The sequence below is a fragment of the Pan troglodytes genome, chromosome 3 (assembly GCF_028858775.2).
Source record: "Pan troglodytes isolate AG18354 chromosome 3, NHGRI_mPanTro3-v2.0_pri, whole genome shotgun sequence".
Classification (NCBI taxonomy): domain Eukaryota; kingdom Metazoa; phylum Chordata; class Mammalia; order Primates; family Hominidae; genus Pan; species Pan troglodytes.
The window spans coordinates 101,208,903-101,330,798 of record NC_072401.2 but is presented as its reverse complement, the minus strand read 5'-3'; the positions used below and the strand labels follow the sequence as shown (position 1 = coordinate 101,330,798).

Genomic DNA, 121,896 nt, shown 5'->3' with positions numbered 1-121,896 from the left:
GGCAAAGTGAACTGAAAACCTTCCAGGAAGGATTCACCTTCTAAATGCCATTAAGAACATTTGTGGCCAGGTACAGTGGCTTGCACCTGTAATTCCAACACTTTGGGAGGCCAAGGCCTCCCAAGAGGAGGTCAGGAGTTAAAGACCAGCCAGGCTATCATGATGAAATCCTGTCTTCACTAAAAATACAAAAATTAGCAGGGCATGGGGGTGCACACCCGTAGTCCCAGCTTCTTGGGAGGCTGAGGCAGGAGAATCGCTTGAACCTGGGAGGCGGAGGCTGCAGTGAGCTGAGATCACACCACTGCACTCCAGCCTGAGTGACAGAGTGAGACTTCATCTCAAAAACAAACAAACAAAACACACACACACACACGCAAAACCCAAAGAACAAACAAAAATAAGAACGTTTGTGATTTACAGGAGGAGGTCAAAATATCAACATTAACAGGAGTGGAGAAGAACTTGATTTCGGCCCTTATGAATGACTATGCGGGGTTCAAGACTTAGTGGAGGAAGTAACAGCAGATGTGATGGAAATAGTAAGAGAACTAGAATTAGGAGTGAAGCCTGAAGATGGGACTGAATTGCTGCAATCTCATGATTAAACTTCAATGGATGATGAGTTGTTTCTTATGGATGAGCAAATAAAGTGGTTTCTTGCGATGAAATCTACTTCTGGTGAAGATGCTGTGAACTTTTGAAATGACAACAAAAGATTTAGAATGTTACATAAATTTAGTTGATAAAGCAGTTGCAGGGTTTGAGAGGATTGACTGCAATTTTGAAAGAAATTCTACTGTTAGTAAAATGCTATCAACCAGCATCTTATGCTACAGTGAAAGCTTTCAGGAAAGGAAGAATCAATTGATGCAGCAAACTTCATTTTTGTCTTATTTTCAGAAATTGCTGCAGCCACCCCAACCCTTAACAAGCATCACCCTGATCAGTCAACAGCCATCACCATCCAGGCAAGACTCTCCACCAGCAAAGCGATTGCAACTTGCTGAAAGCTCAGATGATCATTATAATTTTTTTTAGCAATAACTTTAGTATGAATTGGGAAACAAAAAAATGGTGTGACTTACTTTATTGCAATATTTGCTTTATTGTGGTGGTGTGGATCCAAACCTGCAGTATCTTCAAGGTATGCCTGGATGGCTATACCAACGATGCATCTGGAACTGGGGAAATAGCCGTAGGATGGGATCAGGGACCTGATGGTCTAACTTCTCTGGCTCCAATCTTGCTTTTTCTGTGGAAAATATGGTCATTCTCAAATGCCTCCCAGATATTTCTGGAAGTCCTCATAGACCCTTCTTCACATGTACTCCTGAAACTATATGGCATCTGCCATTTTTTTTTCTTTGTTCTTGCTCTCTGGGATGATTATGCCCCACAACCCTGGCCATTGTTGCTACTGCTAAGTCAGGTTGTGGCTGCTGTTGTCTACAAGGGCACACAACCCCTGCTTAAGGCCAAGGGTGCCATCTTTGTTCACAGCTGAAAATGTGACACAACTTACAATCTCATTGTCTGGCCACTGGAGACTGGTGAAATAGCTCTTTTAGATTTTGCTGAGGAGGGGCTGAGTAACAGTCAAGAATGTGCTCTGAATCACCTTTCCCCTCTAATGATGCCTATATTCCATCAACAAAGCATGTGCAACTCAACCTCAACCCTTCCTGTCTTCAGGTGAATTCTTTCTCAAGAAGGCTGTTTCCTGCCAGTCAGCTAGACCTGTGCTACTCACAACGTGGTCCACAGACTGGGCTGTTGTGCACACTGTTTGCTAGCAAGATAAGTACAGAAATGCCAGTTCTAAGTGTTGAAAAACTTACAACAATTTGACATAGTAACTTTATGCCTGTTGAATCTGATAATAATAAACTGGGATTGTGATATTTGTATTTTTTTCTTGATTTTTCTAAAAATTTATTGAATTTTATGAAATCTCAGTCTGTGATAGATTATAAATTAAAAAAAAAAAGAAAGAAAATAAGATCCTTTGCAATAGATGGTTTAAGAAACTCTGCTTGACATCATGGTCAGACAGCCTGAATTCATAGAGAGCAGACCGTAGGCTCAGCCTGGCACTCTGCTGTGTAGTATACTTGGCTAGGAAGAGTCTGGTAGAAACATGGATTTGCTGCAGTGGATCTGAAGTAGTGGAGAGGGAAGGAAGTAGAACTGACCTTCTCCTTACAGTAGTTCTCTTGCTTTCTGCCTGAAACAGGGACACAGCATAATGCCCTGACCTGCATGCCAAGCCCTTGTGAGAAATAAGGAGAGAGGAACCCACTCTCTTGCATGCCATGTGGTTGGGAAAAGAAGGGTCCTGCCCCACCGAGTTCTCTGATGTCCAGGTGTTCTGGCATAGGGGGAAGGTTTCCCCCAGAAACAGTACAGATGTTCCTTGACTTATGATGGGGTTCCATTCCAATAAGCTCATTTTAAGTCAAAGATATCATAAGGAGAAAATGCATTTAATACCCCAATAGACCCATTGTGAAGTTGAACAATCCTAAATCAAATCATCGTAAGTCAGGGACCATCTGTATTAGCCTTCCCTCACCATGTTGGTGTCACCATTTGTCCAGAGAAAACTGCTCCTGTGGGCCAGGATTTTCCCAGAGGGAATTCTGAGAATAACTGCGAATACTTTGTCTTAATGATAAGCTCATACCTGTTAGCAGACAGGGTATAATGCAGATAGCCCACTCTCTTTTCTCCCATATTCCCCTGCTCTGATCTGCCGTTGGCACAAAACATCCTCCCTCTTTCTGGACTTGGAGAAATAGCTGAGGAACCCTCAGGCTCCACTTGGGAGTTAGAATCATTTCTTTGCAGGACTGCTGAGGGCAGGCAAAACACCTAGTCTAGTACTAGTTACATAGCAGGTACATGTTAGCTCACCCTTTTCATGTCAAAACCCTCCAACAAATTGTTGTATCCCCTGCTGAAGCACCTGCTCCATCAGATAGATAGCTTTGTGTACTTCTCTTACAGTAATGATCTTATTTACTGCTATATATTGTCATACGTATATATATATATACACGCACATATATATATATATATATATATATATATATATATATATATATGTTTATTGTTTTCTCCATATTCAACTAAGAACTCCTTGAGGCCTTGGACTATTTCTTCAACTTCCAATCCTTTGTGGTTAATAGTCTAACTGAAGTGAATTCTTCATTGCTATTTATGATATTAATCAGTTGTATATTTCTTTCAAGTTACAAATATTAAAAATAAATTTTAATAGCAAAATGGTACATGCACAGCAAAATCACACTTTTTAATAAACAAAGCCAAAGAATATAAATAAACAGGTTATGTTTTATAAAAGGTAAACATAGTAAAACACAATATTACCCACCCAAAGAAACACATTTGTTTCTAAGAAAACAAACATAAAACTATACATATCCGTGAGTATTCATTTGTAACTTCTGTTTTGTTTTGTTTTGTTTGTTTGTTTTTTGGGGACGGAGTCTGACTCTGTCACCCAGGCTAGAGTGCAGCGCCGCGATCTTGGTTCACAGCAACCTCCACCTCCCGGGTTCAAGCAATTCTCCTGCCTCAGCCTCCTGAGTAGCTGGGATTACAGGCGCCTGCCACCATGCCCAGCTAATTTTTGTATTTTTAGTAAAGACAAGGTTTCATCATGTTGGCCAGGCTGGTGTTGAACTCCTGACCTCAAGTGATCTGCTTGTCTTGGCCTACCAAAGTCCTGGGATTACAGGCATGAGCCGCCGCTCCTGGCCAGTAACTTCTTACTTTACAAACAACACAATACATTTTAACTTGACATTTGCTTTATCCTATATAATACAAACATAACAAAATACATTTAAAATGTTGTTGAAATATACAAAAATTTAATGTAATTTTTGCGTCTGAGATGTTTAAATAAGAAACTTCTTTAATCAGGTATCCCTTTGGACTGCAAGAGCAGTTTATATCATAGCTTTGCAGCATAATCTTTTTACTCTCAGGCTCTTCAAGCATTTTTATCTTCTTTGAAACTTCTATCTAAACAAAAATAGTATTAAAAAAGATAACAGAAGGGGTTAGATTCTGCCAATGAACTGTGGACATCAGTATCTCATTCTTCTATTTGTCTCCTTATTCTAGTTTGAAAAAGCTTTGGAACACATTATTACCTATCATTATTACATATTTCTTGTAGCTTTAGTGTTACTCCCCCAACTGGAAATAGAAGTTGCTCTTTAATAAGGCCCGGGGTGCTTAGGGAGCAATGCGAGATTTTTCTTATATCTCTTGGGCCAACCCTATACAACTAATTCTGGGAAAGGGATTGTTATAATACACTGTCCTTGAAAAGTTTCTTTCAGTCCATTTGGAGAAATGTTGGATAAAGATAACTTAGTGCTTACAAGTGCTCTATTATTAGTAGTATAATAACAATAATTATTATTAAACTAAAAGTTATCTATTACTTTATCACCCTTTCTCAATTTATGTTTTCTCACTCTCTAAAACATTTACCCCAACAGGGTGAAAATAAGGGTTTAAAAATTGTACCTTCATTTACCTTTATTATACTACCTAATCGCCCATAGGACATCTAGCTCTCACAGTTTTGTCATTAGAAGCAAAGGACCTGCCAAATTTCTGAACCTTTTAAAAAGAGAAAATAAATGCCACAAGCATTTTCTATTTTAGTTTTGGAAATGTTCTTTTTTTTTGTATAAAGAGGGAAAAATTAAAAAAAAAAACCTCTCCCCTGAAAATATTTGATGTTTTCTATCTGAATATAAATCCTGCGGAAGTCATCTAAGCCTCCAAGTATCTGTTTCCTTCTTGGTTAATAGCACAACCTGGATGTCAGACAGGCTGACCATGACTCACAGTGGGACTCTAGGCAACTAGTGTCAATAGGCTTGGGGACCACAATGAGTGAAAACAAAAACCTTTCCTCTTCCATTGTGTGTTCTAAGAGTGAGCAGACCTAAGAGTTGTGGTTTAAGCACTTTCTATCAGAATGGTGATTGCTTCAGTGTTCTCAAGGAGATGGCAACATCATGGAAGGGCAGCAACGTGAGTCAGCAACGTGGTATATGGGTCCCAATCAGCATCTGCTTCTGATTTGTTTTTGAAAGAAAATCCTTAGTCGGTTTTCATTTGAAGCCTGCTGCAAATCACAGCGTCAGGGAAACATTCCACCTTGCTCCTGGGCCAGAGCATTCCTTGGCAAGAAAGATCTATTTAAAGATGAACGACCGAGATCGGATCGTGCCTTCCCCTTGGTTGAGCTGTTTTCTTATTTGTGACTGTAATAAAGTACACACACGTGTATCCATTATTGAGTGATTGTAATGAACCCTGGCTTCTAACAAATATTAAATAAGACATGTTGATTAGTAAGGATGTCATACAACTCTAAGTTAATTATCATGTGCTCACCCCCAACTATAAGCTAATTATCATGTGTCCAGAAAAATTTTCTGTATTTTTTTTAGGACACATATTGTAAAGTGATTGCTAAAACATGTACAAATTGGGAATTGGTCTAATACTTACAGTAATCTATAAAATGCAATACTATTCAATGAGTTAAAAGGAAGATATAGATCTAAAATTAATAATATGGAAAAATGTTCATAATATATTGCTAAGTGAAGTGAGCAAATATAGAACACTGGCAAGTGATTTGTTTTGTTTGGAGTTTGTATATTATCAATAAAGATGCTATGAACATTATTGTAACATTTTTTAGTGGATACATGCACTCATTTCTCTTAGATATACCTAAGCATGAAAATGCTGAATTATAGTGTAGGTATATGTATAGTTTTAAAAAAACTGCCAAGCAATTTTTCAAAGTAGCCGTACACATTTTCATTCCCTCTAGCAATGTAGGAGAGTTCTAGTTCCTTCGCATTCATGCTAATACTTGATATTGACAGTCTTCATTGTATCCGTTCTGAAGGGTGTGTAGTGGTACATCATTGTGGTTTTTACTTCTAGCAAGTGATTAAATTTTGCTTTTAAATATTTATGTGTAAAGAGAGAAGTCTAAAAGTGTGTATACTTGATATATTTTTCTATAATTCTTGTATAATGATTTTGTGTTACTTTGATAATTAAAAATAGAAACAATAAGAAATTAATTCATATCTGAGCAAAGGTTTCACAAGACAAATTATCCCTCACTGAATAATAAATACATTGGAAGAATTTAAAAATGAATGGTATACTTATTTGAATTTCAAACTGAAAACATAACTGAAAGCAAAAGTCTCAGTATCTAGAAAGGAATTTTCATATATATCAGACAATTTTGCAAAAAATAATTAAGAAAAATATTTTGTTTGAAATCATCTGGCCGGGCATGGTGCTTCACACCTGTCATCCCAGCACTTTGGGAGGCTGAGGCTGGTGGATCACTTGAGGTGAGAAGTTCGAGACCACCCTGGCCAAAATGGTGAAACCCCTTCTCTACTAAAAATACAAACATTAACCAGGCGTGGTGGCAGGCTTCTATAATCCCAGCTATTCAGGAGGCTGAGACATGAAAGTCACTTGAACTCAAGAGGCAGAAGTTGCACTGAGCCAAGATCACACCACTGCACTCCAGCCTGGGCAACAGAACGAGACTCTGTCTCAAAAAAAAAAAAAAAAAATAGAAAAAAAGAAATCATCAAAGTTTTCAAGATGGTATTTATAGGAAATTTTAGTCAGCTTTAAGGACAAGTTCTTGGCTAAGAACTCACTAACTTGCAAGCACATGAAAAACAAGTAGAAGATTGGTGAAGTTTTATAAGTACTCACTCAGTCTTCTCCTCGGGAGATATACAGAGAGCAGACAAAATAAATCAGCTTTTGTCCTTGACCTGCACAAAGTGATGCTTACACTGGAAACTAAGCTAAGTGCCTCTGGCAAACTTTCTTCTCTAACAATTTAAAAGGCTTTTCAACTAGAGAAGTATGTCAGCTTTCCTCTGTCAGACCTTCTGGTTCTAAATGTCCCCCTCCAGACAAAACTGAACTAACTGACACACCTTATAGGAAGTCTGATAGGTGGTTATTAGGCTAAGGCTCTACATCTAAGACCCAAATATGGCTTAATTCTTTCTTTTTTACGATCCTGTCTCCATCTCTTCTCATGTCCCAGAAGAATTAACAGACTGTTCCGCAAGCCTGGAAGTAGACACCCAGACATCTCTTTGATTCTTGGGTCTAGTCTGACTCTTTTGATAGAAATATGTTTGAAATCATCAACATGTTATTTCTCAAGACTCGACATCTGAAGGCTTAAAAATTCTCACCAATTTCCAGCGTAATATCTTGATCCACTCATCAGCTTCTACTCCGGTCTTTGCACAGAGATAAAATGTCCTGAATGGAAATACCAAACTAATAGGACAAAAGAAAGAACATAAGATATTGCAGATCATTAGCTATATATATATTATATATATAAAATATATATATAATATATAATATATAATATAATATATTATATATATATGTATTAGTTGAACACTAATTAGAGTATTGCAAGGGAAAAAAGAATTGATAAAGGATGCAGGTAACTACCTTGAAGTCCTGGTATATATGCACCTATTCCTGCCAGCAAACTGCAGAAATGTTAAGGAAGTTGTAGATTCATATTATTATTCCAAGTCAGATGTATATACTCGAATAAGACTTTGAAGAAGAAAGAAACATGTTCAGGACACCCCTAGATCCTTTTGTGGTTCATGTCTTAGGTTAACTCTAACACTTATGTATTTATTCAGCTGATCTCTCAAAGATCTCTCAAAAACTTGTGCTATGATCCAAAGAATAGGCAAGACAGAGAAGTTTGCTAAAAAGAACTCATTTGTGTTAGCTTGCTTCAACAAGGATAACTCTGCCTTCTGTGGTTGTGGGCAATTTCAACTATTGGGACAATAAAAAGAGACAATAAAACTAAATTAGTTATTTCTCCCATCTCTGGCCAAGAGTCAGTCTCTGCTGCAGGGAATAAGAACTTTCCTACTGGCACAAAATACTTTTCCTAAATGTATAGTAATTTTTCATTTGACTGTGTCTGATTACCTAGTTAAAATTATGTAAGCGATAAGGTCAGCCCTAAATTACATACTGAACATACTTCCTGTACTTACAGTTGAGATGCAAAAATACCAAAAATCTTTTTTCTTTTTGTGAAAAAGCCTTCAGAAGGGTTTCTATATCTTAAAGCCTAAGCAGTGTATTTTGTTGATACCAGCAATTAAAGTTGAATAGGTAAGAGGTAAGTCTCTGTGCATAGAAGCTAATACCTGGATGTGAGGTCTAGTGGAGAGTGAGTGGGCAGTGGTGGGGAGGGAGTGATACAGTGCATATACTCGAAAACTGGTTTCTGTCATTGTCATTGTTTGGTACTCCCTATGGGAGACATTATTAACTGTCTATTAATACAGATAATTATCCCTTTCTTTTGCTAACAGAACCCCAAGCAATAAATCCTAATTTGTTTAAGCCAATTATGATCAGCTGCTGGGGATGGCCATGGCACCCGGTCTCATAGGGGAGTTTCTGGAGAAACATTGGTTTTCCTGATAAAAAAGGGACAGACACGGGTGATATCATCCCTACATCTTTCTTTGTACTTTGTTGAAAATATGAGACCTACAGGTGTAGTAGACACTCAAATCCTGAAGTAGCCAGCATGAGAAAAGGCCAGGAGAACAGTAGAGACCCTGGACCTGACCTTGTCACCATAGCTGCTTGCCTCCTGATTTTTGGATATATGAGAAAAATAAAGCTCTGCTAGCTCACAGGGCATGTCTATGCAAATTTTAAAAAGACACCCATTCTCAGTTGATATTATAGAATTAACATTAATTTCTTCAGGTGTAATAATGATACTGTAGTCCTATATGTGATATTTTATTCTTAGGAGACACATACTAAAGTCTTTAGGAATAAAGTGCCATGATGTCTGCAACTTACTTTCAATTGGTTCAGGAAAAAAAAAAAAGTGGATAGACTAGGATGAAGCAAATATGGTAAGATATATTAATAACTGCTATGGAGGGTATGCAAATGTATGTCTTTCAACTTGTGTATGCTTGAAAAACTTTAAAATAAAAGGTAGTGGGAAATAAGACATTCCTTTCTCAAGACTCTTCTCCCAGTTAGAACATTTTTATAACATACTGATTATGTTAGAACAAAATATTTTTGTGCCATTTGCCAGAAATTGTCATAACAATACAAATCACCTATCATTAGAGTCAACAAAGTTATAAATAAAATGAGGGAGAAAGCCTCAAAGAAATTAAATTGTCTAAGATGTGAATGGCATCCTCTATGTGAGTCATACTTCTCCAGTACGCAACATAAGCTGAGCTGACCTGCCTGTTTGTTTAAGCTACTTTAAATGAGGTGTTATGTCACACTCAGCTGAAAACACTCCTTACATGCAGGCATGCCCCTCAGATCTGAACTTTGTAGACATTAAGATATACAGCTTTCTATTCCTTAGCCAAAATAAGTGTCTGGCAAGAAGACATTAAAAAACGTTTTCTTTATAAAACAACTTACCAAAAACAGTTTACCCTTTCTTGTGAATAATCGAATTGTACAGCTGAACATTCTGTTAGGTCTAGGATCCGAATTGGTTCTGGTGACTAAATAAAATAAAAAGCAACGTATGTCATCATTAAAAAAAAAAAAAACAGACAAATCTGTCCCTCACTTATTCCCCTCACAAGTCTTCCACTATGTGCAATTGTCAAATTTCCTTTCACTAACAGGACTGACAATAGAAAAGCCCTACCAAGGGAAGTCCTTGGTTTTGGAATGAGCCTTTCATAAAACTGGGCATTAAGTTACTACCTTTATCAATTTACTGATGAAGATGGATTTTAACACATGGAAGAGAGGTATATTTTTCTCTCATTTTTTAAAACTTCTACTTTCTTAGAAATGTTATATAAGAAAAGTGAGAAAAAATAATTTTAAATTGGCTTAATGAAATGGGCATGGGAAATGGAGAAACTGTATTTTTAATAAAGGGACAAATTGCTGCAAAGAGACAGTTAATAAATAGTGGCAAGAGAATAATTACATTGTCCTAAACAGAGGGAATTACGTGCCCTGGGGAACTATGGTTTAGCCAATCCAAGAAAGCAATTTCTGGGACATACATCTCATCTTTGCAAAATAACTCTGCTGATTTCAGGAATCAAGAATTCATATCTCCAATCATTTATTAGGTATTTCAGGTGGATATAAAAATAATTTCAGAGATTTTAAAGACCTAAGTTTCTTTCATCTAGAGAATTGATTTTTAAAGGAAAAATATATTATCATGTTTCTCACCATCTGGTCTTTGAAGTATTTCAGTTCATTCCTGTGCAGAGTAAACCATCTTGTTTTCCAGGTCTGAGAAAAACACACACACACACAAACACACAGACACACAAAGTTTTGAATACAGGAATGTAATATTTGAACCAGATGATTTACTTTCATTTTAAAAGTATCTAAAAAATTAAATACTATAACCCTGAAAAAATTCTTTTGTGTCATTTCTGAGAAAAAAGTTTCAAAATATCTATAAAAATTAAAATAATTTCATGCATTAAGCTCATAATGAAGGCAGATATATCATTAGTATATTTTTAAATACAAAAAGAATTAGTCTATCATAAATATTCAATGTGACTTATAACAAACCACTACAATTTCCATTTTATTAACTCTATAATAAAGATAAATATTGTTCTTCGAGTACCTAATATGGACGATATACTATCATTGGAGGCTTTATATATTATATCCAATCCTCACACAACAGTGCCAGTATTATTATTCTTGTCTTACAAACAACAAAACTGAGGTTTAGGAACCCTGACTCACGTGATATTCTAAACCTTGCCTAAGAACTCCAAGGTATCAGTGGTAAAAACCATCATTGCCCGCTGTTACCTTCTTATATACAAACAGCATCCTACTCTATCCTGGGTGTCAATGTGCCCAGTTAAAAGAAGTAACAGAGGATTTAAACATAAATATGCTATGAATATGAATACTCTCTGTCCTCAGGGAGCATTCGATCTAGAAGGGACACAAATAATGAAATTATTTAGGCTAATTCCAAGCATGCCAGTGTCTGTGAGAGGTTAAATACCGTGACTCTTAAAACGAGAAGGAGCAGACACATTCCATGAAGGTCTTCTTGGCACATTGAGATGAAACAAAGGAATTCTAAAGATACAGTCTCATAAATGGGGAACATTTGGATACTCTGAACTTGTAAGAGCTTAAATTGTGTTGTTCTTTGGATTTTATAACATAGTTTCAGTAGCATCAGTGATGTTTTTGGCCTATCCTTAAAGAAACATTTTATACAATTTTGACTTCTTCCTTGTTTTAGAAAAAGAACGAAAGATGTTCTAGAGTAAACTTGCTATCTTCATCCTCAATCATTCCATTATGAGGACTATGTTTTACTGACTTTTAACTGCAGGCTACACCTATGCAGGGCTTTGTCAAAGAACAGTCAAGTCATTTTCCAGAATTTTGACTAATGAGCCATAAAAATGAACTCTTGAGTCAGGTGAATATTACAAATGGGTTAAAATGAGCAGGCAATTATGCTTCCAAGAAAAACTATCAAGATGAGAATTGAGTCTACATGACGTGTTCTCTTTTTCTGTGGCTGGCATGAGCAAAACCACACTTCCTTACCTTGACCAGGCCTCCCTGTTTGGTGAGGTAACCTTCTTTGGTGCCCAGCTGAAAAAGAAAAGCACTGAGTGAAGACCAGAACTGTCACAACAGGACGTTTGTCCTTCCTTTCATGTCCTATTTTTAAATGAAGAATGTTTGCTTTTGATCTTTAAATTACTGTCTATCATTTTTCACCTAGGCACTTGAAAAGCTTCCATGTGTTGTGAGAGATTGTTTTCAGACTGGATCTACTGGCATTATTCTGTAGCTCCTAACTCCAGTTAGCAATTTGCAAACAATAAACGACATTGTTTCACTTATAAAAGTCTGTGTTTGTCAAGGTGTGTCATGTGAAATCCAGCTGTTTGGATTGTTACAGGGTTATTAGCACATAAACACGCACACATCTACTGTCAATACGTTCGGGAGACTGGATTAAAAAAACTAAAAGGATGTTTTTACTTCAGGGCTTCCCAGAGTCTGTATTATGCTAATATACTTTGTAAATTTTTAAGAGGGAACCTTAGAAATAGCATTTTTACTATTTATTTTATCACATAATCCTCCTCCCCACCCCCACACTCTCTTGAGATCCATGTTCCAAAAAACAGACTGTCAGGAGTGTAGATTTATTTACACCTGATTTACCCAAAATGAATCTGAAATAAGAATGAGCCAGTTCTTTTAACTCATGTTGTCATTAATTCAAACGTAAAAATAATAGCACACACTTAGCTAACACCTACGAAATATAAGGAAGGGTGGAGAATTGTGTGAACAGAAATTTGCATAAGACAAGTAGCTTAACATCAAGAAATTTATCATTTCATAAATTCCACAAGAAATTCAATTCGTGGTAGAATATTTTGTTCAAATGTGATGTCATCATATGTCTTAGTAAGAAACAAAATTAACAAAAATTGGGAAGTGATTTGGTTGACACCAAGGTTCTTTCTATGGTAATTTCCAGAATATTTTTTTCCGAGGTGAATTTTCCCAACCAAATAAAAAGAGGAACAACCATCTCTACCACAATAAAAAGAGTTAAAGCAGGAAATAAGCAAACACTTCTTTTAAAATCTTATGATATAAAAGTAAGGATAAACTACCTAAATGTTCACTTAAATAATATTAATCAATATTGGTGAATTTGATATCTCATAATTGGTGTGATTTATTTTGACATTAAATAAATTGAATTGACTCAATTGAATTCAGGTGTTATAGGAATGGCAAAAAGTAATTATTTTGGGCTGTTGCAGGTTAAAATCTGTAGAGGCAAAATAACTAGGAGTAAATTGTTGTATAAAAGATCCTGATAGAATTATTTACTAAAATCAAGCTAGGGAATAATCCATCTTACCTCCACCCAAACAATGTACTATAAGTGTAGTATTCTTCTAAGGTTTTGATAGGTAAGCCAAAGGCTGCATGGGAAAGCAATGAGACTATTAATTTCATTCAGGGTCTCCAGATGTAAGAAAGTAAATAATTATAGAGCACATTTATCTTTAAAAATCTATGAACTGTAACAGAAAAGCTGTTTATAAGAGCCCCCATTGGGGTACCATCTAAATGTTCAAAAACAAAGGACTGTCCTTCCTGCCATCCTACTACCTACTTGCCTGCCAGCCTTAAATGAAGTCAGTAGCCAACACAGTTCAGGTGAAGCGAGGCAGGCATTGATGTGTGTGTGGAGGGCTTTCAAGCACCTTAGTACAGGGTGGTGGAGCCCAAGTAGGGCACAGGGAGCCTCTGTGTGGACATTGGCAGTGACAGTGGCAGCAGCAGCTGTGTGCGAGGCATTGAAGCCTGGCAGGGTGTGGAGGGCTTCTGCCTGAAGGGGTGGAGGTGGCAGCTACTGCACAGTTTCAGAGCCAAGTTGGGTTAGGTGGACATCTGTAGTGAGGGTGGGAGCAGCAGTGGCCTGGAACTGGGCATTGAAGCATGACTGGGTGGTTGGAGTGTCGGGGTAAGGGTTGAGTAGTAGAAACAGCAATGGGAGATTGCTTATATTCAATTGATCATCACATAAGTGTACTGAGGATGATAAGATCCATATTTTCTCACTGTGGGAGAAGGGAAAACACTAGAATGAACTTTGTGGTATTGGAAGTATTATTGTGAACTCATGGATCGATGAATGAATCGACAGATAAATACAGATGTAAAAGTATATATGTGTACATATGTATATACATACATATTTTCCCAGCTCTGCTCACTGAGTGGGCTGGGAGAGTGACATCCTGATAACAATAAGCACATAGTACCTAGATGTCGATTTCTAAAGTACTATTCTGTGGAAAAAGAGCAGAGTTTCTTGGAGAAATAGCTGGTTCTAGAGCTGGGTACAAAGAAAGAACAAGATAAGTCTGGATCATCTTGCTATTCAGAAAGTAAGAAAGTTCTTAAAAGAATTTTGAGGCCAGGCCAGGCACAGAGGCTCACAACTATAATCCCAGCACTTTGGGAGGCTGAAGCATGAGGATTGCTTGCACCCAGGAGTTCGATACCAGCCTAGTTAAAATGGTGAAACCTTGACTCTACAAAAAAAAAATAAAAAAATGAAAATACAAATATTAGCCGGGAGTGGTGGTACACACCTGTAGTCCCTGCTACTCAGGAGGCTGAGGAGGGAGAGTCACCTGAACCCAGGAGGTCGAGGCTTCATGAGCCGTGATCACACCACTGCACTCCAGCCTGGGAGACAGAGTGACGGAGTGACACACTGTCTCAAAAAAAAAAATTTTTTTTTGAGGTCATATGAACACAGACACCACTTGAAAGGGCTCTTTCCCCGACTGGCCATATCAAGGAAATTTTGAAGGATCAAAATAAATAATGATAGTCATGATTATAAACATTTGATATAAAAATGATTGAAAATTTTGAAGAATAAAAAGCTTTTCCTTACAGTAGAATGACAACCAATGAATGTAAAAAGGAATAAGAAAATCAGAGAGTCACCGTTTGGTAACAATCACAGCGATGATTAAAACAGCCAAGACACATCACTAAATGCTAAAATTGGCAAGTAAAAATTTAATAAGTAACAGAATATTCTTATAGTCTCAAGTAACCTCACCCCAAATATTTTTTAATAACAAAGGGAATATGGTGACTTTAGAGTGAAGAAACCTGGCAGACACCACTTAAGTAATCAAACACACCATTATGAGACAGATTGCAATTGTGTTCCATCTGAGAAGACACAGTGAGAAGCACAAACAAAGCATCACTTTTGTGGTGTTTGTACCCAACATGAAAAAACCTGTATCTAATCATGATTCAATATCATATAAACCAAAGTTGGGAAACTGTTTACAAAATAACTGGTCTTTAATTTCAGATGTGTCAAAGTCACGAAATTAAGGAAAAACTGAGGAAGTGTTCCAAAGTGAAGAATATTCCAGAGACAGGACAGATAAGTGCAACTTGTGCTTGAGGACTGGATCTTTTACTCTGAAGGACCTTACTGAGAAAACTAGTGAAGCTTGAATGAGATCTGTGGATGAAACAGTGGCACAGCCTCAATGTTAATTTTCTAGTTTGAAAGGCTCTATCTGGTCACGCAGGCAAATGCCCTTATTTTTGGAAATACACACTGAAATATTCAGGGTGATGGGGCATCATGTAGGCAATTTACTCTCAAACGACTTGGGGAAAACCAAGTTCTGTGTACTATTCTAGCAATTATTCTGTAACTTTGACATTATTTCAAATAAAAAAGCATGTTAAAACATAATAGCGGATTAACTGAATAAATTGATATACTCAAATAATGGAATATTATGGAATTTGTTTAATGGTGTTCCAGAAAACTAAGTAATTACATGAAAAAAATTTTAAATATATAGTTAATTAAACAAGAATATTACAACTCTACAATGAAGAGCTCATTATTTTATGTGTGTGTGTGTGTGTATATATATATATATACATATACTTTTTTTTTCAAGTAAAAGACTGAAATGATAAACAACAAAATGTTAAACCTGAGAAGAGTTTCAAAAACAAAATACTGGAAAAGGGCAACATGCAAGGAAAGTGTCCAAGAAGAGGAACTATAAAATGTGTCAAAGATTACAGAATAAAGACAGAAAGATGTTGCCGAAGCTAAGGAAACAGAATTTTTAGAAGGAGGGAGTTGTTAAAAACGTCATATACCACAAAAGGGAAGCTAAGGAAACTAACATTTTAGATAGGACCTATTATGTCAGGAACTTGAACTATATTAATCTCAATCTCTACCAAGCCAACTAATTGGTATTTCTCATTTAACATGTCCAAAATAGAGCTCTTCTTTCTCATCCCCTCAACCCACCCCTCCTGCAGAGTTAGCCTTCTCAGTAAATAGCAGGGCTTCTCTGCCATGACTCTGCTACTCTTTCTTTCGTGTATCACATTCAATCCATCTGCAAGAATTTTTTTAAACAAGCTCAGAAGGTAAAGAATTCTCATGTTATGTACAAAAGGTACTACTGAGATTTTGGGCAAGATAATTCTCTACCACTCTTTGAAGAATAGTTAGCCCCTGATCACTGTTGGGAAATAATTCTCCATGGGTCTCTTGTCAAGGTTCCAAATGTCTTATGAGCAAGGCATTAACAGTTCTTTGCTGCAAACTGATATTTAAAGTATGCTTATACAAGCAGCCTTGGAATAAAGAAATATTTCCCTTCAGAACAAAAGACATGTCTACTGATCATTAGAAAAGATTTGGGTTCCCAAGGTTCAGGGTTCCTCACCTGTAGGGCAACCCACTGTGGATATCACCTGGCCCTTTCAATATTGCCCTTTGGGAACTTCGGCTCAGCACAGGGAACTAGCACAAATACTGATATCCTGGCGTTGCTCTTCCTGTGAATAGCAAACTATTTTTCAACTCTTACCCAGAAGTCTTGTATCATCCATCAGCATCCATGAAACTGCAGCAGGCTAACTTGTTAGCTTGCAAGCAGAGTAAAGTCAGACTCTTCATGGCTCTTGACACTCACGCATGATAGTAGTGCCGCAAAGCAATGCACCAACAGAAACACTCATATTTCTAAATGCTCAGCTGGGAGGTGCTGCTCTTTGAAAACTCCATTGCCTTATGTGATCTGACCCCTCATTACCTAAATAATCTCACCTTCTACAACTTTTCCTCTAGCTCACTTCATCCCGTAATTCTGACCTTTCTAGCCTTTGAAGCACCTCAATTTTGTTCCCACTCCAGGGCCTTTGTACTGTTTCCTCTGCCTGCAGCACTCTTTCCACATCTTGACATGAGTCACTCCTTCCCTTCAGTGAAATCTCTTACTAATGGTTCCTCCTCACAGAGGCCTCCCTTGCTTCCCTCTTCTCCCCTTATCCTACTTTTTCTTTTCATGATGTATTACTGTCTGGTATCAGATTACTGCATTGAGTATTGTCTGTGATCTTCACTAGAATGTGAGCTCAGTGAGGGGAGGGGGACCTTTGTCAAAATTACTGCCAAACTCCCAGTGCTTAAAACAGTTCTGAGTGTATTGGAAGCACTTTAAAAAAAAAAAGTTTGTTTAATAAATGAATTAATTAAATTTAATCCTATCATGGGAACTCAATGCTATGTTGTTTATAAGACATAAATAGCAATTTCCCCAAATGCAGTTACTAAAAGATGTTAAACAGTTATACACAGTCATCTGCATTTCTGGGCAGTGGGGCATCTTTCACTTTTGCTTCAAACAAGAAGTTCTTTTAATTCTCTTCCTCCACTGCTAGACCTTGAGCAAGAACTACACCCCAAAAAGAAAATGCAGAAGTTTGAAAACCCTCAGGGCTCTCAGGCTGGAGATGGAGGTGCAGCATCATGTAGCCATTTGGGGTAGCAAATGAAGGCTTAGAACTTGTGTTCAATAAGGGACAAGAGCATTCTGATCAGAACAGAACTCTTTCCCCAGCAGCTATACTGGTCCAGTCACCAATGATTCCCCAATGAGAAGTAATGAGAAACATTTCAGATCCTCTAGGAAACCTTTACAGTTTTTTTTTCCATAGTGATGTACAATCAACTTCATAAGCTTGTCATTATATAGTGTGAGTTCAAGTCATTGTCAGCCAATCACTCACCACTATTTTAAAAACTCCATTTTAAAAGAGGTGAATCCATCTGATAGCTGCAGTGAGCAAAGAAGGTAAGTAACAAGGTTTCCAGAATGTGCTTTAAAGAGGTTTATTTCTGCATAAGGATACTATATCTTCTGCTCACACCAATCTCACAAATTAGGTATTATCTGCATTTTATTGCTGATAAAGAACACACTTAATAGGACATGGTTTGTTTGACCTTGAGTGGAGATCTTTAGGGGAAGTAAGCAGAGGAGAATGTGAAGTTAAACTAACAGTGCAAATGAAAGAGATGTTGAAGTGACTGGTGATCTATATTAAGGGTAAGGGTGGGTAAAGAGGAAATTATGAAGGGACTGGTCAACTGGAAAACAAGAATTGGTTGCAGAGTAGATCTTGATTTGTTCTTTGCTCTTTTCTGCCTTTGGACTATTTATTGTCTTGCACTCCTAACTTTCTCAAGTTCTGAGTTCTTGATGCCTTCTCCCCTACTTCTAACAAAGCCAAAATAACTTTCTCAGTCAATTTTCAGGATTTTTATTTCTGAGGAGATGTAGCACTGCAATGAACATGTAAGATGTGCCATGAGCCAGGCTAGGCTGTAAAGCTGCAAGGACAAGCAATGATTCATGTACTTAGATGTTTCTGGCTGGTGGGGAGGGCAGAGAGATGTGAAGGTAATTAGCCCACAGCATGGTAATTTTAGAATAAAGGCAAACAGACGGTGCTCTGGAGCACAGAAGAGGAGCATTGTAAAAGAAGCTAGTGGGGGTGAAGAAAGGCTTCCTGGAAGATAATGATCCGTGATACCAGTCTTGAGGGATGAGTAGATAGCAATGGTGTTGGCAGCATTTCAGATGTAGGGAGAGGAGAAAGAGCACAATGTTGAGAGAGACAGGTTTCACAGTGTGAGTGTGGGAGTAGCATGAGATGAAGACAGAGAGGCAAGCAGGGTCCAGGTGGGCCATGAACACAAAAGGCATCACCAAAGGATGTAAAGCAGAGGTCATGTGGCAAGGCTTCTTTTTAAGAAAGATCTCTCTGGTCAAGGGTAGAGAAAAGTACTGCAGATATAGAAAGTTACACTTATTTTAATATAATTTGTAGCTGAATATCTTCAAGTGATTATTTTTCAAGTGTCATGATTACTATCCAGAATTAGTTCTTGATATTTATTTGGGTATTATCTTCTTTATCATCTGCCCAAATAGAGGTTTCTTATACCAGAAATATTCAGCAAACAAGGAAGAGACAACAAGTAGAAGAGCCTTCAGAATGATGAAGGGAAAAGGGTGTTGGAGAGGAACCTCTGCAGAGTCACAGTTCACAGAACAAACATAAATGGACTCTTGGACAAACAATGAGTTCTCCAATTGCACTGAAACTGAACAATGGCTCACGTTGCAAAGAAGCACAAGTGTTTTCTGTCTGTAAACTTCAGTCAGTAAAGGAAAAAAAGCTAGAAAAAATAATACCCTGAGTTTTTATAGTAAAGGTGGAGAATATTTGTCTTCCATAGATAGTTGAAATATTTTAAAAAAATATATTTTCTTAATATAAGAAAATTGTAGGAGAAAACAGTTTAGAAAACTATGTGAATGCAAACTTCTCTTTTCCATTCTACTATGAAGTTGTTTGGTTAACTAAGGACAGAGATTTAAGTTCCATTTTCGAAGTATTTAAAATCCTATTACTATTGCATTGCTTTCATTTGTTCGTTTTGAGACAAGGTCTCACTCTGTAACCCAGACTGGAGTGCAGTGGCGCAATCACAGCTCACTGCAGCCTCAACCTCCCAAGTAATCCTTCCACCTTAGCCTCCTGAGTAGCTGGGACTACAGGTGCATGCCACCATGCCCAGCTAATATTTTTAAAAGTTTGTTGTAGAGATGTTTATGTTGCCCAGGCTGGTCTCCAACTCCTGGGCTCAAGCAATTCTCTTACCTTGGCCTCCCAAAATGTTGGGATTACAGGCATGAACCACCATGTCCGGCTGCATTGTAATTTTTATGATCTACCCAGGACCAGATGAACTGAGTCATAGGCTTCAAATCTCACATTCCTTTCCAAGTTTTATATTCCAAGCTAGAATTTTTATGTGAACAAATACACTCTTATTAACTTTTATTGAACTTGATTGATTTTAGACAGGGAGAGAGCTTGTGGTCACATTGAAGGTCACTTACAGAAGGTGCTGTGGGCACAAGGTCATCTTCTGTTCTTCCTGTCTGCATTGCTGTGTGAACCCGGACAGATTCATAAATGGAGGGTTCTTCCACTTTTCTTGGGTAGGGATGTTTTAGAACCATCAGAGTGCCTGAATGAAGATGAAACATATATAATCGAACAGTGTTCCCACAAGGAAGGTCCAAATGCTAACTGGATAACTGTGGCTGGATTGGAAAGTCTTTTGTTTTTTTCATGTATTCCCTCGCTCATTATCTCAACAGTTATCAAATACCAATTAGGTATAAGGCACTTAAGCTGGACACTGAGATATAAAGCATGATGGAGATGCTCCTTGGCCTCCTAGTGCTCAGAACTGGTAACAGATATGGTCGTTTAAAGGAACAGGGTGATGAGACCAACGGCAGCCGTGTGAGCAAAGCACGATAATCATCCCCAGACTGCTTGAAGAACCTTTCCATGAAAGGATTCAGGACAGCTTTCATAAAGGAGGTGACATTTGATTTAGATCTTAAGTAGTAACTGGAAGTTTTCCAGGAAGGCTTTATGAAAGCCATGAGAACAAGACTAAACAAAAGCACTAGGGTAGAGGAAGATCCATTCCATTGCCCTTATTTCCTATCAATCAGTTTCCGAATAAACGTGTAACAAATTAGTGGATTTCAAAAAAGTGAGCATTCTCCCTACTCTCTGATACCACCCAATTAATGAAAGTAACCAAGCAAAGTCTTTGCATTACTAAGTGAACATGACCTGAACAAGCTGGTGCTCACAAGTGATTGCCTCCTTCCCCTTCCATCTGGAGAGGGGAGCCTCCAGGCAGAAAAAGGGCTCAGCCCAGGGGGTCCAGGCATGGGGGGCTGGGGAACTTTGTTCCAAGGGCTCAGAGCAGTTCTGAGTCTATGTTTCTGACATTTCCTTCTTGAAATCCTTCCCTCAATCAATCAGTCAATCAGAAACTAGAAACTAACTACAAAAAGAGGCAACTTAAGGGGATTTTTTTTCTTCTTGCTATGGTTTCTTGCTTTTAATTTTACTGGGGTCTTTTCTATAGCAAGCCTAAGATTGTACCAGACATGGAAGAGATGTAAAGAATTCAGCAATTCATTCAACGAATATTTACAGAGCTTTGCACTGTGCCAGGCACTTGTCTAGGTACTGGGAATGCAACAGCATACAAAGGAGTTTAAATGCTCTTATGGAGCTTATGTTCTAGGTAGAGGAGACAGAAAAAAAAATTTAAAAATATTTTATGTGTGAGAAGTGTTATGGAAAAAATGAATAGGGCATGGTAAAGGGATAGAGAATAGAAAAGGTAGGGTTGGGAGAGGGTGACATTTTACAAGGGTCATCAGGAAGGGCGTCTTTGAAAAGATTTGAAAGATCTGGAAAGTATAGAACCTGAATTAGAGTAAGAGTGAGAAAATGAAAAAGAAAAATGTCTCCTCTGTGGTTAAAAAACACCCTAATGTTAATGATAAATCTACACAAAACAGGCCGGGCGCAGTGGCTCACATCTGTAATCCCAGCACTTTGGAAGGCTGAGGTGGGTGGATCATGAGGTCAGGAGATCGAGAGCATCCTGGCCAACATAGTGAAACCCCATCTCTACTAAAATACAAAATAAAAACAAAAATAAATTAGCCGAGCGTGGTAGCAGGCACCTGTAGTCTCAGCTACTCAGGAGGCTGAGGCAGGGAAGTTGCTTGAACCCGGGAGGCGGGGCTTGCAGTGAGCCGAGATCGCACCACTGCACTCCAGCCTGGGTGACAGAGTGAGACTCTGTCTCAAAAAAAGACAAAAAAACAAAACTACACAAAACAAAACCTGTCTATGATACTTGAATACATACAATGTCTGACTGCAAAAACAGAACTGTGGCTTTTGATACTTGGGCCCAGATAAGGTGCTGCTGTAAAATGAAAAGCTGTTGAGAAAAGCCAGAAGAGGGTGTCTGATCTCGACCTCAGAGAAGAATGAAAGCCTCTGGCCCTTCCTTTTTCTGCCTCTCATTGGCATTGCAGCATTGGGATCACAATGAAAAACGGATTTTGCCATTATCAGAACCGTCCCATTCTTGCACATTGTCTGTGCTCTCTTTTGTCAATGTGATCTTCCCATAAGAACAGATCCAGTCATATGAGGAGAAGGGGCCGGCTACAGTTTTACAGTCAGAATGAAAGCAGCAGTACCTATATCAAGAGTAGCTGCTGTGCAGGCTCAGGGGCTCTGTGAACACAGTGCTCACATTGCAGATGCATGGTAAATTCAGCGCTGGCTCCCACCCCTAAGAAACACTCCCAGTGATGTGCTTCGTAGTCACTCTGGACCCTTGGAAAGAGCACTGGATGCACAGGCAGAGGAACAGGGTTCAATTGTCACTACCGCCATTCAGTACTTATTGGCCTTGGACAACCATTACAAGCTTCTGCTCCTTACTAGTGAGAATAATTATGCTTCCTTCAGAAGGCACCAAATAAATGTTTGTGGGAGAATGATAACATATTAGATATTATTATTCTTTGACAGAATATTTTTAAATCCTTAAATAAAATTTGAATGATTGCATCTTTGGGGACATGGATTTTGAAATCTTAAAAAAGACCTAGACGCAACATTCTGCTAGGAATAAAAATGGTGGTAGTCTAGTAATCACTACTTGTGATTAACTATAGTTAAATTGGTGCCTCTTAAACACTTTCACCTTACAGAAGAGGAGAGGGGAACTGAAGCCTAGGGATCAAAGCAGCTCCCAAATTAGATACATTTTGAACTCTTATACTTTATCTTCAAAGTTGATGCTTAATTTTCATTCTACTTCATATATTTAATACTTAATATGAAAATAATGCTTTAAATGACACTCCAGAAAGATGTACTTAGTTGATACGACCAGGCACACACTTCACATAATAATACCTGTGTTAATTTTTTTTTTTTTTTTGAGGCGGAGTCTTGCTCTGTCACCCAGGCTGGAGTGCAATGTCACGATCTCAGCTCACTGCAACGTCTGCCTCCCAGGTTCAAGCGATTCTCCTGCCTCTGCCTCCCAAGTAGCTAGGATTACAGGCATCCACCACCACACCGGGCCAATTTTCGTATTTTCAGTAGAGACGGGGTTTCGTCATGTTGGCCAGACTGGTCTCGAACTCGTGACCTCAGGTGATCCACCCGCCTCGGCCTCCCAAAGTGTTGGGATTACAGGCGTGAGCCACTGTGCCTGGCCTAATTTTTTATTGCTATTGTAGCAAATTGCCACAAACATAACAGCTTAAAACAACTCAGATTTATCATCTTACAATTCTGGAAGTCAGAAGTTCGAAATGGGTCTCACTAGTCTAAAACTGGCAAGGCTGCTTTCCTAGTGGAGGCTCTAGGGAGGATTCATTCCTTTGCATTTTCCAGCTTTCAGAGGTGCCCTCATGTCTTGACCTGTGGCCATTTTCCTCTGTCTTCAAAGCCAGTAACAGCCAGTCAGATCCTTCTCCTGCTGCCATCTTTCTGGTTCTCTCCCTTCTGTCTCCCTACTACTTATGAGGACCCTGTCAATTACAGTGGTCTTACTTAGACCATCTAGGATAATCTCCCCACCCCAAAGTTATCTGATCAGCTGCCTTAATTCCATCTGCAAACTTAATTCCCTCTTGCCATGTAACAATATATTCACAGGTCCAGGGAGACATGTGGACGTCCTGTGCGGCATTATCCTCCTACCACAGTATCAGTCCCTGGAGGAGAAATAGCCACCGGGGCCAGTTGCGCTGCAGGGTAAGGATCTCTGGGCTGGGCTGCTGCCTGAGCCTGCAGTGCTGTCACCTCTTGGTATTAGACAGCCACTGCCTTTCCAACGTGTGCATTTCCAACCTCTGTGAGCCTCTTCAGCGCACATATCGGTCAAATTTATCTTTGTATCCCTACCACTTGATAGAGTTTCTGACATAATGAAGGCAGATGAGTGAATGAATTAATGAATGAATGCTACAGTAATGCAGGCTTGAACCAAGAAAGAACCTGGGATGAACCAGCCTCCCAGGTCCACAATTCTCCAGGCCTGAGGCAAGAAAGGACAATAACCGCAGGCATAACTTTTCAAATCTCTATTGGAGGAACCCAAATTCTATTTTGAAAACCTCCTCTAAAGTTTAATTCAACAAAAGTAAAACAAAGGAAAATGGCATTGAGTCAACCAAGAGAGTAAAACTGACTGTAGATTGATTTTAACTAGTAACCCCACAAATGAGGCTAAACTAAATTGTGAGATGAAGATGACAAAGTACTTATAAAACGGCAACTTATACTGATAAAAATCTGGTGTCCTAAAAGACAGTTCTCCTTAGATGACTATTCTTGCCCAAGGAAGAGCCAATATACAGACTTCTTGGCATGGCTGTGAGGCTTAATGATTTCCCCTTCCGCAGAGATTGTACCTCCCAGTATACAGAGATAGGTTCCCTACAACCATGTAATACCTCCAGACCTGGCCCGGCCCTCGAATACCTGACCTGGTCACACTAATTGGATTCACTTCTTGGGGATCCACTTAATTGCTTCTCTAGAGAGAAGGTCCACCAACTTCAACTTCTGAACTACATGAAGTAGACTATTGTTTCCTGCCTTTGACATGAAACCTGGTTTCAGAAAGGCTGAGCGGAGGTACACTTCTGAGACGATCAGAGATGAATCAAGACAGACACATCAATTGACTGAAAGCCTCAGAGTTGCCATGATTACTAAGCAGATTCCTTGTTGTCTCTTGGTTGTTCAACTTGCCCTTAAATTCTGGGAGGGTATATTGTTAATATCCTTTTAAAAAATTCTGCTCCTGGGCAGGGCGCGGTGGCCCATGCCTGTAATCCCAGCACTTTGGGAGGCCGAGGCATGCGGATCACGAGGTCAGGAGATGGAGACCATCCTGGCTAACACGGTGAAACCCCGTCTTTACTAAAAAAAATACAAAAAATTAGCCAGGCGTGGTGGCACGCGTCTGTAGTCCCAGCTACTTGGGAGGCTGAAGCAGGAGAATCCCTTGAACCCAGGAGGCAGAGGTTGCAGTGAGCCGAGATCGTGCCACTGCACTCCAGCCTGGGCAACAGAGTGAGACCCCATCACAAAAAAAAAAAAAATTCTGCTCCTGTTCTTCTGTTCTTGTACCCTACTCACTTAAAAACAAAATCAAAAACAAGACCAAAAAAACCCAGCTAGCCAGAGCTGGTTTCTGTCATTTCCAATCAAAAGAAACTTATCAGCCGGGCGCGGTGGCTCATGCCTGTAATCCCAGCACTTTTGGAGGCCGAGGGGGCGGATCATGAGGTCAGGAGATCAAGACCATCCTGGCCAACATGATGAAACCCCGTCTCTACTACAAATACAAAAATTAGCCGGGCATGGTGGCGCATGCCTGTAATCCCAGCTACTCAGGAGGCTGAGGCAGGAGAATCGCTTGAACCAGGGAGTCAGAGGTTGCAGTGAGCCGAGATGGCGCCACTGTACTCCAGCCTGGCAACAGACTGAGACTCTGTCTCAAAACAAACAAACAAACAAACAAACTTATCTACTGTGGCTACCACAGACTCTTAATACTTTGCCTCCAAGGTCCAAGTTAGTGCCTCAGCTCGGGAAGAAAGGGACCCTGGGTTACTGAGATTCAGACCAAATGAACTCCAGGACTCAGCTGGGAGATTTAGAAAAAGGCAACAGGAGGCAGGGGTAGCAGAGCAAGAAGAAGGAGGAAGACCAGTAACCACAGGCCTTGGAAACTTGGCTATAAGTTTCACTTCAGTTTCTGAACTACGTAAAGGTGACTATTGTTTCCTGCCTTTGACATGAAACCTGGTTTCAGCCATGCTTAGCAGAGGTATGTTTTTGAGATGATCAGAGCTGGACCAAGGCAGGCATTTCCATTTACTTTGACTGAATGGTAACTTACAGTTATGTGTAAGAGTTACATATATAACTGTATGCAATAATATGAAATTGCATTGAAGGACCCTTTATCTTGTATTCCAGCAGGAACTCAGAAAGAGAGTAAGAACAGTCTCAATTCTTAGGCATTGGTTTGGTATCTGAAATAGAGTGTAGCACAGGGTACACAAAACTCCTAAAGAAAAACTTTTGTTTAGAGTATTTATTTTATGCAGTGAGGTCAGTGCTTATTCATCAGGTACCCCAGCTAGCCTGTAAGGTGTTTGAAGGCAAGAATAATATCTGATTTATCTTTCTATGTTATCAGTGGCTCACAGGGCCATTTCACTCAAAACATTTTGTTGAATTAAATTAAAATCAGATCATGTCCATCCGTGTTTCATTACTGCCCTCAGGTTCAGAAAATATGCTCTGCAACTGGCATAATTAGTTCCTCTCTCCCCTCCTTCCAATGAGAAGTAGATTTCTTGGGGTTGGTGGGAGAGAATAGGGTTATTCAAGATCTTTTTCCTTCCTTCTTTGCCACCTGCTCTGCAAATGGACTTTAAGCCTTGTTCATTTACATGTGAAGGGGTTTTAATATTTAATTTCCAGTCTCACAGGGTGAAGTGCACTGAACTAGGAGAGACATACCAGTTAGTCAGTGTAGGAGAAAATTCTGTTCAAATATCCAAGTCAAGTCACTCTTTTTGGAGTGCTCACTTGATTCTACCACTTATATGAGTCCACTATGGAACTAGATTAAAGTTTGAAGAGGACATCACAAACATTTGATAAATGCAAACTCAATTGTCCCTAAACTAATTCTTTATTATTTATCAAAGAATGTACAGCTTTTGCATAGAATCTGATGGAATTAATAACCATAAAAGCATTTTATTAAATATGAATAATAATTATTGAATACTTATACTATGCTAAGAATCATTCCAAATGTCCTATGTGCCTAATTTCATTCAATCTTCACAATAAGTCATTAAAGTATGAGCTACTACCATCTAATCAGTTTCACAAGATGATGAAACTGAAACTCAGAGAGATTATATAACTTACCTGAGGAGACACACAGAGCCGGCAAATGGCAGAGGCTGGAGTTGAAACTTAGAATTTGTGTGTTTACTCATTATACCATAATTATTCTCAGCCCCAATCTAGTCACCATGGAAACTTCTAGGGCATGTGAAATACTGTGCTGTATTGTGGGCAAGAGTTGACATGTATAAATCAAAGTTTGAAGAAATTGATTCTTTAGGAGGCAGCTTGAGAAAGGAGATGTGAGTTTTTGCTTCCCCATTTCTAACCAGGCCTCAGTTTCTTCATTTATAAAGGAAAAATGCAATAGTCCCTGAGCTCCCTTTCAATTCTAACATCCTGTAAATCTAACTAAGCATACAGGCCCAAATAAGGGGAAAAAAACATCGAGAAGCTTCGTTACCAAATGCTTGTACTGCTTCCTGTAAATGTACAATATTCATTTGAAATACTTTGTTCCTGCTGTCATTTGATCTTACCTCTCATTTTCCCTTTCTTTCAGTTTCTCTCTCAAGCTGTAAATTTTATTTTACTTTGTTATACTTAGACAGGCTGTTTGGTATCCTTGCTGAAGACACATGACTAAGATGAGCCTGTATATTTAGGGTGATGTTTTCTTTTCAGCCTTTTTATGTTTTAAAGTTTCCTCTGGTATAATTTCTGAAATAGCAATTCATGTAAATAAAATGGGAATAACAGTAAATACAAAGGCAGAAGTTAAAGTTGATTCACACTCTTTAGAACAATAGGTTTACTTCATGTACCAAACACGTTATTGTAGACTTTAAAGAAGAGATAAAGAAGAGACTGAGGGATAGGACTAAGACATGTGTTACAGCCCTGCCATATCCTACAATCATTCTACTACATTATTGTAGCAGAAATTCTTCCAAATTTATTAAAGGCCATGCTGTGCCATGGCAGCAATGTATTGCAGTGTCGCTGTAGGACCAATTTCAAGAGATAGCAAGGTGCCTGGAAAGCATCTATGCTTCAGGACCAGGTTAGCCCAGATTCCAATCTCAGCTCTGAATTCTTCCAAATCCATTTAAGGCCACACTGTACCATGGCAACAATGTACTGTTATTGTGGGACCAGTTTCAAAAGATAGCAAGGTGCATGGAAAGCATCTATGCTTTAGAACCAGATTAGCCCAGATTCCAATCTCAGCCCTGATGTTTACCAGCAGTGAAAACTTGGGCAAGTGACTTAAAACCTCTGAGTTTTCCTTTCCTCATCTGAAAATAGGACCGTTGTATGCATTATTGTGGGTGGCTGAGATGAAATAAGTTGATGTAGGTGAATGCCTGGAACCTAGCAAACACTCTAAAAATGTTGGCTTAATTCCCTTCCTCAGCTGCTTTTTCCTTTTTCAAATAAAACTCATCTATAAACTGAGAACATTTTGTATTTTTGGCAAACATCCAAGGAAGTTTGGCAAAATTCTAAGTTGTCACTAGTTGTTTTCTGAAGAACCACCCAATTCTCAAATTAAAATTAATTTTAACCACATTATTTAAAAATATCACCTGGGTGGTGTCACAAAATAAAATAATAATAGCGGTAGCTGTCGTCAAAAGATTGGGAATCCCCATATCAAAACAAAAAGAGAAATGGAGATTTGACATTTACAAAAAAACCAGATGAGATCTTTAAAATTGGGAACCAATTATTATAAAGGGTAAGCACAAACATAGAACTTGACTTGTATTATATTTTTTCATGCCTGTTAGGTGATTACAGTCACAATACAATGTAATAAATTATACATGGCAATTTCATGTTAAGAATTATTGAAACATAAACAAAAGGTAATGGTAAAAGTAATTTTTTGTTCTAAGCATATTTAGACATTTAAGCATAAAGATAAATGCCATCTACATTTTCAAGACTATATATATGAAACTTAGCTAATTACAAGAGGCTACGACAAAATTAATAATGGACCAAACATATTTATACTAATAAAAAAGTTTCTCAAATTTTCAAGTCTATTTGAGTTTAGTTTAGAGTTCATGCACAGACATGAATATGTTTTATTTGATATCCTACTATTGAGACAGAAAAACTCCAACCGGCCTGCCCACTGAGGTGAAGCCTTAGGAAATTCGTGTCCTTTGCAGTGGGGAGGAGCCTGGCCCCTCTTCTTCCTGTGAGGAACATAGAATTCAAACTGCTGGGCAGGAAGCGCTCTAGCTTCCCTGTTTCCCTCTTTTCTTTCTTTTCATCCAATAAAACCCTGCTTCACTCACCCTTTAAACCATCTGCGAGCCTAAATTTTTGTGGCCGTGGGATGGAGAGGGACCCGATCTTTAGCTGAACTAAGGAAAAGTCCTGCAACACTATCACAAATGAAAGGCAAATTCTGAATTTAATCATCACTGAGCATACATGCAACACAAAATATCATTTCAAATTATGTTTTTATAAACTTTGAAAGTTAAAATTGTCACAAGTTTGCTAGTTTTGATGTTGCCATGCAAAAAACTGCAATGCAGGCATTGGAAATGGGGCATCCAGCATGACATATTGTGGAAATGATTAGTACTTATTTTTTCAGGTCCTGGGACATAGCAGGAAGCAAAGCTGACAAAAGTCCCTTTCTTCATGGAGTTTACACACTAGTGTGGAAAAAAAGGTATTTTTTTAAAAAACATAAGTGAATTATATATGTCAGAAGGTAAAAGGGCCATTGAGAAAAATAAAGCAAGAGAGTACATTGTATATCTCTATCATGTACTTGGGAAATTATTAGGTTTTGAGAACTGGAAGTATCTTAAGAGTGTTTATGGGTATTGATAAAAAGAAATTAGAGTGAACAGAAACTTTAATGGAGATTAGAGAGATGAAATAGAGATTATGGCAAGGGAAAGGGAAATTATCATAACATACTCTTAAAGTTGACAAGAGGCTTAGATGTTGCTTAGGAAATCCTTGCTTTTCAGATTAGCAAACAGAAATCCTAAAAGTGTAAAGAGTAGGGAATAGGAAAAAAAAGATATCTTAAAATAGCATTAATCCCCTTAGGTCAACACTTTTATCTATTTTGAGTGCAAAAATGTTCTTACGACCCAAAATCAAATATTCTGGGTTTCACTCTACTGAAGGCATTATATATAACTGCAAGGCAAAGGTGTAAAGTTTTGGCTATTTGGATATCATTTCTGTTGCCCTCAAAGGTAATACCACTTGTGCCAGTAGATAAATGTATTATAAGAAAGTCACTCTTTAATAAACTTACCCTCTAGACCCTGCAGGGTGAGGCTGGGCCTGGGTGGGGTCTGGCTGAGAGCAGTGGCCTGAAATATCCAATTCTAGTCCTTGTCATTCTGGTAATCTGAAGTTGAGAGCCCTGGGAGGGGCTTGTCCATTGTGTGGACAAATGCTTTTCCTGGTGATGTTAATCAAACATAAACTATAAGAAATATCTGTACTTCATCTGATGGTGAACATGAAATCATTAGCCTGAAGATCTTCTGATCACTGGGAGCCAATACTAGGAGCCCATGCTTAAATGAACAAGAAGAAAAGGCCTATTTTTAGAAGGTGGCATGTCAGTTTCCATTCACCATTCTTTATAGTCTGCAATGCTGACTCCGTAACCTCGAGGAATTTCTGGGCTTACAAGTCATCATGACTTGAGCACATTATCTTGTTTCCCAAGGCCTATTACTCCCAGAGGGGCAAGATTTGAACACTCATCTGTCATGGGTTTTGCCTGTTGTTCCTAGCCCTGATGGCTTTCCCTTCATCTGGCTGGGACAGATAAGAGGAATAAAGCTGGTGGACTCTAACTCAAGGGCTGGAAGCCAGCAAGTCAAGTGCATATCCATCAGCACGAGGGGCCGGAAGCAGGAATTCAAACAGCAGCAAATTCTTCATTGGATAATGAATAGAACAGAGGAGAGGCAGTGGAGAGGATAAAAATATTAGGTTCCTGAGTTATATTGTAATAAATAAAATGGCAATTGTAGTCAAGATAATAATACAGCAGGTTTGAGTTTTAGAGAAACTACTGTAGAAGTCTGGATGACAAATCCTTACAATCCCTAATGCATCAATCATAAGGCTTCTTTACTCAGAACAGTGTATTTACAAGGAAGCTTATCATTGTCCCAAATGCAATATCAAAACATCTTTATTTTGGAGCATCCTTAGGTGATCCTCTTGCCTGATGATTGGATCATTGCCAGAAAGGTTCAACCAGAAAGCACTGCCTTCACTTTGATCTTAAATGTTTTGAAATCTGCCAGTAGGCAGAATATGTATCTTTTCCCTAACTTGGAGAAGGCCCAGGAAGGAGCACAGGGAATGATCAAAGAAGTTGAAAATAGAGTCTAGGAGAAGAATTTAAAAGAAGGGAGCTGTCTTTGGTTGGAAGAAAAAGAGAAAGTAGAAAAATGACAACTCTAGTGGCTTTGAAGACTACAAAGAGTTCTTACTCATAGTTATCCATGTATTCATTTATTTATTCACCCAAAATGCCCTGCAGTGGGCCAGGACCTGGCGGATATGAAATACAAAAATTAGAGGTACACAAAACAAAACCCTGGCTTTAAAAATCTCCTCTCCATGGCCAGTGACCAATAACTGAACAAAATCAAGTGTGGAATTGGATGCAAGCAGGAAAGGAGACTGAAGTGAAGGGATTTGAGAAACTGAAATGCTTGCCAAGGCCAAGGTAGCAGTGGAAATAAATACACCTCCACTGGCCATTTGTTCATGAGAACAACTGCTTGTTAAATGGTGAAGTAATTTTCAGGGTTGATTGGGAGAATTTATACCAGGAGAAAGAAGGAAAAAAAGGTTATAGCTTCATTTCGTAGTTTGGGTTATTCTTTCTTGGGCTTGGTGTGGTCAGTATAAAGCAGAGCAACTATTTTCTAGTTTCCGCTGTGCACTTCATGTATACTACACACTGTGTGAGTCACATCAGGGACTACCCACGCCACATAAATAGCAGAAAAGACAGAAGCCAATGATGCCATCTCTTCCCACCACACTGAAGTTAACAGAAAGCCCACTGGCAAGTTTCCCAAGAAAACACGTATATACAAACTCATGGTAACTGGTTGTGTTATTAAGTCTTGAGTTCCTCTTGTGCCGCAGGTTCTTGGAATTTCCTAGTCTTTGATTAACTAAGATTTATCATTATTTAGGACAAAAGTGTTGTGATTCTATATCACAAATACAGGGATGATATTTTACTTCATTAAAATAATATAAATAAACAAGATGTTCAATCTTAGATAATTCAAGTGCCAAGATAGACTGTTTTTTGTGTTTTTTTTCTTTACACATGAATTTTTTTCTGGTTTAATTCTCTAACCATTCAAACAGGAAAATTCAAACTTTTCCAGCCATAGTTAAGTCTAGCTTAAAATCTTATTTAAAAAACCGTGACAATAGAAACAGAATTTTATAACTTAGGAGAGTGCTTCCTAGTTAATATTTTCAATATTCAGTGATCTCTGTGAACATTTAAGTGGGAATTTTAGTTTTTAAAATGCTCAAAATTTACTTCTGTGGGTCTCACTCATATGCAAACTGCCTATACCTGAAATTATGAGTAATCAAAAAGTCATTTTTACCTTTGTTCTTTTTGTGTGTATTGTCTATGTTATTTTAAAATGGTGAGCCCATTTTAAAGAAATTGTGTGCTTTTAATCAATCCATTAAGTAACACATTCTGAGAAAATATCTACTTTATACAAAATACATTGTTTTCTCTTCAAGATAATGCTGAAATATAAATGACAACAATGACATTCTTAAATTGAAATCTGCCTTGTCTCTCCTCCATCCCGAAACATTATTTCATAAGTCAAGTGTCTGCTCATAGCTTACCTGTCTCGCTTCCAATCAAAGGCTGATTTGCAAAATGCTTGACAAAATCCTTCAAAGATGAGAATTCATTAAAGCCAAATTTAAATGAATATCCAGTATATTCAACATGAAAGTGTTTAACAGAATCTTTGGCCCTAAAAGGGAAAAAGAAGTATTTAATATTATTTAACAAATAAATATCTTGTTGAAGGGAAATATGATCTTAGATGTTAGCATCATTATTAACCCTTTATAAGAACTGAGAATTAGGCAATCATTGAAACCACTGACAATTTTAAAGAGCATCACTAGTTTCTTTTGGCAGAGTTTGCTCTTTTCAACTTTTATTAATTAATTAATTTATTTATTTATTTATTATTTTGAGACAGAGTCTTGCTCTGTCCCCCAGGCTGGAGTGCAGTGGCATGATCTCGGCTCACTGCAACCTCCGCCTCCTGGATTCAAGTGATTCTCTGGCCTCAGCCTCCTGAGTATCTGGGATTATAGGTGTCTGCCATGATGCCTGGCTAATTTTTGTATATTTAGTAAAGACTGGGTTTTGCCATGTTGGCCAGGCCTGACCTCAGGTGATCCTCCCGCCTCGGCTTCCCAAAGTGTTGAGATTACAGGCGTTAGCCACCACGCCCAGCCTCAACTTTTCACTCTAATGGAAGACAAGAGACTGTTCTCCCTATCTACTCCTAGACTTACCAAAAGAGTCCTTGAACATTACGCTGCTAAGCGGCATGAGTTTAAGAAGGGCAGAGAATAGGAATGATAGAAATGACATATGACACCCTCACCACACTCTCCTCTGCCTTGGGCTTTTCTCCCTTGCTTGTTTGGGAGTCAATCAGAATTCAGCTCTGTCGCTTGATTAGTTACGTGAGCCCAGCCCTTTTCCTCCCATGCATGTTCCACTGCCTACTGAATAAAATATCAAATTTCCTACATTATCATTTTCCACTTCATTTTTGAAATGAGGCAGAGTATTAAACAATATATATATATCTATATATATCTATAGATATCTAATCTATATATCTATATATATCTATATATATATATCTGCCTCTCCACTTTATTTGATCCCATTCTATCTTTCTAGCCTCACTTCCTGCTATTACTCTCAGTGCAGCCCATGCTACCATGTTAGCATGCATCAGAATCATCTGATGGGCTTGTGAGAACCCAGCTTGCTGCCACCTCCACCTCCACCCCTGCAGATTGAGATTCGGTAGATCCAAGGTGGGGCCTGAGACTGTGCATTCCTAGCATGTTCTTAGGTGACACACCTGGTCTGGGGACCACACCTTTAGAACAGCTGCCCTAGTCCAACTGGATCTACGGCTCTTCAAGGAGTTTCCACTTCTGTCCCTTAGTTCATACTGTTCCTTTTTCCTGAAACGGTCTTTCTCTTTGTCTCTGCTGGTAGAAATCCCAGCCACTCATTAAGGTGCAGTTCAAGTACCACCTCCTCTGTCAAGTATTACATGATAATTCCAGCTTAAGTTAACTGCTTTTTCCCTTCTGAACCACCTAAACACTTATCTTGCTTTCTTTTATGTTATTTATCAACCTCTACTTTGTAGTATGTTACTTGTATGTGGTCTTTTTGGCTCTGTGAGGCTGTAATTCCCCAAAATAAGGTATTTCAATCTTCTACAGCAGGGATCCCCTATCCTGGGGCTGCAGACTGGGTACCTGTTAGGAACCAGGCCACACAGCAGGAGGTGAGCAGTGGGTGAGCAAGCATTACTGCCTAAGCTCTGCCTCCTGTCAGATCAGTGACGGCATTAGAGTCTCAGGAGCCTGAACCCTATTGGGAACTGCACATGTGAAGGATCTAGGTTGCACGCTCCTCATGAGAATCTAATACCTGATGATCTGAGGTGGAACAGTTTCATCCTGAACCCGCATTTTCCACAAAACCAGCCCCTGGTGCCAAAAAGGTTGGGGACCACTGTTCTACAACACTTACCAAAGTGGCTGGTGCAGAATAAATGCTTTCAAATATTCATCATTAAAAGAATGAACAAATAAGTGAATATTTGTTCATAAAACAAAAATAGTCATTCTCCTGAATTAGTCTGTGGTTTTTGTCACCTCTGCTGGTCATTTTTTTAATAAGCATTCTCTAGTGCTTGCAATGAAAATCAATAATTTATTCTTTATTTTTTATGTATATGAAATATGTATGTCATTGATTTATAAAAAGCTTATGATCTAATTGCTCAGATGAGACATACATAGGTGAAAAGTTAATTAACTTTTCATTTTTGGAAGATTCATGCCAGGGGTCCCCATCCATCCCCCTGCCAGCCACGTAGCAAGAAAACGAGTGATGGGTGAGCTAGCGAAGCTCATTTTTATTTATAGTTGCTCCCCATTGTTTGCATTCTCAATGAGCTCCACCTCCTATCAGATCAGTAGAGGCAATAGATTCTCATAGGAGTGCAAACCCTATTGTGAACTGCACATGCAAGGGATCTAGGCTGTGTGCCTCTGATGTTAATCTAATGCCTGACGAACTGTCACTGTCTCCCATCACCCCCAGATGGGACCATCTAGTTGCAGGAAAACAAGTTCAGGGCTCCCACTGATTCTGAATGATGGTGAGTTGTATAATTATTTCATTATATATTACAGTGTAATAATAACAAAAATAAAACACACAATAAATGTAATGCACTTGAATCATCCCAAAACCATCTGCCGCTGCTCCGGTCTGTGGCAAAATTGTCCCTGGTGCCAAAAAGGTTGAGGACCTCTGATGTGTGCAATAAAGCATCTACAACTTAACCATTAGATGAACTTTTAACATTTGCTGTTGAGCAGAGAAAGCACAATTCTTGTTGCCACTCAAACAGAATTCCATCTTGGATTAATAATTTTTTCATCTATGTTATTCAGAAAATTTATAAATAAAATATAACAGGGTGACATGAGAAATGTTAATGAATATGCTTTTTTTTCCTCTGTGACCCCTACTTACCCCATCACCCTCTACCTGTTTCGCACACCCACCCACTTCAAGAAGGCCTGTAGATTTTCACTGTTCCAGGAATGGGAGTTGTGGCAGGCAGCATTCTAAGATGATCCCAAATCCCAGCCCCTGGAGTACACACACTTTATCCCAATTATTCAATCAAAAACTAGTCTACATGCTACTGGGAAGGGATTTAGCAGGTCATAAAGTCCCAAGTCAGTTGATGTTAAGATATAGACATTATCTGAGTGGGCCTCAACTAATCACATGAGCCCTGTAAAACAGAGTTTTCTCTGGCTGCTCACAGAAGAAAAAGTCAGGAAGATGTGTTCTGGCTGGCATGCAAGAAAGCAAACACCCATGTGGTAAACAGCCATGGGTGCCATGTGGCAAAGAACTGTGGGTGGCGTCTAGGAGTTGAGAATGGCCCCTGGCTGACAGCTAAAAGGAAAAGGAGGACCTCAGTTCTACGGCAGCAAGGGAATGGATGAAAAAGGATGAAGAGGAAAGGAGAAAATGAAGGAAGAAGACACTAAATACCAGATCAGAGCCACAAGCTTCTCCAACACCTTTATTTCAGCCTGGTAGGATCCTGGACAGAGAATCCAGCCAGAAACTGTGAGATAATCAAGTTGCGTTGCTTTAAGTCCCTAAGTTTTTGATAATTTGTTATGTAGCATAGAAAATGAATATAGAAGCAAGGCCCAGGGCCCAAAGAGACAATGTGAATGCTGGTACTGAGTTAGTGACCAGTAGTGACCGTGTAGACTGGGAAAGAAGTGAGAGAGCCTCTGAGGCCAGATTAGCTTGAGGAACTGCACTATGAAGGGAAGAGTGACTCTCCAGGGTATATGGAGGTGCCATCAGAACAGTAACACAATAACAGTTTGAGCTTAATGGGTGGGTGGCTGAGGGAAATTTCATGGAGTCCTTACATCCCCTGCCTAATCCATGGAGAAGCGCCTAAAAACCCAAGAATACTTGCTACATGTCAGTGGAAGCCAGAGTGTCAGATGCGACTGAGAACCAGCCGCCTCCCCTGACTACCAGAAGCTTGGTCAGCCTCTCTGATCTGGGGCACCAGACAGAAAGAAGGGGGTGTGAGGTGGGGAGGACCTGAAAGATCTGGACAATGACTGCATTTGGCTGTATGAACCTGGTGGGGACTGGATTAACTTTCTTACCATTTGGGAGAAATAGAGACTCAATATGAAAAGCTAGCCCACTATAGGAAAAATTTTAAACATGTATATTGCCTCCTTGAGGTTGTGACTATGAAAGCCGTACAGTCATAAATCATTCTGCATTTACAGAGAAATCAAAGAATAGTGAAAAGGACACTGAGTCAGGTGTCAGGAATTTGGATTCTGGCACTGTTTCTATTGTTGATTTTTGAGGTACCAGACATTCCACCGCTTTGGGTTTCAGATTCTTCAACAGTCCCATGAAAGGTTTCCATCAAATAATTCCTCATGTCTCCTCCAGCTCTAACAATTTTTTTCCTGCTAATGAATAGAGCAGGAATGTTGTTTTACACCCTCATCATTTAGAGTTTGGAATCCTTTAACCTGGTGGTCCAACAGGAATTGGGAAGTTTTGCTGTCTGGCAATTTGAGTGATGATAAAGTCAGTAAGTGACAGAGGAGCCCATGCTGAAGTCATAGAGCCCTGAAGCACCTTACCTCACAGAGAGAGAGTACAGCCCGGTGGTCTCATTGCTGTCCCTCAGAAGGTAGCTGCCGTCACATCCATTTGAGAGGAGAAGAGCTTCGGCAGCATGGCGTGTGAGGTTGCCGTGATACCACCTAGAAAGGAGGGAACAGCGCTTTCACTCAGGCCAAACCATGGCATGACTCCCCCTGCACTGGCTTTTCCTTGCAAAGATTACCTAGCAACATTCTTCAAGATAAGTAGCCCAGAGACCCAGCTCTCAGCCCCAACATCAGGACAAGGAGATCCCTGGGTGGGGCTGAAAGGAGAGCACAGAGTTGACTAATAGTAGTGTGACATGGGTTGAATTGTGTCCTGAAAGTTCTTATGTTGAAGTGCTAACCTCCCAGTACCTCAAAATGTGACCTTGTTTGGAGACAGGGTCTTTACCAAGTTAAAATGAGGTCATGGCTGAGTGTGGTGACTCACACCTGTAATCCCAGCACTTTGGGAGGTCAAGGCAGGCGGATCACTTGAGGTCAGGGGTTCGAGACCGGCCCGGCCAACATGGTGACACCCCGTCTCCATTAAAAACACAAAAATTAGCCTGGCATGGTGGCAGGCACCTATAATCCCAGCTACTCGGGAGGCTGAGGCAGGAGAATCACTTGAACCTGGGGGACGGAGGTTGCAGTGAGCCAAGATCATGCCATTGCACTCCAGCCTGGGTAACAGAGTGCAATTCCATCTCAAAAAAAAAAAAAAAAAAAAAAATGAGGTCATTAGGGTGGGCCCTAATTCAATATGACTGGTGTCCTCTTGTAAAAAGGGAAAATCAGGAGATAGACTTGCCTACGGGGAGAACAGCGCATGAACATGACAGTCACTTCCAAGCCACAGGAAGAGGCCTGGAACAGATTCTCCCTCACGGCCCTTGGAAGGAACCAATCCTGTTGACACCTTGATTTCCGACTTTGAGCCTTCAGAACTGTGAGGCAATCAATTTCTTATAGTCAGCTGCCCAGGCTGTGGTTCTTTATTATAGCAGCCCTAGCAAACTAATACAGTGTTGCTTTGTAATCAGAATTGGTTTTTAAAGTCCAAGTCAAAATACCATAAGAATAGGCTTTGACCAATTTCCTTCTTTTTTTGGTCTCTCACACTCTTTTTCAAGTGTGGTACCTTTTCACGGCGAAACCTCTGTGCTATAATACTAAAGGCTATTGTCATGAGTGAAACGAAGCTGGATGGAAGGAATTATAGTATGAAGTAAATGCCACCAAGTACTGTTTCAGCCTGACAAGTATCTGAAGAGCTAGGGAATGCTCAAGGAGCTTCTAACTGATCTTTGTGTTTTAGAAAAGGTAATATATATCTATGGTAAAAAAAAAAAAAAAATTCAAATTGTCCAAAAGGAGACATAGCAAAACATGTTTTCTTCACCCTGGGCCCTCAGGCTCCCTGTTCCTTTCCTAGAGGACACCTTGGTAACCATTTTCCTGTGCTTCCTCTTAAGAGATAGTCTACACACTTAGAGGCATTGGATGTGTACCTCCACTCCTGATTCTACAAACATACGAGCATTATTTATTATTTTTATTTTCTAGGCATATTGCTCTGCACCATCTTTCTTTTCTCCAATAACAGGTCATTCACATTCTTTTAAACGATGTCATAGAGGCATGAAATGTGATGATTAGGATTGTGGCCCCGGGGGTTTCTTTGCCTGGGTCCCAATCCAGGTGGTACCTCTTACTAGCTGTATGGCCTTGGACATGTTACTTAACCAATCTGAGCTTTGGTTCCTCATGTTTAAAATAGTATGACTAATAGGCATACGGCATAGGCCAGTTGTGAGTCCTGCACACATTAACATGGATGAGATGTGCTCCATAAAGCCTGGCAACTAAAGCAGTGCTTAGTATGCGTTAATTGCTACCAGGAAGCCATTGAGATCCAAAAAGCCGTAACTTTCAATTTACCCTCTGTGGCATGATTTTCTTATTGCTCAAATAGAATTTTTGTTACTTTTTATGTAGATCAGATAACAGAAAGCTAGATAGCAGAGGCAGTTGCTGACTGCTAGGGACCACAGTGTAGGTCAGTGAAGATGAAAGAGAGACAGGCGATTATACAAATAATGTCAGTGTGATGAACTAAATGCTATTAAAGAGGTGTGTATAGTGTAAAAAGGCTTTGAGGAATAGCCCTATTCTGGCATTAAGGGATCTTGTTGTCATGAACCACACTGATATCCACTGAGACATCCCTGTGGCATAAAATTTTAGCCTGAGTAATAAAGAGTAAATGTAAGTGCACCTGTGGAAGGAAGTTTTTACATAGGTCTCCAAGATGGCTATTTTCTAAATCTGCTTTCCTAATGCATGTTTCTTAGCATATTTTATCTTTGGGGCAGAGATGCTTTCATCCTATATTAGAAATATATTTGCTAGCTGAAAGCAATGGCATGAAACACATTTTATAAGAATAAACACAGAGCTATTTACCCAAAGCAGCTCCATTCATTGAACTGATTCCCAGACAAGTTCAAATCTGTTCACTACAAAATGCTTTCAAAGAACAATTGGAAGAATTATAAGTGAAACAATAATAAAGTTCAAGTTCAACTGAAGCCAAAATTCTAATTCTTTTTGATAGGTGAAATTTCCACAAGGTTATAAAAACTTAGATATATTTTGCCAATAATTAACTTTATAATAAACATTTCAGCATAAGTTTCAGTTTGAGCCAGCAGATTGTTTATTTAAAGCAATACTTCATTTGTGAAATTCCAAAACATTTAAAGGATTTGGACATTCCTTTGGATTCTTTTCAATAGAATTGGAAGTTTGTGTTTAAAGCATTTATAGAATTCTTCTTACATCTAATTATATAGCCTGATAACAGTTGTTTATGTAAAGCAATATTTGATTCGCAAAATTCCAAAACATTTAAAGGATTTGGACATTCCTTTGGATTCTTTTCAATAGAATTGGAAGTTTGCGTTTAAAACATTTATAGAATTCTTTTGACATCTAATTATAGCCTGATAACAGTTTTTATTAATAATGTTTTAATGATAATTTAAAAAACAATAACTATATACCATAAATACATAAATACTTGAGTATAATGCAAGAAGAATCACACTATGCTGCAGTCTGGAAAATTCTTGGAGACTGCAATTCCTTGGTGGCAGCTTTGCTTGAGTCAATATTGCCTTTTCAGGAGTTTACAGACTCCAGGGCCTGGGCAAGCCCAGTATAGAGCTTTCCAGGCAGCCACCTACATTCCATGATGTCAGTGGTGCAATAAGGATCCTCATTCCCCAAATAGCTTTTCCACAAAAACCTAAACTTCCCCTTTTAATTGAGTTAAGCATTCCTTTCCTGGAACATTCTGATGAGCATTTCTTCCAGGGGAGTGAATGTATATCCTAATGACATTTTATATTCTTTGTAGAAATATGTCCACCTTTGATAAGGATGATTCAAGACTGTGTCCATAAAAGTTAAAAATAGAGTTAAGTTGGTAGTTTTCCCATAATCAACCTTTTCTGCCTTCAATCATTGCTTCAAATCTGTGCAAGGCATTGTGCTAGGCAGGTCAAAGGGAACAAAAATGGAAAAGCCTCAGACTGGGTGACAAATAACCATTAATCTAGTCAGGAGAATAAGACAGGCATATTGCAAACTATATCCAAGAGAGAATAAAGTACCCAAGGGGTGTTCTAAAAAGAAAGATCGAAATCAGGTTCCCTGAATGAGCCAACATCTGTATAGGCCTTGAAAGATAACCTGTTGTTTTTTTTTTAAGGTTGTGTTACCTTTTATTCTGATTATAAAGCATATATAGTAAAAGTTAAAATATATACATGTAAAGAAGAGAAAGTATGTATTTTTCAGAAGAGGAAAGATGTGTTTCAAATAAATAATCTCACTATTAATCAGAGAAATGCAGATTACAATAATAATGTGATATTTTTCTTTATCCACCAGATCGGTTATAATGAAAGGATTGGATAGTATTAAGTATTGGAGAATTTGGGCAATGGCTATTACTGTCCATTGTTGATAAGGGTCTAAGTTGGAGGGGAATTTAGCACATAGGGTGTAACTGAACCTCCACATATGACCAGTGATTCCTCTTCTAGTTTCCACCTAGTGAAACACCCATACATGAGCAGAAGAAAATATGAACAAGGGTGTTCACTGCAGAATTGTTTGTAAGAGTAAGAAATCTAGAGCCATCCTAAATGTCCATCGACACGGAGATGATAAATAAAGTGGAGCGCTAAAAGGATGAGATTATGTAAAAAGTTAACCAAAAGTGTTCGAAAAGCTGTGAGCATATTTTTGGTTGCCAGATAATGAGGGCAGGGAGTCGGGGTGCTATTGTTATTTTGTGAGAGGGTGCCAGGGATGCTTAACATCCTACAAATGATACAGTCTTGAAGAATCAAGAATTGTCTTGTTCATGATGTCAATTACACCCCACCACTGAGAATCACTGAAGATAGGTGTGTATACACACACACATCAAAGTTGATAGATCCCAACATATATTGTAAAGTTAGAAGAACTAGTTGCAGGCACCAAATGTTACCACTTGGTTTTAACACGTTCCCCTATAAAATATCAACAACAAAAATATGCTTACATATTAAGATATATAAAAACATAAAATAAGAGTTTAAAAAATATACACCAAATTCATAAGTATGATTTTCTTTGTAGAAGGAACCAGAATTTGTTCAAAGGAGACTTTAGCTTGATCAGATTTTTCTAATTTAGCTTGTTCTAATGAAAAAAAATAGATTTCTATATTAGTTAGCTACAAATTTAATTAGAAAAAAAGAAAATAGCTAATTTCTTACTTAATCCAACTTCCAGAGATAACCTTATTAATAATTTGCCATATTCTTTCATTTATTCAACTACTGCTTATTGAGTAGTAGGCACTTAGGTGAAGATTGAGAGAGAGAGAGAGAAAGAGAAAGAGAGAGAGAGAGAAAGAGAGAGTTTGGCTTTTTCCCATTAAAAGTCTGGTGGGGTTTGGATCCGCAGTTGTTCAGGGAGATATAACATGGGAGGGAATAGCAGCAGCAAAGGCCTAGAAGTGAGAGAATGCCAGGCATGTATGAGAATCAGAATATCATGCAGTCATGTGAGAATTCAAAGTGAGTGATGAAGGACAGCAGTCGGGAATGGTGAGAGATGAAGGTGGAGGATATTGAGGCTGTATATGTGGCACTGAATACTGACAGTTCCTTGTCTGATGTTTATAGAGCTGCCTGTGGCTTAATATGCATGTCCAATAGCTCATTACATAAAATCTAATTGCATGGACCTTACAGTTTCTATAATTAGATCTATATTCAATTTTTTTTTTTTCCTAGATAGAGTCTTGCTCTGTCACCCAGGCTGGAGTGCAGTGGTATGATCTTGGCTCACTGCAACCTCTGCCTCCTGGGTTCAAGCAATTCTCGTGCCTCAGCCTTCCTAGTAGCTGAGACTACAGGCATGTGCCACCATGCCTGCATAATTTTTGTATTTTTAGTAGAGATGAGGTTTCACCATGTTGACCAGACTGGTCTTGAGCTCCTGACCTCAGGTCATCTCCCGGCCTTGGCCTCCCAAAGTGCTAGGATTACAGGCGTGAGCCACTGTGCCGGGCCAGAACTATTTTCAATTTTAAAAAATTTGAATATTCCAGTTATTAGGGATAAGAGGCAGATTTCAATGGTCTTGAAGCTTATAAAATCTGGAGGTCTCTTTAAGACAAATTATGCAAAATTACAAAAAAGAAAGGAATATTTATTTAAAATGAGAAATTGCAAATTACAAATTTTAAAAACAAAAATATCACAAACATCACAACACAGAGAAAATAACGTATTTGTATTAATTAACTGTTGAATCAAACCTTATAATTTTTTTCTCTATATTTTTGCTGTCTGGTGTTTGATTGTCTCTTCATGTAATAATTTAATAATATAATTTTCTATGGGGGAATGGAATGATAATTCAGTCTTTCATCTAGAACACTTTAAAAAAATTCTTGATAGTATAGAAAAGCTATTTTCAGCTTCTCAATGTGATTAGTAATGAAGTTTTTATAATTGTTGGTGAGGAGAGGTCATGCGTTTGTCTCTGGTCATTCCCTCAGGTAGTCTATCTGCTCCAACAATTTTTACCTTATTCACTATGTGACCCCCTGGCAAGTAGCAACCTCAGTTTTCTCATCCATCAAGGTGACTAGTAAGAATGCCTAGGAAAAAAACTTTCTTTTTTTTTTTGAGACGTAGTTTCACTCTTGTCACCCAGGCTGGAGTGCAATGGTGTGATCTCGGCTCACTGCAACCTCCACCTCCCGGGTTCAAGCAATTCTCCTGCCTCAGCCTTCTGAGTAGGTGGGACTACAGGTGTGCACCACCACACCTGGCAAATTTCTGTATTTTTAATAGAGACAGGGTTTCACCATATTGGCCAGGCTGGTCTCAAACTCCTGACCTCAGGTGATTTGCCAACCTCAGCCTCCCAAAGTGTTGGGATTGCAGGCATGAGTCACTGCGCCTGGCCAGAGAACCTTCTTATTTTCATGTATTGGAAAAATTTTCTTCTTTTATAAATTTTTTATGCAATTCTTTAACTTTTACAGAAAAAAACAAACTAGATTTGCTAAATTAAACAATGTATTATGGATATGCTAGACATTTGCAAAGTGGTAGGAACACACTGTTATGCAGTTGGGAATAGGTTCATTTTTTGAAACTTAAAAAAAAAATTCTTCTAGTCTCATTTTCCCTGAAGAAGCAAAAAAGAGCAAGAAACTCCTATTAGAAAGAATGTTAATAGTCTCCATTTTCCCCAAGGCCCACATATTGCCATAATTATGTCTCAAGTCTGATAAAGTCAACAGAGAAAAGACTAATTAAGCTCCAAAAGAATATTTGTACTGGGTTTATAAGATTATGAAAACCAGCAATTCAACTTGAAGGAAACAGTGATATTATCCTTTCCATGATACAGTAAAAAACTAGGAAACACCACCCACTAAAGAATTTTCATAGCTGCCTCTTAGTAAGATACAGAAAATAAACTCAGCCACAGAGAATGTGGACAGGCTGGATCCAGAAAGCTGGTCCTTGGTTCAGCTTCCTTTCCTTTCATTCTGGGGCCTCTTTGAGCTAGAATCTTCTGGAAAATTGCTCCAGAATAGTGGAACCTTCATAGTTTCTTACCCCATTGGGTTTTACTGTTTTAATTTACTAATCTAACTTTATACCTCATTTGTTCTGTTCTTTAAAGGAGAGGCTTTTAAATTTTTTGAATTGACTCACAGTACAAAATACATTTTATATCACTCTGTATATATATAAACATACATATGTCACAAAGACGCACAAAAAACAAAAAGTTACAGGACGTAACACCTATCTTTCTATAGGATATTAACTTGAATATATTCTTTTCTCTTTATTTTGAATGAATATTGATGTGACCCATTAAATTCACTTTAAGCCTACTAACGGGTTGTACCTGGTGTTTAAATCACAGTGCAAAGCTTTGCTACTTAAAGTATGGACCAACAGCATCAGCATCACCTGGGATCTTGTCAGAAATGCACAACAGCAGTGTTTGAATAATTTCTAAACTCTATAGTACTCTTATCCAATCTTTGCCTACATATTGCTAATGATGGGGAACTCAGTACTTGTATAGGCAAGCTTAATCCATATGTTCATGATTCATGGTTAGAAAACTCTTGGGCTACAATGAATTGCCATTTTTTGCTGTGTAGATGGCTTTCAGCAGATGGTTTCAGAGCTGCTTCTTGGAGTTACATAGATGATACTTATAGAAAGAGTTGAAAGCATTTAGAATGCACCTTCTTCTCTTTCCATCATCTTCAGCTTTTCCTTTTATGACAGGCTTTCAGTTCCTTTATCATCCAGGGACCTTATCACCCAGAGAACTCATCTCATCTGAAAATCTTTCAAACTTAAAAAATGTCTTAACGTTAAACTCTGACCTGCAAAACAAAGCAGCACAGGAGCTCCCTTATTCTGGCTGCTGGGCACACATAAGGCAGCCCGAGAATGCATTAGTTTCTTCACAATTGCATCACATAGCTGATTCACACTGGACTTACTGTTGATTAAAACTTCCAATTAGGTCATTTCCTTCATCTGCACTTATAAGTGTGATGGTGTTTTTTTTTTTTTTTCTTTTTTTGAGACGTAGTCTGACTCTGTTGCCCAGGCTGGAGTGCAGTGGCTCGATCTCGGCTCACTGCAAGCTCTGCCTCCCGGGTTCACGCCATTCTCCTGCCTCAGCCTCCTGAGTAGCTGGGACTACAAGTGCCCACCACCACACCTGGCTAATTTTTGTATTTTTAGTAGAGACGGGGTTTCACCTTGTTAGCCAGGATGGTCTCGATCTCCTGACCTCATGATCCGCCCACCTCAGCCTCCCAAAGTGCTGAGATTACAGACCGCGCCCAGCCAAGAGTGATGGTTTTAAAATCAGGTGCAATAAGAAACTTTTTACTACTGGGAAGTGTCAAGTGAAAAGAGTGGCTAGTGAGCAGCCAACATGGACCACACACAACCTCAGGCCCCTCCCTCAACCTGCTAAGTCCCACGTGATTGTTATGCACTTTAGAGTTTGAGGAGCATGTATGGGAAGGACTCTTGGGCCTGAAAACTTTAATTCACTTCAATAATGTGAACAGTTTGAGTTCACAGAATTTGGCATTTGAAGAGAAGGGCAAAGCAAAGTACTAAGTGACTTTTCAGTACCAACAGAATGGAAAAGAGAAGGATCTGCAGGTTAACATAGAAGAATCACCAAATAGCTGCTATCTTAGTGATATGGACAGTAAATATTATAGCATAGGAAGGGGAGCTCACAGTGGGCTGGAATGATCAGGGAAAACTTCATGGAGCGGGAAAATGATAAACTGCAGTATGAAGAATGAATATAGGATTCATTAGGCAGTGAGAGGCATTCTGAGAGGAGAAATGACATAAGCAAAGGCACTGGAGTGGACATGGGCTTGGTGTGTATGGGCAACCAAATGCCTAGCTGGAGCACAGGGTCCCTGTTGGGAAGTGATGCAAAATAACTCTGGAAGAACTGGTGGACACAGAAAGCAATGTTGCACTTTAAAACACATGCCACACATCCATTTAGATAGTATATTTCTTGATGACAAAATGTCTTAGTAACTCATGTCTACAGATTATTCACATATTTAATGATATATTTTTCCCTGCCTGGAAAAGATACATGAAATAGAACCTCAATTCTGTTTCATCAGAGTTATAAAGAGGACATATATTTCAACGCAAAGTGGGAAAAAAACTCCTGATTGTGTTAAAACAGCCAAAATGCCCTGGAGTTGAACAGCCAACAAAAGCATTCTTCTTTAGAAAATTTTCTCTTATTTCATTTTCAAAGTTGTTCTCACTTTTATATGACACTGACACCCCTCTGAACTATCTAGACCAAAGATGACAAATGCATAACATATGTGCCACACCCCTTCTCTAAGTTCATACATGGCACAGCTAATTGATGTGTCTTTCTTGCTGAGCCTATACTTAGCCTCACAATCTTTCTGAACACAACAGTGATAGAACAAAGATGAATCTATTAGGCGTTCACACTCTAAGGTTTAATCTGTTCTTACCACTTGAACTATTCCATGGGATTGCTTGGCTGCTGATTTCATTCATGCTCATTTGTTCATAGGGTCGGTGCTAGATACTTTGATTTTGTGAAAGGTAAAGTGTTTGGCCCTCTATGCCATTAGAAATCATGGGTTTAGGGTGTCTTATGTAACTCAAGAGCTACCAGTGCTGTAATTTATATTAGAATCAGGTTGTGACATATCTAAGAAAGATGGTGTTGCCCACACAAGCCCGTTAAGTCACATGTTCATAAGTGTGGGCTTATTTTTCCATTGATAATAGCAATGGACCCTGTTCAAATGGAGGGAATCAAGCCGAAGCCTTATAAAGGATTTTGGAAGTTCTTACATGGTCTCAGACAGGTGTAGTGTGATATACAGGGGAGGCCAAAGAAAGATTCTCTAGAGTCTCTCCAATAGAGAGGTTTCTGTGATGGAACCAGCAGGGCTGTATCTTTCAAAATTGCTTTTCTAAATGCCCATGTTTACATGAGCTAAGAGCAGAGCTAAATGGTGAGACCAGCTGCTCCAGGCTTTAGAAAACAGACCTGAGTGATGACAGAGGCAGAGCATGCAAATATCTCATTGATCTGTGAGTTAAAGGCAGGTCCCAAGTTTTTTGGTGGGAGTCAAGGCTCAGCTAATGGAAATCAAAACTGAAAGGGAGGAGAGAATTCTGTAGGAGTTTGAGATCAGGATGAACCTGTTCTTGAAGAAGTCTGAGAAATGATGCAAGAAGCTCTGGAATATGAAAACACAGAGACAGACAGAGATGGAGACTCAGAGATTCAGAGACAGAGTGGCACAAAGTCTCAGAGACACAAAAGTCAAAGAACTGCAGACAGACGGATAGAAAGATAGAGACACAAAACTCAAGAGACCAAGATAGACTCGCCAGCTCACACAGATAGCCAGAAGCACATGGGGACAGAGACTTAGGGAATGCACATGCAGACCCAAAGAGTGATCCAGGAGACAGGAGCAGAGAAAACAATGAAAGATAAAGATGTCTTTAAAGATAAAGAAAAATCCACAGAGCCTGACTCAGAGATGGACCAACATACCCAGGGAAGTCAGATTTGGACAGACCTGAGGGACAGAGCCACTACTTGCGGGAGGGGTGAAAACTGCATCTCACTGTACTGAGATCCTTCTGTTCGGTCCCCAGGGAAGCCTTCACAGTACAGGAATGGCTGCAAGACCAAAAAAGCACCACTGCTCTCCAGTAACTGAGGCTCAGGGAACATTTTATTTGGATTGGAGAAAACCTTGAAAAGGCCTAGAATGACTAGGCAGGGAATGAAAATCAGAGGTTCTCTTAAGAGGGCTCATCTTCAAGTAAAATCAAGCTTGACTCTGGGCTTACTATGGTTACTCTTGTAACTTATCTCTCACAAAGTGCTGGTTCAGGGTAATTGTCTTCAAACTGTGGTTGCCATTGACAACCTACCATTGTGGGCTAGTGTAGGAGACAGAGAGGGTCACTTTCAGGAAGCTTCAGCTATAGGAAAGAGCTATAAGAACATTGGGGTCTGTAAAAAAATACAGGCAGATTCTTGTTTCATTAGTTATCTCTTCTCTATTCCATGGTTTAGGCGATACCTCTAACCAACGTCAATTTATTCCACCAGTAAAAACCACTGGGCATAAGGGGACTGAGTGAGTCTGAAAGTGATGAATGCAAGTACATCATCAGCGTTGGTGCAGTGGAAAGCTCACTGGCTTAAGTCAGGAGGCTTGAGTTCTGGTCTTGGCCTTGACTCAACTTGGGGCAATTCAACATTTAAACATCTGCTCTTTATCAAGTGGTATGCTCAGATGGAGAAGGCAAAGATGAATAAACCACTGTCCTGCTCCTAAGGAGTTCACCATTAAAAGGAGTTTACTGTGCTCTAGCCTAAAGCAGGTGGCTAAACCTCTTAGTACCTCAGGACTGACATCTGCAAAATGGTTTCAAGAGTATCTGGTGAATCAACCCAAACATGCAATCAACTTGTATAAGTCAGAACTCTAGGAGCAGTAACATGAAACCCAGGAAAATTTAGAAATTTATACTGATAAAGCAAACAATGAGTTATAATATATTTGTGAGACATTAAGGTTTTCAAAATTTCTTTGATACCATTTTGAAAACGTACACAAAAGCAGAACTAGTTTTGTTTGGACATGAGTCGCTTATTTTGCTTAGCTCAATGGAATTGCTGGATTCTACCCTTGTTCCTTCCTGACTATTCCCGGGTTAGCATTCTAGTTTCCTACTCACCAATCTGAAAACTCCCTCACTAACCCACTATCTTGGCTCTAGCCCCATTGCCACCCATCATGCTGAACTATCAGATTAATCTACCTAAAAACAAAACATGAAGACTATGTAATTCCACATTCCTATGAACCTTCAGTGAGTCCACATTGTTCATTGACCAAATCTATTTTAGGCCCTCTGGAATCTAGATCAACCTAAATATCCATGCTTTCAGAGGGAAGCAAGAGCCTACTTTGAGACAGATCAAGAAGGAGATGATGGAAAAATATCCTACCAAAAAGCAAAAGCAAAATTATACATATAATATGATTACAATTCAATCTCTATATATGTTTGTGTGTGTGTACAGAAAAACATTTCTTAAAAACTAGAATCGAGATGAACAATGTTATTTTAGGTAGTAGTACATGGCTGACATTTTAGTGCTTTTCTTTATATTTTGATGCTTCTCTTCATCTCTCTAATTTTTGATAATTAATATATATTACTATTATTTTCAACTATTTATTATAAATAAATTCAGATATACTAGAAAGTAGAAAAATGGCATCAATGTTTCTGCATTTAAATAATACCCATATTTCAGGTAGAATAATTTTTAACCTTTTGCCACATTTTTAATACAACGTTTAATTTTGACTCTTTCGATGAACAGTTTTAAAGTAAATTACAGATATCCTGACACTTTAACCCTAAATAATTCAACATGCATCTCTCAAAAGTGACATTCTTTTACATAATCATCATACTGTTATCAAAACAAGTGATTACTCTTACACTTTTTAAAGTTATAAACATTTTTAAACAAAGAAGGTCTAACAATAGATAATGGGGGCAGGTGCTAGTGGGCAGGGTCAGGGGAAGCATGACCATAAAGAAGCAAGTGGTGAGCAACGAACACCGATAAGGCCCAGCAGTGTTCACTGTGCTCTTGGTAGAGGCAGGCCTCTATCAGGCAGTAGGACACAGAGGTCGATGGGCTCAGAATAGGAATTTATCCTCTTCGGGAGTTGGTAGGAGCCAGAAATTAATGCAGGTTTTAACAAAATGTCTAAGAGTATGGTCATGAAAGCAGAAGTACAAGAGAAAAGCCAAGTTGAAGCTTCTCATAGGATGAGATGGATAGAGGTAGAGACCAGAATCAGACCACCGGAATGCTGACAAACCAGATGGGTCTTGGGGACTGGGTGGGTCTGAGTTCATGTGAGCTTTTTCAATTCTGAATCCTTGCATATTTTGCTACCATCACTCCTTTATTCAGGCCATTTTCTCTGTAGAAAATTTCACCTTTTCTAACTTCAACTGACAAAAATCATATCAGCTCCAAGGCCATCTTCTCCACTTCTACTGTGGAGAAGATAGCCTTCCATAGGAGATTGTTTTATCTAGACACTGTCACAGCCCTCAGCCCACACAACACTGCATTCTAACTCTACATGCATATGAATCCTCCATCTCTGCACAGCCATGCTTTCTTTATTGTAGTCTCCTCTATGCTGCCTTGCCTGGCGTCATCATTCAACAGATAGATCTATGACCCAGTAGAAGAGTGAATGAATGAAACAAGTGACTCCCCCCAACATGGACAGTCTGTGGGACAGATTTCCACTTGTAAGTAGAAGGAAGTCACCCTTTGAAGGAACAGAAAAACACCACAACTGAAGAGGAAATTCACTTGAGTTATGAAGAGATGGAACTGTACACTAGTTACATACTAATTATACAACCACAGAAGAACCACCTTCCGTTTTTAGAATCCAAGATTACAGAGCTGTGCACAGAAGAGGAACAAGCTGTATTGCTGTAGTTGGTGTCACACCTCTGTAAACAGGTTCCACTGAAATTTTGACTTTACGTTTCTTAGCTGAATAAATTTTTCTAGTCCTGAAAATGAATTCTACACAAAATTCAATAATGTTCTGATTAACTAGAATGCTGGCCTGGCTTTGTGTACATGTGCATGTATATTATGTGAGGAATAGAAAGAATAATGTCTTTTATAGTAAACTTTGTTATAATCACAGAACTTTCTTTGCTTCTCTCAGTTCATATTAAGAACTATGAACATGTACTAGTATAATAAGATGAGAGAAATTTGATGAAAACCAGGAGGTTACGTCAGCAGTCAAGCATGAAGGCTCTGGAGCAAAACTCTTGGATTTGAAGGTATGTTAGAATGGAAACTTGAGCATGTGATTAAAACTCTGTTCTTTACTTTTCTCATCTATAAATGGGGACAACATTAGTAATAATACCCACCTCACAGCAATGTGTAAATTAAACAAGTTCACATGGGCAAAGGGCTTAAACTAGTGCTTGGCACATGATAAGCATCCAATAATTACTAATTGCCATTATTAGAATACATACCTTTGACCAGTGGGCTCTACAAAGCAGCACCATGCAGTGGAAAGCTCTGGGGTAAGTTCCTAGGTGTGTCTCTCAGCTCCACTACTTACAAAGTCTGTGACCTGGATCGTATACTTAGCTTATTGAAGTCACCTTTTGCATCTATGAAATGAGTATGGTGATATTGTATTGAAAGTGTTATTGTGAAGCCTAAATGGCATTATGCACATGAATGGTATGGTGCTGATGCACAGTAGGTGGTCAGTAAATTAGGACTATCACAGCAGGGAAACAACCTGGTTTGTGAAGTCAGCATGGGTTTTGGACACAGACACTCAGAGACTGTAGGCAACCTGATTTTTCTGCTCTTGAGTCTCTTCCTGTGTAAAGCTGGAATACCAGTGCCTTTCAAAGACCAGAGCTGGTGTCTACAAAATGCCTGCCTTATAATACAGACTCATTTTGTTTATTATCATTTATTCCTTGGGTCAGCAAACCACCAGCTGAGGGTTAATTCCTGTCAGACACCTGTTTTAGTATGGACTGGGAGCCAAGAATGGCTGTACATTTTGAAATGCTTGAGGGAAATAGAAAAATATTCATAAAAATTATATGAAATTCACATTTCAGTGTATAAATAACGTTTTGTTTGAACACCATCACGGTCATTTGTTTCTGTGTTCTCTGGTAGTTTTTGCACAACGGCAGATATGAGTAGTTGAGGTAGAGACTGTAAGGCCTGCAAAGCCTAAAACATTCGTTACCCGGCCCTTTATTAAAAAAAGGTTTGCTGCTCCATGGTCTACTCTAACCTTCTCTTATATGTGAAGAATTAGTTATCAATTTATTTAAATATTCAGAGGTTGGAATCTAGTTCTTTGGCACTGGCCAATCCAGCCAAACACTGGCACTTTCTTATACAACTTTCAATTTGAGAAAGTATTTAAAAAAGAGAACGTTTATTATGTTTCTCACTTGGAGTTACAACTGACTAGATCATTTGAATATTTAATTTTAAAGCATGCTAAAACACTTTCATTTCATGTTATTTCTTTTGTGTTTATACATATATATAGCTATATGTAGAAATAGTATAGTAACCTTTGTTAAAGCCAAAGAATTGCTGGAATTTTCAGTAATTTAACTAGCTATTCTTTACCAGTTTGTTACTTAGGTGATATCTCCAGTATTTGTTACTTGTTTTATTTTGCCATATTTTCATTTTGCAAGCAGCAAACAGCCTGACCCATCTCCTCATTCATGGTCCACCTCCTCCCTCTCCCCTGATTCTCCACACCCTCACTTCTTGCCCTCCCCACACCTCTCTTCCCCCTAAGCCCATACCCTCCCCTGAGAAGTGTAAGCGAAGCTGAGCAACAATTTAAGATGGTTTTATTTCTCCTTTGCTTCTGGACACATTAATGTATTTTAGATGAAAGAAAATTAATGATTTTAGGCTGACACTCTATAAATGAGACATGGAAAAGCACTGTGTTGCTTGATTTAGGTATTTTAAAAAATAATAAACCTGTACTCTGAGCAAGTTGTATATGTCCTGGAAAGGCAAGTGATGGATTTGCTGCAGTTCAGGGCTCAATTTACAGGATTTACATATTCCAGAGCCTGAAAAAAACAGAGGCCCAAGAACAAAGACTTCTGCTATTTCTGTAATTTAACCACTAACTTATCTGTTTATGTCTATCAAAAACATAAACGTAAGGATTTATCTAACTACTCAAATAACCTCTTAAAAATAATTGAAAAATTAAGTCATTAAAACCAGCTACCTTTTGTCTATCAATTACATTAAATCATTTTGTTTTTAAGGAGGTCTTTGGAAACTAAATTAATCAGAAGGTTTGGTAGAGATTCTATCTCGCCAGTGGTTAAAGGTTCAAAGAAAAAGTCAGTATAATGTTCGAGTTATGTTCAGTATTCTGGCAGAGGCAACAAGTCATTGTCAAGAGTTATCAAATTGTTATCTATAAAAAATGTATCAGTGAGGTGCTGCAGGAGCAAGTACTGGCACAAGTTGATTATTAAATATTCAATTCGATGATGTTAAATTGTTGGCAGCTTGAAATTGGCTATAGTGGGAGTATTTATACCAGGGAATTAGGCAAATTCTTGAAATCAGGGCTTTCTCCACACCCCAACTCTTCCCAGGTGTTTTTCCAGCACACTATTGAGTATGCTTAAATAAGCCATACATCTGAGGGTTCTTTTTGGGAGAACAGAAATGTCCTAAAACTGATTTATGGTGATGGTTGTATCACTCTGTAAAGTTAGTCAAAAGTATTGAATTGTACACTTGAAACGGGTATATTTTATGATATGTAAAATAACCTCAATAAAGTTGCTAATCGAAATGCCCCTAAACCAACAAACAAAATATCAACATTTATTAGTAATTTTAAGATTCAAGTACACACCCAACAGACTTAAAATGAAAAACAAGACCACATTTACCTAATGCATTTGGTAGATACATATTCTATGCAGTGATCATCAACCTAGGGTCTCACTTTGGAATTACTTGGAGAGTTTGACAAGAAAACACCCATCCCCAGAGATACTGAAATCATTTGTCAAGTCTGTGGTTTGGGTGTCAAGTTGTTCCAGAGCACAGCCAAGGTCAAGAACCAGGACTGTAGAGCAGTTTTCCCAGATAACTGCAGGTTGCCCATTGCTATAGAAATCATCCTCATGTTTATTAATTGTTCACGACTTCTGAAATAGGGAAATCTGGCCATGAATGTACCCTTTTTTTTTGCAGGGAAGTGGTGTGACTCGGTTTTGTATTCAATGTCTATTCTTTGCACATGGAGGAAAGATACAGTCCTATTCCACCCGTGGGGTTCACCTGTAGTTGCTTCTTGCTGTTGACATCATGGTGGGGCACAGAGACAGCATCTAATTCATCTTTGTCATCTAAGTGTGTTCCCACAGTACTCAACCATAGACTCTGGGTTCTAGGATTGTTTGTTTAACTAAAGGACCAGAATTGAATATATTCCTCTATCTCCTCCTTTGGGGTTTTCTATTACAGTGGGCTGGGAATACAGTTAACAGAACATGTAAAGCATTGTAACTTAATAGTTCAATAAGACACTGAGGGCCACAGTTCAGCTTTAGCTTTTGGACTTGGTGACACCTGTGCTGGATGCTCACAGAAGGGCCTTTTACCTCTTCTGTTTGGGGATTCAATCTAGAGGGATAGAGAGATTCTAGAGCTCTGGCTTCCTAATAAGGGGAGTTTTCTTTAATGAAAATTCCAGGTATTTTATCTGATTTGCCAAATGAAAGTAGAGTTCAATTCCGAGACCTCAGTTTTATAATCTAAAGACAGGAATTATTGATAAACTTTTACAGTAATACAACATAAAAAGATACAATCTCTGCAGCCTTAACACAGAGAGATTTCAACTCTATTTTGGTTTTTCTTTGGTTTAGGACATAGCCTGTGGTAGGTTGGATGCCCAGCTTTGCTATGTAATTGATGTGTGACTAGCAAGCAAGTTATTCAAACCTGTTTGGTACTTGTTTTCATCCTTTGTAAGATGAAGATGACAACAGCTCCTATGTCATTGGATTGCTATGAAGATTTAGAGCTATTTGTCCAGGCAGAAGGTAAAGGTTTTGCCTCTCCTCATGCACAGGTGTCAAAGCCACCTTTATTGGGATATTCCCAGTGCATTAGGCAGTTTCTCTGGGAAATCCCCAATTCCTCTCTTGTGTAATACTTGTTTCTTATTAAATACCCGGATGAGTTGTCATCTGGGTCCCTTCTTAAAGACAGAGCTCCAATGACTCCACCTACCTATACTTACCTGTTTGAAGCAGAAATTTTATCCTCTTCCTGGATTGTTGGTACTGAAAGGCTCAAAGTTGGCTCTCTGGACATACATACAATATCAAAGCTCACAAATGCAGTATCAGGAGAAAGAAACATACAAGCGAGACTGTTGCAGGAACTTCCTCATTCTCTGTCTTTTGAAAAAGTCCCTCTCCCTTACAGTAGGGTAGGCTTTCTGTTTATCTTACCAGAAACACAGTCCTTTTACTGTCCCTGGGTCAGTGCTAGAAACTCTTGAACAGCGCATTTATTCATAAACCAGAGCAACATCAAGGAAGCCAGGCAACATCACCTCTATATCCCAATTCTGTCCCTCTTCTCAAAGAATGTCCAACATTTGATTTTTTTCCCTATTTTCTCAACCTACTTGTTTTCACATCTAGAAAAATAGTGCCTGCTTTTCCAATGGAATTAGCCCCAGACAAGAAGATACTTAACAGATACAAATGAATAAAGTGGAAAAAAATAAATGGTTGAGGTGGCAGAGGGCAACAAGGCACTGAAGATAGTCATTAATCAAAGCATGCAGGTGGGAGTGCGGAGTCAATGTCCACCCACTAGGTACTTTGAAAGGAGATCTGCTGCCTTACCCCAAGTCCTGGAGCAGCTCAGCCTCTCCATCGGATCTGCTCCACAGATCTGAGGGATCCTGGGTGCTCATCTTCCCTTCTAGAAGTTCTGCTCTGCCCATTCGCGCCCTTCACAGAGGTAGAGAGAGAGACACAACTGGGCTGCTCCTGACACCTTCTCGCTCTGTGAGACAGCAGCCTGCTCTGGCTCTGAGTCTCCAAGGCAAGGAAGTGAAACTTGGTTACTTACTCCTCCCACCAACACCACCACCCTGGCCTGGAGGCACTGGCAGGAGTGTTCTGTCAGTCAGGAAGTATGCAAACTTAGGTAGTTACCTCTGAGGACACCCACACTACATCACGCAACAGGCGGTTGCTATCAAAGGAAATGAAGAGGCAACCACCCCACCTGGGATTGGACAACAGTGCAAACTGCTTGTGTGAGGCCAAACCCTAGCTTCTCCATAATGCTATCAGCCTCTGGTTTGTAGTGGAGGTTGCGTGCACTCTTTTACCCCATCTTCTTTCTGTCTTACACACCAACACAGGGAACACTGAGGAAGCTTCTCTATCAGGAACACCTTTAGAGTGGATAGAAAAAGCAGAAGCAAACCACAAATTCGACCCTGAAGTTTGATGTTTTAGCACTTTTGCAATATTTCTGCTTGTTTACCAAGACCTTCTAATATATCCTCAATGCTCCGAATAGGGATGATTCAGAGACAATTATTGTTTCCTCCACAGAAAAAGAATTAGGAGAGGAGAAGGTAGGAAAAAGTTACAAGGGGCCATTCTGGTGCCCACCTAATGGGGCATATTAGAACTCCTGGAGTCTTTTTTTTTTTTTTTTTTTTTTTTTGAGACAGTCTCTCTCTGTCACTCAGTCTGGAGTGTAATGGCATGACCTGAGATCACTGCAACCTCCACCTCCCAGGGTTCAAGTGATTCTTCTGCCTCAGCCTCCCAAGTAGCTGGTATTACAGGCACCCGTCATCATGCTCTGCTAATTTTTGTGTTTTTGTAGAGACAGGGTTTCACCCTCAGGTGATCCACTCACCTCGGCCTCCCAAAGTGCTGGGCTTATAGGCATGAGCCACTGCACCTGGCCTGAACTCCTAGAGTCTTTGAGTGCCACTTCCTTCATGGGCTTACTCACACCTGCATGGCTTTGTGCCCAGATTCATATGTAGAGCAGGATTCTATCTGTCTGGAATGCTAAAGGTAAATGGCAGTGACTGAATCCTTGGGAAGTGGAACAAAGTGCAGTATCAAATGAGTCAAGGACATATGTTGCTTCCTGCCTTTTCTATGTACCTACAGGTCTCTCTCTCCCTCTCCCTTTCTCTCTCTCTCTTCCTATCTCTACTCCCTGACTCACTCAGCACTCACCACAGTGCTCTGTAACTTGTTCTCACAGTGTGGCCTGAGGACTAACAGCACAGCAGAACTGTTCCTAAAGGACTAGATGATTGCAAAAGGCTGCTGTGCAATGGTTCTATCCTTCATCTTCCTCCCTATTACCACTGTTCACCCAGGATCGGTGAGACCCTGGGTAACACTGGTTGCCAGTGGGAAGTTCCTGAGTGTCTGGAGGCAGTCTGCTGAAGACTAAGCTCTGATAATACATATATAACTGACTAAATGAGCACTTAAATTATTTTGGCTACAGTTTGCTCACAGAGAAGGACAGGGCCCACTTGAACAGAGAGGCCAGTGCAGGCCAGGGAGATACTGAATATGCACACAGCAGCGACAGGGGAACAGCCTGGGCACTAGAGTTCCTGTTCCCTCTCTAGAGCCCTTTATTTGGTGTTTTAGTATCTATTTCATTCCCATTTTTAGCAAATTCTGGTTATTCTTTTTCTTAACTTTTTTGGAAGTAAAAGTAGCAGAATTTTCTAAGATCGTCCTGCTTTTCTGGCTGAATCTTCCTGCCTTTCGCCCTTCCTCATGTTGCTGTCCTGTCTGTTGCCCTCTTCTTTGATGTCATTGTCCCACTTTGTCATTTACTCAATTTTTCACAGTATCCCTACCACCCCGCCCGCTCCACTAACTACACACTTAGTTTTGCAGTGGTAACAGCTGCAGGAGGCTTGCTAGATAGTTTCAACAAAATGCTGGAGCCCATCCCTCCCGGGACATCTATTGCTGTGTAACTGAAAGGGGCATTTAGAATCTTGTTCTGGGCCGGGCGTGGTGGCTCATGCCTATAACCCCAGCACTTTGGGAGGCCGAGGTGGGTGGATCACGAGGTCAGGAGATCAAAACCATCCTGGCTAATACAGTGAAACCCTGTCTCTACTAAAAATTCAAAAAATTAGCCGGGCATGGTGGTGGACGCCTGTAATCCCAGCCACTCAGGAAGCTGAGACAGGAGAATGGCGTGAACCTGGAAGGCAGAGCTTGCAGTGAGCTGAGATCATGCCACTACATTCCAGCCTGGGCAGCAGAGTGAGACTTCGTCTAAAAAAAAAAAAAAAACAACCTTGTTTTGGAACCAAGGCCAGCATCATGTCTGTTCTTATCCTTCAGTGCCTGTGGCATGCTAGTTGTATATTTAACAGGTATATTGAGGTACAATTTGTATATCATAATGTTCATTTTCCTTAGGTGTACAATAATTTTGAGTAAATTTGCAGAGTCGTGCAACCATCATTGCAATACAATTTTAGAATGGTTTTTATCACCCCCAGAAGATCCTTTGTATCTGTAACAGTCTAAATACCACTTCTGTTTTTAGCTCTACCTGAAATTATATAGAATATTTGCTTACTTGTGGCAAATTCTCTTGATGGATAGATAGTAGATAGATGATAGATAGATAGATAGATACATACATACATACATACATACATACACACACACATACATCTCCCAACCCACATGCTCTTCTGCAATGTGACCTTGCTGCTCCCTGTCAAGAGGCAGCACCTAACTCCCCTCCTTTGAATCTGGCCTGGCCTCTGTGATTCACTTGTGACCAATAGAATGTGGTGGAAGTGACACTGGATCACTTCTGAGGCTAGGTCAGAAGAAGCCTTGCAGTTTCTATTGTGGTCTCTTGGAAGGCTCACTCTCCAGATGTTACTTTCAGGGGTTCCCCTTAGGAACATAATTGTTATGCCTAGAAGCCCAAGCCACATGGAATGCTTCATGTGTGTGCTCCGGTCAACAGTCCCAGATAACCCCAGCCTGAATCATTCTAGTCCAGGTGCCAGACTTGATTGAAGAAGCCCCCAGATGATTCCAGCCTCCAGCCATTCAAATCACTCTCTCCTAGTGGTTTGCATATTGCCAGCTGAGGCCCCAGACATCAAAGAGGAGAGACAAACCATGCCCTGTTTGAATTTTGGATCTAAAGAATACATGCACTTAATAAGATATTTGCTATTTGATGCCATGAAGTTTGGGATGGTTTGTTAGGCAGTGATATGGTTTGGCTCCGTGTCCCCACCCAAATCTCATCTTGTAGCTCCCATAATTCCCACATGTTGTGGGAAGGACCCGGTGTGAAATAACTGAATCATGGGGTGGGTCTTTCCCCTGCTGTTCTCGTGATAGTGAATAGGTCTCATGAGATCTGATAGTTTTAAAAATGGGAGTTTCCCTGCACAAGCGCTCTCTTTGCCTGCTGCCATCCACATAAGATGACTTGCTCCTCCATGCCTTCTGCCATGATTGTGAGGCCTCCCCAGCCATATGGAACTGTAATTCCAATAAACCTCTTTCTTTTGTAAATTGCCCAGTCTTGGGTATGTCTTTATCAGCAGCATGAAAATGGACTAATACAGCCAGCGATAGATAACTGAAACACTTGCCTATCATCTGGGTCAATGCCTAGAATGTGAGCTCCCAGAGGCAGGGACTTCCAGGGTCTTGATCACCTTATATCTTTGATGGTTACTTTTATGTGTCAACTCGGCCAGACCACGGGTTGCCCAGATAGTTGGTCAGATGTTATTCGGGGTGTTTCTATAAGAGTGTTTTTGAGTGAATTAACATTTAAATGGTAGGCTCTGAGTAAAGCAGATTGCTCTCTATAACGTGGGTGGACCTCATCCAACCAGTTGAAAATTTGAACAGAACCAAAAGACCAGCCTCCCCCGAGCAACATAATTTTCCAGCAGACTGCATTTGGTCTTCATTTGCAGCATCAACTCTTCCTGGTACTATAGTAGACAGCCTTTGGACTTGAACTAGTTCTCCAGCCTGTGAGCCTACCCTGCAGATCTTGGACTTACCAGCCTACATAATTATGTGAGGAAATTCCTTATTTTATACCACACACACACACACACACACACACACCCTCTCTCTCTCTCACACACACACACTCTCACACTCCACATATATACATACTATTGGTTTTGTTTCTCTGGAGAACCTTCACTGATATAGTATCCATAGCCCCTAAAATGGTGGTTCTCAATTGGATCCTCATTTTTGAGGTGGTTTTCATTGTTAGTTGTCACAACTTGGGGAGCCTACTGGCATCTAGTGTGCAGTGATGCTGAATATCCTAGTGTGCGGTACAGCCCCCACAATAAAGAATTACCTGGCTAAAAGTATCAAAAGGGCTACCTGGTCTACCTCAAGCACATTTTTTTCTCACTTTAAGAGCAACCTAAAAACCATAATACAGTAAATCCACTGAAGGTAACTGTGCAAAGTCACCTACCTAACGAGAAAGCTAAAGTGAAATAAAAAGCCAGCCCTTCCCAGAAATCACTGGGGAGGATTTCAGGGAGAAAGGGCTAAGACCCTACCTTTTTTACAAGCAACCTGAGGTCAAGTGAGCACAAGTCAAGTAACATTAATGGGACATTGAGGTCACTCTTCATTTGTGTCTACCATATACCCTGTGCCCAAGCCCATCGCCGGCCTGACTTGGATAATCAGTTCTACATGGTTCAGGAAGCCAGGCTAATTGGTTCACTGGTGACATTTCCCAGTAGCCGGTGTTGAAACAATTAAAGCTTTGCCCTCAAAGAAGAAATACAGCCGCTCTCGGTGGTTATAAAAGAACAGCTCCCCCTGTTGGTGCAGGCTATATTCATCTTTTCAAATAAAAAAATAACTAACATATTTGACTGGATCACAATTTAGAAACATTCAATGGGCTCCTGGAGGTCTAGAAAGAGAAAGACATGACCAATAACAGCAAACTTAACCAGGATCCATAAAAATACATTTCTTTCGATTATGAGTCTTCATAATCATTTTCATTTGTATATCATGAACGTTATGTTATTGACACAGAGCAGGTATCGCTATTCTTGTTATTTTTTAATAGATAAGAAAATTGGAGCTCAGAAATGTTAAGAAAATTGTCAGAAATTAGCAGCACCCAGGCAATTTATGTGCATCAGTCACTATCCAGTTAAGAAAAGAGAAGCCACTGTAGACATTTAGCTGCCACTGCTGGTCTGTGGGACCAGAAGGACACAACTCTGTTGATGCAGCTGAAAACTGGGACTGAGACTTTTGGAGCATGCAGCTGCCCACCATTGCTGAAGGCTGCTCGTGCTGCTGAAAGCACTGCCTAAGGAAGAAAAAAACAAAAACAAAAACAAAAAACCCCCAGATTTCTACCCTTCTCCAGTCTTCCTGTTAGCAAATTCTTTCTGGAAGACAGCTGGCAAGGGAATTAGTGAAATGTAGTTTGTGGGCTTCCAGTCCCCTGTGATACCAGGCGAGGAGAGGAGGTCAGAAGTGGAGCTGAAGCCAATTGATGAATAACTAGCACATAACATTTTCACTCAAGGTTCTTTTCACTCTGCCTCATTCTCTCCTGTGTTCATCAGGGTATGCTAAATTGCTACTTCAGAAAGACCCAAAATTTAACACTTCAACACAGAAGTGAATATCTTATTCACATGACTGTGAATAACGTGGGTCACTCTCCCCACCCCATCCCTAAGGGTCCTGGGTCACTCTCCCCACCCCATCCCTAGGGGTCCTGGGTTACTCTTCCCTCACCCCATTTGTAGGGGTCCTGGGTCACTCTTCCCACCTTCATCACTAGGGGTCCTGGGTCACTCTCCCCACCCCATCCCACAGACTGGGTAGCTTACACACAACAGAAATTTATTTCTCACATTTCTGGAGTCTAGGAAGTCCAAGATTAAGGCACCAGCAGATGTGGAGTCTGATAATGCCTGATTCATGGTTCATAGATGCTGGCTGTCTTCTTGCTGTGTCTTCACATGGTGGGAGGGGCTGGGAAGTTCCCTGGGACCTCTTTTATAAGACACGAATCCCATTAATGAGAATTATGACCTTATGACTTAATCACCTCCCAAAGGCTCCACCTCCAAATACCATCACATTGGGGATTAGGCTTTTACATAGGAATTTTGTGGGACACAAATGTTCAGTTTTTGGTAGGGAGTGAGGAATGGTTTGCCTCTGCTGAGAAGTATATTCTATCATTGACATTGGTTAGAATTGCTGGTTTCTGGTGGTAATAAAGAGCAGAATGACTTCTCATTGGTTTTATCATTGTTTCTTTATTCCCTTTCTTTCTTTCTTTCTTCTTCTTCTTTTTTTTTTTTTTTTTTTAGACAGTGTCTGGCTCTGTCACCCAGGCTGGAGTGCAGTGGCATAATCTCAGCTCACTGCAACGTCTGCCTCCTCAGCTCAAGCCATCCTCCCACCTCAGCCTCCTGAATAGCTGGGACTACAAGCATGCACCACTACACCAGGCTTATTTTTGTATTTTTTGGTAGAGACACGGTTTTGCCATTCTTCCCAGGCTGGTCTTGAATTCCTGGGTTGAAGCAATCCTCCTGCCTCAGGCTCCCAAAGTGTTAGGTTTACAGGCATGAGCCACAACGCACAGCCTGTTTCTTTATTGTTATTGACTATACCAGGGATTAAAGTGCTGCCAAGCACCCCCTCACCTTTGTATGTCACTGGTAAAAAAGATTCTTATATTAGAAGGAAAGTTATTCTAAGTCACTTTTAAGTTCCCTTTTAACTTTGAAATAATGTGACTTTTTAGAAACAAATACCCAGGGTTGCTGAAGCTATGCTGCACACATACATAATATATATTAGGCTTTCTTGCTGAAGCTGGGGATGATTTATATTTAACCAAACACCTCTTAGCACAGCAAATCAACATGTCTTCAGATAGAGCAGTGTTAATACATTATTCCAATAATGTTAAGAGAGCACATGTGTGGTTTAAGAACGGTGCTGTGTTTTGCATGTCTCCTAATTTCCTAGAACTTCACTCTGGCTTTCTTAACAGGTAATGCAAACAGATTAAGTGATATTATGCTCCCTTCTGCAAAGGCTTTACTTCAGCACTTACTTTACCATTTTTAGATGCAGTGTCTTAAAAATATGCAAACATGTGCACTTGTGGGTGAGTGTGGCAGATGCTGTTTGCGCTGGTGAAGCAAGGCACCATCTGCATGGAAAGGTCATGCTTAATTGTGTCAGCACTGATTTCTGAGTAATGAAAGCCTGGACAAAAATGAAACTTCAAACACACCAGCATTTTTGCATTTAAGTCTGCAAAAGTAGCTGCTAACTCAACCAAATGAAATTAAACAAGGTTACGCACTTTGGGATCCTATGGGCCTTATCCAAATACTTTTTGTCTTCTTGGCCACACTTCATCTGAAAAGATTTCTGTGTTAACTAACGGGAGCTGATGGCAAACAACAAAGATAATTTGACCAACTGGCCAGCTGAGATATCTCCCAGATTCTTAGCTTCCACGAAGCACCAGGGTAGATTCAGCTTTTGAAAATACGTAAAATTTGAAATCGTTCATGATAATGTGTGTGAATGGAGCAGCTCAGCCAAAATGTCAGAACGTTTGGTCTACCTTGGGGTAGGACTTCAGAAATGAATAAGAGGAGTCTTAGAGCTTTTCATGGAGAGCGTCTTAGAGGGAACCTACTTCAGTTCCCCTATTTAACAGGTTGGGCAAGTGGGGTTGGAAACTATTAAGATACTTGCCTGAGATTTCACCCCTAGTTACAGGGGTTCTGGCACTTCTGACTGAGCCCAATTCTTTCCTTGCTGAGTCCAGTAATACAGCTAACTTTGGTGCTTTCTTGTAAATCACAAAATGTTTTCCAGGCCAGCATTAAATTAATAGAAAACTTGAACCTCAGATATATGTTATTTGTCCATTTGAAGCCTGCGTAAAACAAACTCCGCGGGAGTAAAAACTGTGGCTTACAGGTCCTCATATGACTTACTTTGAAACCCCATCAAAATAAATATTTCTTAAAATAGCCCTGGAAGCAATGAGAATGGACATTATAGAAAATATAGCCTTACTCTAGCGCTCCCCTTGCCACCCCCAACCCCCGGTTGTATTTAATTTGTGGATTCGCCCTACTGGCTGTGCGTACTACACCTCTTCCCCTCCACTTCCACAGGCAGGACCTCTGTGATGAGGATATGCTATCACTAGGTGGCAGTAATACCGCGTTGGTGGGCGCGGGGGAGCTGTTTTACCTGAAGTCAAGATTAGACCCACCGCTTTTTCCTTCCTCTCTATGAAAGTATAGTTCTTTATTAAAGTAGCTGAATTCAGGTGATACTACCCAACACCACATTTATAGAAGATTCCTTAAACGCCAGACTATTAAACCATTAAATGATTCAGGTATAATTTATTACCTGTCTCACCAAGTTTTAAATGGTTCAATTCTTAGTTCTGCTCTCTTTTCCCTTTAAAGCTTTGAGACCTTTACTGAAAGAATTTAAATGAGTAGGAAGTGATTGAAATCTAAAAATTCAATTTTATACCTAAAAATGATTTTCATTCCTGCAATTGCAATATATGTTAAGCACTTACTTTTTCCTCAGCTCATTTGGTAAATATAAATCTTCAAAGCATTTCAATTTTCATTTAAAATAAGGAATGTAGGTGACTCTAAAACTGCTAACGTAGAGCCCTGTCACAGTAACAGTGACTGGAAATAGTGAAAATTCTTCAGGGTTCTCAGTGTTACAGTGAAGGCAGCTTGGGAACAGCTCCCCGATTACAGAGACAATGACTCAGCCACAGCAACAACTTTGAAGTAGATTTTGTCACTGTTCCTGGCTGGCCCATGGGTCTGAGTTTTCTCTGTTAATCATATAAATATGAGATCTTTGGTATTTTAAATATTTTAACGGTGGTAAAGAGAAGTTTCTCTTAACATGTAAATGTTTTTGTTCTGTCTATCTAAAGGAGACATTATAGAGATGATTTTTTTTGAGATGGGATCTCACTGTGTTGTCCAGGTTGGTGTTGAACTCCTGGCCTTAAGTGATCCTCCTGCCTCAGTCTCTCAAAGTGCTGGGATTACAGGCATCTGTCACTGTGCCCAGACACAGAGTGAATTTTATCCAGAAGGTTAGGTGGGGGATGGAAGCAGGAGGAAGAGCAGAATTATGAGGAACTATGAGCGGTTAAAAAAAAATGTGAAGAGAGCAGGAGAACTATAAAAGAGAGTACTGACAGGATGGTGTGATAGGTGACTGAACCAGTAATCCACCCGAAGCAAAAAGGATAAACCTGGCCCTGAAGGGGGCCACATCAGAGCAAAAATAAAGGCTTCAGAAGACCCTGGAGGGTGGGGAGCATGGAGGTGACACACTGGAAGCTGAAAGCCAAGGGCTGCAGCAGGGCTTCTCCCAGGACAGGCTGTGCACCACCAGCCTCAAAATCCCCACGGCACAGGGCCCTGGGGCCTGCATCTTGGACAGTTGCCCCAGGCGATTCTGATGTCCGGCAAAGTTTGAAGAGCACCCGAGTCTGTGGAAGAGCCTGCAGACCAAAAGTAATGTGGTGATGGGTCTGTGGGCTCCTGGGGCAATAATGAGTGCTATAAGCCTGTGCCAAGAAAAGATGGTACCTTGTGACCTAATAAGCTATCCACGTTTGTGTCAGTCAACACCCATCACAAAAGAAGCCTGTCATTCCTTGGACCATCTGTGTGTGCTCACAAGCAATGGGCTGTGTAAGGAGAAAAAGAAGGACTTCCAAAACCAAGAAAGGTTGAGGTCTTTTCGGGCTTGGAGGTATCAACTAAGTAACCTCAAGCTCTTTTGTCTCAGTAACTCTTGGCTGCAGCTCAGCTGAGACTCAGCTATGCTGGCATCAGGAGTTGGTGGCTCCCTGTGGAGATCCTCCAAGTGCTCTCAGCAGACAAGGCCTTCTTACGGGAATAGGTTGCTCGATGACACTGATGATCCAGATGACCAGAGGTCCCATGGTGGGGGACTTAACTTGATCCAGGCTTAGGATACAAACCAGTCTGACAGACAAGGGCAAATAGGAAAGGGATGGAGCTGGACTTCTGGGAGTAAAAAAGGGAGTCCCTGGGAGGAAGAATCCTTATAGGTGAGGATTCACGGTTTCAGGGCCAAGGGCAGGCAGGTCTTGGTGGTTGTTCTTGGCCTTAACTCAACCTAATCGCCTACTCTCTAGCAAGATTTTGTGTCCTGGAAGGAAAGGGCATGATGACGCTCAGTAGTGTTATTGCTTCCTAAGTGATCCAAGTCACCTCAGCCTGTTGGGTTGAGGGGATCCAAGTCCCCTAACCCTTTCCTTTAATTAATGAAAAGAATATCCCCTCCAGGCTTCCCTATCTCACATGCTGTGGCCAATCCAGTGATCTGACAATCCAGTGAGATTTCCATGAATTCTGGGGGCTTACAATATCATAGTTTCTGTTCCTCTTACTTCCTGCTTCCATTGACATCTAAGCCACTGAGCCAGTCAGCCAGCGTGCCTTCTGAGGTTGTTCTCTTCTCTCTGTACCACCTGACCAAACAGTAGACATGGTGCCTCTAAGTGCAGCTGTCTTGTCAAACAGTCAAGGATAGCAGACTTGACTAAAGTTTTGCTTAGAGAAATGGAGGAAAGTTTGCATTATAACACAGCTTACATAAAAACTTAACATTAAATAGCAGACATAGCCAAGCATGGTGGCTTATGCCTGTAATCCTAGCAGTTTGGGAGCCCAACATGGGAGGATTGCTTGAAGCAAGGAATTCAAGACCAGCCTGAGCAAAATAGCAAAGACAGCCTGTCTCTAGAAAAAGCTTTAAAAAATTAGCCAGGTATGGTGGCACATGCGTATTGTTCCTGCTGCTCAGTGGCTGAGGCAGTAGGATCATGTTAGCCAAGGAGTTTGAGGCTGCAGTGAGCTACGGTTGCACCATTGCACTCCAGCCTGAATGACAGAGTGAGATCCTGTCTCTAAAAAAATCTAAAAAGAAATAAATAAATGGCAGACTCTGAGCTGAATCTCTTCAATTCCACCACAGAGCACTCACTACTTGGTGACCAGCTTTGCCTTCTGGCCACTACTTCCCACCATCTGCACTTTTTCTTCTCTCAAATTTCTCACTCCCTGGCCTCCTGTCCAGCATAAAGATGGTCATTTGAAGAGAAATGCTGCCACCTGAAAGGGAGGTGAGCATTGGAGACCATTAAGCAGATGGCAAAGAACTCTAGGTGACATCAGTTTACCATGCAACTGCCCTGGGTCATGAAGGTTGGGGATGTGTCCTCTTACCATTTGGGTGGTTGGAGACTGTGATGCAGCAGCATTAACGCCTCAGAGAACTGAAGCAGAGGCTGCCCCAAGAACAGAGCAACAGCTAGAGCAGCAGGTGAGCAGAGCTGCAGGCAGAGGCCGACTGTGTGTGAGAGGCTCCCCCTTTTCTTCCTGGAGACTTTTAGACAAAAGAATGGGAAGGACTGAGACTCGGCCACCAGCAGGTGGAGGGTATTAATCCAGCAACTGTACGAACAAATAATGACTTTGCCTAGGATGGACAAGCTGATGGGCCTTGGGGAATATTCAAGTAAATCTACCAAGATATAGAATAGGATGCAGTGCCTTGCCTTGCTTACCTTGCCTTGCCTTGCCTTGCCTTTTTGAGATAGGGTCTCAGTGAAATGGCACATTCACAGCTCACTGCAGCCTCAACCTCTCAGGATCAAGCAACCTCCCAGGATCAAGCATCCTCCCACCTCAGCCTCTTGATTAGCTGGGACTACAAATGCACACCACCATACCTGGCTAATTGTTTCATAAAATTAAACAATAACAATTTTTGTAGAGACAAGGTCTCGCTATGTTGCCCAGGCTAGTCTCAAACTGCTGGATTCAAGCAATCCTCCTGCCTTAGCTTCCCAAACTGCTGGGCATGCAGGCATGAGCCACTGCACCTGGCCCACTGCAGTTTCTTGTGTTCTCACATCCTCTTTCAATATCCAGAAAAGATACATCGTCTTCCCAACATGCAAACCAAAAAATGAATAAATCTACTCTAAGCTGTGGCCAGTGCTTCTTAAACTTTAATGTGCATATACATCATCTGGGGATGTTGTTAAAACAGATTCTGATTCAATAGGTCTGAGGTGGGGCCTCAGGCCTGCCTCGCTGACAAAAGCATCCACGTGATGTTGATTCTGCTTGGGCCACTTTAAGAAGCAAGGGTATGGGAGCACCCTGATGTGCTCCTTGCCCACCCCCCCCACCTATATTTGCAAACAATGACAAAAAGTAGGCACTGAGGGACAAAAGGTAGCTCATAATCTAAAAGGATGATAGTTTATGGTAGCTTCCAGGCTCTATAGTGAAATGGAGGTGGTGGGATGGGAGAGGAGAAGCATTCCTGAGGCTCCTTCATGGCTCTCTTAATGAGAAAATTCATTTTATCTTCATTGGACTAGCCCAGTAACAAAATGTGCAAATAAATTCCCTACTGCAAAGCTGTTCCTTCTGAGGGGCTTGGCGGTTTGCTGTCTCCTGATTGCAGTTCCCTGACCCGTCGGTAACACTCTTCTTAAAAGGTGGCTCAGTATGATGTTAGCGGAGATTTTTAGATTCCAAACTTGACATTTTAATTATAGAATAAAAGACTTGGACCATTTTCAGAGAACAAGATAGGGGATTATTTTGAGGGACACTTTGGTGTCCCTAAATCAACTTGGAGAGACAGCTAATTTCTAACAGCACTACATTCACCTTGCTTTAATCAGATCTTCTCCTAAGCACTCAATAAAATGTAACAATGTACTGGGGTGAGTCTTTGTCCCGGGGTTATTTGAGCATTAGCTGTGGCAGCTGCATCCAGCCCCAAGTGACATGTATGATCAATTCTTGCCAACATGAGGGCCACACGTCCAGCTCTTCCTTTATACAGACAGCCCTTTGCAGAACGGCTCCCCAAAGGGTTATAATTAGAATTGTAAAAGCACATAAACAAAATACAAGCCACATGAGCCTGCCTGCCCAGCTTCAGGAAATTTGAAAGTGTTAGAGAAAAATCTTTGTTTAAAAGTTTTTAGGACAAAAATACAAAAGAGTAGAATTAGATTGAAACAAAATGGTCAAACAAAAATAGGGCAAAATAGTGGCAAAAAAAAAAAGCTATTTGTTTATTGAGGATTATGTTTAAAGGTAGGAATTTAGCTGGAGTGAGTGAATTGAAACCTGGGGAACTATCTGGTTCCTGTGACCTCTTTTAACTTGTGACTGGAAAAGCTCATTTGAATACTTTGATGAGCTAGAAAACTCAGCCTGCAGGGTGTGTCTTTGGAGAAATCCCTTAGTAGTAAATGGTTGTATATAAATCTGACAGTTCATTGACTAAGAGCTCACTGAACACTAGTCAGTTGCTAGATTTGGGAAGCAGGTGGAGTTCAGCTACTCCACCTCAAAAGAGCCTACTCTGGGATATTGACTGTTTTCAGTTAAAGGCATTTGAAAAACAGCAGATGCCAGAAGGGCACTCTGATCTCTGATCTTCTTTTTTCTTCCTGAAAGCAGGAAATAAAACTCCCATGTGAAAGGTACCCTCCTTGTACCAGGAAAAAGAAAGATATTCTTATCACTAGAGATGAGGAGTTGGGGCTAAGAGAAATCTGTGCAAACAAACACTGTTCAAGGAACCCTTATCTTCCTTGATGCTTTTCCACAGTTAACTGTCCGAGCTCAAGCCCCTTTATTTTGCTGCATTTCCTTAATTTGCTGCTCTTTGTCAAGCCTAGTAGATAAGCCTTTGGTTCTAACTGCTTCTTTGGGTCTTCAGTTTTTTTGGTAAAGTCTTCCATATATATGCAAAAAACGATTGCAATTCTTATGCTTTTCTCTTTTTTAATCTGTTTTATGTCAGTCCCAGCTGGAGATACTGGAAACTTGGAGGAAAATTTTCCTTTCCCTACACAGGGGATGAGAGAGGTGCATATATGGCCTCTGCTTTGAGGAAAGGAAAAAATGCACAGGAAAATATGGAACAACTGTTTATAGTGAATACATAAACAAAGAGCCAGTTCATTATAGCTGGGGTCCCATAGTGGAATGCCACCTCAATTCACTCACCTTTTAGTGAAGAACAACATTCATTTGACTTTAAATTAGGAGTCAAACAAACAAAAATTGGAGGACTTTTGAAATGCCAGTTAAGAATAGCGTCTTCCCTCTGTTTCTGATAGTCGTAAGTTATTCTCTGTGAGTTATACCACGAAATCACTGTCATTTATAAAACTAATGCTAGCCTGTAACTAATACCCTGTACTAAATTATGTTTTACAGAAGTGTTTCAGATGCAGTAACAGTAACTGCTATTACCTAAACTGTTCATGATGATTATTTAGATGCTAAAATTCCTTACAGGTATACTGAGAGGGGCTTCTGCGCCAAACCCTTAGTTAACCTCTTTGAACCATTCCCTCATCTGGTTATCACAGCATCTTATGAGGACGGCTCAGTATCATTATTTCTGAGGTAGAAACAAATAACCTGAGACTTGCACACTGAAGTGGCAGTGAAGGGGGGAACTCTGATTCAAACTTGGGTCTATCTGGCTCATGGCCTTTGCTCACTCCCACCTGCTCGCCGACCCATGATTCCCCCAAGGAGGTCAGGAGCTCCCCAGGGATTGGAGAAGGACCTTGCTGGCCTACATGCCTGAATCACTTCCCCCTGACTGGAACTGGTGCCTCCAGGGTGCAAGAAGGAAACTGTGATTTTGAGATAGACACGGTAGCCTCATCCCTCATCCCTGGGGGAAAGAGGGATCACAGAACGTCAAGTACATTTCTCAGGTTTTAATAAAACAAAGCAAATACTGTAAAAGAAAATCAAAATCAAATAGGTGTCTGTTAGAAATTTGTAAAAAGAATAAAGAAAATCTATTTGTTTTAAAACCAAAAATAAAATTCTAAGCCTCCAACCAACCAAATGATGGACCTTCCCCTCGGCCAAGGGCATTCCAAAGTTAACTTGAAAAACTAGTTTAGGCCACGTGGGAAGTGGGGGTGGGACATGCCTCATTATACCCTCCACCTTTTGGAATTCAGGCACAGCTGACCAGCATTAACATTAAAACAGAGACCTTAAGACTGATAGAACAGACTCTTCAAGTTCAACGAGAATATTTACAATCTGCTCTCTCTGAAGCCTGCTACCTGGAAGCTTCATCAGTATAAGGACCTTGTTCTCCACACTTCCTTATCTTGACCCAGACATTCCTTTCTATTGATTCCAGGATTTTAGAAAATAAATCTTTCAACTAATTGCCAAACAGATTATGACTTGGAAGCCCCTTGGCCCCCCCATTGTTCCAGACAGAACCAATGTACATCTTACATGTATTGATTGAGGTCTTCTCTCCCTAAAATGTATAAAACAAAGCTGTAGCCAAACCACCTTGTCACATGTTCTCAAGATCTCCTGGAGCTGTGTCACAGGTCATTAGTCACTCATATTTGAATCAGAATAAATTTCTTCAAATATTTTACAGGGTTTGACTCTTTTTGTCCACAATTTTCAAAAGCACTTCCCAGCAACTCATGGAATGTACCTCTGATTTCCTAAGAATAACTACCTCTTCCTCCTCCTCACCAGTATCTCTTTTCATCCTGAATTTTAAAATGATAATACAATCAACACTTGGAGTTAGACTCATTGAAGGTTTATTTTTAGGAGAGGTTTACAAGAACTATGTGACCCACCTGTGGCAATTAAGTATCCTAGAGTGCTGTTGTGTGAGTCCTGGGAACTGGCACCCTGAGCGTTGGCTGTCTTCCACATTGGGGTACTATATTTAGCCTAGCTAAAAGTTCTCCCCTGAAATTGAGCTCATGGCCACATTTTCATTTCCTGAGTTTTTATGTGGGGTGACCCATTTCTTGAGGGGCCCTACCTTCTGAACCTGGCTCTGTCATTGCTCTGTCAAAGATTTGCAGAGGGCAAGTCATTAAATCCCTGGGACTCACCCTGACCATCTATAAGAATGGAATGATTCATGGACAACTGCCATGAAAAATAGCTAATTACTGGAAATGACTGTGGAAATCTGGAATACTATGTATGTCTTCCAGCCTCAGAAGGAAGGGAGCAACATGTGCAGATGGTATTTTTCCACCAAGTGTGGGACTTGGAGAAGCTGTCAGATGTAGACAAGGTTCAGCAGAAGAGGCCATGGTTTGGGAATAAACCAGACAGGGCCTGGGGCAGAAAGGACTTAATTTGAGACAGTGTCCAAGGCTCCCAGAAAGGGTCTGTTCTTTCTACCCCTCTCTAATGCCACACTGACCCTGCGTCATGGATACATGCATCATGGGAAGGTATAATTACCTAAAATCATTCAAATTAGTGATTAGAAGGTGAATATTGGATTTTTACAAAGAATGCTGTTGTTGGTTTCCCCTTTCTTGGAAAGTTTGTATCTTCTGATTGTTTGGTTTTTGGACAAGACACATTGGTCGGTCTTAGTCTTGTTAAAATACTGCCTTTGTTATATATTTGCTCATTTATTTTGTAAAAGAAACAACCGTAAAAATTGATGTCAGCTTTGTGGAAACTACCTAAAACTCAAAGAAAGTAGTGAATTTTCTAAGTGTATTTTTCTTTTCAGATGACTTTTTCATCTTCCTAAAACTATGAGATGATGAAATAGCACAGGAATCAAGAACTCTTTTGGATAAAGTTCATCTCCAAAATGACAAACTTACGCAAGTTTTCTGCCTTAAGTAGGGGAAAGCATCAAACACACACACACGCATCCACGCACATGCTTACACAAACTCACAATTGCTTGGGAATCATAGGCTATGCATACTCCTTTGCAGGTAAGGAGTATCATTATAAAATGTCAACTGGTTCAACACACTGCCAAAATATGACTATAAAACCATCAAAATTCCACATCTGGGGTATTAAATCTGCTTTATACTTTCATTTTCGTCATTCAAAGATGGTTATAAAAGTGTTTTAGAAGCAATAAAAGCTATTACCTAATTTGTTTAAGGTGATTAGTTGCTATGCAAGATCACTTAAAAGTATTAATCCCTACGATCTGAGTCTTTAAAAATTTTCAACCCATAAATACTTTAATGATTATTCTGGAAATACATGAGGGCATTAGCTTTACTTTAAAAGGGATTAAAACTCTTCACCACATTTTTCCATTTAGCTGTTTGCTTCCAGTTACCCTTGAGCAAGCTGTTTGGTCAGAGGGCTGGCTGTGCCTTAGCTCCTAAGGCAGGTCTTACAGGCTGCCCATTGCAGAGGTGTGCCACCTGTTTGGAGTTCCCCAAGGTCACAGGTGAAGCCTTGCCTTCTTAGAATCTTTGGGATAAAGGATATTTTTAAGATTAGATATAGGTAAGGCATAACTTGTTATAATATACCAAAGGCAATTGCTTATATAAATAAGGACCTTAGTAGCTGAAATTAAAATAAGTAAACTTCACTTTGTGCCATCAGGAGACTATGCCTGGTCTCCCTCTAACAAGGCAAAAGATTGTGGACATCATAGCTGTGTTACAAGACTTCACATAACATTTGGCTCAATACGCTGCTGAAGTTTTCTAGAAAAATAACTGATATCTGAGAATATTTTCTATTGTCCTGTCTCCAATTTGGAAGATTCACCAGAACCAGAATAGTCTTAGGTCTCTCCAGTGTTTAATTTTCCAAACAAACAAATGACCCAAAACTCAATGTTTGCAAGTCTCTGAAACACAGTCATAACTTCTCTCAAGTGCTATAGGTGAACATCAGCTGAGCATTTCTAATTATTATTGGGTGGCCTCTATATTGATGACCATGATACAGTTTAAGATCCAATGATCTTAGTAAAACAGGGGGGCGGTTCCAAGATGGCCAAATAGGAACAGCTCCAGTCTACAGCTTGCAGCATGAGCGATGCAGAAGACGGGTGATTTCTGCATTTCCCACTGAGGTACCGGGTTGATCTCACTGGGGCTCGTCGGACAGTGGGTGCAGGATGGTGGGTGCAGCGCACTGAGCATGAGCCGAAGCAGGGAGAGGCATCACCTCACCCAGGAAATGCAAGGGATGAGGGAATTCCCTTCCATAGCCAAGCAAAGCTGTGACAGACGGCACTGGAAAATTGGGTCACTCCCACTGTATACTGCGCCTTTCCAGTGGTCTTAACAAATGGCACACCAGGAGATTATATACTGCGCAAGGCTCAGAGGGTCCCACGCCCACAGAGCCTTGCTCATTGCTAGCACAGCAGTCTGAGATCGAACTGCAAGGCTGCAGCGAGCCTGGGGGAGGGGCACCCACAATTGCTGAGGCTTGTGCAGGTAAACAAAGCCGCTGTGAAGCTTGAACTGGGTGGAGCCCACCGCAGCTCAAGGAGGCCTGCCTGCCTCTGTAGACTCCACCTCTGGGGGCAGGGCACAGCCAAACAAAAGGCAGCAGAAACCTCTGCAGACTTAAATGTCCCTGTCTGACAGCTTTGAAGAGAGTAGTGGTTCTCCCAGCATGGAGTTTGAGATCTGAGAATGGACAGACTGCCTCCTCAAGTGGGTCCCTGACCCCAGAGTAGCCTATCTGGGAGGCACAACCCAGTAGGGGCATACTGACACCTCACATGGCCGGGTACACCTCTGAGACAAGACCTCCAGAGGAACAATCAGACAGCAACATTTGCTGTTCAGCAATATTCGCTGTTCTGATACTCAGGCAAACAGGGTCTGGAGTGGACCTCCAGCAAACTCCAACCGACCTGCAGCTGTGGGTCCTGACTGTTAAAAGGAAAACTAACAAACAGAAAGTACATCCACACCAAAACCCCATCTGTACGTCACCATCATCAAAGACTAAAGGTAGATAAAACCACAAAGATGGGGAAAAAACAGAGCAGAAAAACTGAAAATTCTAAAAATCAGAGCGCCGCTCCTCCTCCAAAGGAATGCAGCTCCTCACTAGCAATGGAACAAAGCTGGACAGAGAATGACTTTGATGAGTTGAGAGAAGAAGTCTTCAGATGATCAAACTACTCTGAGCTAAAGGAGGAAGTTCGAACCCATCGCAAAGAAGTTAAAAACCTTGAAAAAAGATTACATGAATGGCTAACTAGAATAACCAATGCAGAGAAGTCCTTAAAGGACCTGATGGAGCTGAAAACCATGGCACGAGAACTACGTGATGAATGCACAAGCTTCAGTAGCTGATTTGATCAACTGGAAGAAAGGGTATCAGTGATTGAAGATCAAATGAATGAAATGAAGCAAGAAGAGAAGTTTAGAGAAAAAAGAATAAAAAACGAACAAAGCCTCCAAGAAATATGGGACTATGTGAAAAGACCAAATCTATGTCTGATTGGTGTACCTGAAAGTGAGGGGGAAAATGGAACCAAGTTGGAAAACACTCTGCAGAATATTACCCAGGAGAACTTCCCCAACCTAGCAAGGCAGGCCAACATTCAAATTCAGGAAATGCAGAGAATGCCATGAAGATACTTGTCGAGAAGAGCAACTCCAAGACACATAATTGTCAGATTCACCAAAGTTGAAATGAAGGAAAAAATGTTAAGGGCAGCCAGAGAGAACGGTTGGGTTACCCACAAAGGGAAGCCCATCAGACTAACAGCGGATCTCTCGGCAGAAACTCTACAAGCCAGAAGAAAGTCGGGGCCAATATTCAACATTCTTAAAGAAAAGAATCTTCAATGCAGAATTTCATATCCAGTCAAACTAAGCTTCATAAGTGAAGGAGAAATAAAATACTTTACAGACAAGCAAATGCTGAGAGATTTTGTCACCACCAGGCCTGCCCTACAAGAGCTCCTGAAGGAAGTACTAAACATGGAAAGGAGCAACCAGTACCAGCCACTGCAAAAACATGCCAAATTGTAAAGACCATCAAGGCTAGGAAGAAACTGCATCAACTAACGAGCAAAATAACCAGCTAACATCATAATGACAGGATCAAATTCACACATAACAATATTAACCTTAAATGTAAATGGGCTAAATGCTCCCATTAAAAGACACAGACTGGCAAATTGGATAAAGAGTCAAGACCCATCACCATGCTGTATTCAGGAAACCCATCTCACATGCAGAGACACACATAGGCTCAAAATAAAGGGATGGAGGAAGATCTACCAAGCAAATGGAAAACAAAAAAAGGCAGGGGGTGCAATCCTAGTCTCTAATAAAACAGACTTTAAACCAACAAAGATCAAAAGTGACAAAGAAGGCCATTATGTAATGGTAAAGGGAACAATTCAACAAGAAGAGCTAACTATGCTAAATATGTATGCACCCAATACGGGAGCACCCAGATTCATAAAGCAAGTCCATAGAGACCTACAAAGAGACTGACTCCCACACATTAATAATGGGAGACTTTAACACCCCACTGTCAACATTAGACAGATCAACGAGACAGAAAGTTAACAAGGATATCCAGGAATTGAATTCAGCTCTGCACCAAGCGAACATAATAGACATCTACAGAACTCTCCACCCCAAATCAACAGAATATACATTCTTCTCAGCACCACACCACACCTATTCCAAAACTGACCACATAGTTGGAAGTAAAGCACTCCTCAGCAAATATAGAACAGAAAGTATAACAAACTGTCTCTCAGACCACACTGCAATCAAACTAGAAATCAGGATTAAGAAACTCACTCAAAACTGCTCAACTACATGGAAACTGAACAACCTGCTCCTGAATGACTCCTGGGTACATAACAAAATGAAGGCAGAAATAAAGATGTTCTTTGAAACCAACGAGAACAAAGATAACATACCAGAATCTCTGGGACACCTTCAAAGCAGTGTGTAGAGGGAAATTTATAGCATTAAATGCCCACAAGAGAAAGCAGGAAAGACCTAAAATTGACACCCTAACATCACAATTAAAAGAACTAGAGAAGCAAGAGCAAACACATTCAAAAGCTAGCAGAAGTCAAGAAATAACTAAGATCAGAGCAGAACTGAAGGAGACAGAGACACAAAAAACCCTTCAAAAAATCAATGAACCCAGGAGCTCGTTTTTTGAAAAGATCAACAAAACTGATAGACTGCTAGAAAGACTAATAAAGAAGAAAAGACAGAAGAATCAAATAGATGCAATAAAAAATGATAAAGGGGATATCACCACCGATCCCACAGAAATAGAAACTACCATCAGATAATACTATAAACACCTCTATGCAAATAAACTGGAAAATCTAGAAGAAATGGATAAATTCCTCGACACATACACCCTCCCAAGACTAAACCAGGATGAAGTTGAATCTCTGAATAGAACAATAACAGGCTCTGAAATTGAGGCAATAATTAATAGCTTACCAACCAAAGTCCAGGACCAGACGGATTCACAGCCAAATTCTACCAGAGGTACAAGGAGGAGCTGGTACCATTACTTCTGAAACTATTCCAATCAATAGAAAAAGAGGGAATCTTCCCTAATTCATTTTATGAGGACAGCATCATCCTGATACCAAAGCCTGGCAGAGACACAACAAAAAAAGAGAATTTTAGACCAATATCCCTGATGAACATTGATGCAAAAATCCTCAGTAAAATACTGCCAAACCGAATCCAGCAGCACATCAAAAAGCTTATCCACCATGATCAAGTGGGCTTCATCCCTGGGATGCAAGGCTGGTTCAACATACGGAAATCAATAAACATAACACAGCATATAAACAGAACCAAAGACAAAAAACACATGATTATCTCAATAGATGCAGAAAAGGCCTCTGACAAAATTCAGCAGCCCTTCATGCTAAAAACTCTCAATAAATTAGGTATTGATGGGAGGTATCTCAAAATAATAGAGCTATTTATGACAAACCCACAGCCAATATCATACTGAATGGGCGAAAATTGGAAGCATTCCCTTTGAAAACTAGCACAAGACAGGGATGCCCTCTCTCACCACTCCTATTCAACATAGTGTTGGAAGTTCTGGCCAGGGCAATCAGGCAGGAGAAAGAAATAAAGGGTGTTCAATTAGGAAAAAAGGAAGTCAAATTGTCCCTGTTTGCAGATGACATGATTGTATATCTAGAAAACCCCATTTTCTCAGCCCAAAATCTCCTTAAGCTGATAAGCATAAGCAACTTCAGCAAAGTCTCAGGATACAAAACCTATGTGCAAAAATCAAGCATTCTTATACACCAATAACAGACAAACAGAGAGCCAAATCTTGAGTGAACTCCCATTCACAATTGCTTCAAAGAGAATAAAATACCTAGGAATCCAACTTACAAGGGATGTGAAGGACCTCTTCAAGGAGAACTACAAACCACTGCTCAATGAAATAAAAGAGGACACAAACAAATGGAAGAACATTCCATGCTCATGGATAGGAAGAATCAATATCATGAAAATGGCCATACTGCCCAAGGTAATTTATAGATTCAATGCCATCCTCATCAAGCTACCAATGACTTTCTTCACAGAATTGGAAAAAACTACTTTAAAGTTCATATGGAACCAAAAAAGAGCCCACATTGCCAAGTCAATCCTAAGCCAAAAGAACAAAACTGGAGGCATCATGCTACCTGACTTCAAACTATACTACAAGGCTACAGTAACCAAAACAGCATGGTACTGGTACCAAAACAGAGATATAGACCAATGGAACAGAACAGAGCCCTCAGAAATAGTGCCACATATCTACAACCATCTGATCTTTGACAAACCTGACAAAAACAAGCAATGGGGAAAGGATTCCCTATTTAATAAATGGTGCTGGGAAAACTGGCTAGCCATATGTAGAAAGCTGAAATGGGATCCCTTCCTTACACCTTATACAAAAATTAATTCAAGATGGATTAAAGACTTAAATGTTAGACCTAAAACCATAAACATCCCTAGAAGAAAACCTAGGCAATACCATTCAGGACATAGGCATGGGCAAGGACTTCATGTCTAAAACACCAAAAGCAATGGCAACAAAAGACAAAATTGACAAATGGGATCTAATTAAACTAAAGAGCTTCTGCACAGCAAAAGAAACTACCATCAGAGTGAACAGGCAACCTACAGAATGGGAGAAAATTTTTGCAATCTACTCATCTGACAAAGGGCTAATATCCAGAATCTACAAAGAACTCAAACAAATTTACAAGAAAAAAACAACCCCATCACAAAGTGGGCAAAGGATATGAATAGACACTTCTCAAAAGAAGAATTTATGCAGCCAACAGACACATGAAAAAATGCTCATCATCACTGGCCATCAGAGAAATGCAAATCAAAACCACAGTGAGATACCATCTCACACCAGTTAGAATGGCGATCATTAAAAAGTCAGGAAACAACAGGTGCTGGAGAGGATGTGGAGAAATAGGAACACTTTTACACTGTTGGTGGGACTGTAAACTCATTCAACCATTGTGGAAGACAGTGTGGCCATTCCTCAAGGATCTAGAACTAGAAATACCATTTGACCCAGCCATCCCATTAATGGGTATATACACAAAGGAATATAAATCATGCTGCTATAAAGACACATACACACGTATGTTTATTGCAGCACTATTCACAATAGCAAAGACTTGGAACCAACCCAAATGTCCAACAGTGATAGACTGGATTAAGAAAATGTGGCACATATACACCATGGAATACTATGCAGCCATAAAAAATGATGAGTTCATGTCCTTTGTAGAGACATGGATGAAGCTGGAAACCAGCATTCTCAGCAAACTGTTGCAAGGACAAAAAAACCAAACACTGCATGTTCTCACTCATAGGTGGGACTTGAACAATGAGAACACCTGGACACAGGAAGGGGAACATCACACACTGGGGCCTGACATGGGGTGGGGGGAGGGGATGGGATAGCATTAGGAGATATACCTAATGTAAACGACAAGTTAATGGGTGCAGCACACCAACATCACACATGTATACATATGTAACAAACCTGAACGTTGTGCACATGTACCCTAGAACTTAAAGTATTAAAAAAAAAATCCAATGTGTCCTTCAGTGTTTTCTTCTAGGAATTGTTCCTACTTGTTTCCTCTTCCTCACCTGAAAGTATCTCTAACCTCCCAGTTACTGGATCAGAAGTCAGATTCTTTACTGGTCTTCATCTACTAATATTTAATTCTGGTCTGGGCAGATTCAGAAGGTCTGCAACTATGTATTTATTTATTTGTGAATGGAAATAGGTTGCAGACCTATTCCATAGGATGGGATGCAGATGAAAAGTGTTGTGGAGCATGGCACGCAAACACCAACTCAAACCGGAAAGTTGGAGCCATCCTCTGCTCCTCTCTGCACCTTGGCAGACAGATTGCGTCTGCTTCTTTTTGGTCATTCTTAATGTTTCTGGATGAGGTCAGGCCTCTATCATCTTACTCTAGGAATATGGAGTCTGGTTTAAACTGGCCTTTTAAAAAAGTCTCCATTTCATTATTCACATTCCTGCTAGCAAACTAATGCCCACATATGATTATACTACAGTCTCCTGCTCAAAACTTTGAATAACTCCTTATTATTTATACATCGAAAAAAATTGTATTTCCTTAGTTAGGCTTTTAATTTCCTTATCATCTAGTTTCAAACTACATTTTAAATGTCTTTTTTCATTATATTCTCTCCAGGTACACAAGGCTCCTCCTTATTTTCCAAATACATCATGCATTTGTGTATTCTTTTTTTTTTTGAGATGAAGTCTTGCCCTGTCACCCAGGCTGGAGTGCAGTGGCACAATCTTGACTCACTGCAACTTTTGCTTTTCAGGTTCAAACAATTCTCTTTCCTCAGCCTCCTGAGTAGCTGGGACTACGGCTGTACACCATCATGCCTGGCTAATTTTTGTGTTTTTAGTAGAAATGGGGTTTTGCCATGTTCGCCAGGCTGGTCTCCAACTCATGACCTCAAGTGATCTGCCCGCCTTGGCCTTCCAAAGTGCTGGGATTACAGGCGTAAGCCACTGTGCCTGGCCAGTATATTCTTGTGCCTCCTTTTATTTATTGTCTTCTGTTGTCTTAGAACATTTCTCTTCCCAGCCAATCCAGAAGAATATTGCCAAAAGATACCTATGAGGAATCATCCTAGAGACTTCTCAAAGTTGATCCTTCCAGTCCGTCTCCCTTAGCATATTCTGTATCTCTTACAGTCTTAGCCTTACTCTGCCCTATGTAGCTTGTATTTCTTGTATGTAGCCACAAGAGATTTTACACTCTTTAAGGGCATCAATTGCCTCATTCTTCTTTGTTTTCCTTCTTCCCTCAAACATTTGGCAGAGAGCCTTTCCCAGAGTGAGTGCTCACTAGACATGTTTTGACAAATTGGAAAAGTAATTGCAAAGAAATAGTAAGTTGTACATTTGCTTAACTTACTAGGAATTAAGTTGGAGATAAGAGAGACCTAACAATGTGCCAGAAGTCGCCAGAACCTGGGACAAATGACCTGCAGTCACTTTTCACAGGTTCTAAGCTCAACAGTATTGTACCATTACAGCTTTGTGATCCTTTTGAGACAAAATGTCAGGCTCAGATGTAGCCATTGACTGTGGCAGTTAACTAAGTACAGGTGTCCTCAAAAGCCATCTGTAAGGAAGGCGCTCTTGGGCTTGCTGCACGCTCACTAATCCCGAGGGCTGTGGAGGAGCGCAATGTCATTTTAATTTAGTTTGACTAGCAGCAGCTTTGTTTAGACACCTGCTCTTCTTCAGTAACCAAAGGTAACTGATATCTGTGTGCTTGTACGTGCCCAGACAGGCTTCCAGTCAACTAAAATTATCCTTCTTGAGGGATCTATTTGAATCTGACATTTGTTCATTTATTTTCTTCAAAACATAGTAGAGAAACCAAGAGATTGCTCATTACTATTTCAGGGGTAGACTTCCACATATTATCTCAAATTTCAGGTTTAGGGTACTTTTAGATCCCCATGAGGGCCAGGCAACCATGCATTTTGGAGGAAAGGAGGAAAAGGCTGAAGGCTGGAGAATTTTGTCCTCTAAATAGAATTCCTCAGGAAAATGTCCGTGCTTTTGCTTATGCTGTTCCTATTGACTGCAGTGCTCTCCCTCCTACCCTATCCTTCCTAATCCTGTTCACCCTTTGATTTAACTTGAGACCCTATGCTCTTTTCACGAGGTCTTGCTGATTCACGCAGATCACATTATCTGTCCTTTTTCTGAGCCGCTCTGCACAACTCATCAGTATCACTCAAATTGCATTTTTTTTTTTTGCCTCTCACTGTTAATTTGATTTTCATGACCAGAAGGCAATTATTTTTAGGGCTGGGTAATGCATGTCCTTTGCTACCCATCATGGCATCACTTGGTAAATACTTATTGGTTGATTGGAAGCCACTGAAATAAAGTCAAAGGATATAATGTAATTGAAGCTTCAACTACTAGAGCAGTCTCATGATGCTTCTGATTCCTGGAAATCATTTGGAAACTAAAAAGCAGACTGAATTGTTGCTTAAAAACATATTTCCTTGAAGACTGAACATATTACAACACAAATCTTGCACTAATGGAAGCTTTAATAATTTGTGGGCAGTTACTAACCAAGCATGAATAATATTCATAGAGGCTCAGTGGAAGGGACTTTAGGCATGACCCAGTTTTTAACCTTGTTAGTAGCATGGAGAGAAGAGAATCAGTCAGAGAAGGCCTCCAAAAAAGACAGGATTAGTTCAGGGGCTTACTGGGGACATATTGAAACAGAATAGGTTGGAAGCAAGATGATACCTCTACAAGTCTGAAAGAGCCACAGCATTACTGGGCTTGGGGCTACCCCTAAAGAAGCTACGGCTGCAGTGACCAAAGACTCAGATTACAACACCAAAGTTTCTTTGAATACCTGGAAAGCCTTCCCAAGAAGGTTGGGTACAAATACAAATAAACACAAACTGCAACGACTATAATAAATACCCAACTCTTTAATGCCCAGACATCAACAAACATCCACAAGCATCCAGACCATCCAGGAAAACATGACCTCACCAAACAAAGTAAATAAGGCACCAGAGGCCAATCCTGGAGAGGCCAAGATATGTGATCTTTCAGACAGAGAATTCAAAATAACTGTTTTGAGGAAGCTCAGTAAAATCCAAGAAAACACACAGAGAAGGAATTCAGAATCCTGTGAGATAAATTTAACAAAGATATTGAAATAAAAAGAAACAAGCAGAAAATCTGGAGCTGAAAAGTGCAATTGACATAGTGAAGAATAAACCAGAGTCTCTTAACAGCAGAATTGATCAAAGAGAATAAAGAATTAGTGAGCTTGAAGACAAGCTATTTGAAAATACAGTCAGAGTAGACAAGAGAGCGTACCTTCATATAATTTTTTACTATACATTAATGTGAAGTTAAAGTGTAGAGTTTTTATTAGTTTTCTCCTTGCTTGTTGGTTTGTTTGTTTATGTTAAGTTGCCATCAGTTTAAAATAATGAGTTATAAGGTATTATTTGCAAGCCTCATGGCAACCTCAAATCAAAAAACATACAACAGATACACAAAAAGTAAAAAGAAAGAAATTAAAACATATTACCAGAGAACATCACCTTCACTAAAAGGAATACAAAAAGGAAGAGAAGACCTCAAAACAACCAGAAACAAATAACAAAATGGCAGGAGTATTCCTTACTTATCAATAATAACATTGAATGCAAAGAGGTATAGGAAAAGGTGTTCAACATCATTGATCGTCCAAGAGATGCAAATCAAAACTACAATGAGATATCATCTCATCCCAGTTAAAATGGCTTTTATCCAAAAGACAGGCAATAACAAATGCTGGCAAAGATATGCAGAAAAGGGAACACTCATACACTGTTTACGGGAATGTAAATTAGTACAACCACTATGGAGAATAGGTTGGAGTTTCCTCAGTAAACTAAAAATACACCTACCCCTGACCCAGCAATCCCAGTGCTATGTATATACCCAAAAGATAGGAAATCAGTACACCAAAGAGATATCTGCACTACCATGTTTGTTGCAGTACTACTCATAATCACCAAGATTTGGAAGCAACGTAAGTGTACATCAATAGATGAATGGATAAAGAAAACGTGGTACATATACACAATGGAGTACTATTCAGCCATCAAAAGAATGAAATCCTGTCATTTGCAACAACATGGATGGAACTTGAGGTCGTTTAGTGAAATAAGCCAGGCACAGAAATATGAACTTCACATGTTTGCACTTATTTGTGGAAGCTAAAAAAATTAAAACAACTGAACTCACAAAGATAGAGAGTAGAATTATGGCTATCAGTGGCTGGGAAGTGTAGTGGGAGAGTAGGGGATGTGGGGATGGTTAATGGGTACAAAAATATAGTTAGAAAGAATATATAAGATCTAGTATTTGATACAACAGGGTGATTACAGTCAACAGGTTAGAAGCAAGATGGAGTTGGTTAGGTCAGATCTCTTTCACTGTCTCAGTTATAATTTTGCAAAGGTAGTTTCACCACATCTGGTTAATTTTTTAATTTTTTTAGAGACAAGGTCTCCCTATGATGCTCAGGCTGGTTGCCAACTTCTGGGTTCAAGTGATCCCTCCTCCTTGGCCTCCCAAAGTGCTGGGATTATAGGCATAAGCAATAGCTCCTAGCCTGTACATATTTTTAAATTCAAGGTTTCTAATTCTTTTTTTGTCAAGTTGAAACTATGGTTTGACAACCAAAATCAATGATTGAGGCAAGGTTGTGCCACTGTACTCTAGCCTGGGTGACAGAGCTAGACCCTATCTCTAAAACAAAACAAAACACCATGATATAGTTGTCACCATGCAAATTCTATTAAGTAAGGATGTATTTATGGAATATTTGAATTTTATTGCTGAAAGAAACCTTGCAAATAGGTATGAGGGCAATTTTGGATTAGCAAAGATATTAGATTTATTTTAGATTTATTTGATTTATATTAGATTTAATTTATCAGGGAAAGGGCTGATATATTAAATCCAATATATTATGATATAGAGCCATTGACGGTTATGAAGAAGAAAGAATTCTTATCTGTTTCACATTGATAAAGGGTTTTAAATAATATTATATCATAGTTAAATATGGTGTGATAAGTTAACAACACCAGTAAAAATAGCGTAATTGCCCGACAGGTTCTTCTTGCCGACTACACAGATTAAAAACAGTTAACTGGCTGAGCGCGGTGGCTCACGCCTGTAATCCTAGCACTTTTGGAGGCTGAGGCGGGCAGATCACAAGGTCAGGAGATTGAGACCATCCTGGCTAACACGGTGAAACCCCGTCTCTACTAAAAATACAAAAAATTAGCCGGGCGTGGCGGCGGGCGCCTGTAGTCCCCGCTACTCGGGAGGCTGAGGCAGGAGAATGGCATGAACCCGGGAGGCGAAGCTTGCAGTGAGTCGAGATTGCGCCACTGCACTCCAGCCTGGGCGAGAGAACGAGACTCCATCTCAAAAACAACAACAACAACAACAACAAAAACCAGTTAACTGAGAACTCAGTTCACTAAGACATGGTATTTCAGTAAAGAAAGAGTTGAATTAATGTAAGGCTAGCCATGCAGAATACAGAGTTATCACTGAAATCAGTCTCCCTGAAGGCTCAAAGATTAGGGTTTTTCAGTGATAATTTGGCAGGCAGTGGGGTAGGAAATGGGGAGTGTTGACTGGTTGTGGATGAAATTTTACAGGTGTGAAAAATGGTCCCCCTGCGCTGAGTTCACCTCTGGGTAGGGGCCACAGGACGAGTTGAGTCATGAGTTGTGGGTCTGGGTGGACAGTTGCAGCTCAGCTGGTTGTCAGAAATGCAAAAGTCTGAAAAAAAATCTGAAAAACCAATCTTAGGTTCTACCGTAGTGATATTATCTACAGGAGTAATTGGGGAAATTACAAATCTTGTTATCTCTGGAACAATTTGCTGGTTATCATTTCACTGGACATACATTTTAGCAGAATTCAGGCCCCTCTCATAATCCTAACCTTGTGGGCTTTTATTAGTTTTACAAAGGCAATTTAGTTTTGGGAAGAAATATCATTCCTTGCCTTACGGTTAAACTATAAATTAAATTTCTCCCAAAGTTAGCTTGATCTATACCCAGGAATGACAAAGGACAGCTTGGAGGTTAGAAGAAAGGTAGAGTCAACTATGTCAGATTTCTCTTACAGGATTCTCTGAATTTTGCAAAAGTGCTCTTACTACCAAGCAAAGTTTTACATTACAGTGTAAACTTGTGGAAAGGGAATGATAAAATTAATATCACTGATAGTGGCAGAAGGCAGACAAATTCCTGGGCAGACAAAGATGGGTACAGGTGAATCCTGACCTTCAAGCCAAAGAGAGCCTAAAGCCCAAAGACTGAACTGCCAGTTTGTGGTAGAGTCCATGACTGGAACTGGAGGAAGCGTGAACTTCCTCCATGCCTTTTAGCCTATCAAATAGTGCTTTTACCAGGGCCGCTCATGGACCAAGTAGCACAGACTCCCCCATTCTGAGACCACAAAAACTCTGGGCTCTGCTGCACGTGGGTCTACCCATTTTGGGACCCCTCTCACACACAAGGCTACCTGCTCTTGGGTCCTCTCTCTGCTGACAGCTTTCCTTCTGTCACTCAATAAAATTCTTCTCCGTCTTGCTCACTCTGGTGTCCACACACCTCATTCCTCTTGGACGCTGGATAAGAATCTGGAACCTGCTGAACAGCAGATGAGAAAGCAGTGGTAACACTCTAACCCTCCTTCCTGCTCGCCTAGCAATAGGGGAGAAAAAGCTGCTGGGTGCCACACGCCCCCTCTCGCCAAGCTGCGAGTGGTGGGACCGAATGAGCTGTGATGTGTCCCCATTCACGGAAGCTGCGGGTGGAGGGAATGAACATGAACTACAACACTTCCTAGGGGCTCAGACCTCAGGACTCCTCAAGCAAAAGCCGTACACCCCTTTGGGGCTCTGCTGACTGCTGGCATCTCCTAGTTTTCAGGCAGCACCATGTCCCCCTCGTCCAGACACCAGTGCCCAAGGCAGAAGCTGGTCGTAGCACACCTGGACCAGCTGCAGACTGAGACAGAGCCATTATGGGCATGGGATCCGGGCCAGTAGCACGAGCCGAGCACATCCTAGGTAGAGGTGCCACTGACCGCAGAGATTTCTGGCTGGTGAAGCAGGACCAAAAGTATCCTGTATCATTGCCAAGGCTTTTCATCTAGGAAGAAGGAAGGGTTCTAGTTGATGTAGGACATTTCCTTATACACTAATTCACTTATTCACTCAATAAATATTTATTGAGCACCAATTATGTGTTAGGCACCGAAGATTAAAAAGTGAATGAAAGAGTCAAAAATCCTTGCTCTTAGTGGAATTTATATTCTAGAAAGTTGACAGACAATATCAAAAGATAAATAAAATATACCCTATATTAGATAATAATATGGGCTAAGGAGACTAAGAAAGCAGCCAAGGAGGCCAGAAAGTGGGGTGTGGGGGGATTATAATTTTAGGCAAAATTGCCAGGGAAGGCCTCACTGAAAAGGTTGTTCTTGAACAGGGCCTGAAGACAGTGAGGAGAGACAGCCTAGTGAATATCTGTGGGACCAACACCCAAGGCAGATGGCTTAGCCCAGGGAAATACCCTGAGGCAGCAGCCAGGGTCTGGAGGATGAGGGACACCAAACAGCTAGTGTGGCTGGAGCAGAGCAGGTGAGATGAGAACTGCAGGAGAGGAGACGGTGGAGACGGGGTGGGGTGGGGGTAGCAGATCACAGTGGGTCTATGAAAGTGGCTGGGCTCTTAGCCTTTGGAGAATTTTGAACACAGAAAAGGTAATAAGTTGACCTAGGTTTTAACCAGGTCACTCAGGCTGCTGTGTTGCACATATGGTGATAAAGGGTACATTAGTTTTCTTAGTCTGCCTTCACAGAGCACCACAGACTGGGTGGCTTCAGCAACAGGAATTCATTTCCTCACAGTTCTGGAGGCTGAAAGTCCAAGAGCCATGTGTAGGCAGGGTCTGCTCATTCTGAGTGCCATGAGGAAAGGATCCATTCCAGGCCTGTCTCCTTGGCTTGCAGATGACTGTCTCCTTTCTGTGTTTTCATATCATCTTCCCCATGTGCATTGTATATCTGTGTCCAAATCTCTTATCCTAAATGCACCAGTCACATTGGATTAGGGTCCACCCTAAGCCCTTCATTTTGACTTAATCACTGCTATAACAACCTGTCTCCCAATACATCTACCCTCTTTGGTATTGGGGGTTAAGACTTCAACATATAAAATTTTGAGGTGGGCATAATGCAGCCCACAACAAAAGGCAGAATGGAAGCAGGAGACATGAGAAGAGATCACCGTAACCACCTATGCAAGAGATGGTGGAACTTGGAACAGGGTTGTTATGATGAAGATGGTGATAAGAAGTAGATTCTGAATCCATGGTGAAGATCAGAATAACAAGATTTGCCAATAGATTGGAAGTGAGGTATGAGAGGAAGATGAGTCACGGTGACACCATAGAACTAAAATTCCAGATGGGCTTAACCATGGAGACAGTGTGAGGAGATGGAAGTGAAGAGTGAGAGAAGTGGAAGCATAGGAAGGTACTTATCTGGCTTAGAAGGAGGATAAAGACACAACGCTTTTAAAAATATAATACCAGGAGTACTTATTAGTAGTAAATTTCAGGTAGATTAAATAGTTAAAGGGGAAAAGAGCCTATAAAACTGTTAGATACAAAACATAGAAAACTATTTTCATTATTTTGAAATTTCTTGATTTTGCTAATCAAGAAATAAACCTCAAAGTCATTTAAAAATGATTGAAAGCTTCAACTAAAACATGCATAAGCATTTTTGCATATATCACAAAGCTTATTATAAAACATATGAAAAGATAGATGACAGAGGTGTAAAAAAAGTAAAAAGATTCTTTATGTACCACTAGGTTCATGGCTAAAGACCCTAAAACAAAGAGATTAACAAGAAAAAAGCATAGAAACTTATTTAATACAAGTTTTATGTGACATAGGAGACTTTTTAAGAAGTGGAAGACTTGAAGAAATGGTTAATTTTACATATTTTCATGTTAGGTTTAATGAAGTGGATAGTTGTGGAGAAATAGGATTGGAGAAAGAGTACAATCTAATGATAATAAACTGAGGGAAATTTAGCAAGTCCTATTAGTTTTTATTCTTCTCGTGACCTTTCTTCTTCAGAGATAAGGATGTTCCTTTCCTCTAGGTATAGGGAGGGTACCCCTCAGCTGAGAGTCTTATGACCTGCTTCAGGGAAAGGTCAGACAATCCTTCCTAGGTTTTATAGCCTACTTCAGAGGATAAGGATGGGGAAGGCCATAGAGACCTTCCTGCTTCTGCTGTTTTTCCAAATGCCAACACACCAAATTTTGAGGTAGCACGTCCTGAACCCCATCAGAGAGTGGACAATATTTTTGACCCATTTAATGAGCCAAAGTTTTATAACCAAAATTTACAATCAACCCAACAGAAAAAATAGGCAAAAAATATGGACAGGTAATTCAAAAATTAGAACAAAAAGGTTAATAGATGTTAACCATAGAAAAGATGCATAATCTGAATAGTAATTGGGAGAATGTGAATTTTAAAAATGAGAAATTAATTTTGTATTCATCAGACTGACAAAAAATTTAAAAAATAAAATTACATCATTTTAGAAACTCTTGAAAGAAATGTATTTTTAAAAGGCTATCCTGGATAGTAATTTTGTAGTAGCTGCCAAAATTGTAAATGCATTATCTTCAATCTAGTAATCCTATCCTGAAGTTTCTGTCTTAGATAAATATTCCCACATATAAACAAAGACATATATATGTAGAAGAGGAAAAAAATTTTTCCTCTACCCATCTTAGGTTCATTTGCTGAGGCCCTGTAAAATAGACTAACAAGAGAAAAACAAAAACAAACAAGTTTATTAGCATGTTCATCACACATACATATGGGAGCACTCAGAGTTGAGTAACTCAAAGGTTAGTTGGAACTTGCACTTATACAGCATCTCAATGACAACAATAAATTTTAGAGCCATAAGAAGACAAAAAAAAAAAAGATTTTGAGTTTCTAGTGCAGCAAATTATAAGAAGGAAAATCTGTAAGAAAACTGATGGAAGATAAGGGCTAGTTAATAAAGTTGATGCAGTCTTCCGGCTGACAAGGGTCTAGAATTTTCTCCAGTGATTAACTTGTGTCCTTCCTGGTAAAGCGGAGAAGAAGGACACCTTTACAAATTTATGTCCTACTTTTAGGCAAATAGGGGGACAGCAGTGGCTCTTGCCCAGGCTGGAGTGCAGTGGCATGATTTTGGCTCACCGCAACCTCCGCCTCCTAGGTTCAAGTGATTCTCCGGCCTCAGCCTCCTGAGTAGCTGGGATTACAGGGACCTGCCACCACACCCAGATAATTTTTGTATTTTTAGTAGCTTCTTTTCACTTGCCTTCAGCTCAAAATAATCCTAATCCAAAAATGGTATATTTGGGGATGGCATATTCTGCTACCCTACATATACAAAGATGTTATTAAAGCATTATTTATAATGGGGCTAAATTGAATAAAACCTAAATACACATCACCTGTAAACTACTTAAACTATGGTACATGCTCAATATGGAATACTCAGCAGTATTTAAAAAGAACAAGGTAGATGTATATATATTGACACAAATATATAAAAACAAAAAGGCAACACCTTTCAATATTAAACATGATCACATTTATGTCCAAAATCCAAGCTACATATTTGCATATGAACATATATATGTATTTATAGAAAATGGCTGGAAGATACGAGCCAATCTTACAACAATTTTTGGTGAAGGGAGTCAGATGTTACTTTGGAGACTGAAGAGGAGAATGAAGAAGCATTTGCTTTATGAGTCTTTGTTTTGTTTTGACAATAGGAATGTATTAACTGTATACATATAATATTTAAGGATTTAAGTCAGGTGGTGTCTTAATGATGAACAAAGAACAACCAGACAAACTAACTTTCCAAGAGCTGGAAGCAGACCCATCTGGCCCCAAATGAAAGAGGATCAATAACTACAGTACTGGTAACACTTGCCCAAGAAAACACAGGGTCATGCGCTGAGGGTTATTTTGTATTTTATTTTATTTTGAGGCCATGTCTCACTCTGTCATCTGGCTGGAGTGCAGTGGTGTGATCTCAGCTCACTGCAACGTCTACCTCGCAGGTTCAAGTGATTCTCTTGCCTCAGCCACCCAAATAACTGGGACTACAGGTGCGCACCACCATGCCCAGCTAATTTTTTAATTTTTTGTAGAGACAAGGTTTCAACCTGTTGGTGAGGCTGGTCTTGAACTCATGAGCTCAAGCAATCTGCTGTCCTTGGCCTCCGAAAGTGCTGGGATTACAGGTATGAGCCACCACACCTGGCCTTTCTGAGGCTTTCATTGAAATAAGAAGCAGTGGTGAGAGAACTTCTGAACCAGAAGAGAGACGATTTGAATGTAGCATGATATTGCCCTTTAATGGCATATTCTGAGGCATAGGAGGGTCGAGATTAAATGTGTGAGATCTTAACAGATCTGGTTTAGACACCAATTCTGTTGACCGTACTTTTTGATTTATCTGCAAAGAACAGGTATTACCAGTGTAATAAAAGGTAGTACTAAAAGTTAGAAATATACAATTTCTTTAAAAACTGGTGTAAAAATGAGGAAAAGAGATTCCATGAAATTGTGGGAAAAAGAAGAAAAAAATAGGTAAAATGAACAAGACAGAGCATGGGGATGTTTAGAGCAGAGGCCCAAGAGTGAAGAACTGAATTAACTGCCATCACTGAAAAATTAAAAAGTGTAATTTAAAAGTCTAACTTTCTGGCTTGTCTTGAAAAATCTGAAGATCTAGAACACAGGACTGGTGTTCCTACGTGGAAATCATACACGGGGACTTCACAGCCCCTGAGCCCCCAGCCAATCTCAACTGCTTTTGGATACTGAGTTTCTTAACCTTTATATTGATGCATGGATGCAGACTCACAATTATGGACTCCCTGTGAACCTCCTTGTCAGAATAGTATTTTGAAACACATAAATTAAAATATAGAGAATTACAAGGGAAACCAACTATGTTGTGATTCAGTTCTATCCTTGTGCCCCTTGGGTGTTGAGGCCTAGGATCAGTTGCCATTTCCATTGAGCTCCATCACTCTGGTTTTTGTTTTTCAATTTTTGTTGTTAAGTTCCAGGGTACATGTGCAAGATATGCAGGTTTGTTACATAGGTAAACCTGTGCCATGGTGGTTTGCTGCACCTATCAGTCTATCACCTAGTTATTAAGCCCAGCATGCATTAGATACTTTTCCTAGTGCTCTTTCTCCCCCTGAACCCACCTAAAGGCCCCAATGTGTGTTGTTCCCTTCCCTGTGTCCATGTGTTCTCATGGTTTAGCTCCCATTTATAAATAAGAACACGTGGTGTTTAGTTTCCTGTTCCTGTGTTAGTTTGCTGAGGATTATGGCTTCCAGCTCCATTCATTTCCCTGTAAAAGACATGGTTTTATTCCTTTTTATGACTGCATAGTATTCCATGGTGTATATGTGCCATATTTTCTTTATCCAGTTTATCATTGATGGGCATTTGGGTTGATTCCATGTCTTTGCTATTGTGAATAGGGCTGCAATGAACATACATGTGCATGTATCTTTATAATAGATTTGTATTCCTTTGTGTATATACCCAATAATGGGATTTCTGGGTCAAATGGTATTTCTGGTTCTAGATCTTTGAGGAATCGCCACACCATCTTCCACAGTGGTTGAACTAATTTACATTCCCACCAACGGTGTAAAAGCTTTCCTATTTCTCTCCAACCTCACCAGCTGTAGTTTCTTTTGACTTTTTAATAATTGCCATTCTGACTGGCATGAGATAGTACATCATTGTGGGTTTGATTTGCATTTCTCTAATGATCAATGATGTTAAGCTTTTATTCATGTTTGTTGGCTGCATGAATGTCTTCCTTTCAGAAGTTTCTGTACATGTCCTTTGCCCACTTTTTAATGGGGTTGTTTGCTTTTTGGTTATAAATTTGTTTAAGTTCATTGTAGATCCTGGACATTAGACCTTTGTCAGATGGATAAATTGCAAAAATGTTCTCCCACTCTCTAGGTTGCCTGTTCACTCTGATGATAGTCTCTTTTGCTATGCAGAAGCTCTTTAGTTTAATTAGATCCCATTTGTCAATTTTGCTTTTGTTGCAATTGCTTTTGGCAATTTAGTCATGAAATCTTTGCCCATGCCTATGTCCTGAATGGTATTGCCTAGATTTTCTTCTAGGGTTTTTTCTTTTTTTGAGATGAAGTCTTGCTCTGTCCCCCAGGCTGAGTGCAGAGGCGCGATCTCAGCTCACTGCAAACTCCACCTCCCGGGTTCACACCATTCTCCTGCCTCAGTCTCCCAAGTAGCTGGGACTACAGGCACCCACCACCATGCCCGGCTAATTTTTTGTATTTTTACTACAGACGGGGTTTCACCACATTGGCTAGGCTGGTCTGGATCTCCTGACCTCGTGATCCGCCCACCTTGGCCTCCCAAAGTGCTGGGATTACAGGCGTGGCTTCTAGGGCTTTTATAGCTTTGGGTTTTACATTTAAGTCTTTAGTCCATCTTGAGTTAATTTTTGTATAAGGTGTAAGGAAGGCGTCTAATTTCAATTTTCTGCATATAGCTAGCCAGTTCTGCCAGCACCATTTATTAAATAGGGAATCCTTTTCCCATTGCTTGTTTTTGTCAGGTTTGTCAAAGACCAGATGGTTGTAAATGTGTGGTCTTATTTCTTAGTTCTCTATTATGTTCCATTGGTCTTATGTGTCTGTTTTTGTACAAGTACCATGCTGTTTTGGTTACTGTACCCTTGTAGTACAGTTTTTAGTTTGGTAGCATGCTGCCTCCAGCTTTGTTCTTTGTGCTTAGGATTGTCTTTGCTATATGAGTTCCTTTTTATTTCCATACAAATTTTAAAATAGTTTCTTCTAATTCTACGAAGAATGCCAATGGTAGTTTAATGAGTATAGCATTGAATCTATAAATTACTTTGGGCAGTATGGCCATTTTCAAGATATTGACTTTTTCCTATCCAAGAGCATGGAATATTTTTCCATTTGTTTGTGTCCTTTCTGATTTCCTTGAGCAGTGTTTTGTAGTTCTTCCTGAAGATGCCCTTCACTTCCCTTGTTAGCTAGATTCCTAGGTATTTTATTCTCTTTGTACCAGTTGTGAATTGGAGTTCATTCATGATTTGGCTGTCAGCTTGCCTGTTGATGTATGGGGATGCTAGTGATTTTTGCACATTGATTTTGCATCCTGAGACTGCTGAAGTTGCTTATCAGCTCAAGAATCTCTTGGGCTGAGATGATGGGGTTTTCTAGATATAGGACCATGTCATCTGCAAAAAATTTGACTTCCTTTGTTCGTAATTGAATACTCTTTATTTCTTCCTCTTGCCTGATTGCCCTAGCCAGAACTTCCAATACTCTATTGAATAGGAGAGGTGAGACAGGGCATCCTTATCTTGTGCAGGTTTTCAAGGGGAATGCTTCCAGGTTTTTCCCGTTCAGTATGATATTGGCTGTGGGGTTGTCATATATGGCTTTTATTATTATGTTCCTTCAATACCTGGTTTTTTGAGAGTTTTTTAGCATGAAGGGATGTTGAATTTTATTGAAGGCCTTTTCTGCATCTATTGAGATAATCTTGTGGTTTTTGTCTGGCCTGAAGTTTTCTTTTTTTGTTGTATCTCTGCCAGGTTTTGGTATCAGGATGATGCTGGCCTCAATGAATGAGTTAGGGAGGAGTACCCCCTTTTTAATTGCTTGTAATAGTTTCAGAAGAAAGGGTATCAGCTCCTCTTTGGAGCTCTGGTAGAATTCAGCTATAAATCCATCTGGTCCTGGGCTTTTTTGGTTGGTAGGCTATTTATTACTGCCTCAATTTCAGAACTTGTTATTGATCTTTTCAGGAATTCAACTTCTTCCTGGTTCAGTATTGAGAGGGTGTATGTGTCAGGAATTAGTCCATTTCTTCTAGATTTTCTAGTTTATTTGCATAGAGGTGTTTACAATATTCTCTGATGGTTGTTTGTATTTTTATGGGGTCACTGGTGATATCCCCTTTATCATTTTTTATTGTGTCTATTTGATTCTTCCCTCTTTTCTTCTTCATTAGTCTAGCCAGTGGTCTACTTTATTAATTTTTTCAAAAAACCAGCTCCTATATTCATTGATTTTTTGAAGGGTTTTTCGTGTCTCTATCTTCTTCAGTTCTACTCTGGTCTTGTCTTCTGCTGGCTTTTGGGTTTCTTTGCTCTTGCTTTTAGTTGTGTTGTTAGGGTGTCAATTTGAGATCTTTCTAGCTTTTTGATGTGAACAGTTAGTGCTATAAATTTCCCTCTTAAAACTGCTTTAGCTGCATCCTAGAGATTCTGGTATGTTGCCTTTTTGTTCTCATTGGTTTCAAAGAACTTCTTGATTTCTGCCTTAATTTTATTACTTAACCTGGAGTAATTCAGGAGCAGGTTGTTCAATTTCCATGTAGTTATGTAGTTTTGAGTGAATTTTTAAATCTTGAGTTCTAATTTGATTGCACTGTGGTCTGAGAGACTGTTAAGATTTCTGTTTTTTTGTATTTGCTGAGGAGTGATTTACTTCCAATTATGTGATCAATTTTACAGTAAGTGCCATGTGGTGTTGAATAGAATGTATATTCTGTTGCTTTAGGGTAGAGTTCCATAAATATCTATCAGGTTCACTTGATCCAGAGCTGAGTTCAAGTCCTGAATATCTTTGTTAATTTTCTGTCTCAATGATCTGTCTAATACTGACAGTGGGGTGTTAACATCTCCCACTATTATTGTGTCGGAGTCTAGTCTCTTTGTAGGTCTCTAAGAACTTGTTTTATGAATCTGGGTGCTCCTGTATTGGGTGCATATATATTTAGACTAGTTAACTCTTCTTGTTGAATTGATCCCTTTACCATTATGTAATGCCCTTGTCTTTTTTATCTTTGTTGGTTTAAAATCTGTTTTGCAGAAACTAGGATTGCAACCCCTGCTTTTTTCTGTTTCCCATTTGCTTGGTAAATTTTCCTCTATCCTTTTATTTTGAGTTTATGCATGTCTTTGCATGTAAGATGGGTCTCTTGAATACAACACAACAATGGATCTTGATGCTTTTTATTTAATTTAATTAATTAATTTATTTATTTGAGAGGGAGTCTCACTCTGTCACCTAGGCTGGAGTGCAGTGGTGAAATCTTGGCTCACTGCAACCTCTGCCTTGTGGGTTCAAGTGATTCTTCTGCCTCAGCCTCCCAAGTAGCTGGGACTATAGGCACGCGCCACCATGCCTGGCTAATTTTTGTATTTTAATAGAGATGGGGTTTCACCGTGTTGGTTAGGCTGGTCTCGAACTCCTGATCTCAAATGATCCACCCACCTTGGCCTCCCAAAGTGCTGGGATTACAGGTGTGAGCCACCACACCCATCCTGGATCTTGACTCTTTATCCAGCTTGCCATTCTATGTCTTTTAATTGGGGCATTTAGCCCATTTACATTTAAGGTTAATATTGTTATGTGTGAATTTGATCCTGTCATCATGATACTAGTTGGTTATTCTGCAGACTTGTTTATGTAGTTGCTTCATAGTGTCAGTAGTTTGTGTACTTCAGTGTATTTTTGGAGTGGCTGGTAACAGTTTTTTCTTTTCATATTTAGTGCTTCCTTCAGAAGCTCTTGCAAGGCAGGCCTGGTGGTGACAAATTTTCTCGGCATTTGCTTGTCTGAAAAAGATTTTATTTCTTTCTCACTTAGGAAGCTTAGTTTGGGTGGATATGAAATTCTGGGTTGGAAATTCTTTCCTTTAAGAATGTTGAATATTGGCCCACCATCTCTTCTGGCTTGTAGGGTTTCCACTGAGAGGTCTGCTGTTAGTCTGATGGGCTTCCTTTTAGAGGTGACCTGGCCTTTCTGTCTGGCTGCCCTTAACATTTTTTCCTTCATTTCTACTTTGGCGAATCTGATGATTATGTGTCTTGGGGTTGATCTTCTCATGTGGTACCTTATGGGGTTCTCTGGATTTTCTGAATTTGAATGTTGGCCTGTCTTGCTAGCTTGGGGAAGTTCTCCTGGATGGTATTCTGAAGTGTGTTTTCCAATTTGGTTTTGTTCTCCCCATTTCTATCAGATAGCCCATCAGTCATAACTTCAATCTCTTTACATAATCCCATAGTTTTTGGAGGTTTTGTTCATTCCTTTTCATTCTTTTTTTCTCTAATCTTGTCTGCATGTCTTATTTTAGCAAGATAATCTTTAAGTTCTAATATCCTTTCTTCCACTTGGTCTATTTGGCCATTGATACTTGTGTTTGCATTGTGAAGTTCTCGTGTTGTGTTTTTCAGCTCTATCAGATCATTTATGTTCTTCTCTAAACTGGATATTCTGATGAACATCTCCTGTAATATTTTATCATGGTTTTTAACTTTGTAATTAGTTAGAACATACTCCTTCAGCTCAGCAAAGTTCATTATTACCTATCTTCTGAAGACTACTTCTGTCAATTCATCCGTCTCAGCCTCAGTCCAGTTCTGTGCCCTTGCTGGAGACATGTTGCAATCATTGGGATTAGAGACACTCTAGCTTTTTGAGTTTTCAGTATTTTTGTGTGTTGATTTTTTCTCGTCTTCGTGGGTTTATCTACCTTTGCCCTTTGAGTCTGCTGGCCTTTGGACAGGGTTTTTTGGGGTCTTTTTCATTGATGTTGTTGCTTTCTGTTTGTTTTTCTTTTAGCAGTCAGGCCTCTCTTCCGTAGGGCTGCTGGGGTCCCACTCCAGACCCCATTTTCTTGGGTCTCTCCTGCCCCTGGAAGTAACACCAATGGAAGCTGAGGAACAGAAAAGATGGAAGCCTGCTCCTTCCTCTGTGAGCTCTGTCCCTGCGGGGCACTGACCTGATGCTGGCCAGAATGCTCCTTTGTGAGGTGTCTGGAGACTTCTACTGGGAGATCTCATCCAGACAAGAGGAGTGGGATCAGGAACCCACTGAAATAAGCAGTCTGGCTGCCCCTTGGCAGAGCAAGTGTGCTGCTCTGGGGGTAATCCTTCTCGTCTGGGCTGCCCTGACCCTCCAGAGCCAGCAGGCAGAAAAGATTAAGACTGCTGATCCATGATCCTGCAGCCACTACTCCTCCTAGGGGCTCCTCTCAGGGATATCAGAGTTCTGTCCATAAACCCCTGGCTGGGGATGCTGAAATTTCCACAGGGAGCCCCAGCCTGGTGAAGAGGAGTGGATTGGGGTCCTGCTTAAAGGAACAGTCTGGCCATGAACTGTCCCAGCTCCTGTGCTGCACTGTGGTGAATTACTCCTCATCCAAACTGCCCAGTCTCACTGGCACCAGTGGCAGGGGAAAACGGCAGACTGGAGCCACAGTGATGACGGCTGCCTCTCCCAACCCCGGAACTTGGTCTTCTTAGTCAGTCTCTAGCCCGCTGTGCTGGCTGATGGGGATTCCAAGCCAGTGGGTTTCCATGGGAACAACGCCACTTGGCTCCCTGGCTTCAACCCCCTTCCCACAGGAATGGATGGATCTCCTGTCTCACTGGGGTTCCTGGAGCCAGAGTATGCAAAAACTCCCATGTCTCAGTGCCTGCTCGAGTGGCCGCACACTGAGCAGTCCCCATGAGTCTGCACAGCTCTTTTCTTGGGACCCAAGGCCCTGGTGACATGGGCTCAATGAGGGAACCTCCTGATGTATGGGTTGCAAGGATCTGTGGGAAAAGTGTGGTTTTCAGGGAAGGGTAGCACAATCCTTCACCACCTCCCTTGGCTGGAGGGAGGGAGTTCCTTTTGCTGCATGAAGCTCCCAGATGGGCCCTTACTCTATCCTGCTTTTCCTCGCTCTCTGTGGGTCATGTCTACCACCTAGTCGGTCTCAATGAGAGAACTTTGGTACCTCAATTGAAGATGCAGAATTCACTCACTATTTTCATCCTTCGTGGGAGTCGCAGAGTGGAGCTGTTTCTATTCAGCCTTCTTGGTTGCTGCAACCCAACACTGTGTTTTTGACACATGGCTTGTCTCTCTTCCTTTTGTTACCCTTCCTGGGCCCATGTAGGCATTTGAATTTATCCCAATTCAGAGAAATTCATGAAGACAAAGATTAAAGAGCACAAGAATAGCAGATTCTCCAACAGAAGTTGGAGCCAAGATCCCAGTGTGGTATAGAGTAAAGCAAATAGTCTTTGAAGTCAGAGAAACCAGCTTTGGTATATGATCTTATACAATTTATTTAACCTCTTTAAGCCTCAGTTTCCTCATTTGTAATACCATATCATATGATTGTTCTAAGAATCAACTAAAATAATGCATAAAAACAGTGTTGGATGCCATCAGTAAAGGGTAGATATAATTATTCTCCAAAGTCTCATTTCTCAACTGCAAAATAGAGATCATACCACCTGTTTCACAACTCTATTGCAAAGGTTAAATGAGACATTTGAAAAAGTACTTTCTGCTTTTTAGCTTAAGAGCCAATCAATATATGTTGGTTTCCTTTCTTCCTTCCCAAAATTAATATAAAAGAAACATCTATTTTGGTGTATAATATTTGTCTTGATTATGATAGAACAGGATTTAATTATGTTGCAGAAAGTAGTCAAATGAAACCAGAAATAACACAAAAGTGACTGGAAACCAAATACTTAGAATCAGCTTAAATATTCTTCCAAAAAAGAGTAACTACCAACAGAATCCACAGCATTTATGTGCCTAGAATAAAGATTGTAAAAGATGCTGTACTTTCTTTTTTCTTTTTTTTTTTTTTGAGACAAAGTCTCACTCTGTTGCCCAGGCTGGAGTGCAGTGGGGCGTGATCTTGGCTCACTGCAACCTCTGCCTCCCAGGTTCAAGCAATTCTCCTGCCTCAGCCTCCCAAGTAGCTGGAACTATAGGCACATGCCACCAAACCCAGCTAATTTTTGTTATTTTTTTAGTAGATACAGGGTTTCACCATATTGGCCAGGCTGGTCTCGAACTCCTGACCTCGTGATCTGCCTGCCGTGGCCTCCCAAAGTGCTGAGATTACAGGTGTGAGCCACCGCACCCAGCTGATGCTGTACTTTGTTTTCTAATTTTGCTATGCTAATAAAAGAAATTAGTTTCCAAAAAATGTTAATTTAAGCAGAGGGGATGAGAGACAAAAACAGTTATCGGCCGGGCGCGGTGGCTCACGCCTGTAATCCCAGCACTTTGGGAGGCCGAGGCGGGCGGATCACGAGGTCAGGAGATCGAGACCATCCTGGCTAACACGGTGAAACCCCGTCTCTACTAAAAATACAAAAAATTAGCCGGGCGTGGTAGCGGGCGCCTGTAGTCCCAGCTACTCGGGAGGCTGAGGCAGGAGAATGGCGTGAACCCGGGAGGCGGAGCTTGCAGTGAGCCGAGATCGTGCCACTGCACTCCAGCCTGGGCGACAGAGCGAGACTCCGTCTCAAAAAAACAAAACAAAACAAAACAAAACAAAAAAAAACAGTTATCACAATTTTTAAAAATGTTGGAACAGGAAGATATAAAAATATAAGAGTATAAATATAGCAAAATATGTAAGAAGATGAATTCTGGAGTTGGAATTCCAGCTACATCTCTTAGTAGCTATGAGGCCTTAGTAAAGTTACTTATCCTCTGTGCCACACTTTCTTGTCCTTCCTCCATGCCTCATTTCTATCTTTAAAATGGCTACAATGATAGTAGCTGTCTCACTGGATTGTTGTGTATGGCAAATGAATTAGTTGAATATATCTAAAGTGTGTTTAAAACAGTGCCGGAAACATCATAAATGCTATGTATAAGCTATTAATATCCTAAGAGGCAAGATGGATAGAGAGAATTCTGATTCTCCTTTCTAAATATCAGAGACTGGAAGTATATGTTATAAACCTGTCAAAATACTCCCAAGTAAAGTGTCGATGGTGACTCTGATAGAGAAGATTTTAAAAACAAACATTGCCCCTGATCCCAACCACAGAAGTAGAAGAAATAGTAAAAACCAAAGAGCAAGTCAAAGGCAACTGTGGGGACACAATGAAGCTGTTAAAAGACACAAGTGGTCATGAAAGAGTAACCACCTAGAGAAAATTTCAGTGACTTTTTTTTTCCGCTTAAGATACAGGGTGGTGGTAGTGTTAGGGGAGGAACATTGAAAGGGAGGTTATGGATAAGAGAATTATAGTATTTTGTGAGCTCATTTAAAAAATTTATGTGAATAATATATGTTTATCATGTGGAAATTTAAAAATATATGTGAGGTAAATAAACGATAGCAACAACCCATGATCCTATTGTGGTGGGCAGAATAATGGCCAACACAGGTGTCCATATCCTAATCCTGGAGCCTCTGAATATGGTAGGCTATGTGGCAAAGGGGAATTAAAGTTTCAGATGGAATTAAGGTTGCTAATTAGCTGCCTGAAAGTAGGAAAACTGGAGGAGCCAAGATGGCCGAATAGGAACAGCTCCGGTCTACAGCTCCCAGCGTGAGCGACACAGAAGACGGGTGATTTCTGCATTTCCATCTGAGGTACCGGGCTCATCTCACTAGGGAGTGCCAGACAGTGGGCGCAGGTCAGCGGGTGCGCGCACCGTGCGGGAGCCAAGGCAGGGCGAGGCATTGCCTCACTCGGGAAGTGCAAGGGGTCAGGGAGTTCCCTTTCCTAGTCAAAGAAAGGGGTGACAGATGGCACCTGGAAAATCGGGTCACTCCCACCCCAATACTGCGCTTTTCCGACAGGCTTAAAAAACGGCGCACCAGGAGATTATATCCCGCACCTGGCTCAGAGGGTCCTATGCCCACAGAGTCTCACTGATTGCTAGCACAGCAGTCTGAGATCAAACTGCAAGGCAGCAGTGAGGCTGGGGGAGGGGCGCCCGCCATTGCCCAGGCTTGCTTAGGTAAACAAAGCAGCTGGGAGGCTCAAACTGGGTGGAGCCCACCACAGCTCAAGGAGGCCTGCCTGCCTCTGTAGGCTCCACTTCTCGGGGCAGGGCAAAGACAAACAAAAAGACAGCAGTAACCTCTGCAGACTTAAATGTCCCTGTCTGACAGCTTTGAAGAGAGCAGTGGTTCTCCCAGCACGCAGCTGGAGATCTGAGAACGGGCAGACTACCTCCTCAAGTGGGTCCCTGACCCCTGACCCCCGAGCAGCCTAACTGGGAGGCACCCCCCAGCAGGGGAAGACTGACACCTCACACGGCCAGGTACTCCAACAGACCTGCAGCTGAGGGTCCTGTCTGTTAGAAGGAAAACCAACAAACAGAAAGGACATCCACACCAAAAACCCATCTGTACATCACCATCATCAAAGACCAAAAGTAGATAAAACCACAAAGATGGGGAAAAAACAGAGCAGAAAAACTGGAAACTCTAAAAAGCAGAGCGCCTCTCCTCCTCCAAAGGAATGCGGTTCCTCACCAGCAATAGAACAAAGCTGGATGGAGAATGACTTTGACGAGCTGAGAGAAGAAGGCTTCAGACGACCAAATTATTCTGAGCTACAGGAGGACATTCAAACCAAAGGCAAAGAAGTTGAAAACTTTGAAAAAAATTTAGAAGAATGTATAACTAGAATAACCAATACAGAGAAGTGCTTAAAGGAGCTGATGGAGCTGAAAACCAAGGCTCGAGAACCACGTGAAGAATGCAGAAGCCTCAGGAGCCAATGCGATCAACTGGAAGAAAGGGTATCAGCAATGGAAGATGAAATGAATGAAATGAAGTGAGAAGGGAAGTTTAGAGAAAAAAGAATAAAAAGAAAAGAACAAAGCCTCCAAGAAATATGGGACTATGTGAAAAGACCAAATCTACGTCTGATTGGTGTACCTGAAAGTGACGGGGAGAATGTAACCAAGTTGGAAAACACTCTGCAGGATATTATCCAGGAGAACTTCCCCAATCTAGCAAGGCAGGCCAACATTCAGATTCAGGAAATACAGAGAATGCCATGAAGATACTCCTCGAGAAGAGCAACTCCAAGACACATAATTGTCAGATTCACCAAAGTTGAAATGAAGGAAAAAATGTTAAGGGCAGCCAGAGAGAAAGGTTGGGTTACCCTCAAAGGGAAGCCCATCAGAATAACAGCAGATGTCTCAGCAGAAACCGTACAAGCCAGAAGAGAGTGGAGGCCAATATTCAACATTCTTAAAGAAAAGAATTTTCAACCCAGAATTTCATATCCAGCCAAACTAAGCTTCATAAGTGAAGGAGAAATAAAATACTTTACAGAGAAGCAAATGCTGAGAGATTTTGTCACCACCAGGCCTGCCCTAAAAGAGTTCCTGAAGGAAGCGCTAAACATGGAAAGGAACAACCGGTACCAGCCGCTGCAAAATCATGCCAAAATGTAAAGACCATCCAGACTAGGAAGAAACTGCATCAACTAATGAGCAAAATAACCAGCTAACATCATAATGACAGGATCAAATTCACACATAACAATATTAACTTTAAATGTAAATGGACTAAATGCTCCAATTAAAAGACACAGACTGGCAAATTGGATAAAGAGTCAAGACCCATCAGTGTGCTGTATTCAGGAAACCCATCTCACGTGCAGAGACACACATAGGCTCAAAATAAAAGGATGGAGGAAGATCTACCAAGCAAATGGAAAACAAAAAAAGGCAGGGGTTGCAATCCTAGTCTCTGATAAAACAGACTTAAAACCAACAGAGATCAAAAGAGACAAAGAAGGCCATTACATAATGGTAAAGGGATCAATTCAACAAGAAGAGCTAACTAGCCTAAATATATATGCACCCAATACAGGAGCACCCAGATTCATAAAGCAAGTCCTGAGTGACCTACAAAGAGACTTAGACTCCCACACATTAATAATGGGAGACTTCAACACCCCACTGTCAACATTAGACAGATCAACGAGACAGAAAGTCAACAAGGATACCCAGGAATTGAACTCAGCTCTGCACCAAGCAGACCTAATGGACATCTACAGACCTCTCCACCCCAAATCAACAGAGTATACATTTTTTTCAGCACCACAACACACCTATTCCAAAATTGACCACATAGTTGGAAGTAAAGCTCTCCTCAGCAAATGTAAAAGAACAGAAATTATAACAAACTATCTCTCAGACCACACTGCAATCAAACTAGAACTCAGGATTAAGAATCTCACTCAAAACCACTCAACTACATGGAAACTGAACAACCTGCTCCTGAATGACTACTGGGTACATAACGAAATGAAGGCAGAAATAAAGATGTTCTTTGAAACCAATGAGAACAAAGACAGAACATACCAGAATCTCTGGGATGCATTCAAAGCAGTGTGTAGAGGGAAATTTATAGCACTAAATGCCCACAAGAGAAAGCAGGAAAGATCCAAAATTGACACCCTAACATCACAATTAAAAGAACTAGAAAAGCAAGAGCAAACACATTCAAAAGCTAGCAGGAGGCAAGAAATAATTAAAATCAGAGCAGAACTGAAGGAAATACAGACACAAAAAACCCTTCAAAAATTAATGAATCCGGGAGCTGGTTTTTTGAAAGGATCAACAAAATTGATAGACCGCTAGCAAGACTAATAAAGAAAAAAAGAGAGAAAAATCAAATAGACACAATAAAAAATGATAAAGGGGATATCACCACCGATCCCACAGAAATACAAACTACCATCAGAGAATACTACAAACACCTCTATTCAACTAAACTAGAAAATCTAGAAGAAATGGATAAATTCCTCAACGCATAAACTCTCCCAAGACTAAACCCGGAAGAAGTTGAATCTCTGAATAGACCAATAACAGGATCTGAAATTGTGGCAATAATCAATAGCTTACCAACCAAAAAGAGTCCAGGACCAGATGGATTCACAGCCGAAGTCTACCAGAGGTACAAGGAGGAACTGGTACCATTCCTTCTGAAACTATTCCAATCAATAGAAAAAGAGGGAATCCTCCCTAACTCATTTTATGAGGCCAGCATCATCCTGATACCAAAGCCGGGCAGAGACACAACAAAAAAGAGAATTTTAGACCAATATCCTTGATGAACATTGATGCGAAAATCCTCAATAAAATACTGGCAAAGCGAATCCAGCAGCACATCAAAAAGCTTATCCACCATGATCAAGTGGGCTTCATCCCTGGGATGCAAGGGTGGTTCAATATACACAAATCAATAAATGGAATCCAGCATATAAACAGAACCAAAGAAAAAAACCACAGGATTATCTCAATAGATGCAGAAAAGGCCTTTGACAAAATTCAACAACGCTTCATGCTAAAAACTCTCAATAAATTAGGTATTGATGGGACGTATTTCAAAATAATAAGAGCTATCTATGACAAACCCACAGCCAATATCATACTGAATGGGCAAAAACTGGAAGCATTCCCTTTGAAAACTGGCACAGGACAGAGATGACCTCTCTCACCACTCCTATTCAACATAGTGTTGGAAGTTCTGGCCAGGGCAATTAGGCAGGAGAAGGAAATAAAGGGTATTCAATTAGGAAAAGAGGAAGTTAAATTGTCCCTGTTTGCAGATGACATGATTTTATATCTAGAAAACCCCATTGTCTCAGCCCAAAATCTCCTTAAGCTGATAAGCAACTTCAGCAAAGTCTCAGGATACAAAATCAATGTACAAAAATCACAAGCATTCTTATACACCAACAATAGACAAACAGAGAGCCAAATCATGAGTGAACTCCCATTCACAATTGCTTCAAAGAGAATAAAATACCTAGGAATCCAACTTACAAGGGATGTGAAGGACCTCTTCAAGGAGAACTACAAACTACTGCTCAAGGAAATAAAAGAGGATACAAACAAATGGAAGAATATTCCATGCTCATGGGTAGGAAGAATCAACATCGTGAAAATGGCCATACTGCCCAAGGTAATTTACAGATTCAATGCCATCCCCATCAAGCTACCAATGACTTTCTTCACAGAATTGGAAAAAACTACTTCAAAGTTCATATGGAACCAAAAAAGAGCCCACATCGCCAAGTCAATCCTAAGCCAAAAGAACAAAGCTGGAGGCATCACACCACCTGACTTCAAACTGTACTACAAGGCTACAGTAACCAAAACAGCATGGTACTGGTACCAAAACAGAGATATAGATCAATGGAACAGAACAGAGCCCTCAGAAATAACACCGCATATCTACAACTATCTGATCTTTGACAAAACTGAGAAAAACAAGCAATGGGGAAAGGCTTCCCTATTTAATAAATGGTGCTGGGAAAACTGGCTAGCCATATGCAGAAAGCTGAAATTTGATCCCTTCCTTACATCTTATACAAAAATCAATTCAAGATGGATTAAAGACTTAAACATTAGACCTAAAACCATAAAAACCCTAGAAGAAAACCTAGGCATTACCATTCAGGACATAGGCATGGGCAAGGACTTCATGTCTAAAACACCAAAAGCAATGGCAACAAAAGACAAAATTGACAAATGGGATCTAACTAAACTAAAGAGCTTCTGCACAGCAAAAGAAACTACCATCAGAGTGAACAGGCAACCCACAAAACGGGAGAAAATTTTTGCAACCTACTCATCTGACAAAGGGCTAATATCCAGAATCTACAATGAACTCAAACAAATTTACAAGAAAAAAACAAACAACCCCATCAAAAAGTGGGTGAAGGATATGAACAGACACTTCTCAAAAGAAGACATTTATGCAGCCAAAAAACACATGAAAAAATGCTCACTATCACTGGCCATCAGAGAAATGCAAATCAAAACCACAATGAGATACCATCTCACACCAGTTAGAATGGCGATCATTAAAAAGTCAGGAAACAACAGGTGCTGGAGAGGATGTGGAGAAATAGGAACACTTTTATACTGTTGGTGGGACTGTAAACTAGTTCAACCATTGTGGAAGTCAGTGTGGCAATTCCTCAGGGATCTAGAACTGGAAATACCATTTGACCCAGCCATCCCATTACTGGGTATATACCCAAAGGACTATAAATCATGCTGCTATAAAGACACATGGACATGTATGTTTATTGCGGCATTATTCACAATAGCAAGGCTTGGAACCAACCCAAATGTCCAACAATGATAGACTGGATTAAGAAAATGTGGCACATATACACCATGGAATACTATGCACCCATAAAAAATGATGAGTTCATGTCCTTTGTAGGGACATGGATGAAATTGGAAATCATCATTCTCAGTAAACTATTGCAAGAACAAAAAACCAAACACCGCATATTCTCACTCATAGGTGGGAATTGAACAATGAGAACACATGGACACAGGAAGGGGAACATCACACTCTGGGGACTGTTGTGGGGTGGGGGGAGGGGGGAGGGATAGCATTGGGAGATATACCTAATGCTAGATGATGAGTTAGTGGGTGCAGCGCACCAGCATGGCACATGTATACATATGTAACTAACCTGCACATTGTGCACACGTACCCTAAAACTTAAAGTATAATAAAACATAAAAAATAAAAAAAAGTAAGAAAATTATTCTCTTGAACTAGGTGGGCCCAGTGTAATCACAAGGGTCCTTACAAATGAAAGAGGAAGTCAGAAGACAGACCAGAGAGATGGCTGCATCAGAAGGTTGGGCTGGCTTTGAAAACAGACGAAGGGGCCATGAGCCAAGGAATGCAGGCAGCCTCTAGCAACTGGAAGGACAAAGAAACAGATTCTCCCCTAGAGCCTCTAGAAAGAAATGCAGCTTTGCTGACATCTGGATTTTAACCCAGTGAAACTCAGTTTGGATTTCCTGACTGTATTAGTCCATTTTGCATTGCTATAAAGGAATACTACATGAGGGTCAGTAATTTATAATGAAAAGAGGTTTATGTTGGGCCCACATTTCTGCAGACTGCACAAGACGCATAATGACAACATTCGCTTCTGGTGGGCCTCAGGAAGCTTTTCCTCATGGCAAAGGGGAAGCAGGCATCGCATGGCAAGAGAAGGAGCGAGAAAGATGTCAGGCTTTTCTAAACAAACAGCTCTCACATGAGCTAACAAAGTGAGAACTCACTCATTACTGTGAGGAAAGCATCAAGCCATTCTTGAGGGATCAACCCCATTACCCAAACACCATTCACTAGGCCCCACATTCAACACTGGGGGTCACGTTTCAACATGAGATTTGGAGAGGACAAATTCTAAACCATATCACTAATGACAGCATTGTAAGATAACAAACTGGTGCTGTTTGAAGCCACCATATTAGTGGTAATTTGTTACAACAACTATGGGTGTATTAGTCCTTTTTCACACTGCTATAAAGAAATACCTGAGACTGAGTAATTTATAAAGGAAATAGGTTTAATTGGCTCACAGTTCCATATGGCTGGGGAGGTCTTAGGAAACTTACAATCACGGCAGAAGGCGAAGGGGAAGCAAGCACCTTTTTCACAAGGCAGCAAGAGAGAGAAGAGCAAAAGAGGAGCTTCTAAACACTTAAAAAACCATCAGATTTCGTGAGAACTCACTGTCATGAGAACAGCATGGATGAAACCGCATGATCCAATCACTTCCCTCCCTTCACATATGGGAATTACAAATCGAGATAAGATTTGGGTAGGGACACAGAGCCAAACCGTGTCAATGGGAAACAAGTGCACCTACTATCCAGGGACAACCACTAGTATAGGTAAACATTTTAATGTATGTGTATATATATATATTTATGTGTGTATGATTTTTGCATAAACAGATTTTTTGAAAGCAGAATTCTTTAAGAGACTGCTTTGGAAGCAGGAAAAGTAGAGAGAGAAGGGAAATAATGCAAGTTAGGGTTCAGTTAGCAGTCAAATAATATAGCAGCAGTGTCAAAATAGTTGACGTCTGCAATGGCCTGAGTCAGCCAGGGCACACATAGAAAAATGCTGTGAATGGTACTCAGAAGATCTGCAATAGGGTTCACTAGGATGACTCACACTTCAGAAAAAAATTTGCCAGAATTAGTTGCTAAAAGGTTGAGTCACTCATGACAATATGTCAGCTGGCAAAAAGAGTGCCACTTTTAAGTTGAATATAGCTGAGGTTAAAGATGCAAAAATTATCTCATGTGGTAGGACACTTTCTCCCTCCAGTGCACTGTCCTTCCTCACCTGCCAGACCATTCACCATTTCCACCTATGGGTCTGGGTGCAGTGATGTTTAAGCAAACCCGAGTTCTCCCTTTCTTTGCTTTAATCCCTTTTCAAGGCTATCAGTTCACACGATGTCATTCTGGGCACCAGGCTGTAGGAGTCTATCTCTGAACTTAACCTGGCTAGTATATATTATGGCTTCTTCTTAGGGTCTCTTCCATTTTCTCTCCTTGAGGCTGAATCCTCCTTTCTAGAACTGCACCATTTTTCATGCCCACCTTCTGACAGATTCACATAATAACAACAGCATCTCTTGGAAACCTAGATTTATTTTGCCATTCAGGCAATGAGATTTTAGGTTCCTTTTTACACAGGTCAAGCTCCCATGGGATGCTGAGAATCTTGGGTACAGACATGATCAGTCCAATGATACAAGGACAGTGGCAGTCTTTTCACTTAAGCAAAAGAAAATTAGACTTTGGAAGCTGCTGATATTTTAAACATCGTTCCAAGAGGTTTCAAGACGAACTTGCTGCAAAGCTGCAAAGAACAGCAGAGGCCATGGCATGGATGCTGCAGAGGTTCAAGACAGCAGTGGGGAAGTAACGAATGTGCCAAAGGATGGGGTGGGAAGACACTTACGATGTTCAGGACTATAGAAGAAACTTGAACAGACAAATATAATTTTCTCCTTAAGAACACCCATGATATAATGTGCCTGAGAAGATGCCAATGATGGGGTCTTGTATCCTAGTGCCAGCTTGTTGGGAAACCAATCAAGTGACTAGCAGAGAGAGATAAAGATCCCAGGAAAGATATTTAAGAGACACTCTTGTGAAGGTGATTGGAAGGTGCTGCCAGTGCTTAGTTATAAGTAGCTGACATCCTTCTGGCAGTAAATTTTTAAAAGTACAGCAAAGAAGCGGTATAATTATAGCTCACTGTTGAGTGCTTACCACCTGCCAGACACCGGGTTAAGTGCTTTATATACATGATTTTATTTTTTATTATTTGTTTTGGGAGATGGGGTCTCGGTCTGTCACCCAGGCTGGAGTCCAGTGGCACAATCTCAGCTCACTGCAACCTCTGCCTCCTGGTTTCAAGTGATTCTCATGCCTCAGCCTCCCGAGTAGCTGGGATTACAGATATGCACCACAACACCTGGCTATTTTTGTATTTTTAGTAGAGACAGGGTTTCACCATGTTGGTTAGGCTGGTCTTGAATTCCTGACCTCAAGTGATCTGCCCACCTTGGCCTCCCAAAGTGCTGGGTTTACAGGCGTGAGCTACTGTGCCTGGCCCACATGATTTTATTTAGTATACCTTATTATAGCAGCCCTATGAGGGATATTGTTGTAAACAGAATTCTAAGATGGCGTCCTTGGTCTCTGCCCTATAACAATAGGTCCTGCATTATCTCCTCCCCAAGAGTGCAGGTGGAACCTGTGATTTGCTTCAAACCAACAGAATATGTCAATCCCTCAGTGATCCTTGTTCATTTCCTTCATGGTGCTTAGGACAATCCAAACAATAATCATTTACTTCCCATTGCTCCATGAGAACTTGGATGATCCCTGTTTTGTTCATTGTTGGATCTGTAGTGGTAACACACTTGTGCCTGGCATTTACCAGCAGCTCAACAAACACATAATTTATCAGATGAATGAATTAAGGGAGATCCCCTGTTTCATATAATGTAAAGAAATAAAGAAGCAGAACTATAGGAAGGGATGGACTTGAGGATGAAGCTTTTGCTCAGGAAATTGACATGCTCAGATGGCAGCCATCCATGGGAGACTCACACCGCCTATTGCTGGCCAGCAATGAAGTGTTCAGGGCCAATAGCAAACTTTTGACCAAAAGATGGAGAGAGGCTGGAGGAAAGCCAACAATACTGGGTCTCTGAATAAAAGTTGTCTAGGTGTGGGCAAATTGAAGAAGGAAGGAAGACAGAATCACAATTGTGTGAATAATGTTATTGATTGAGTGGAAACACAGCAGTCAGAAACAGGTAAAAGTTCCAAAGGAAGATCCAACAGAATGGATAAGACACACTCTTGAAAAGAGAAGATTCTGGTAGATGAAAAGAAAATAATGAAGACTTGGGGATACTGCAATTATAGGAAACTGCTATCATATATCTATGGAAAGTTTTGGTAATTGGGAAGTGTAAAAATATTACAATTAAATAAATTTGGGTATTATTAATTTGCATATTTACATAAATGTTTTCATAGAAACCTATGAAATAACATATATAAAAGAACTTTAGAAAAGCAAAAAAGCAATTGCAATGAAAGCCAAAATTGACAAATGGGATTTAATTAAACTGTAGAGCTTGTGCACAGCAAAAGAAACTATCATCAGAGTAAACAGGCAATCTACAGAATGGGAGAAAATGGAGAAATTCAAATCAAAGCCACAATGAGATACCATCTCACAACAGTTAGAATGGCAATCATTAAAAAGTCAGGAAACAACAGATGCTGGTGAGGTTGTGGAGAAACAGGAACGCTTTTACACTGCTGGGAGTGTAAATTAGTTCAACCATTGTAGAAGACAGTGTGGCGATTCCTCAAGAATCTAGAACCAGATATAACATTTAACCCAGCAATCCTATTACTGGGTATATATTCAAAGGATTATAAATGATTCTACTATAAAGACACATGCACACATATGTTTATTGCAGCACTATTCATAATAACAAAGTGTTGGAACCAACTCAAATGCATATCAATGATAGACTGGATAAGGAAACTGTGGCACATATACAATATGGAATACTATGCACCCATAAAAAAGGATGAGTTCACACCCTTTGCAGGGATGTGGAAGAAGCTGGAAGCCATCATTCTCAGAAAACTAACACAGGAACAGAAAACCAAACACCACATGTTCTCACTCATAAGTGGGAGTTGAACAATGAGGACACATGGACACAGGGAGGGGAACATCACACACCGAGGCCTGTCACGGGGTTGGGGGCTAGGGGAGGGATAGCATTAGGACAAATACCTAATACATACGGGGCTTAAAACCTAGATGACAGGTTGATAGGTGCAGCAAACCACCATGGCACATGTACCTATGTAACAAACCTGCACATTCTGCATATGTATCCCAGAACTTAAAGTAAAATAAAATAAAATAAAAAAGCAACATACAAATGTAAGCAATTTTTTTCTTTATAATCGCAGCAGTGAGAAAATCATTAATGCAAGCATCCCCTTGGAGAGACGAAGTACTAAAGCTAGGCAAGCCTTGAGACACAGAGTTCTTTTCCTCACCAAAATACCAAGAACAAAGGAACAAAATGTTCAGGAGAGGAGCCGCTCTGTAGAAGTAAGATGAGTAAAATAAAGTTGCCAGTTGTTAACATATTGCTTGCATTATTTTTTTGAATCGTAACTTTCCTAGTATTTCCTTTATCAACTTTTATACTTTAGTGCTTAGTTCTTTCTCAGATGTACTTCATAACTACTCAAGAAAGACTTAATCACATGAGGCTCTTAAAACAGTTCCTAGCACATAGTAAGCAACTCCATACGTATTTGATAAATAAGTGCATGATTCTAAACATTCACCTCAAGTCTGAATTTCATCTTCTATGTGGTTTTCTTTATCATACTTAAACTCAACAGGGTTAAAATATGAAATGAAACAAATGATTCACAAAAAGACTGGGAATGGGTGTATTAAGTGGGTTGGTACATTTATAAAAAAGAGTTAAATGACTCATCTTATAAATTTTTTTCTCTTCTTCACACTCTTCTTCCCCCACTTCATATGATCTATAAATATATCTGAACACTGGGAATTTTACCCTAACACTTTTAAAGACTTCAGCAGAAAGCTCGTATTTCTCTATAAAAATAACCCTTTCCTTTTCATTTGTGACTAATCACTTCCCCCAATCATCCTTAAAAGAAGCATGACAAAAAAGTGCTTAAAATTCATGTTTCTATGTTCTATTTATTGCTCTGAAAATACAGGATATCTGTCGAGGAATGTGGAGTTTAGTTTTCAATTTGCTTTGTCAGCATATGGACCAGGACTGAATTTATGTTTCTTCAATTCCAGATCTCTAATGGACTGAATTTATGTTTCTTCAATTCCAGATCTCTAATGGACCACACTAAAATTCCTTCTGGTGAACTGTGGGAAATTTTCCACTTCCCAGTTGGTGCTGCTTGAACTTCATTTAGAACTCTGTGATATGTGCCTCCTGCCTTGTGTTTCTTTCTCTGCCCAAATGTGGAAGACCGGATGGCACAGAGTGGGAGGACACAGAGGCGGGACTGCAAGTGCCTGCACCTGTTGGAAATGGCAAGTCCTGTGCTTTCTTCCCTGCCCCTCATGCCTCATGTCCATCTCTTCAGCTCTCAGGGCTGAAGGTTCTGCATTCTTTTTTCCTAGCTTGTTTCTGGCCCCAGTTCTTACATGTTGTCCACTAATAGGAGCGATGCATGAATGAAAAGCGATGAAGAGGGGGTGGGAGCCATGGGCTGGGTGGGATCCAGGCATATAGGGGGCTGTAAAGAGGGTACAATCTGACCTGGAGCAGATGTTATACCTCTGTGAGCCATCCTGGTGGCTCTACATTAGGGAACTGATTTTTCAACCCATATCACTGTGGGAGAGAGGGTGCACAGTATTTCACATTTAAAAATAAAATTTGTCTTTAAAAATATCTATTTTATTTTATTTTTTTGAGACAGAATCTCCTTCTGTTGCCCAGGTTGGAGTGTGGTGGTGTGATCACAGCTCACGGCAGCCTTCACCTCCCGGGCTCAAGCAATCATCTCGCCACTGCCTCCTGAGTAGCTTGGACCACAGGCATGCACCACCACATCCAGCTAATTTTTAAATTATTTGTAGAGATGGGTCTTGCTATATTGCTCAGGCTGGTCTCAAACTCCTGAGCTCAAGTGATCCTTCTGCATTAGCCTCCCAAAGGGCTGAGATTACAGGCATGAGCCACCATGCTTGACCCTAAAACTGGTCTTTGAATTAGGGAAGAACAACTAGTAACAGGATAATTAGTTTTTTAAAAAAACTAAAATTCAACGTTTTACCTCAGACAGATGGGATAAAGGGAGTTTTAAATTTATTTCAGGGCTAATAGCCACAATTTAAAAAATACTAAAAACTACACATTGTTCAATAGTGAAAGAAAGTTGTTATGAGATTTGTTTTGGATGGGCACATATCCAGTTCACTTTCTGGCACGTTGATTACTAATTCTCCTTTTTAAAAACAAAGACAGCAGGGTCTATATCCCAAGACTTGGGTTCCAGCCTGAGCAGCTTGTCAGACATTATTCAAACTCTTTGGACCTCAGCTTTTCTCATTTGTAAAATAAAAGATTTAGTTCAAATGAGGGGTCGGCAACCTTTTTCTTTAAAAGAAAGATGGCAAATATTTTAGGCCCTGAGGTTCATATAGTCCATGTAACAACTCAGCTCTGCTGTTGTGCTGTGAAAGCAGAGGTAGACAATAAGAAAACAAGTGGTATACATGGATTGAAACATCACCCTGTACACCATAAATATGTACAATTATTATATGTCAAATAAAAATAAAAGAAAACTTTTAAAAACTCATTTAAAAAATTCAAAAATTCAGTCATTTAAATGACTGACCAAAATGATGAATCATTAGGCCAGGTGTGGTGGCTCATGCCTGTAATCCCAGCACTTTGGGAGGCTGATGCGAGCAGATTGCTTGAGCTCAGGAGTACAAGACCAGCCTGGCCAACATGGTAAAACCCCATCTAAAAATACAAAAATTAGCCTGGCATGGTGGCACACGCCTGTAATCCCAGCTACTCAGGAGGCTGAGGTGGGAGGATCGCTTGAACCCAGGAGAGGGGGGTTGCAGTGAGTCAAGATCGCACCACTGCACTCCAGCCCAGGGGACAGTGAGACCTTGCCTCAATAAAAAGAGAAAAAAAAAGTCATCAAAAAAATTCAAATGATTAACAAATGTGAAAAAAAAAACAAATGAATATGGCAGTGTTCTGATACAATTTTATTCACAAAAACAGGTACGGGGCTGGATTTGGTGTGCAGGAGGTAGTTTTCTGACCACTCTAGAGAGGTCTAGATCACTTGTCTTTCAACTGTTTTCCTCAGAGATTGCTGGGGCTGCCTTAGGAAGAAAAAGGAGTAGGGAGCCTGAGCACATGGGATTGTGCAGTTCTCGCCTCCATTTCAATCAAAGCACTTCTTTTTCATATTTTGGACTTCTAAGATTTTTTTTAAAAGGTTTTTCCTTCGAAAAGCATGTAAAAAATTTTGTCTTTAAAGTCCCCTTGAAAATTGTATGCTTCTGGCCGGAAACGGTGGCTCTCACCTGTAATCCCAGCACTTTGGGAGGCTAAGGCTGGCAGATCACGAGGTCAATCTTGATCGAGACCATCCTGGCCAACATTGTGAAACCCTGTCTCTACTAAAAATACAAAAATTAGCTGGGCATGGGGGTGCACGCCTGTAGTCTCAGCTACACGGGAGGATGAGCCAGGAGAATCATTTGAACCAGGGAAGCGGAGGTTGCAGTGAGCGTAGATCGTGCCACACTGCACTCCAGCCTGGGAACAGAGCGAGACTCCGTCTCAAAAAGAAAAAATTCCTATGCTTCTAAGCAGTGTCAGCCACTCATGCTTTTGACCGCCTGCTTCCCACCCTCCTGCCTTACCCGCGCTTCACCCTGATGATATTGCGGCTGCTGTGTTTCCTTTTCTGGTCCAGAATTCTCCATGGATTAGACCCCTATATTCCAATTTCTTTCTGGACAACTCTCTGGATTTTCCGCAACTACATCATAATCAATATGTCAAAAATACTCATTATTTTAAACTCTAAAGCTGCTCCTTTTCTCTTTTTTCATCTGAGTTAATGGCTCCAGCTTCCCTCTAGTCACACAAAACAGAAACCTGGGACTTAACTCTTTTCTCTCCACTGAGAACCAGCCCCGGGTTCTGACAGGTTTTATCTTGTGATCACATGTTCTAATCTGTTCCCTCCTCTGCATTAGTGCCTTCATCCTGATGTAGGCCTCCATCTCTCATCTGGGCGGTTCCCAAATGAGAGAAAAGGAGAGAGAGAAACTGGTGACAGGAATAAACTGGTCTTTGCCACCTTCTCAGTGTGTGAGAATGATCTGTCTAAAATGCAGCACTGAGCTGGAAACTCGCCTGATTAAAATGCTTCATTAGTTTTTTATTCTATGCAAGATAAATCTCAAGTTCCTTAACCTGGAATTAGTATAAAAGTTGTCCATGACCAACTTCACTGGTTAGAACCACATGAAATAGCCATTTCTCTAGGTCAAAATGGCTGACTGTAATAATGGTTTATGGTTAACCTAAAACTTTTCTGGTGTCATCTCCTACCATTCCCTAACTCATACTTCATACACGGGAAGAGGGGGACGGGATGGGGGTGGTGATGGGGGAGGGGGAAATTCCTTTGCTGAAACTGAGATCCGCATCTTGACTGACCTCATTAATTTCTATACATCTTTCTCACCTTAGTTCTGGTGGACATTTCCTTCAGATCTCCAAAGTGCTTCCTGAGAAAATGTTCCCTCTCTGTATTCCCAAAGTAACCACTGCAAAAGACAGCCATAGTACTTAGGCATTGCGTTGAAATTGTCAAATGATCTGTTTGTGTCCCAGCCATCTGCCCAGACCTTCAGGAATTTGGAAGCATCTTTGCCTCCCCTCTGCCTGACACAATGGATTTAGTCTATTGAACTACACTTAATAGACTGGATCAAAGCTATCAAGGTGTACCCCAATTCTTAGCAAATAACTATCACTAATAAACTGCTTTTGGATTTCACAGTTGTGTTTGAATTTCAGAACTCTTTCGTGGATTTGAGACTGACCAGTGTTTTTATGTGCTGATAAATGTGATTTGAAGCATGAAGCATTAACTAAATGAATATTCAGCTTTGAGAATTCAAGAATAAATTAAGCCAAAGGCTTGTACTTTTAGTCATAAGATTTATATCAGAATAAATGATTTGAGTAAAGGATTTCTGGAGTTGTGCTGTGGGAGAAAAACATTTTTATAGTATGAGTAATGCAAACTTTCATTTTCAAGTTCTCTGAATGTGCAAAATTGCTTTTCTTCATTACATACAGATCTGCATAGATGAAGATGTGATATTTCAGCCCTCCTCCCCCACAAAAAACATACTGAGAAGATTGTAGGCAAATAGTAACTTTAGTTTAGATAAAAAATAACTCTCAGTCATAATTATAACAACCCAGCTGTGAAACTATATATGGCGTGGGAACAGACATATATATTGGGCTGTTGGGGGAGGTGAGCAAACTTTTATTCATGCAGGGATGGAATGTTCCCAGATAAAGCTCTCCTGCCTGGTGGAGAGGTAGACAACAAACAAGCCAGTAAGCAATGTCAGCTAATGGGTCACATAATTGTGTGGGGCTCCTGGAGTAAAGAGCCCAAAGAGGGAGGCAGCCCGCTGCAAACAGGTGATGGCTGTACATATTCAAAGAACTGGAGTGAAACAATAAAAAATAGCAGGCTTATATGGGAGGTAAATATTGAGCACCTCTCCTAGATACTGTGCCAACTGGAGGGCTCTCACAAAGAAAGCCTCACTGTGGCATCCTCCCCTGTCCTTTAAATGCCACACACAGCTGTTAAGCCATCTTGCTCACCAGTATGTGTTAGGAGCCTCATCCCCAGCGCAGCACTAGGCATATAGCAATTAGCAAAGGTTTTTTGACAGTCAAAACTCTCCCACAGGGAGAGGGAAAACTGAAGACCAAGAAGGACACAAGCCTGTGCAGAAGCTACATGAGCATACCAAGGTTGCAACATATCCTGTGCTCAGAAAGGGCTTTATATCCTGGATATTGAAGCAACATGTTGGAGGATGTGTACAGGATTTCATGGCTATCATAATCAGTGTAAAATCTAAATACAGTGAATACCATGTTTTTCTCCTCTTCTTCCTCCCCCCCGCCCTTCCCTCTTGCTCCAGAGCTGTGTGGCTTATCAGAGAAAGCAAGGTGACTTTTCTAAATGCAGTTGTGTGGAGTCTTATTTTACTGCCACACCTGGTTCCATGTCCATATGAAACCACATGTATTCCCATTTTCCTTTATCTTCACTTTGAGTACTTTTAAGTGTCTGGGTTCCTCTCCATTTTCCTTTTTGGCTCTCAGCCATCATTCTCATAATGATCTCTAATGGCTTTCTCTGGGCCTTGACCAGAGATTTTTTTTTTTTTTTTTTTTTTTTTGTCCCTTGTGGTATTTCCAACCAGAGCTTTTTTCTAAGGAGATATATATATATACTCTCTGCTTCTTGTAATAATGGTGATGATGGTGTGTGTTGTTTAGCCAACATTTACTGAGTATTATTACATGCCACACACTGCTATGAGAAATTCAAATATGTTATTTACTCTCATTCACTCATTATTTGATTTTTATTCTCTGTGTAATTCATTAAGTTAGGTATTGCCATCTTCATTTTTAGATAAAGAACCCAATGGTAAGAGAGAGAAGTTTGATTAATACTGTTAGCAATTAGCAAAGTTAGAATTTAATCTGTGTTCTGTTTGACCTCAAAGCTCAGGCTCCTTCTACTTGATAACTTTTGTTGCAAGTGGTTGCACCTGGTTCTCCATCATCACCTGTTTTTGTTCGTCTAAGTTGGCTTCATTTACTTTTCTTTCAATGTATCCTACATATTTGACTGGTACTTTTGTGTGACTGTTTACAAATTTGCCTTTCTGTTCTAACTCACATTCAGAGCCCACCACCTAGCATTCTAAAAAAATGTGTTGGAGTTCTTTCTACAAACCTTTATAGAAAGACAAAATATCTAACCATTATTCCCAAGCCCTTCCTAATTTAGCTCTTTTCTATAACTCAGAGAGCCCTCATAATTTGTCCTGTTCCCTAACCACAAAATCTTTCTGCTTAATTTTAACCTTTTCTATAATAATGTGCAAGCAAAATTCAAATACAGGTATTATGTTTTCTAATGTTCTTGAACTGACCTCCTCTATGTCTTTCAAGGGTATCCTTTTAATTATTGACTAATTTACTGAAAAGGTTTCAGATTGTTGCAACAGAAAATATCAAGATAAAGTTAATATTGTTCTTCTGGCATCCAAAATAGGATTTTGCAATGATGGTTTTGAAAGCTGGGCATTTTGGAAGAATACAATTTTAAAGTTCCTTTATCCTGTCTTTCAACATATGAAGAGCAGGCCCTGGTGTACTGGTTCATAAAGATTTATTTAAGGAAATTCCCGATCTGATAGAAAGAAGAAGGAAGAATAAGCTTTGGGAGAAGGAAGATTTCAAATGGTGATGAGGGAAGAATCATCCAGAGGAAGCCTACCTGCTTACATGATCTGGAGAAGGCTGGAAGTCTCCAAGAGAAGCCAGACATACGACCATTTTCAACAGGATTCAGAGAGACGATATAGAGGTACCAGCAGGAGTGAGCTAAAAAGATAATGCCTCAGCTTACACAAAGCAGTAATGGAGTTCAGGTGTGCCCAGATGCTGATTTAGGAAAGCACTGTGGCTCTTAGAGGATCTTGGTAGGTAGAGCCTAGGGCTGGGGAGAGGAGGTGTTTGACAATGGAGAGCAAGAAGATCAAAGTTCACGTGGTCAGATATAGTGGAACACTCTCCAAAAAGTAGGATAGGATTCGTTGCAACTCAATATTCACCCATTCAAGCAGCCACTGAGACCAGCCTCTCTGCAGCAGAGCCTGGCAAGAGGTAGAAGACACTGCATGGATCCACATCTTCCTACCATTCCACCAACCGTGGGATCACATGAGCCAGAATTATTTCCCGTATATATAAGGCCATCTTGAAAGAATCAAGGAGAAGAAATACATTTGAGAGACTAAGAAATTCCAAGTATGAACACAGCTCAGGCTCATTATAGAAAAAAGAACCACAGAAAATACTCACAAAAAAGAAGAAAATACTCATAATCACATACATCTTGCAACAGATCCTGTTAGATCCTTTCAATATCATTCCCTCATCTCTCTCTCTCACTTGCTGTCTGCCACGCAGGCACTTATTTTCTGTGGCTCAGCCTCTTACCACTCATGCGACCTTGAGCATATTCATCATTTGTGAAATGGAGGTAATAATAATAAGTCATGTGCTGCACAATGATGTTTTGGTCAATGACAGACTGCATATACAATGGCGGTGCCATAAGATTATAATAGAGCTGGAAAATTCCTATTGTCTAATGACATGGTAGCCATGGTAAGGTCATAGCACAATGCAATAGTGTTTGTGGTGCTGGGTGTAAACAAACCTTCACAAACTTTCACTGTACATATAATTATGTATAGTATATAATACTTGCTATTGATCATAAATGACTGTTACTGATGTATGTATTTATTACACTTTTTATCATTATTTTAGAGTATACTTAATTCTTCTACTTATTAAAATAAAAGTTAACTGTAAAACAGCCTCAGGCAGGTCCTTCAGGAGGTATTCAGAAGAAGGCACTGTTATCATAGGAGATGACAGTTCCCTGTATATTATTGCCCCCAAAGACCTTCCAGTGGGACAGAATGTGGAGGTGGAAGACAATGATATTGATGATCCTGACCCTGTGTAGGCCTAGGCTAATACATGTGCTTATGTCTTAGTTTTTAACAGCAAAGTTTAAAAAGTAAAAAAATTAAAAATTAAAAACGTAAAAATAGAAAAATGCTTACAGAATATATAAAGAAATAATCTTTTTGTACAGCTGTACAATGTGTTTCTGTTTTAAGCTAAGTGTTATTACAAAGGAGTCAAAAAGTTTTTAAAAATTGTAAAGTTTATAAAGTAAAAAAGTTCAAGTAAGCTGAGGTTAATTTAATGTTGAATAAAATTTTTTACTTTGGGAGGCTGAGGCAGGCGGATCACGAGGTCAGGAATTCGAGACCACCCTGGCCAATATGATGAAACTCCATCTCTACTAAAAATACAAAAATTAGCTGGGTTTCATGACGCATGCCTGTAATCTCAGCTACTCAGGAGGCTGAGTCAGGAGAATCACTTGAACCCAGGAGGCAGATGTTGCAGTGAGCCGAGATTGCACCATTGCACTCTAGCCTGGGTGACAGAGTGAGACTCCGTCTCAAAAAAAAAAAAAAAAAAAGAAAGTAAATAAACCTACTGGATCCTAAGGGTACAGTGTTTATAAGGTCTGCAGTAGTGTATAATAATGTCCTAGGCCTTTACATTCACTCACCACTCACTCACTGACTCACCCACCCAGAGCAACTTCCAGTTCTGTAGGCTCCATTCATGTTAAGTGCCTTATACAGGAGTAGTTTTGTTTT

At 40.2% G+C, this 121,896-nt stretch overlaps 1 protein-coding gene across 2 annotated transcripts; it reads right to left on the bottom strand.

Annotated features, from left to right (window-relative positions):
* Nucleotides 1-329: 329 nt before the first annotated feature.
* Nucleotides 330-56,522, bottom strand: DAPP1 (dual adaptor of phosphotyrosine and 3-phosphoinositides 1). Of its 2 annotated transcripts, XR_002943551.3 has the most exons (10): nt 56,166-56,441; nt 37,444-37,566; nt 32,794-32,927; nt 19,992-20,122; nt 11,731-11,778; nt 10,360-10,422; nt 9,580-9,665; nt 7,314-7,401; nt 1,089-1,255; nt 330-697 (listed from the first exon to the last, which is right to left on the bottom strand). XR_002943551.3 is itself a non-coding variant. In XM_517361.7 (9 exons), exons 1-9 carry the CDS (start codon nt 56,264-56,266, stop codon nt 5,247-5,249), a joined length of 843 nt encoding a protein of 280 aa, XP_517361.2. In that variant the 5' UTR covers nt 56,267-56,522; the 3' UTR covers nt 3,244-5,246. The 2 variants fall into 2 exon arrangements, 1 of the variants encoding a protein (XP_517361.2); XM_517361.7 differs by lacking the exons at nt 330-697; nt 1,089-1,255 and adding an exon at nt 3,244-5,315 and having other exon boundaries at nt 56,166-56,522.
* Nucleotides 56,523-121,896: the final 65,374 nt, after the last annotated feature.

What these genes read in the sequence shown, in the direction of transcription:
- DAPP1 (XM_517361.7), bottom strand. Translation starts at nt 56,266, where the DNA reads ATGGGCAGAGCAGAACTTCTAGAAGGGAAGATGAGCACCCAGGATCCC. An exon ending in AACAGGGAGGCCTGGTCAAG is followed by an intron (nt 10,423 to 11,730) that starts GTAAGGAAGTGT and finishes TGTTTTTCTCAG; the next exon opens with ACCTGGAAAACAAGATGGTT. An exon ending in AGATATTACGCTGGAAATTG is followed by an intron (nt 5,316 to 7,313) that starts GTGAGAATTTTT and finishes ACTTTATTACAG; the next exon opens with TCACAAATAAGAAAACAGCT.